This window comes from Falco cherrug, chromosome Z (assembly GCF_023634085.1).
Source record: "Falco cherrug isolate bFalChe1 chromosome Z, bFalChe1.pri, whole genome shotgun sequence".
Taxonomy (NCBI): domain Eukaryota; kingdom Metazoa; phylum Chordata; class Aves; order Falconiformes; family Falconidae; genus Falco; species Falco cherrug.
The window spans coordinates 81244832-81389010 of record NC_073720.1 but is presented as its reverse complement, the minus strand read 5'-3'; the positions used below and the strand labels follow the sequence as shown (position 1 = coordinate 81389010).

General features: G+C 40.9%; 1 protein-coding gene across 2 annotated transcripts; it reads right to left on the bottom strand.

Moving 5' to 3' along the window:
• Positions 1–54611: 54611 nt before the first annotated feature.
• Positions 54612–115805, bottom strand: TMEM161B (transmembrane protein 161B). Of its 2 annotated transcripts, XM_055698820.1 has the most exons (12): positions 115663–115805; positions 100189–100292; positions 94943–95023; positions 89750–89847; positions 87907–88063; positions 79972–80123; positions 79365–79425; positions 77496–77636; positions 74135–74248; positions 72838–73012; positions 70554–70650; positions 54612–69685 (listed from the first exon to the last, which is right to left on the bottom strand). In XM_055698820.1, exons 1-12 carry the CDS (start codon positions 115663–115665, stop codon positions 69408–69410), a joined length of 1461 nt encoding a protein of 486 aa, XP_055554795.1. In that variant the 5' UTR covers positions 115666–115805; the 3' UTR covers positions 54612–69407. The 2 variants fall into 2 exon arrangements, with proteins under 2 accessions (XP_055554795.1, XP_055554796.1); XM_055698821.1 differs by lacking the exon at positions 77496–77636.
• Between the last annotated feature and the right edge of the window lie 28374 nt (positions 115806–144179).

Here is a 144179-nt window from a genome sequence, read left to right as displayed (position 1 = left end):
CTTGACGATCAAAATTCCCAGCAATTCTTGAGTGTGTGATGTTGTGTGTGGCAATGTACACGTATAAAGAGCAGCACGAGACCTACAAACCATCATGTACAGTTGTCAGCATTTTTATTTAAAAAAAATAATCTTAATTGGTTTATGATTTCAAATTTCCTCAAAATGTTTACAATTATGCATGTTTAATGCCCATTAAGGAATAAGAGAGGAAAAAAAGTGTATGTGGTTCTTACAGCCTAGAATCATAAAAGATTGCAACAGTTTGGCTTCTTATTTTTATTTTCCTGGTAAAACAGCTCATTGTTTATTAATGCACAATGTGATGATGAACTTTCCACCTGTACCATCACTACTGGCACATAGGGCAGTGGCATGAATAGGAGAAGGCCACCTGAGATCCCTTCCAGTAGTGCCGTCTGGGCTCCTGCATGGTGGCTATTTAATGTGCAGAGTTCTGTGGAAATTTTCCTTAATTACCCTGCAATTGAAATCACGGCAGAAGTCCCATCTCTGTCTTATTGTTTATTTTATTAAATATTTATGTTATTATTAAATGTTTATTCGTTTACATTATTATTACTGTGTTGTTCCTACCGTAACCTGCTAGAAATCTGTAGCTCACAGATGTCAGAAGTGTCACTGTTTACTTTCCAGACTGAGTATGCCTGCCACTTATTGCCATAACAATGTCCTTTTCAGGCCACACTATGTTGCTCATCCCTGGAAACATCTAATACAATGTTTGTTACCGGTCATCTTCAAAGGTTGATTTGTTTTATCCCAAAAATATTAGAACTGACTGTATGGAATAATAGCAAAACACCATACAGAGGAGCAGTAAAAAAAATTCTCCTTACTGTCATAGTGCTGCAAGAACTGATTTGAATACGGTACAGAAAAAGGTAGTTGCTCAGTATAAAAAGGCGAACTTTTCTTTTTAAATCACTTAAATGGTTTTGATTCTACTTTTGCTGCTCTGCTTTGTGTTTCCATCACCTACAAGAAACAGAATACTGAAACCAGAAAAAAAAAATTTCAAGGGAATCTGACTGCAGTGAAACCTCCCGAGAAATGCCAACATCTAGGTAAGAGAGGTTTAAAGAATAAATCTGCAAACTTTTGGGTGCTTCCCTGAATCACATCACCATATCTTCAGAGGCTTGCTTGTCACCTATTATCAGTATTTGACTTATTTTTGTTTCATCTTACCCCTGCTTCTATTCCACTTTCCTTTTTCAAGGTATGGAAATCGGGCCTTTGGTGTTATTTGATATCAAAACAGATTAAAACTCTTTTTCTTCCACAATAGTGCTTTATTTTTTCCTTTACTAGTTTTCTTTTATCTCATCAGGTTTGCATATATCAGGATTCTATAACACTAGTAAGTACACCAAGGGGCCTTGTCAATGTTTCCATTATCATTCATAAATCATTATTTTCAGGGTTAATATTTCAACAGTTGTAAATCTCATCTTGCTGAAATGAAGCAGCCTGAATTTGAGTCTATTCTTTACCTTCTAAAATTGGATTAAACCCATTAAATACCTTTTCTTGTTTGTTTTTTGGATGATAAGACATGTGCCAGGAGGCCACCTCCTCAGGAAGCGCTTGGCTGGAATGATTTCAATAACTTCACTGATGAAGAAAGGAAAGAGCTAGAAAATTATTATTAAAACATTATTAGTCTTGACGGTGATAGACGAAACTGGGCTCATAAATAGAAGCGTAAAGACATTAACTCTACTCAGGAGAGGCCATTCCCTTCAGTAATAGCTGTCTTTATTCTAGAATTCACAATGAAGATCCTCTCCGCTGCCTCACCTGGGTTGCAGTCCCATGTCACGCATGTCACCAGCCTGTCCATGCTCTCCACTGGCCTCCTGCCTCTCTCATCCTTCTCACCCTCCTCACTCAGCCAGCACTGACCGTCCTCCAAAGTCTGGACACCATCGCTTCTTGAACATGCAGCTTCTCTGAAAAGCCAGGCAGTGCCCCTTTATCCCCTTTATCACAGGGGCTAGCACCCTGTTTCCAATCCTAGTGTGGGGCACACATTCAGCTGATTTTTTACAGTTCTCCTTTCTTTCTTTTTCTTTCTTTTGCTGTTTTCCACCAGAATCCTAACCCTGCAGTGCTCCTGCCCACCAGCAGGCAGCTTGCTTTCTGTGGTGCAAGAAGCACACAAGTTCTATGTTGCCTTCTGACAGTGGGATGGAAAGACAGCGTGTCTAAGAATAAAGCTGTTTAAGGATCTTCCATTTTAGCACTCAGTCAAGACTTTTTCTTTGATGATTTTTCATCACAAAGAGTTTGCAATTATTTTCTCCAGTCATTCTGCTCCTCTTTCTCTTTGCCATACCAAGATGTGGAGTAGGAATCCCAAACAGCCTTCATCAATGCACCTCAAGAACCATCTTATGACCCTCATATAACACTTCACATGACTGTTTAATTTCCTATTTAAAACAAATTAACTGTTGCATGCTGTAATCAGGACACAAAGGATTGCAGATCTTGTCTGGAAGTATGTGGAGGTTACTGAGAGGTTGTCCAGATTGATGGTTGCACTGAGTGTGTGACCTGAGAATGAACTTTGACTAAATTTTGCTCTTTGTGCACTTGGCAGTCTGTATTTGGAAAGCATCAATTGTCTACACTCAATGTATTAAATGTAAGGCATATGCTTTCCACAGACTTGGACCTTTGTTTTTACAGAAGCCAAAAGCTTCATCAACCTTATTTATATCCGTTATATCAATTATTCCATAACTATTTCAATCTGCTTTACTATGCATTCATTTCATTAAAGGAATATGTCCATCAACTCATGCTTTCTCACCATTTCCTCCTCTGGATAGTGTATGCTCATCATCACTGTGGCAAGGATGATGAGTAGTAGTTGTGCCTTGGATGGTAAATTTCCATGGCAGTTTTGCAAGACTGCTTTACATTTAAGCTCCATTTAAATCCCAGTAGTCTCAGGAGCCAAGAGTTCCATTAGTGTATTTTTATTTAGATTTCGTACCTTTATTGTAGACATGTATGATTGTATGTACATACATACACATCAGACAGAGAGAACAGGAGAGAGAAGGGAAGGAAAGATTTTTCAGATCATGGGGGACATGTTTTCCCAGAAGGCGTTCAGGCACACAAAAGATGATACCACACAAAAGCAGAGAATTATTGCCATGAAGAGGCAATATACAGACTAATCACTTGCTATGACCAGAACAACTGCTTTTACAAAAACACCTTAAAAAAACCCAACAAACAAACAAAAAATTTTATTATTTATTAAAGATTATGATATCACAATGGTTAATTCATGTTAACTTGTCCAAAAGAACCTCACCAGCAATTTTCCATCTGAATATGTTTTTCACAAGGCCTAGCCTCCCAACCAAACCAGAACCTTCCCTCTGTTGTTAGTACACCAATTGTCCACCAAAGTAACTTTTACTGAAAAAGAAACAGAGCTACCAAATCTTGTTCTTGGGAACAAAAAGCCTGGTATGTGGTGGCTTAGCTGCTACTGTTAATTTTGTTTTAAGCACGCTTTTTTTCCCCTTTTTTTTTCCTTAATGTTATTTATTTAATACTTTGCTATGAAAATAATTAACTGGGTTTTCCCATCCTGTTCCTAAATCAAGCAAAGAGTTTCAGCTTTGCCTATTTGTGTAAGGCTATTAATATTAGTCTACTTAAGAACCTAACATGAAAAAGACAAGGGCTTTTCTAATCCTCAGGACTATTCATCATCATTTATGTACCTTGCTTAGACAATTACAGCACAAACACCTATAGTTGTACTTACAGGAGTTAAAAAGCAGTTTTCATTCTGCTTCCAAGACTAGAAAGCGCTGCTGCTGCCACCAAGTTTTAGATGAGGATTCAAACTAGACTAGATCTCTCAAGAAGCATTTTTTTGATCAATGTTCAGAATAATAAAGCAGATAAATAAATAACTGAACACGTATAACATATAAATAACAATGTCTGTCTGTAAACCAAATATCCGCTGTAATTTTCAAGGTGCCAGCTTTTTTAAGGATCTTTTCAAATCACACCAAGAGACCATAACCCAGGAGTGCCATCAGGACACAGGGCTGGACAATGACTGGATGTACAAGTGGTAAGAAGAGCCCACGTGAGCAACCCCAAAATTCAGACCCATCAGGAACCACTGCGGCAGACCAAAAAGCAGGTTTATGGCCTGGACACAGCAGGGACCCCACAGTGGGGAGCGAAAGCTGTGCTGGGTGGGTCAGAATTAGACTCTTTCTCACTTGGTGGGACCACAAGATGTGGCCAGCATGTGAATGTATGGCTCCAGAGAGTCATAAATGGAAAGCGTTTTTAAAAAGTGTGGTTCTGAGCCATATAGAAAATGTTCAGAGTTAAAACAAATAATTAATAAGTAAGTGCAGGAAATAAAAGAGGAGGGGACAGTGAGCTAATTCCTGCATTTTAGCTTGAACGTTTTTTTTTTTTCCCTCAGCTTACTAGGCTTATTCTTTATCACAGGTCTGAATGAATCAGCAAAGCTTGCTTTGCTTTGAAGAATGAGACAAATTACAGGCAAGGAAATATTTAAAACATCTCTGCAGCCATAACAACAGTTTCATGGGATTAAAGTGGATCCTTACAAAATATATTCCAGCCAAAAACTATTTCACCAATTATTCAGCAATGTTTTTGGCACAGTGGTACTAATAGAATTATAATACTTGTAGAGAAAAAAGCTGTATGAGCATGAACAATTTAACCACTCTCAAGCACTTTTTTTCATGTACAAAGATCACAAGCTTACCTAAGAACTGGGTTACCACAATTAAGCTCCAGATGTCTGAGAATATTTGAACAGGACTCAAGACCAGATTTCTGAACATACTTCCACATGCTAAGCTCAGCCCCCAAATGGAGGACCTGTCCATCAGATTGTCTTCTTGGTCACAGAAGCTTTATTTGCCCTGACAAATCATTCCAAAACATCCCACTTATTTTATGCATCCAGTCTTAGACATGACCCAAATGCCTAGTTTCCTCTCTTGAGGTTCTGAAAGCTGTCTCATCTGACTGTTTTCATATTTACATGTGTAATAGGCTATTTTCTCCTCATCTCCCTATACTAAGCAAAAAATAAATTCTATCTGCTTCTAAAGCTGTCCTTGCAGAAGAGGCTCCGTTACCAAGTTCTCCTTCCCTCCCACTATACTCACATGTAAATCTGCTGGAGGTGACCAGAAAATTGGAGGTGGTTGCCCTCCTTAACTTCCCAGAATGCCTTCTGGAAGCACAACGTGCTTTCTCATACCTGCACACTGCCACAGATCTCTACAAATACAAGAAAAGAACAGCCATCTAAATCATATAAGAAAGAATCATATGGGAATGTAGTTAAAAAATCCATCTGAACTAACTGCTCAAGAAAGCTTGAGACGCTCAAGAAAGGTGATAGAACATCGCATCCATGGAGCAATCTGTTTCGCCACTTTTAATAAAGATGATATTTGGGATGACTATAGCCTTGTACCTGTCACCCTGGTAACAAAAAGCACTCACAGTGTGCACTTACAACTGGAAGCTGCATGGTGAGGAAAGCCATTGAGCTGGCTTGAAGGAAAGAGTGTAAAGATTAAGAGCTGTGTGACACATGGAGTGATTAGCCAGAGTTCTGCTCATACTGGGTTAGCTGGAAAGTGTTCACATGGGTTTTGTTTATGGACAAAGAAGACAAAGTGGTTTGGTGGCACCACAACACACTGTGAAACATGCCAAGGGGTGCATCAGGTGATGCAGACCTCTCTATGGGCTAATTTACAAGGAAAATCCTTTCAAACCCAGCTTGAGTGTATCTATTCTATATATAGATGTACAGAATATATAAAGGAGAAGACTGACAACAGTTTAGTATTTTTACATTATTTTTTTTAAGTAGAGACGCTTAAGGAGTTGCACACTTGGACTCCACTGAAAAATAATAACAGTTAAGTATTAAGTATTAGTTTAATTATCTCATTATTAATAACAGACAGTAGTATCAGCAGTGTCTGTCCAGAATCACTGTCCATATGCATCCCACAGAGAAGATGCACAAAACCAGGAGCTGGCAGTGGACAGGACCGTGCAGCCTAACCCTCACACATAAGCAGCCTCCTCTGCATTTGCAATAAGGGCATCCTAGTTACACAGCATGCATCAGGTGTTCCTGTACTGCCTAAATACATGATTATATTTCACTTTATATTTAATTTCATAATACTTTTCAAATGGAGTACATGTCTTCAGTAGACACCATTTCAGAATTTCCTAACTGCTTTTCTTACACGTTGGCCACCTTATAGTGACACTATCTCATTATTTTCTGCAAGACACATTAGCTCCATGCATGAAAATTATAGTTACAGTGGAATACGCAAGATATAGTTGTAGTTCAGCAACAGAAATACATCAAGTCCATAGCAGCAGAACTGTGGTTTGTTCATCATTCAAGAAATCCCTCAACATCTTACAAATTTTGGTGTTTTGACAACCAAAGGATTTCTTCTGAACTGTGACTGCTTACTTAGTTATGCTGCAAATGTTCTTCTCTGAAACTGTTTGGACTTTCTCAAGTCTCCAGGAAGAGAGACGTTGCCTCAAAAAGTCAGAATCAAACTTCTGGCTCTTCTCAGACACGGACAGCCACAGAGTTACAGCTCTCTAAAGCTCACCTTCAGAGAAATCCCCTATTGTAAACAAATGAGGAAACACAAGATTTTATATTCCCACCACAGGTGACATTAGCTTTTCAATCAGTTGCTCCTCCATTGATTAGTTAAACAAACCAAGGAATGTCAAGCAACCATCAACACTTGTGATATTTTTTCAGAGTAAATGACACACGTGTGTGATCACTTTGCTTTAGTTGCACCGTCTTTGAGGAATTTAATTGATCTCCTCTGAGAGCATGGATACCTCTCAGATAAGGGGTGTCTCACGCTCTTTACCAACTCAAGCGTATTCTTCGAGTAGACCCACTTAACTTTACACTTGACTTGTGGAGTAATTTCAGTTCAGTATTGCACACTCACCTCTGAACTGTGGCTTTTCTCCTCACAACACACTTCCCTTAAAACTCCCTCCACTTCCCTCCCTGTGGCCTGCTTTCCAAAACCTTTCTGTACTAAAACTTTAAATTACTGTTAGAAACGTTTATTTCCATCTCACTGCTTCTGGCCAGGGAAACATTCAAATTACATCCAACTCAATATATAATGATCTTTGAGACTTTTTATCTCTAATGAAAGCTGGATTTTGCTTGTCCTTTTTAAATTCTTTTGGTGGAGCAGCAAATTTCTCTCTGAATAGACCTATAAAGTGTGTTGTCACAGTCTGCTTTAAAAAGGAGCATCCCCATGAGCACCTTGAATCTGTAAGACTCCTGCTTGAATTTCTCCTTTGAAATCCACCATCCCTTCCTAGTGAGCAAGTCCCTATAGAAGCTCTCTACTCTTTTTCAGATCAAAGGTAAGTACACTTGCAGATCAATGCAAATGTAACTTTTCCTATGCGGTAAGTCTACCTGTTTGTGCAAGCTGGAAAAGGGGTTCTTCTCTAAAGATACTCAAACATTCCTTTTTTCAAACCAAAATGAACAATATTACAAACATGTGTGGTTTTCAACCTGGCCACATAACTTCTTGCAGTGTATAAGACTCAACTCTTTCTTTTTCCATCTTCTTTTTAAAACATCAATCCCTTCTCGTGGCTCTATAGCCACTAGATAAGAAGCATGGCAGACTAGGACCAGCGATGAAACTTAACTTAATTTTAAGAATTATTTGGTAGCAATAATACTACGTAAAAGCTTCAAATGTCTATTTGTTTTAAATATCACAGGATACTTTTTATATGCTGATGAAAAAACAAATGTCTCCCAGAGGAAAGAACATGTTTGAGGTTTAAAAAATAAATTAGAAAAATCATCATCCTGGGTAATACAGAGATCCACTTCAGTGTAAGCATATTCACCGTCCATTTCCTAGCAAACATGTGGTGCAGGGGAGAGGGAGGGCTGACTTCAGTCTACTCAAATGTGCTGTAATGATGGCAGAGTCCTGCTCACACTGTTTGGAAGGTCCTTTTTTTTTCCACCCCATAAAAGAACACTCTCCGTTATTATGCCACAAGCACAGGGACAACCTGTTATTTTAACACTAGGATTTTGACTCACTGACACTCAAAATCTGGAATTTAGGAGTGTGATTGCTCAGACCTGTCACAGGGTTATGATGTTTGTACTTTTCTGCTCCTAGACAGGCAACGCACAGTGCTGCACCCCTCTGAATTAACAGCACCGCCAGTCTCTTGCCTACTGAAAAGTGCTGGAGCCTAAGAATCACTCGTGGACCTCCCCACGGTATGTTATTGAGTCTGAAAAGATTAGAAACTTATTCCCTTATAAAGGTCTGATCTAAAGTTACTGGTATGATCCAGCTTGTTCTCACACAGGTTTCAAAAGGCCCCCAGATTAGGCTGCAAGTTTGTATGTATTGCATTCTCCCGGAGAATTTAAAAATAGTATCACTCTGTCCTGCTGCCTCCCCGTTTGAGCTTTTAAATTGTCTTTGCAGAAGCTTCTCACTTGACCAAGGAAATGACTTAGATAATCTACCACATTAATACCTAAATGCTATGTCAGATTGGCCTCCTGGCTACCCATACCCCAAAGGCTGGACCTTAGCGGTAGGTCATTATGTTATCTAAAAATGATTGCTTGGAGAATGAACAAGAAATTTGCTACTGATGGGGTAGCAACTGCTTCTGGAAAGTAGGTGTCTCTTTAGTGGGGAGGCTAGTTATCATCTCAATTTTAGATACATACGGCAATTTCATCACACAACCTGCTGTTTATTCTTCCCAGGGTTAAGCTTCCTTTTAAATAAATGGTGTCCACAATGTTGATAAGACATTTTCTCAATGCCAAGAAACTATATATATATATATATATATATATATAAACTTTTTATTTTTCAAAATTGTTTTTCTACAGTTTAGTTACAAATATGAGAAGGGTGGAAAGATTAGGCTCTCCCACCTGAGAAGGAGGTTATGGTGGTTAACATCAGGATAATTCCCACTCTTAAAATATCACTGTATTAGACTGTTGTGATGGACTAGACATAGAGATTTTATACAAAGGATGATTAATTTGTCTATATACGTGTGGAGAGTAAGAAAAAATGTTTGCCTTTTTATTTGCCAGGAGGACTCATTTATTGATCCATGCAGACTCTTTCCTCATAATATAAATCAAAACATATCCTTGTATGCTTTCTACATCCAGACCAGAAATTTACAGCTAAAATGAAAGCTGACTGTTGGAAAGAACTTCAGTTTTCACCTGGAGACCCAAAGAATACTGCTTCTCCTGCGGCATCTCACTTGCTGTTTTCCTTTTAGCATTATTACTATGGTTTCCTTTCATATTACATTGAAGTTCTAAAAAAAAGAGCCCTGCAACCACCCTTAGTGTTAAGACTTGAGAACATATAAACACAAAATATGTAATCTTTCTTTGATTTGAGCCAGAATATTGCATTGCTATGCTTTGAAATCATGACTGGTTTAGAAAACGGACACTTTTAATGGAAAAATGGCTTTTGAAAGCTGCTTTTGAAAACACACTGAATAATTCTCCAAATTGTGGCTGTTTCACTACCTGAATATTGAGGATAACTGCAAGAAATACTACTTTATTTTCCACACTATTCTCCTTACTCTTGGGAGTGACATGGTGAAACATACCTTGTTTTACAGTAAAACCTGTACAAGCACCTTGTGTTTTTCAAACCACTTCCCAAACCACTCCAAAACATCTCATTATCGTCATCGTGAAGAGAGTACTTAAAAGAGTCCTTGGAACTATACATTATTTCCTCCTAAATTATATATGCCAAACACCCTCAAGGCCCTTTGGTAAAAAGTGCTGTTTCTTTCCCCTTCTCATTGCCCTCTCTCATCCACAACTTAAATAAAAATGTAGAAACTCCAGGTATTGCCTCTCTGGTTTCTCCTGGAGGGCTCTTGGAGGTTTCAAAGACATAGTCTGTGAGCATGACAACACATAATTCAAAGGGCAGAGAGTGATTAATCTTTATAAAGACCATCTTTACACCTAAGTGTTTCTAAGACACATCTAATAACCATTAACAAACAAACAAAAAAACCTTTAAATGGAGTAGTAAAAATCATTCTTTCTGTTAAGTAATCAGGTACTACTTGTGCTCCTGATATGACAGTGCTATGGATTTTCCAGTCGGCAGAGTCTTCTAACACAAGGATAGCTAAGACTTTGATTTTGAGACTAAGATTCTGAACTTTTAGCCTGATTAAAGCCCCAAATTAATAATTTTCTTTTAAAACTCTTCCCATAGACACTTCTTATATACCATGAAGAAAAAAATAAGAAAATTAAGAGGTCAGATATATTTCTTTCCCTTTACAAGTCATCCTTAAGACAGATTTCTTTCCAGCAAAACCTTACTAATAATCCAGACATACATTTTACGCTCTACAGAGAAGTACAGTGTCTCTCCAGCCTCTAGGAAAGATTTAACAGTAGATGCCACAGCACGTTACTAGGTCAGTTATTTTTACTGTGTTTTCTAGAGTCTTTTTCCAATCCTACTACACACTGGAAGAAAATAAATGTAAAATTCAGTTAGAGAAAGTGCCTTTTGTGATTCTTTTTCTTTTCTTTAATTGTATCCATTCATTTACTCAGGCTTGAATGAGGGCAGTGGCCAAAAGGAGATGTCACCATGGACTACGATTTTGTATGGTACGTTCAGCTACATACAGCTGTGGCTGTCAGGTAAAATTGGATGAAAAGTCGACATATTTTGATCTGCTCAACTGAAGACTTCTAACTTCGGGGTTATACTAAATGGCACTAAAATAAATATATACCAATCACATAAAACAGGAATACTTTCCCAAACTCTTCATTTGGACATTAACTTTTTCAACATCAATTTAGCATTTTATACTGTTAAAGGTTTGTTTACTTGTGTTTCTTTTAATGTGGTTTTCTGGTACCTGCTTTTTAACTACTAATTTAAATTGAAGTAATAAAATCTCATTATTGTCTGCATCAAATATACTGGAGTGTGATGGATTATTCTGCTCAGTATGACCGCTTACAAAATACAGCATGGCTTCCCCCAGAATATCGGAATAGGTGCAGTAATAACTCATTACAATCCTTTATTTTGGGATTATTTTTACTAAAAAGCTTTTAAGAAACTTTGAAGTGTGAATTTCTCAACAGCTGAAATATTGCTGATTTAATATTTTTTTCATATGAGGCAGGAAAAAGGGACCTTGCCTGTTTCCCTATAGGCAGAAGCAACCACATCAGCAAACTATTAATTTACAGCACACCTTTGCAATTCTTGTATTTACAGTGTTGAAACAGAGCAAAACCAATTTCTTTGGCCAAGAGAGCAAACACGAATTTTTCATGAGTCCAGCCCTGAATTGCACCATACGTAGGCAGCAGACTTCTGTAAGTGATTTTGCGTGGGTTGGTACCACCATGGTACGTGCAGTCTCTTGACTGAGGCTGAGAATTGTCTCTGATGGGACAGTTTTACCCGTGTCGGGCAAGTCCTGTCATGTCTTCTGGAAAGAGCTGGTTTCTTGTTAGGTATACCAAGGCAGAGCTACAAGGGGAAAGGCACCACCATGTCCCAACAAAGCCTGGATATTTGGATGAAATTAAGAACATGGTATTTAAGATGTTATCTTTAAATTTCCATTTGATTTCTTGATGTTAAATCTTTGTCGGCATCGAAACATCCAGGTTTCCTGCATCTTCTGAATCCAACAACTGGGGAAAACTTCATAGCCTTCTTGAAAGTTCAAATCCTATTAACACCATAAGCCCCCTTTGGCTTCCAGCCTCAGCTCAGCCCAAGTAATTTTAGGCACTTCATGAGGGCCTAGTGTCAGGAACCATGAACTTTTTTTCACAGAAGGTAATAAGCACTTCTGGAGAGCAATTCAGCTCACTTTCTACTGGGATGTAGATCATTAACTTATATGATTTAGGAGGCTAAAACTGGTTGTCATTAATCTAGGCCTTACAGTAGATGAATTAATAAAATAGGTTTTTCACACAAAAAACTCACTCTGGTAATCTGACTAATCCAATACGTTTTCTCAAATTGCAGACAGCAGGATGAGGAATGAAAATCTGCCATGGGGTGAATTTCTTCCTTTTCAATAGTTTTGATGAGGAAGTTAAGGTGGACTGGTGAAGAAGCTGGGATGTCAGGGCAGGAAATGAGGACCTCTTTTCATCTCACTTCGTATTAACACAGACTCTTCAACAGATATGTTAGTGATAAACTGCTAAATAATATTTAATTCCATTTTTTACCAAGGCATTTCCAAGATACACATTTACCCAGTGATTCTGAATGGACTGGAATGGCATTTAGGTGATGGTATCTCAGATGTGACTCATTGGATTATACCATTTTAGTAAATGTAGCAATTTTCACAATGTTCAGTATCTCTCTGTTTTATATGCTTAACCACCCACATAACTAAGGTTTTAAAGAAATGGGTTGACAAAGGCAAGGCAGAGCCAGTTTTGACATCACTCTAGTGAAGAATGGGCAAAGATTTGTCAGGTCATCACAGATTCAAAATTCAGTTTTGTTTCAGTGGTAAAGTCCCTAAATCAAAGGTATTCCTTTCCATGAATCCAGCCGACCCAAAGACTTACAGACCACTCAGCCTTGGAGGGTTCATGGCTAAAACTTTACAGGAATCTCACAAAATACTAGCAATTTAAGTTCTCCCCTTAAAAGCAGCCCCATTCCAAGTAACTGCTGACTCCCTGTGATGTCTATCCATGCCAAACTGTCATGTTGTACGCGAAGGATTTACTAAAGCAGTTCAATACGCCATTGGGTTGGATTTTCATAGGTGGACTGGTGCAGAAATTGACACTTGTGTGATATCCCAGCAGCACTGACAGCCAGCAGGAACAATCATGAAGACATAACCTCATGGTCAGAACTGTAGGATGACCACCTGTATTACACTGTTGCGGGCAACCAGAAACAAAAAATTACTAATATCCTTGCTCTTCTGCTCCATACATCCTGATATCTCAGCCCCTTACCTATGAAGATTAGTTCTCAGAAAGCCAAACTGGTTAATCACATAATCCTTAGATTTTCTGTAAAGCTTTCTGTGTCCCAGTAGTATCGATTCATAGCATGGAGTGAAAGAGTTTTTTTTCTAAGCAAAGTGGCAGGTGGTAGCTTCAGCCTCGACACACCACCTCCCTTCAGGGAAAGCGGTTCTTACAAACAACAGATGGATGACACAATGGCCAAAGGCCTGAAACTCAGGTTGCATTATTATCTGAAAGGGAGGGTGTGTGTTTTAATGTAATAGCGGTATGATAGGTTAATCAAATCAGCAGGGAAAATCCTGTGGTGGAGCTGCTAGAGAAAATACAGTGTGTTATTCAATCTGGTAATCACTGTCAGCAGCTCTGGTGGCAGTGAGGTATATCAATACAGAAAGTGGCAGGACAAATGCACCGGACCTTATTCAGCTGCTCTCCACATAAGGCGTGTTTTGCAAGAGTCAGATGCAGAGGTGAACGCCTCACATAAGCCTCCTCACCGAGTGATTGAAAGTGTAGACTCCAAGCTAGTGGGAACACACGGAAGGCAGGGAAGATGTCAGGTTTTGTGTTCTTCTTCAGAAACATTGGCCTGGCATTTGTCTGCCTGCATCATCATCTGTAGCACCTCTTTCTGGTGCCGCCCACATTTCCACACGCTGATATGTTTCACCTCAAAGTGGGAACCTGACTGACACAAATGCACTCGTTGTCCGCGTTGTAGTAGAATTAGGCACCTCAATGTATCTCCTGCATTTTAATTAGGTTTGTTATGCAGTGTAGTGCGGTTGTACACTTCTCTTCTAGTAGTTCCTGTGACTGGTGGAAGTGCAAGATCAGTTTCAAGCTCACGGATGCAATGCGCACAGTGGTTAAACGCTAAGGCTGTGGCACAACTAGAGGAGTGCTGAGTGACAGCTTTAAGGTTACACCCCATCCTCACCGACACTTTTGTGAATAAGACAAGGAAAGAAGACGTGGTGTCACATACCTAATGCTGCAGCATACCCGTTCAACTGGAGATGCCCAGGGTACATAGCCAATGCAGTGTATTGTAGGGGAATTGTAGAGGAATGAGGGCAGGCTAATTAACATCGGTAATATCCAGCTGTGGGCTGGCTTCAGGGGCGGTGGGTTGGCTGACCTGGGTAATGTGCAGCTGTGGCTGGTCCCTGCTAAGGAGTTAAATAGCTCTAAGGGGTGTGGAAGGGGAGGACTGGAGGAGAGAGAGGACTGGGTGAAGAGAGACCTGGAAGAAGCAGAGGGAGGAGAGCACCCCAGATGTAGGAGAGACAAGGAGAGGCCCTGGGAGAAGCAGGGGGCCTGGGTGAGGAGAGGCTGGCTGGAAGAGGAGCCCAGAGAAGGAAGAATCCAGATGCAGCAGAGGCAAGAAGCAGGTGGGCTGGCCTGAAGGGGATGAAGAAACAGCCTGGACGGGATGAAGAAACAGCCCGGACAGTAGATGAACCTTTGAAACCTCGTGGGGGACGGGTGGCTGTGCCAGGGCAAGGTGTGGGAACTGCTTATTGACGTTAACCTGGGCTGGGGTGGTAAAGGCCTCATTGCAGCCGGCTAGTTTGGATAGTGCTGCGACAGTGTATTTTCTTAAAACATATATAATCCATTCTACAGGAAAAAAGAAATAGAGGCACTCCTTTATGGGGGTAGTGCCTTTTGTTTCATTCTTCATGGACGATTGACCACTTAACTCAGTTTGTGTAAAAAAAAAAAAAAAAAAAAGTGGTATCAAATTATAGTGCTTCACAATCATAAAGATCTGCAGATAGTTTGCAGCTGCTTTCTGCTGTAAGTGGTCAGGATGTACTTCCAGAAAATATGTACAAGGAAGCTACAGCACAACAGAGAAAAAAATGCATTCTTCTGTCACCTTTTTCATTAACTTTTTTTTATGTCCTGTTGCTCAAGAGAAGGCACATACTGATATCCATACAAAGGTTGAAAGCTTAGCTTCACTGAAGGCGAAGCATTAGCCTGGGAGGTGCAAATCACCCTGGCTTAAACCCCTCCCTCCCCCCTCCCTGGTTTTAATGTATTAAACTTTCACAGGATATCAGTGTCAACTGGCATGAGTCACCTTGGGGCTCTGGGTAAACACCACAATTTTGGGGGTGATGTGGCCCCATGGCACATGCTGCCCCATGCAGCCCAGCCCAGAGGTGGGTAGCTCAGTGTGGTACTTGGCCTGGGGTGACTTACTTCTCTAGTACAGGCAGTATTTAATATCTCTTAGCCATATTCACAACATCTTGGCACATATTCACAAATCACTCTCTTGAATATTTAATTTTATGCAAGTATTTCAGTGTTTACTAAATGTTAGAAATTGAGCTAGCCTGGGTTTTTCCTGGGGTTGGTTTGCATTTATATATTTGTTATTGCTAAGTGATAGAACCTTATTTTTCTTGCTTATTTGGTTAAGTTACTTCCACACGAACTACTGATATGAGCAAAGTAAGCAGTCTGTAACATTGAAACAAAACTAGGACTGTAAAACCGAAGGGATCTGAGCTAGATATAAATAGGAGCATCCTCTAGCTGTTCACAGACTTGCTCAAGCTCCATATTTTGATCTGCACTGTGCTCCAATCCATACGTTGCTGTGTGCCATGCCCACAAGTCCAGCATTGCAGGAGATCCTGTTCATCTGATTCCACAGCTCTGTGCCTATTGGTTTCTGCACAGCATCAAAAGATGCAGAGAAAGGCAACGCAGAACAGACTGCAGGGCTTCCATGTGTGCTTTGCTAACAGTGGGAACCTAACAATTTTTCTCTCTCCCTGTCTCTTCCCGCAAGCTGGCATACACACCTGGAGAAACAGGCAGTGTTTAGACACAATCCATCACCAGCAACTGCACTTGCAGACTTATCTCTCCAATTAATTGTGACTTCGCTGTTTTCAAATCCAAAATAACAGAATCTAGACACATTTGTTCCTGACGTTAATATTTTGTATTTGCAAGGGATTATAATTGTACATTTTTTGATTCAAACATACATAGGCACAAAATTCTGCACTGAGTTTTAGAGGTTATTTTAAATTTGTCAGGGCTGCCACACAAACACATCCATAGATGCTGCCAGCGTGAAACCATGCCTGGCACACCAGCATTAGCTAATTTTGAGGTGCAGAGACACTAATACCAAGTACTGCTGATCCAAAGCCCTCACAGCATTTTTCATTCTCAATATGCATTGAGGTAATGGTGCTGGCTGAAGTCTGGTGCTCTTTTAGTTCAGGTACCTCGGCTGTGGGCAAATAAAATTTACAGGATTAGGAGTTTTCTTATGCTCAAATATAATCATGATTTCCCTTCTAAGCTTATGGTTTAAGAAGTTGACTGTACAGATTTAGGAAATAGCTGTAAACTTGGGCTTGGGCTTGGTCAGCCTGGTGTGAGGGTTTCATAAATGTTTGCTGAGCATCAGCAAAAAGAGTGACCAATGCTTCTGATGAAGTTTGGTTTCACTGGGTTTGTGCCTCATGTGAGAGTCTCTGGCATTTAGAAAAGTATTTAGAAACATACATAGTATCACATGAAGGACTCTGAAGTTATTAATAGTTCTTATTTGAAAAAGAGAAGGTGACATGACCTTGGCTATAAAAACATTAGCGAAACTGAGCTAAATAAATTTACTGTAGTTTTATGTATGTGCTTGCCATTAGCTGGAATTAAGAACCCACGATAAAAAACTTAACTGTATGTTAAAATATAACAGTCCCACTTTTGAGTATTTCATTCACTTGCGGTCAGCACCCTGTGTACATGGGAACACTTCAAACATCTTCAGCTGTTTGGAGAAGGTTTATGCCTTCTTACGTGGCTTTACGTCTCTGGACTGGAAGGGACTTGGCTGCTGGGAAATGTCCTCTTGGCTTAGACTTTAGATTCCTACTGAAGAGTAAGATTTGGATCACGCAAGGAATCAGATGGCAAAAAGCTCTATCAGTAGATTGTGAAGTAGCCTGAAATGTCATATTTCCGAACACAGAAGACAATAGTAGCTGCTGAAATAAAAACATATTAATATATGAACTGATTTTCTGTAATACTGAGTTCCTGACAAGGTTGGTAGAAGTTGTATTAATTGCTGCATTGAATATCACAGGTAATCTATGGCAATCAATTACAAAACTTTTTCTGTCTTCAACAAGACAAAAATCCCTCTTCTGTTCACTCTATATGTTAAGCATTCATATTTTGAAACATAGTGTGGAAATAGATTATAATAATGTAATAAGATGGTCTGACTCATAACTCTGGACTAAAACAGGGGTAGATTCTTCCAGCATGTTCGGTGGACATGCCCTCAATTAAAGCAAAAGGTCATCCTGTTATCATCTACTTTGCATGGTCCTTGCTGAAAGTGTTTAGTTTGGAGAAGAAAGATTAAAATGTGACACTGTTTCATAAGTGTGCAAAATGTTTTTTTAGGCTTCTGAAATTTTTCTTCTTCCTGAGATGCTGTTCTGCCTGATTTTGCCTTTGGAAGACAATCTTGATTGCTGTGAAGGGCGTGAGGGGCAAATGAAACTGATGTGTCTAGGTCTGGTGTTCATCAGCCCAGTACACTGAAGACTGGCTATAGAAGTTAATATATTGGGGGTTGGACTAGATGACCTTTAAAGGTCCCTCCCAACCTAAACTATTCTACAATTCTATATACATATAGTACAGAAAGAGAGATATAGATATTATATTCCTGAGTTATAACTTCAGGCAGAGTTGGCTCACGTGTTTGATTAGGACTGAACTGGAAAACAGGACGACAACCTTAAATTTTGGCCCAGCCCAGTACTGAATGTCCCAATCCATTCCCAGAAATTTATTTCCAACATCAGCTCCGTAGGAGGGTAGGGAGTCCCCTTAAGTCTTTGTGACATTTAAGAACAATCGTGCTAGAGTAGAAAATGAGCTCTCCATCATACCTGCAGCTGCAACTTCTTGAGCATTACGGTCATTTCTTTTGACTGGTATAGATCTAAAGTTGTTTTAAAAAGAAAGGCTAATTTAAGGCGAATGCCAAGTGGGGCTCAGAAAAAAAGTAAAGACAAAGGCATAAGATAAGGGCATCTAAAACTGTAACCTCCATACACAGAGGCAAATGGCATGTTTGAATGTGAATCCTGGCAAGTGACTTTCTCAGAGGAAGAAGAGTTACAAGTGCCTTCCTCATCTCTAAAGGTTTCAGTCCCAAGCAGTACAGAGGCTTAAAGAACCTGAAACGGAAAAGCATTGTGTCTGTAACACATTGCACATGACACTAGTGTGGATGGCAAAGTTTAGGATTCTTGGGTTTGTCTCTGTTTTTCAATCCTGCTCTACCTATGTAACTACCAAGCTAAAGGTCTCAAGAGCTTGAAGAGTACAAAACGTGTAGCATAAATATGTGTATGCTGGGGCGGGGGAAGGTTACTCGTAAATGAAGGACATCCCAAAATAAAATAAAATTACTTTTTTAAGTGAAAGAATTTGCCTATGAAAAAAAAGTAGAAAAAGTAAAAAATAAATTAACAGCTGAATATCAGCAACAGAAGTATTTGCACATTCATGGAAGGAGAGGACCACACACTTCTGTCTGAAGAAACCCTTCAAACAAGAAGCAGTAGTTGAGTTTCCTAAATCCAGTAAACATGGAAATGGCCACCTAATCTTGGTCAAGTAGGCCACATGTATGTGAAATTGTCTTGGTGGCATCAGCAAACATGAGCAACTGGCTTTCAAAGATGGCAAAATTGTGCTATCACCCTAAGAGCATTAATTGTCAGTAAGAGATATGCAAAGATGTTTCAAACTTGTGAAATATTTCAGTAAAAATCCAAAATTAAAAAATGTTAAAACAAAAAATAATTAAGTGTCAAAAACTACCTGCAGCTTTTGGTTTTGATGCTGCCTTTACGAAGAGCTGTAGCACTGGTTGACACCTTCCAACTATTGAAACCACTCATCTTTCAGTTGTCTTTTAGATTTTCATATACTGTTGGCAACACCTTAGCTTTTTAACATTGGGTCTGCTTAGAGGTCAAGTTATTACAGAGGAGGGTAAGCAAGCAGGGAATTTGAGTGGCAATCTGACACTAAATTGTGAAGTAAAACTTTGGATAAAATGGCTACATTTGCAGCACCACCTGAATGTTTCGGAGATATGCAGGCAGAATTTTTATCACCAGTACCCAAGGCTTGCTCACTCTGTGAACTGATGTAGAAATGTCAAGGAGTAATTTTCCTAATTCATTACTAAAATTTTCACTTCCAGGATCAGTTTTGATGGTGCAATGAATATATGGGGGGGGGGGGGGGGGGGCGGGGGGGAAGAGTATCTTTCACAATGAAAATAACTTTAAAATATTTTGTAAATATGAGTTTTTTTTCATTTTGGCCCTAATCACTGACCAATATTTGAGCATAAAAGCCCAGATGGGTGCATACATTCTTGACATTTTTTCTTCAAGGCAAATATTTCAATTTCAGTATTTGCTACGTCCACGTTACACTGTTTCTGACAGTATATTCCAACACTGAAATGACTGGAAAACTATGGTAAATTGTAATAACTAAAATATATAGAATAGTAAAATGTGTATCTGTATATCCTCTTGAGTAAACTTTTCTCATAACGTAAAAATTGTGTGTTGCTTGTTTAAGTAAGAGGAGTAAAAACTTCTAAGCAAACTGGCAGTTGCTTCAATGGCAAGACTTGGATTGGTGCAATTTACTGTTTTGTGTTATTGATCATAATGTGAATCCTGGTGATGAAGAAGCACACGCCATACCCCGATATGAGCAGCCGTTGGTTAAAAAAAAGCGCTCTGCAGCCACCTGTTTCACTTCCCCAAATCCCCAGTGGATAAAATGACTGGGTGAAGTGGAGCATTGAGGAGGTTGGGTTTGGGCAACAGGAGGGAGGCACAGGGTTACGGGGGTTATTGCCTTGGAAAGCTCCCTCTAGGCACGTGTAAGGCAGCCCGGGTTGCAGAAGCCTGCCTGGGGACCTGAGATCTGCATGGCTTGTTTGACGTGGAGGTCACCTTTCTTGGTAGGAAGAAGAAAAGGAGAGGGCTGGGAGGGGAAGGCTTTCTCTTAGCTCTTTTCCTCTTCTGCATCGCTGAAGATAAACCTGCAGAGCAGTACCAGGAGCTGGCTCAGACAAAAGAGCCTTGAAGCGTTTTTGTGCCCTACAAAACACAGGATATTCAGTGACAGAAGAAAATAAAGTAGCAGTACCTGAAATGTCTACATATGTTAGAGTGATCTGTTATGTGGAAGGTGACTTGTTTAAAGTTAGCCACTGCGCCAGCATTCACCTAAGTTCAGATGTCCACAAACCAACGCCTGAAAGTACCGTGCTCAAGCCGTGGGGCACACGTACGTCCATCGATGGCAGGCTGTACTTGCATTAGGCAGCGGTCTTGGAACGTGCTCCTGGAGAGGAGTTGCTTCTCTTTGTTGGCCAAAAAGGCCCTTATGGCTAGTTTAGTTTTAAATTAGGTTGCATGTAGAGGAAACCTGAGCTGAACTATCTCTACCTGGTTCACCCTATGGCTGAAGTCCCCCTGTCTCACCGAACTTATCCATTCCATCTAGTCCAGGGCTGTCATAGACGTATTTCTCTGTGGATACCCATCCTATACCCATGGTAGCTGCAAAAGCAGGTGAGGTTGATGCAAGCTATTATTTTTCTTCTAGTTTTTTTTTTTTTCCTTTGAATTGCAGGAGAGACAGCAATTTGGATGAAACATCACAAAATGGGGCAGAAAGAGATGGATGTACAGGATGGCAAGGGAAGGTCCAGTAGGACTCAAAGCAGAAAAGCAGAGGATCCATGGAAGGGATATAAAATACAAGACAGGAGAAAAAAAAATGCAGAATAATAATTCTGAGCTAGGTCCTGCTCTCCTTTACAGCCAAGCAGTTTCATTGGAGCACAGCACTGTGGGGCTGCATAGCTGCAGTCAGGGAAGACTTATTCTCACTAAGGGCGAGGGCAAAGGTCAGAATCAGGAGAATAATACTGTGTGGGTGGATAATCCAGTGCTGTATTTATTATTAATGTCAGAAGTTAAAAGGAAAAAGCCTAATATGTATTCGGGGGGGGGGGGGGGGGGGCAGTGAGGGGGGAGGGAAGATACTGCACTGATTCTCCCAGTCATGCTCAGCTTCTTGAGATGACTGGTTTGTAGAGCAGCACATGCATGTGAAAACTTGGTTGTCAGTACATAAAAGTCTGCAGAGATTAAGCAGCCAGTGTGGATAGAGGAAAGATGGTGTTCAGACAACTACTACTTCTTTGGACAACGGCTCTTTACAAAACATAAATCTTCAGTAAACCTTTAAAGGAGGAAAAAAAAAAAGAAAGAAGAAAAAGAAAAGAAAAAAGAAAAACAAGGCAATTTACAAAAAAAGAAAAAAAAGACAATTATTCAATGAGTTTCATTTGTGCAGTGGAAACAGCGATTTTGTGCATAACACCTGCAGTTAGTGCTAGTATTATTATGAAGGGTACACCGCAAATATTGATCTCCCTGAGAAGCTGGCTCTTTCAAAAAGTTGAATAAAATGTTTGCAGATGTTCTCAGATACCTTCAGTTCTCAGCTATAGCATTGTTTCAAAGTTGGGAATGTGTGACGAGAAAGAAAAAGAAAAGGATCTAGAGAAGCACAAAAAGTAGGTGGAGAGTAACGTAAAGGGATTGTACATGAGGAAAAAGAGGAGATGCTTTAAAAAGCAGAAGAAAAACCCAAAAATTGAGAAGGTACACAAATATCTCTCTGAGAGAGATTGAAAGGCACAGAGAATGAAAAAATCAGAAAGAACCTGAGAGGAACTGGGTGATATAGGAGTAAATACAGGTGCACATAGGGAAATACCAGACCATGAGCAATCATTGAAAGGAAAAAAGGAGAAGAGCATTCAGAAAAAAGTACATGGAAGAACAGCAGATATACTTAAAGCAGAAAGCCAGACCAAATTATTGAAATAATGCATACTTTTAGGAACTGAAGAAACAGATAGAGACAGGTGAGTGGGAAGGAAAGGAAATGGAGGAAAGTGAGAAGGGAAGAGTTATTTTAGGATTACTTCTTGGGAAACTGGGTGGTAAAACTTGGCATAAAAATCCTATGTAAACATGCATATTTTTGAAGTGAATCTGACACATCTCAGCACTTGCAGGCTCAAATCGGGCATCCTCACTATGAAATTTTAAGAGTATTACTGGGGAAGGCTGCTGTGCTGCAGCACTGTGTATCCCATGTCTTATTTAAGTGTTTCCAAGCAATACACAGGAATCCCATATGGCACAGTTTGGATAATTCAAAAGATACATTCTGGTAGGCAAAGAAGTGCTTTGTATTTCTAAGGGAAAGTTGTACAGAATAACTATGCATCACTTGTTCTAAAAAGTTAATATAGTAATATCATTAACTGGAATTGCCTTGCAGCAGTTATTGCATAATCTTTTACTAAGTACACAGTTTTTGAGATCTTCTTCATTGCAAAAGTGTTTTCCTTTAGACGTCCTTCTAAAACATACATAGAAAGTATAAGACAGTTGTACGTATTTCAGAGTAGCTGCTTTAATCATTTTGGAATTGGTAAGAACAGCTAGATCACTATTTCTTTTCTGGCTCATGTTTTCTCCTTTAGGAGAAGAATTATTCCATTATCGTTATGCTGCAATTTAATAAATGATGTTTTTTCTTAGTGTTCCCACAGACCTCTATGCCAGCATGAGCTACAACAAGTAGTAATACTCTGGTGTGAGCTTGTTGTGAAGCCTGGCACCCAGTCAATTCTGCTTCATGCTGTTTTACAGCATGAAAGATAAGAAAACTACAGTCATGAGTTATCTCAAAAACAAACCCATTTTTTTTAACGCCCTAGATTCACATGTCAGAAACTGACTGAGCACATCCAGCTGCTTCGTAGGTAATCAGCTTTTCAGTAAACAGATGAGTATTTGTTTTCATAATTTGCCCTTGTTTCAAACACAGAGACCTTCACGTAGTTTTGCAGGCACACTGAATGGCTTGGCAATTTCTCAAGACCTCTCTTTCCAGTGCGCAGAATGGTTTAAACCGGCCAAACTGCAAAGGAAACTGCCACATATGTTATTTTCTATGCAGCATTCTGTTTAGTGCTTGTGTGGGCAAAAAATACCAGATTTGTTAAAAATCCAAACATGTTCTTTCTTTCCAGTTGAAGGGTGCCTGTGTCTCCCACCTCCCACAACCGTTTTATGGTGTCAGGTTGGATACGCGTTTCAAAACTTGTAAAAAATACATATAGAGATGATATTTAACTCTCCTTTCATGAAGACAGGGCTTGTGCCTGCGCTGTCCCAGCAGAGCACAATGTGATGGTGGGGTGCTGGCTGGTCGGTGGGTGCTGCTCGACCCCTCCCCATGGGGACCAAGGGGGAAACCTGGGAATGGGCAACAGACTGGCCAACACTCCTGCTGATGATTAACCTGCTGCTGAGCTGGCCGTGGCTTTCTGAAGGGTTGAGGTTCCATGCCCAGGTACAATGAACTACAATAACTGAGGCTGGAGGTTATAAATAGGTGGATGACCATAACTGATGTCTGCATCTAGCAGGAGGAAAAGCACTCCTTTTGGAGGAGAAAGTCCTTATACGTCTGCTTGCTTTTCACTGCAGAAACAGTGGTATGGCAGGCAACCAGTGTCAGCCCTGCAATGGCTCATTACCCAGCTCGCTCTCCAGATCTGAAGGCACAGAAACACAGAGCAGGTTACCATCCTTATCTCGAACAAGTTAATAGGCTGAAGAAAGATACGCCTACCTGTCATACGGTCAGCGGTCGCTTCCTGCCACAAGTTTTGAAAATGGGTCCAACCGTGCAGGAGCGGGCCTGGAAATCAGGACCATGGGTGGCAATCAGCTGAGGGGAATGTGCTCGAGCTTGTAGGTCACGAACCCTGGGAGGACACGGTGTGTGAACAGACACAACAATTAGCAGGGTGAGTCATGCCGAGAGAGGATAGGGGAGTGGGGATGGATGGCACGACAAGGAGAGGTAACACCTTGCTGTTAATTGATGACTGTAAACACTTACTTAAAGTGTCCTTTGTTTGTAGTTAACCACCAATCAGGGGTTGCCTAGTATGTAATGCTTAGCTTAAAGAACCAATCTGTTTAAAGCACACAGCTTCTGAAAACATATATAAACTCTTGACTGTGTACATTAAATGGACATTTGCTTGCATCAAGCAGCGTCCCGGCTCTCCATTGCAGCACAACCGCTTCTTCCCTAAGACTGTTTTTATTGTATTTTGCTGAGTGGTCAAAAGAAAGTGAAAAGAAACATCAGGCCCTGCTTTGAAATTTGCTTTTTCAAGGAACAGTTTCCTCTCTTCCCAAAGTAATGTTTAATGAGAAATAAAATGCTGGAGAGTTACTTAGAAAGCGTTTCACAAACCACAGGGAAATTGATAGTGAGTGGTAATGAGAGGAAAGAAATTGAGTGTTTTGTGTGAGCGTGGGTAGTCATTTGTCTCTAGCAATGGAAATCCTCCCCCAGTGAGGAGCTGGCTGGGGCGGGAGGTGTCTGCAGGTCTCCTTGCAGGAGTGTCACTGCCCCATCCAACACAGCGGACAGGGTTTATCCTGACTTGGTACACCAGCCAGCCATGCTCAGGCACTGCCGGCTGGCCAGGTGCAGACCCAGCTCACCGCAGCTGGCTTGCTTTGGGTCATAACTCGTGCACATGCCCACCTGAACGCCTGCTTCAGCAGTAGCATTTGTTTCTTAGCTGTCAGAGTCCGCTTGCCTTGAAAGCCACAGTACTACCGACTGCAGCAGAGCTGCTCAATCCGCATGCAGCCTTCCTCCAATATAACCTGCACAGCCTTTCTGCGCATCTCTCCATGAGCTTCCTATAATTTTCTGATCTAAAGTAGGATAGAAAAAAAAAAAGGGGGAGGGGGGGACAAAACAAACCAACCAAACAAAAAGGATTACTTCTGGATTCACTGGTAACTGCAACAGCACATTGAAAATGACCAAGACATGAGAAAAGGAGTACATTAATTCTGTAAAAACACTTCATTTCTACAGTTTAGAAATGAAACTTTACCCCTATCAGTTACAAATGACAATTTTCTTTAACAAACCAACATGAATAGCATAGCATAATATGAAGAAAAATCAGCATTCAGATCAAATTACACACAGGGGGCTGCCCAAAGCAGATTTTCCTGCCTTCGTTGTGTTGCCCAGTGTATGGAAAGGCTCCTTCTGTTCCAGCTCCACAATTTTTCCCCTCCCTGACCATATTTCGGTGTGCTGGTGAGCCAAAACCACCACACCTTGCCCCACTCTGCTGCAGGCTCCTCTCCACACATGCCAAGGCACTGGCAGCCCTGTCCCCCCAGCCACCAGCTGCAGGTTTAATTCTGCTTCAGCCAATGGACCTGAATCAAACCATGCTCCATCATAGCTACAGTTGACTATGAAATCTGTGTTTTTGCTGGTTCTCCCTGCCAGCTGTCCCCCTGATGATATCCCTTAGCCGATGCTGTAGGGGTCACCATGACCTGGACTTTCAAGGGGGCTCTGGAAGTATTTTGAAGCGTGAAGGGCAAAGACAACACAAGGTTGGCTCCAAAAGTTTTACAAAGGCGTCTGAAAACCTGTGACTGTTTCCAAGGAACATGAAGCTGGCAAGGGTTGTTTGTCTGAGATTTTCTCTCTACAGGCTCCCCAACTGGCCTGGAGTTGTGAGTCTAACAAAATGCTCAAGTGGGAAAAAAATGCTTTGTTATGGGTCAAACGTAGCCCTATGGGGTTTTTTGTTGTTTTCTTTTGTTTGTTTATTTCATACCGGGGTGGGGTGGGGGGTGGGGGGTGTTTTTGCCTTCACGAAGATGCCCAGCACATCCATATTCCAGGGGCCTCTCTGGAGGAGGGAGCCCACACCGTGGCCCCCTGCAGGACCTTTGACATCCCCGTGCTGGGCTCCCTCCCGGCTGCTTGCCATGCCCATCCCTGGGGGTGGTGCAGCGGCGGCGTCCGGGGGCATTTCAGCAGCAGAACCAAGGCCCTCTCTGAACGCAGGGATCGGGCAAGTCTGAGCTTGGGCTGTTCATTAGCTGCTACACAGACTTCTGGATAGCCAGCTGGAGCAGAGCCAGGCTGGCCTCGGCAATTGCAGGGCTGGGGGTGTGCGGCCCCAGCGGGCACCGACACACTGACAGCAGCGCTGGAAGTGCGTGTCGTCCACAGGGTGTCTGGTTTGCCACATTTGTGACCATGACAAACACCGCTGGTACTTCCTCGACCCCTAATTCACTATCTCAGGTAAAGCTTAGCTTTTTTTGGTTTAGCCTTGCTTCCCGGATGGTTTCATGTTGCTCTGGCTGGTTTTGCCATTAGCATCCTCCCAACAAGATTGCAGCATCAGGAAATAATTGAAATAGTAGGTGTTTGAGGGAACAGCCTCTTAAAGTAGGTCTGTGCTGGTCAGACTCCATATCTAACCTGATTCTCCCTCCATTGCTTCCCTTGTATCACTGTCAGATCACATATCATATCACAAATGGGATTCGATTAAGTTTTTCCTTTCCAGGAAGGGAGGGAGGGAGGGAAGGAGAGAGGGAGGAGAAGGGGGTAAAAAAGAAAATCATGTTTTAGAAACTCGTACCCCAAAGGGTTCTTGAGAATGGGGGATGAGATCACCCAGCTCGGCCCTGTCCCATCGTCTCAGCAGGTACACAGGTCATCTGGCAGCCACTTGAACGAGGAACCTGCACCCGTGGGTGGTCTCAGATTTGCTCCAATTTGTACTTTTGTGGTACTTATATACAGAAATGCAAATGCTTCTTTTTTTATCATGTTCCACTTCAGATTTCAAACTTGTCTGAAAGGATCAGCACAGGAACACCCATCTCCTAAAATACTCAGGATTTTGCAAAGCCAGGCATGGTATTCTTTGACTTTTTTCCTTCTTTTTTGTTCCCCCGCCCCCCCCCCCCCCCCCCAAATGCAGTTGACTTCAGGGCTAAGGTTACCCCTTGGCCATTTTCCAGGCAGACTGTACATTGTATTCATGCTTTTCAATGTTGTTTCCCTCCTAGTATCACCGCGGTATGCTTGTATTAGCAATAATATTTTCCATCTTGTCAGTCGGACAGTGGCAACAGGCTTAATGAAACGAGTCATTTGTTATTCAGCACAAATCACAGTCATTGAAAAATCAAGCTGTGAGATGCATATTTACTGAACTTTTATTACCCAAATGTGCACAAGCTTTTACAAAAAAAAAAAAAAAAAGAAGTGTATAACTTGTGGTTTCGTATTGTGAGCATGAGATGGGGGAAAAAAAAGCCATTTATGCTGATTCTTTCAAATGAAGTCTTACCCAATTATGCTTGGGTAAAAAGGATGCAAATGTAATTTGCTTATTCACAATTTAAGGTCCTTTTCACGCTGTTAGAACAAAGTAAATAAGGAATCTGGGTCAGCTGTGTTGTACCTCCATAGTAGTACACTTAGTTTAATTCTGTATAGCTGAGATAGTGAATATAATATCACAATACTGTTGTGAACATGAAAAGAGAGATTTGTGGGAATGGCATTGGCAACAAATGCCACCAGAGAGGAAAATGTTTTCTTCTCTTGTAGAATATTAACATCTAGAAAGACACACGAACAATGAAATACTCTTTTCTCAAACCACATCCGCTTTCTTTTCTAGTACAAATAAACCAAGCATGGGTATTCAAAGGATTGTTTCCAGCTCTGAAAGTGCTGGAGGAATTCAGTGAAACTTCTAATGTTTACCAAACAATGACCTGAGTGTGTTGGCCTTTTTAGTTGGGATTTTTTTTTTTTCCTGTGCTTTTTCTTTCTCTCTTTTCCCTTGGGGGTGGGTGGGACAGGAAGAGAGGGTGGAAAGCACAGCAATATAAAACAGACTTGGGGAAAAAGTTTAATTTTGCTTTATAATTAATGAAATGAGGCCAAATGCAGTAAAAAAAAAAATACTCAAAGCCACTCAGTTAAAAGAAGCAAGCAAGAGTGAGTCACATGTATGGTTTGTTAAAAAAAAAAAAAAAAGAAAACAAAAAAAAACCACCCCAAAAACCAGTATAAAATGGTTTAGCCATCCCTTCTTACAGGATCATTTTACCATGCTTCATGAATTTGTCTTAGCTGGTACCCCTGTCTAATGTTCCTTGGGTAACACAGAGCTACCAGATCTTCCCCAATACTCTGGGCTTCTGCCAATGTAGCCTCGCCAGCAGCATCCACAACACCACGGTGCCCTGGTTTGTCAGCTATTTTAATTTTAAGCACCTGTGAGGCTCCTTTCAGCTCTGCCTGGATAGCTGTAGAGTTGGAGAAATGTCACAGTACCTTGTGCCACCAGGAGAGCCCTGGGATGTACACGTGCAAAATGCTCCTCGCCCCTTTCCCAGAGATTTATGCATTCACCCACCCCGGGGCACACAGGTCACCCCTGGTGACCCACACACCAGCACCCCCCCAGGGTTCAAGGCACCAAAATGACACCCACAGAGTATCAGGCAAGAGACTCTGGGGACATCTTACACCCTCTGAGGCAGGCTCTCAGCAGCGGAAAAGTGAAGAATACCGCGATTCATGATGAGTCATGGAAGACAAGTGGTAGAGCCGATCCCTGGTGGAGATTCGCATCTCACTTCCAGCCCCCTTCCTCCCCAGTCCCCAGAGTCCCAGCACCCAGCAGGGTCACCCCTGCCCTCCCCGAGCCGATGCTGGTGCCCCCAGCCCTGCAGTGCCTGCCCTGCACACCTGCAGCAGGATTGCAGCTCACCTGGGGCACAGAGCAGAGGCTGCCTCGCCCGCAGGGGTGTCACCTGGGCTTGCACCCTAAGATCCTACCACCCTACCACTAAGAGCAGTATCTGCATTAAAGGCTTTTTCGAAAAGACTGTTTCCACGGGTACATTCTGAACTTGCAAGTTTTTCATGATGTTAAAATGTGCTTCTGAATATATTCCCACCTTTCCACTGACTATCAGCTTGCGGGGTGCTGTAGGCTGCAAATCCCATGCAAACAGCTTCAGCTGTTCAGCTCCAGCGAACACTGAGAGCCCCTGGACAATTAGACCCGCCAAAAAGAAAGAAAATGAAACCATTACTGATTAAATTTCTTTTTTTTTTTTTTTCTTAGCCACACCCACCCATCCCCCGGATACGTTGAGGATGGCAGTATGGCCAGGGTGTGGGGAGGAAGGGAGGTTTATCATTACTGAAATTAAAATGGAGATGAGAGCCGTGAGTTTAGCAAAGTCATCTGCAAGTGAAATGCTGCACCGCTCGCCAGTTGGGATGAAAGTGCAGCAGGATAGGGTCCGGCCGTTCTCTGCGCAGCATCGGGAGTTGCTAGGTTACCCCCAGCATCAGGAATTCAGGGAACAATGTACTTACATCTTTTTCAATTTTGAAAAATAAAATAGGTATTGGCATAAAATACAGTGTGGCACTGAAGTAATTTCATAGTGGAGAGATCAGACGGAAGGAGCCTTTCATCTCGGTGACAGCTGTTTACTTCTGGTTGTGACTTGCAGAGGGCAGCGTGGGACGGCTCCCTGGGGTGCCCGTCTGCAGGGGGATGCTTGCAGCCCCCGTGCCCCAGCAACTCCTGCCCCAGCCCGTCATCCCAAAGCCACCGGGCAGCTGCTGCTCTCAGCCACATCAGCTGGTCCTACAGAAACTCCTGACAGCTCCAGTGATGTATAGGCCTCAAATTTGGGGGTGGGGGGTGGGGGGGGGTGGAAATAAGCCACGCTTTCATGATGGAAACGAACCTGACAGGTCTCATCTTACTGGTGTTGTGTCTTGAGCTTTATTATCATTGTTGTTATTACCGACGTTCTCCTGTTCATAGATAATGTCATAATTTACAGTCAGGCATTGTGCACCCTGGATGATTGATGTCGCTTGAGGATGAATAACCCTTTCTACAGAACTAATAATGGATCTTCAGTGAGAAACAGGGCAGGGAGGCGGAAGACTGGGGGAACTCCCTCATAAAGGCAGCCTTTCCTGGGATGCTCTGCTCGAGACGGAAAGATGAACTTCCTTGAGCCTGTGCACTGTGCTCCTGTTGTCCTGGAACAAGTGCTTGGCGCAGAAGAAGACGTGATGTCTGCACGGTGGGAAGGCAGGGGTACCTGCCAGCCTGCCCTGACAGGGCCAGAGAATGGGTGCTCGTCAGGCTGGGAAGGAGAGCTGTCAGCCTGTGGCATGGGCTCCACCGCTGCGCAAAACACAGTGTTTTATTAACTTTTCACATGCATCACCCAGAAAAGCATAGGCACACTGCCACCAGACACTGGCTTGGCTGCGGTTCTGTAAGGATCAGAGAGGTGGGGGCACAATGTCCCCCTTCCCCAAACTTTAAAAAAGCCACTATCATGTTTCTCTGCTAGAGGCACATTTGCTTCAATCAACTGCAACATCTCCCGAAGCAAACAGGCCATTGTAGAGAGCACAGGCTCTTTTCACCTTTCTGCCCAACATTGCATGCACATCCTTCGGCAGCCCTACCAGCACTTTTGGGGGGGGACGGGGAACGATGGAGGAAAAAGCAGAAAAACTGCCATAACGCTATGCTACAGTTAACCACAGCCCCAACATCTCATTATCCATTTAGCAGGACAGCTCAGACCATGGCGGCTGAACTACAGGAAGAGTTCATTTCGTTGTTGACGCTTTTCACATCCATCTTTTCAAATTTTCGGCAGTTTTTATATTCTGTAAAACTGAACACCAATAAAGGTTGCACTTGTATGGATGGGTTCTGATGACATCATAAATTACAAGGGCGAGCCCCAAAAGTTTGCAAAACCTCACCACAATCCAAAGGTAAAATTACATTTTTCAATTAGCAGAGGGTGAATTTCAAAGTGATCACGACTTCAGCTTCATTTGCTGAATTGTTATACCTTCAGTTTGGTAGAACCACGCATATATTATCTGAATTGTCAAAACCTTGCTGGATTCCTAAAACAAATCAGAACTTACTTAAGGAAGGGATTCTTCCTAGATTATAAGCTTTAAAATGAATCCCGGAAAGACACCCGCTGATCCATAGTGCTGGCTAAACGCAGAGCTGTCTCATCTATAACTTTCCTGATACAGTATTCCTAGCTTGCTCTTAAAAATGGCTCATGGCTGGTATTTCAGCACTTCCCAAGACAAAACTTTGGTTCTAGTGCTTAACTCTCCTCACAGTCCATTAGGTTTTCCCGGCGTTTAAACTCAGTTGTACTTTTTCTAATGTGAACTCATAACTCCCTTCTAATTTACAGCAGACCAAAACGAGTTTATTCTTCTCTGTTTTCCAAGCTTTTTGGCACATTTAAAGAATATTATCAGCTTCCTTCTAGCCACCTCTTTATTAAACTAAGCTAATTCTCCTTTTCTTCTGCTTTTCCTCGTAACTGACATTTTGCAGAGCTGATCAGACTCACTAACCCCCTCCTCATTTACAGCCCCTCCCACCAACTCCTTCTTTCTCCCATGCAACTTTGCAAATTACAGTTTCCATCAAACCTTTAACTACTAATGGCAGCTCCCCAGCTGAGGAAAATCCACGTTGCTACACAAGTGGAACCAAGCTGACTTGAGCCAACAGTTACAACTCTACAGTTATTATCTGCAAAGTGGGTGCAAAAATATGTATGTGCTTGACAAGTTCTTTGAATTACATGGATAAGAAAGCACTGCAACAGTAGGTGTTACTTTTTTTTCTGCTGTCGATAATCATCATCATCATCGTACTTCACCTCTAGAATTAACCCAAATAGCCATCATTAGACCTTGGTGAAAATAAATTGAAAAACAAAACCAAAAATAAATCCTCATACATGGACTTAATTTGGGTTAAGTTTACTTTGCATTTTATTTCTCAGCTCACATGATGACGTGTGTCTGTATTGTATTGTCTATATTGGCTGTACCCCATTCTTATTAGATAGTACCTTATGCCCCTTTTCTCTTGTGCATGTCAGGTGCCCCCCAGCTGTCATACTGGGGGAGAAAACGTTGCTGAGGTAATGAGATACAGGCAGCAAGACTTGAAGAACCAGCTCCAAGCTCATGCCAAGTGGTGGTATTGGTGCAGGGTGCATAGGAAGAGCCATACATTGCCTTAAAGCAGCAGCTTGCCCACTGGGGCCAGAAGGCAGCCAGGTACAGGACCATGACTTCCCCATGGTGGAGGGGGTTCTCTTCCACTTAGTAAACCCAAGACAAAATAAAAATGCTTTTTTATTCTTTTTTTCATAGTCAAGATGAATTAGTCACATTCCTCTGCCAGAGGAATAACATTTTCCTTGGAATTCTTTGGAATAACATTACTACAAACCTTCCCTACTTCAAGGAAGAATACCAGTGTTGGGAGTTAAGACTGCCAATTTATGTCCCGTATTTCTGGGACACCATCCAAAAATAGACAGACAATGAAAATATCAACTTCCAATCCCTTGATGTAGTACTTACTGTATTTTCTCCAGCATTAGCTTGATCTTTCTATTCGTCAGTTAAAAGGTAATTTGAAAACATTTTCTAGAATATGGAACATCAAATTATAGCCTGAGGAACAGAAAATTAAATTATTTTTAACTTTAAAATGATTTTATTAAGAACTCAAAATTATCTTGCAACATGAAATTTTTAATAAGATAGTAGAATTACAACCCCAAGTTTTAACAGAAAATGGGAATTGTGTTGCTTGATTTGGGTGGCTTTTTTTGTTTTGGTTGGGTTTTTTGGGTGATTTTGCTTGTTTGTTTTTTATGGTTTAAAAGTGACTTTCTACTCTGAGAAGAGCTTTCAACTCTCTGTGACTTCCAGGTCCTAATCTGATAACCTTAAAAGTAAAAAGATTTCTTTTTCATTCCTGTTATACTCATCTGTTATGTTCCTTGTGTGCAAAGTGTTCAACTTGTTCTTTGCAAGAAAGATGTTATTCAAGGCAGCTGAAGTAAAAGGACTTCATTTTCTTGCATTATGTTGACTACTTATTTTTCTGCCTTTTTTTTTTTCCTCAAATATCCATGATCTGTGAAGCAGCCATATGAATCAGTTTAATTAACTGATTAATCAGTTTAACAAAGCTTTTACTATGTTTGTAGCCAAGGTGCAGTACTTCATGTTCTTGTTCTAAGAAGTCTTAGGTGTAAGGTGAAGGATTTGTACCATCTGAAGATGAACCAAAGCCTGTGTGGTGCTTGGGTGGAAGTTTCTGAGGTGCACTCCACGGGACAGATCCTCACTGCTTTTGATGTGCTGTTGCCAGTGGCAGCAGATCACAGTTTTCCTCTGGCACAACAAAGACCAAGCCAGCAATGTCAACTAGGCTGGAAGTCAACTCCTCCGTGCTGTATGCTTAACTCACCCGCCCTCTCATCTTCCTTTACGTAAGTCTCCAAATCTCATAGACAAGCTGGTGGCACTTTACTGGTTGTTTATGGGGAAAGCGTTTTTATCCTGCATGGCAGGAACATTCAAGAGCAAGCTTACAGCCTGGCCCCTGACTCTCCTCACCCACAGCCATCCCCTGCACTGATCTTCCTCGTACCGAAGTCCAGACAAGGACACGCCTGGATGTGGTGTTTAATGAGAGGAGTGCAAAGTGGATTCCAGCTGTCCCACCACAACTGCAAATGACTAAGCCAAAATTAGGACATATCACAGCATGCCTGTGCAGCGAGAGGATTATAAGACAAATTTTCCTTAAGTGGTCCTATCATAACTGTGAATGTGACATTAACACAGCTACCCCCAAAGCCAATTACACCAAGCTAAAAAAGTTAATCCTCCCTTTCCAGACAGCTCTCCACCACTCTCTCAGGAGAAATTGCACAAGACCCCTCTGGTGTGCTGTGCAAACACACATATTGCAGACAAAAGTGACCTATGGCCACACCGCTGCTGACGGAGCCTCTGAGCACCACCAGAAAGCAGAGACTTGAGGGAGCAGACGGATTTGTGTATCAAGAGGTGTTACATCTTCCTCTCCCACCTTACCTAGCAGGTGACACCAGAGGTCCCCTTCCAGGCAAAGCAGACCCATACTTGTCCCCTTGCCAGAAGTTACCGATAGCTGTGAGAGCAGTGGCCAGGTAAACCTTTTCAATCCAAAAATCTACAATATTGGCCAGTAACGCATGAACAAGAGCATGCTTCACTCTTCAGTTTCAGGTCCGCAGGGAGCAAATGAGCACAGCACCTCACCCAACCCACAAGCAGGTTCAAAATGGAGATTTCCAGTTTAGAAATGTGATTGCATTTGGCTTGCAGTTCTAAACTCTCAGCTTTCTCCCTGCAAAAGCCAACTATGAGCTTACCTAGCAATGACACACAAGCTGTGCCTGCTCATAAACCACCCGAATGCAGCCTCCTGCAGAGAAGAGCCTAAATACTTGTCTGCATCCATCTGACTACACCAGGTGTGCATGCAGAATTTGTTCTTTCATTTCAGCTGGAAAGATGGTTTCATAATGCTATTCATCAGTTCCCAAAGATTTCTAATCCCTTTGCTGTCAGGATTGCACACATTGTTCCTCCATTTAAGAGGCATATGTTAGCATCACAACTGCACCAGCACTGCAGTAATACTAGATCCTGTGAAACAGGCTTAAAAAAAAAAAAAAAAAAACGACTAGAAAATGCAGGGAAAAAATATATGTATCGTTACACAGTGCAGCTCTCCTGTGGTGAGTTTATTAAGATTTTTTCAACGGCAATAGAAGATACTGGATAATAGATGGCCCAACAGTGACTACAAAGCAGTAATCTATGTGAAGGGCTCTGCTCATGTCATAAGCAGTGAAAGCACAGCTCCAGAGGTTTAAATTGAGAATTAATTAAATTGCACAGATCAAAACCAAGGATTAGATTCCCATTCTAATTACACCCAGTGATGTTTCCCTATCCCAGGAAAAAATAAATGACAAAAAAAAAAATGCAACATCATGATAAAAAAAAAAAACAATTGGGAATGAGGTTGTTCTGCTATCCCCTCTAGTTTTATTATATGCAAATCTTAGCTCTGGACCTCTTCTCAGTTACTGTAGGTGAAGGAAAACCTCTTCAGACACGCTGAAGCAAGACACAAAGCCTGAGTCACTTGACTGACCTCATGGTGCTCCTCAGCTTCAGGGCTGGATCTGCAGTAGATATAGCACTTAGCCTAGAGCAATAGTGAGCAGAAGGGACCCCAGATGGGCTGATCCACCTAAATCCTTTGGTAGGCATCCACTTGTGGTGCTGAAGCTCTACAGGTAACAGCACCCAAAGCAGCTGGTAAAAGCCTAAGTCTTCACATGCCTAAGCACTCTTTTTTCTGCTAGGTCTTGCAGGTCTCCATATAAAACAGTATGATTTACTAATGGAGAACAACATATTTAAAAAGGGTGGGAGAGGAAGCTGCTGTGTCACTGCCCCATCACAAAACAGAGGAAGGGCAAGGATTGCTTGGTGGTGGAGAGCATCCTCAGGCTGCCTGAGGACTTGTTGGAGGAGCAGCCCAGAGCTCTTTCAGGGGTGCGCTGCATCCCAGGCAGAATTCATGGCCATATGGATTTTTGCAGGACAATAATGGGCACACTTTTTAAAAGAATGAGGCACAAGTTGTGGCCTTGAAAGTATGTCTTATTGAGACCCAGGGTTCATGCACGTAGGTATGGATACAGCCGTGCTCTCCTTAGAAAGGAACATGGTTCACATAAGACAGCCCTCAGAAACACGCATCCAGTTTTCATAAAGATTAAACATGAAAACTGAAATAAAATAGACAGCAATTACCCAAAAGCCCATCATTCTGGTGTAATGAGGTAGTTGTATTCAGGCTTTGAACATTAAAAGTCACATTTTCCTGAGGTGCAAGTGTGGCAAATGCTGAATTATAAACTGGTGTTACCCTGTGGGTTCTGAACAGTCCCTGCTCCACGTCTGCAGCAGAAAATCTCCGCGCTCAGAGGTTCAGAGTTTCAGAAGTACTTTGGAAAAAATTCATCCAAATCAGCGTTAGACGTGTACCAGCAGCAAGTACTGTGTTGGAAACTTCAGCCCAGTGCCACACCTCTGTGTGCACTTGAACGCAGCTGGAAGGTGGTGATGTGATACCTGTGAAGAGCATTTTCAAACGTAGGAAAGCAAGGTTTGTCTGAAAAGCTGAAATCTCTTATTTGACCAACAAATACCGTACGAAAACATAGAGAGGTGCTGGGCTCAGAGTCCTTCCCTTAGCTGCAATAAAAAGCAGAAATATCTATTTTCATACAACTTTCTGTAGCCAAAAAGTTCAAGGGATAAAAGGTGACAGAAAGTATTTAAAGTTATAGTGGTGGAAATCTCCTGAAAAGTTATATGAAGAATGAGAGTTAAAGGGCAGAAATACTATATATAGTAGCCAAGTCAGTGCCACATTCCCATACTTCATCTTTGGCTTCAAATCTATAAAACTGAACAAAATAAAGTCCACTCTTCATAAGGGACTTATGGAAATCTCCAGGTACAGCAGGGGCTGAAATGAGAAAGGGAGGCAAAACAGATAGAAGGAGATGAGATGAGAGGCAGGAAGATCCTTTTAGATGGTGCCAGTCCTTCTTGTGGGGTGTTAACAAAGCCCCGAGCAAAATAAGAGAGACACAGGGGTGGAGATGAGATATTAAGCAAGAAGTCAGAGGTGGGAAAGAGCTTTTGCAGATTAGAAATCTCTGAGCAGATAAGAGAGAAGTAGAAGGGCCTGGCCAGGGGAGGGGGTGTGGGGGAGATAGGGTTGGAGGGAGAAAAAGCCTCACAGCAGAGAGAGTGCCATGTGGGAAGGCAAGACATCTTCCTGACGTCCCTTGCACAGCAAGAGCAAGGGCCGGGAATACACAGAGCCAAGAAAAAAATCAGTTGTTGACACCACGGAAGGGCTGGTCCCTGCTCTTCTTCCCCACCACTCTGATGTTCCTCAGGGCCTCATGAGGCCTTGTCTTAATCCATTTTTGTTTCCAGCCCTAATCCCTTCTCCTCTCAATCTGGCAGTGGCAGCAGTGACAAAGCCATATTGAGCACTGTCCCCCGCCAGCTGCACTGCGGGGGGCTGGAAAGGAGAAAGAGCCAACGGCGCTCACACAGCAGGGGTGGCAAAAGATTTTCGACTGTGAGGATGCATCTCTCTGCCTCTTCTGAGCCACCCAGGGACAGGAAAAATGCCCACTGATCTGAAGCAACGGGCACCATCCAGACTGCAGGGGCAGAGACCTTGGCAGCATTCAGAGAGCACACGAAGAAGAAAGTGGGCTGTAACGGGGGCATGGAGGAGGGCTGCTGCAGGGGAGGGGGATTTTTGGAAAGGCTCCTGTTGAGGAGAGGCGTGAGGTTCTGCTTCTGAAGGTAGGGATGGCAGAGAAAGTGCAGCTATCTCCCACAGGCCCTCGCTTCAGTTGTAACAGAATAAAGATGACCACAGAAAATAGCCACACACATGCAAAAAGCCCTCTGCGAACCTCAGCGTTGTTGTTTCTGTACCTGCAGACGTACTCTGGATATCGGAATGGCAACAGCCTGCAGAATAACAGGACCTGGATATCACTTCCACATTTATCCCGTTGGATCAGGATGCAATAAAAAGGTTGCACATTTAGAAGATAATATAAAGTGACATATCTTTAATAGCGGCTGAAATTGTTTTAATGGTAGAAAGATGAAACCATAGGCATTGATATCCACATTCTTCAGCTGATATTAGAGTAAACAGAGGAATTCACCAGTTTTTAAATGTTATTCACTTGGGGTGCCTGTTAACATTTAACAAAGCAAACCGGAGATGTACTTACAGAGGTGAGAGAAACATTAAAATTAAAAGCCAGCCTACTTTTTCTCTGAGTACCTTTCCAAATGGCACAGAGAACTTTACACAAGCTAAAGGAGCCTCTGTATTTAATCCCTGAAGGCAATGATATTTCCTCAGCTCATCCAGCAGTCTGCTCAGGTACTGCTGAGTCAACCTAGTTCTGGGACTCTCCTTGCCTTGAGATGTCATTATTTCACTGCTTTGGAATTGGAAAAAAAAAAAAAAAAAAAAAAAAAGAGAAAAAAAAGATTTCTTGCTGGTTTACTGCAGCTTAGGAGAAACGTCTTCTTGTTTACTGTCTTGTTTACTGTCCAAACTTCTTGTTTACTGTCCAAACCTGAAATGCCAACTCATTCGCAGAGGTGGTTTCTCTCTTTCATACTGTCATATTATTTCTCTCTGGTTCAGGTACCCTCATGCTGGGGTCTGCAGTGCGTCTGCAGACAAGTTAGTTGACTTCAAAGACTTAGCCACGTACCTTTAAGACAGCCACAAATTGTCAGGTATGTAAACAGGGTGTGGAGAATCGGAACTTAGAACGGCAGCATACGGGCACCTACAGCAACAGCAAATAGCAAGCAAGAAGGACACAAAAACCTATCAGGGTCTAACACCTGCACTGACTAAGATATATAAATAGTTTGTATAAACAATAACGGCCATTTTGTCCGAACCCAGCCACGCAGACATAGTGTTTTTTTCAGTCCGCCTCGACTTACATCACCACACCCTCATGGTTATCTGAGGACTCCAAGACACTGACTTTCATAAAACATTGAAATCTAGTTCTATTTTCTTCAGAGCCAACACAGAGTGTCAAGCCTATTAGACTGACACTTACACCACCACAGAATTTTAAAACTGTGACTTCCAGAAGATCAGCTACACATGTGTTGCACAGAAATGCTTCAGGTCCTCCACCATCTCTGCTGGCTGGTCTCACATACCTTGCATCCTTCTCCCAAGCGACATGGGAGTGCTAAGGTCCCAAAGGAATGTCTTCAAAGAGACATTTTGGCTTACACATATCATAGGAGAATGCAATTACGCTCTGGAAATATACAGGCAAGGTGGGCGGAAAAGAGTGAAGAAAGCCACAGGAGCAAAAGGAAATGTTTTTGCACAGAAGACAGCAAATACAAATTAAGCATGAATACACTTAGACCAGAAACATGAAGATAATCACAGAAATCACCTTCTGGATGAGCTTATAGGAACCATGGGGGAAAGGAAAAAAAAACCAAAAACGAACAAACAAAGCCCAACTGACACAAGGTTTAATGGATGTATTCATGGTACTACATCAACTTAAACATGGTTCAGTATCAGGGTGATGGCCTTTATAATTTCCATCTCATAAAAGGATCTGGTCCCATCCTTTTACTCTTCCCTGAAGATAATTGTGCACTGCTGAAATATCATATCTACTCAAATGCATACTCAAATAGAAAAACATAATGTCTACTGTCAAATACTGCTGAATCCCTGTCAAAAAACTGTCAGAATCAGTGGGTTTGTGATAAAACTATACCAAAAATATGTTCCCATCAACCCAAGTAAGCTACTTCATTGATGCAGTGACTTCCATGTGAGACAAAGGCAGTGCGTCCCTGAACATCACCCACATCACAAAATATACACTGGGAAGGGGGACTTTGAGACATCTAATCCATCTCAGTGGTTTTTGTAGAGCCAACTCCTGATGGGTGTTGATCTCATTTGTGTTTTAAAAAAAGCCATTGACAGCAAGTCCACAACTCAGACACTAACAGTGCATGATGCCAATACTACATTACAGTTAAAAAGTCCTACTACATCTCCTCACCCATAGCATTAACATTTGAAAATAGTAGTTCATTGTGGAGAGTGAAGGTAGTTTCCTTCCTAACTCAGGAATTTATTTCTCTCAATTTCTCTTCATTTTGCATCTATCTTTGAGTAAAAGTTTATGGTTCTCTGAAGAACGTGGTGCAAAAGTCTCAGGATAAGCACACTGGTCCAGAGCACTAAAAGATAGCTCAGGTCTCACTTCCTCCTTTCCAGGGGCTCAGGACAAAAGTTCAGACAAAGCTCAATAAAATTTCAGTAACGTACGGGCCTCACTGTGTACTCACACGGCCCCTGAAAGTGGATCCCAACTCAAACAGCCATTTTTAACATTTTGCCTTACCACTTTGAAATAAGCTTGAATTTTCTAGCCTGTAAAATTGCCTTCATAAAGATGGGTGACAACTAAGTTTGATGAAACCATGGTGGAAGAACCCTTCCATTGTTCTCTGCACACTTAGGAATAAAACTTTCTAGTTTAAAAGTATCATGCAAAGCAAATCTTCATTCAACTCCAGTAAGAGAAAAGCAGCATCGCTTTTGGTGTGACCTGCTACATCACTGAGGGCCATTTTTTAAGCATTTGAGAGATTTGGGATAAATTCTAGTGAAAGATCCCTTTCTGCCCATCCCTTTTCATAGTAAGATGTGTATGAATCACGTGGTGACAGGGACACGTGGCTCCTCAGTATGATTGTACCCTGCCAGGTCTGACCCTTCCTAGGCAAGAGGTAAATTCAACTGGGCACCACCAGAGATGGGGCACTAGGTCCAAGGGACCATCAACCTGATGGAGTGCAGCATCCCCACCAGGCTTCCCTCCCAGGAGGCAGGTTAGGTGGGAAGAAAGGACAGCGCACAAATCTGTGCATCAGTCTGCGGACACTTCTTGAGGCTTTTTTCTTTTCTTTTTTTTTTTTTTCTTTCAGCGCCAGGATGGGGAACACCAAACCTGGAGAAGGAAAAGCTGAAAAGAAGACAAGTTACCAGATGCATTTAGGAGTTTAACCCAAGTTTGTTGCCTGCTCCTGGACTGCAGCACCGGGGACCCCTGAGTGGTGAGGGCACACAGGCAGGACACGTGTAGGGGGGGCTTGTCTGGGCCATATTGCAGAAAAGAATAATTAAAAGCACCGCATTTTTATGGCCTTCCTGCATCTTTAGCATTCTGCTCAAATATTTGAAACTTGAAATCACTGAACATATTTGAGGGCAAAGGGATGTGGAGCATCCTCAGGAGACCCTGAGGGTTTCATGGAGCAGGTGGAAAGGAGTGATGCCTCAGTTACCTGTTCTTTCTTCTTTCGAATAAGGTTTCATTTCTTTTGCATAGTTAATGTAAAATATCATAGCTATTTATTATCACGATAATTCAATCTTGCTACCATATGGAGGAAAATCTTTTAAAGCCAGTCTGATACTAACTTCTGAAAAGAAAAAAAAAAAAAATCCACCTCCCAGGAGATATCAAAATAATGAAATCTCCCTTCTCTTTTATTTTTTTTCTGAACACTCATTGTTCACACTTTGTATTAAACTCGGTTTCTTCCATTGTTTCATCAGCTGTGTCTGTAGATGAAATTTAGAATAGTAGTAAAACATTAGTTACTTTTGCCATTAAAATATATTAACACGAGTATCGCTTAATTGCAAAAATAACCTAGCATGGAAATGGATACTTTTATTGAAGAGACCACTTTGAATAATTTTTATTTTAAAAATAAAAATAAAAAATCCCCACATTATATTATATTCATGTTGGAGTGCAAAATGCTTTTACAGCCCGGCATAAAATGCATTTTGTAGAAAAGCACTGGTAGTGTACAAGAATTATTCTGTCTCTGGTCATTATAATAAGTAAGCAATTTGTCAAGATGATGTGTGAAAAACCCAGGTGGTGACAAAGAAGTTGGAAAGCAGTTATTGCTGGATTGGTCCCGCAGCATTCCCAGACAAAAAAGGTGCAAAGTGCACCCAACTCCTACCAAGCAAAGGGGGAAAAAAAGCAAAAACAAAAAAAAGGTTTTTTACACCGTTCCGTGTAGCTGATCTTGCGATCCCGTCCCTCGCCTCGCACCGCTCCCAAGGACGCGTCCGCCACCTGAGAACATGAAAAATTTCAAGGCTGTTTGCGGCCAGGAGCTTGCCCGACTCTCTCCGCAGGGCATGGGGAGACCCCTCTTCCCCGACCATCCTGCGGGGCGAGGTGGTCCCAGGGCGCCCACCCCGCTTCCCTGCGCATCCCTTCTGCCGTGCGGCGCCCCAGTGAAAAATAAAGGGAGCTTTTGTCGACTCCGAGGATGCCTTCTTCCCTCTCACACGGAAGAGAATTAACCTAGAAACTTTCTCTTTTTTTCTCCCCCCTTCCTTTTTTTCTCTTTTTTTGTCTTTTATTGCGGTTTTCGTCGTTTCCTTTTTTCTTTTATTTTTCTCTTTTTTCTTCCCCCCCCATTTTTTTTCTTTTCGTCCCCCAGAAAAAGTTCTCCTGGCGGGGGAGCACTAGGATGCTCTCGGGAGGGGAGCGCCTCCCCAGCGCGGCCGCACTGCGTCGGGCTGCGCCTGGGGACCGCCTGCTCGGCTGCCGAGCGCTCTCCTTCAAAACAAAATAAAAATTAAAAAAAAAGAAGAAATAAAATAAAAAAAAGAAAAAACCACACGCGCATACACGCACACACACAAAAAATAAACCCCAAGAAAATAAAATTAACAAACAGTAAATAAATAATCGAGGGATTATTTATCGAGGAGGAGGGAGGATGCCGTGAAGGCGCCGACTCGTTTTCCTACAGCATCCCAGGGGTTCCGGAGCATCCTCCCTCTCCGGGCCGGTGAGGGAAGGGAGGGCCGTGTCGGTATCGACCTGACAGCGAAAGCATAGACACGTTATTTTTATTTCTTTTAAAGCAGGTGTTGTCACTTATCTGGCCTGAATTTACTCGAAGATGAAGAAGCCGCAAACGAAAGTTTATTTTAACGTGAGGTAGCACGTTAACGGCTGTAAATATGGTAAAAAGAAATTTCTGTTTTGCTATGCACAAGACTTTTTACACAAGCGGATTAAAATAGTTTGGAGACGAAAAAGGCACACTATGCTGCCTGAATAATTTACTAGCAATAGATACGACCCACAGCCAGCACAGAGCTCTGCTTTGCTGCACATATTGCATATCCATACTAAATCACCTCTGAGTTACTTATTTGTTTTTCATTATTCTTTCTGTCTCGTAATCCAGGATGGTTTACAGATACACAATTATCCCAGTATTTGCTTTGTTGTTGTTAAAAAAGGGGACTTCCTGCTAAATGGGTGTATTATAAAAACGTTACTTCAGTGAGAAATATCATGACTTAGACCCCTGTATATTTCTCCCACAACTGTGAATTATGTATAAAATTAAATACGAAATACAGATGGAAAAGACATCCTTTTTTCTTTTTTTTTTCTTGAAATATAATCTCTCACATAAACTGACCTGTTCCTTTCTTTCCATAAGCCCCTTCAATTACAGGCAATGAATATAATTAAATGATAATTTTTGCAGATCTATCCAATTTGCTCTCACTTCAAATCTAATTATGGAATTTTGCTGTATTTTGGAACTGAAAGCTACAAAGCCCTTTTGCAAAGATGCCGAGAAGATGCCTAACTTTTCTAAACGCAGAAGAAACACAATTATTTTGGCAAGATACATTGTGTTAGTATAACAAATGTAGTTGCCTATATGCTTAGATTCATATCAGAATGGTAGATTTTTTAAATCAATCTCCTAATAATAAATAGCACAGACTACAGGGTTATAAAAGTATCTGCAAAAATAAGAATACTGCTTAAAAAGTCATGGACTTTGTTGTTTTAGACACAAAGTACCAATAAACTTACTATAGTTCTTGAAAAATTACCCCTATGGTTACCAATCCAATTAAAAATGGGGAGGGTGGTGCACAATTCCCTCCCCCACCCCCCACCCCCAACAAAAAAAAAGAAAGAAAAAAAAATAAAAGAAGAGATATTAGCAAAATCACCCTGACTCCTGGGTTATTATAACCCAGAGAATACTGGGTCATTTGATTTTATGAAAGTTTTAATTGTAAATCCAAAATACACTGAATTTATATTAAGACATTTCTGCAGGGATTTTGTTTTAAATTTTTTTTCCAACTGTTGTGTGATTCTTGTGCACCGATCCCAGCACCTGGGGCTTCCAAATCAGCCCTTGTCCACTGAGTTTGTCAAGACAGATACAACGAGTTTGCCTGGGAAAATCCCTGAGCTTTTTGCAGGTACGGCGACTCCTTTCCACAGAGAGGAGAGAGTTCACAGAAAGCTGCTTTGCAGAGCACAGAACGCTGTGTGAACTAAAAGGAGCTGTGCTGGCATCTCCAGGCCATAGGAGACTTTTTGTTTCCGTAAAAATGCAGCTTGGGGAAGTTCATGGGAAAGGTCTGTCATGTCAGAATCGCCCGCTCCTGGCAATGGCTTGAAAGTATTCAGTCGGGGGATACATGGCTGCTGGAGTCGAGTGCTTTAATACATTTCATTATTTTGTAATTTTCTCTCGAGAATGAAGGCTTCGTTTCATCAATTAGGCAATCAAGGGCTGTGTGAGAGGTGTCCTTGTGGGCGTCGGCACTCTGCACAACGGTTGGAAACTTTCCTCCCTTCAGCTGGGGTGACACTTTTAGAAAGAAGTTGTTTAAAAAAAAAAAAAAAAGTTTAATTGCAGCTAGATTGTGCTAAAATGCACAGCACTTGATGTTAGCTGCTGCAGCTACAGTCCTTCAAGCTTTGAGAGGAAAAGTCTGCAGTGAGCTTCCCTTGCTGCTCCCCTCCCGCCAAAAAAAAAAAAAATAAAAATCAAATAAAGCCAGGCAAAATTTTAAACTTTCTTCAGTTCTGAACAAATCACACATATTCTTACACAACATGTGTTTGCAACATTTTATTTTTTTAAAAAAATATAAGACCCAAGCACATTAACACAAAGGAGGACAACCCCTTCAGCAGCATTCTGAAACCCTGTGGTGGGTCAGCAGGGTTTGTTTAACCTAAAATAGCATGGGCAGTGCGGGTAGCCACCACACAGGTGAACACCCAAATGATTGCTGAAACTCCTACAGCAGTTTTGTATGATTTCAGGAAAACCCTCTGGCAAAAGTAGAGTTCATTCAGCCTACGACCTGCCTTCCACATCAGCCAGTGGAGCCTGGGGTACCGTGGCTCACACGATGTCCTCAGCAGCCCCTGGGACAGACCCACTTCAGTGGCAGGCAAGTGGCAACTCCCCTGCCAAATAATTTGCTAGGAAACCAATTCTATTAAAACAAAAATCTTCGTAGAAATATTGAAGACCAGATCCTTTTTATTTTCTTTCCAGATGCTTTGCCTTCCCTATAAGTAACCCAACAGCTGGAAAACTTATCTGCAGAAATTTTTCTAAGTTGGGAAAATCTCTGTGTGGTGATGATCCTGATGGGCTGCTGTGGATGCTCCCTCTTTCCTCCAGCAATACAAAACATTTCACATCTGCCTCTGGGAAACAGGAATATGACCCGTGGACCAAAGTGAATAAAGCCTGGCAAGGTTTGGGTTGAAGGGCTTTGCCATAGAGCTGGGCACACAAATCCTACCTTCTCACAACCCTTCTCATGTTTTCCTTCCAAAGTTATTCCGTAGGAAGGAATGGGGACTGGCCACCTCCCTCACACGTGTACAAACCTGTTTGGTTTAGTAGTGGCAGTTTTTGGATAGAGCAATGCACTGCTGTATGCATGCAGAATGGCAGAAATGGGAGGAAGGAAAGAGGCCAGGTTAACAGCATTAATATAACCATCCAAACGCCACGCACATGCTTCGTTGCTTTGCTGAATAAATTCCACAGGCAGCTGCGAAAAAAAGCAAAGCACTGTTAAAAAACCCACCCTTTTCCTAGGCAAGCACTTTTCTCTCATTCTAGCCAATTTGTCTCCAGGAGCGGAAAACTCTCGTTCACGTGATGACCTGGATGCTGAAGCACTTCAGGTTCCTTGCAGCGGGTGCTGGCAGAGCAGCAGCCATCCCTGAAGAGCCAGCACCATGTCACCCTGCACGGGCTGGTGGGGTTCCGGGGCAGAAGACCCCAGCACCAGTCACCCAGAGCTCCCTCCCTGCAGCCAGGGGTTTCCCACACTGCCGGTCACCCGCACGACCCCTCCAGCAAATGATGCACCAGCGCCAAAGGACGAAAAGACTGCAAAAGGGATGTTTTGCTTCTGGAGTAACTGCTGACACTTGGCCTCCACCCCTGGTTTCGCCACTCAGACTGGAATGGTTTGAAGGTACACGGGAGGCTGTGGGAGCATGTCTAGGAAGTGCATGTCATTCAGATGGGCTTGCTGCTTTCCACACGTATGAATTATTATTGTTATTGTCACCATCATCATCATCAATAAAGGAAAACAAACCTTTATGTTTCTCAAATGCACACCTTCCCCAAAAGCTAGTACATTTTGCCCTCTCACAGGACATAAGGGATAAAAATAAAAATTTTGTCGGATCACCTTGTTAAAATATTGAGTGTTTATTATGACACTCTTTTCTCCAAAGGGCTCTTCTCATACATGCAGGACCGTTTGTTAAAGGCAAACTGCCAGTTGGCAAAGGCACAAAAAATGATCCTTTTACATTTTTAATTTAAAACTCATTCCCGAGAAAGGTACAGGATTGTCAGCGAGGGACACTGAAATCCTTCATCTGCAGACCAGAGGCTATGCAAGCTCTCAGCCACTTCTGCATGCCTGTAGCATCTAAAACAGCATCCCCAAAGGTGAGCAAATAATTTCAACCCCCACCAGCAAGTCCCAGCAGTCCCACTGGGAAAGCGATGCCTTCAAGTCCCATAAAGGCACAGTTCCACACCACTGGGCTTGGGTTGACGGGTCTGCTCACCACCACCAGGCATGGTGTTGACCAAGCTATAGGCATGTCTCTAGTCGAAAGCAGACTGCGAGGATGAGACCAGCGTACTTCACGGCCGCGGCTGAATTTACACCTTTGAGCCCCAGCCACCATGTCCTCTGCTGAGGTGGTGCGAGCCCTGTGCTTTAAAATGTTTTCTCTGCAAAGCCAAGCTTTCACTTCAACCTTTTAAGAGTCACTGATGCTACAAGCCAGAGCTTGAGCCACAGAGAGAAAGAACTAGAGGAACCCTCCATGTCTCTGCCTCAGTTAATGGCTGCAGCCCCATGTGATGTGCTGTGACCGTGACACAGCCTAAAAAAAAGAACCAAAGCCATGGATTTGTTAATAATGTCAACATTCAAGTCCGCTAAGGAGTACCACAACCTGTCACTGGGGTTAGCCCTGCACTCAGCAGCAAATTACACCCACAGCTACAGGAAACGGGAAGCTCACTTCCCCCTCTGCTTCCATTAGTTGTTTTTCTAACAGTTGTTACTTAGTTGACTCATTGCAGGGCTTACCAAGTGTCTGTAGGGATTGCTGCCTCATTTTGCAAACCTGTAAGTGTGCAACGTCCTGGAATTATGCAATTCAAAATACCCAAAAAACCCACATTTTCCTTGGAGGAGTCAGACCTTGTTTGAAATTATTTGGTTAAGCAGTGGATTAAAGGTACAGAAATGTAAGGATCTTAATTATTTGATTCTCCCAAAATACCTTTGATTAGTCTGATGCACAGGCATTTTCAGTTTATTAATTAAGCTTACTTAATTATGCTTAATTAATTTTCAGTTAAGTATACTTAATTACGCTTAATGTAAAACATGAGTAATCCTGTCGCCTTCGTCAATGCATATATTTAAGCCACTCAAAGGGAAAGAGGGAGATGTTGCCACCACATTTCCCAGCCAATTCCAGGAGAAACCAGCAGCACAAATGGGTGCCTTCAGCTGGAGGCCTCTTGGCATATACTTACTCTTGTGGCCAAAGGCCTTATTTCTCTAAAAATAAAAACTTGTTGAATGTGGAGCAGTCAGTAGCATAACGCATATATAATGCAGCAGCTAAAAAAAATCTTGGCCACTTTTAGCTACCTCAGAATTTTGTTCCTGGCACTGGTACTTCTGGTTCTTTCTTGGGGTGACATGTCAGTGATTTAAAAAGCAAACAAACAAATCACTCACAGTCAGCCAGTTATTCTACATTTCACAAAAGCCCCCTGCTTTGGGCCACCGAAGCTGGCTGTGTGGGTCTACTCTAAGCACCCAGAGGTCCCACGGTTAATTCACGCATCACAGTGTAATAGTCTTTAACACTAGACTGTGGGCAGAGGTTATTCCTGCTTACACCTCTGAGACTCTTTGTCTGAAAAAGGATGTCGTCTATGCTTAGTATGTCTTACCAAAGCCTGTCCCCGAGCAGTACATCCCAAAGCCACTCACCACAAACTGGCTGCTACAATCGATGTAGTTTCATGTTCTAGGTGCAGCGCAAGGTCTCCAGAAGACTTTGCTGTTAGCAACAAATACCCCAAGGTCACACTTCTCGCCTTATTTCCATCTTACCTGCATTTATTTGTTTTGTTTCTTCGTCAACAAAACACAGAGCCCAGTCAGAGCTCAAGCTGCAAAGACCACCTAAAATGCAGAGCAAGGTCACCATCTGCTACATCTACATCCCCAGCTCTGCACTCAGGATCTCTCAAAATCAGGTGCAGGGAATTAAATTATCTCATCTCAGAAGCTGACGGCTTGGTCTTCATGCAGGGAGACACATATACATCATCTGAGCATCACCACCAGTAAGCGCATAAGCATCGCCGAATAACTCAGTGGGGGAACAAACCATCTATCAATCAAATCCTGCTGCTGAGGCCACGGTTCAGCAACTTCTTGAGGAGACTTCTTTTGCAGAGAGGCATCTGGCGACAAACTCACTCGGACAAAGTGGCAGGGAGATATACGAGGTGGCAGCAGGTCTCTGCCTTTAGAGGGGAGGAAAAGGTGGATGGCAGGATGGGAGGAGAGAGCACTACATCAAGAGGCAAATCATTTTTCTGACTGTGCTTTCCTCCCTGCAGTTGTTTCTTCTTTATACACACAACCCTACACACATAGAGATATATATATATATAGGAAGGCATCAAGACCCAAGAGCAAGTGCAATGATGAGTGATAACCTGCAGAGGAGTGACTTGCCGTAGTGCCAGAAGATGCTAGCGACTGCAGCAAAGGGAGGAACAAGGTCTGATGGAAACATCACTGGAGCGGAGAGGTGTATCCTAGACAATAAAGATGTCACCAGGTTCTGAGAAAGGAGCGTATGATGAAAAGTTTCAGCTGTCAAAGGGTAAGGGATACCCTTTGTGATGTGGAGCAACCTGGACTACCTAGAGAAGAAACACAGCGGACAAGAATTTTGACAGAAGAGTGGAAAAGTGATGGGAGAAGGTCACATGAGGTTGTAATTGGTACAAGCTGTAAAACTGTGTTGTTGGAGGCTCCCAAGTGGCCCTGAAGAAGAGGAATTGCTCTGACATGTTGGAGGAAGGGTGAAGCTCTAAGACAGAGCCTGACACCGCCAGGGCAGGACTTGGCAATGCATCCACCCACCATCCTCCGCAGAGATGGCATGGATTCAGGGGAAAAAACCCACCCCTGATAGTGTAGCATTTTGCTCTGCCACCACTTCCAGCACAGGTCTCCTCCTTTGCCCTTGGTGCCATAGCACGTGAATTCTCACCCGGCCCCACATCGCTTCTTTCTTCTCTCACCGGGACTCACACCCTCCCCGATCTCGTGTCACACTTTGTTGCTGGGAATGCCAATTCCCAGTGCTAAGGGTGCAGCCAGAGCACAGGGTAGGGGCCTCCTGAGGGAACGGCTGGTGGACTTTGCAACCAAAAATAAGGGGAACCAAGCCCTTGCTCCCTTCCAGCTGCCAGATCACCCACGCCTCCACACGGGGGTCTGAGCGTGGTTTTAGCTGGTGCTCACCAGCAGCTCAGCACTGCTTTCACCAAGCTGCAACTTCTCAAACTTCCTGGGACTTGCAACTTCATGACTGAAAGTTTTTTCTCCCCCCTCCTGCCCCTTTTCTTTCTTTTTTTTTTTTTCTTTTTTTTTTCTTTTTTTTTTTTTCTTCTTGGCATCACTGTGTTTGGCTCACTACCACTTTTGTCTTTGAACTCTCCTAGCTGGCCCTACAAAGGTCAGAGGTCTCAGGAGCTACAAATAAAAACCAAATTGTCAGTGCCTTACTGCCAGTATTTCAAAATTATAACAGTACAGAGTATGGTGTATCTCTAATCATGTGCTAATGTGTCCTTAATAAAAGTGCTCCAAAGAGGAAACACTCCAGACTCGTTGTTATGGGTAGAGCTGGGTGAACACCGATACAAATTTTATGTGAATACTGGTGATTTTTTTCTTTTTTTTTTTCCCCTTGGGTGAAAGTTCCCATCAACATTGAGGGAATCAAATCCTGACACTTGCTTCCAGCCAATCCCCAGGAAAACAAGTACCCATCCCCAAACAGACCAACATAAATCTTGCTCACTGGGGTTCAGACCAGGAGGTTTACGATCTTGGGTTTATACTTACCCAGAAGACAAAACACAACTGGTACCACAGCTACAAAGATAGTGGGTTTCAAAAGTGAAAAGCAACACACAGAAGGGAAGACACGGGTCATTCGAAACGTGTAATGCTGGAAAGAGAATCAAGTTTTTGCAGAAAATATCTTAGGAAATTTTACTTTGCTCTGTGCAATATTGAGTAGGGAACACACTGTTGATGGGATATGTGAATGTTCCTCGTTATTTCAAGGCAGAAGGGTTGTATTATAAAACCACAACTTTCAGGCAATCCCACCTGACTCGGACGGGGAATTGAGGCTGCTAAGCAAATTGAACTCTTCTCACACTGCTTTGCAAAATGAGGAGGAAAATCGAGGGAAAGCATGCGTGAAAGCTGTAATTTACACTCAGAATAACCAAATCATGTCATCGCATAAGAAGATGGTTTCTCTACAATACCCAAGACCACTTTGAATAAGAATGTCATTCCATGTCCGTAAGAGTCAGTATGAAAGTGACAACTTAGTATTTTACTTTTTTCCCCCAAGTGTGCTAGGATGGTGTGTTTTTTTTTAAAGAGCAAACCTTTTCTGATCCCAGTTTTGCAAACTGTTTAGTCTCCAAACATGTGTGAGAGTGAAACGCATCTTCTTTTTCCACAGCAAGGGAGCGACGCACCTTTAATGTGACTAATGTCACCAGCAGCATCGAGATATTTTTATGATGCATTTTCATTGCAGTGATCCCCTCCCTCACACCTGGGACAGACTGAGGCTGTGTGCAGGACGCTGCTGCTGAACAGAAATGTTGATGCTAGCTGAGGGAGCCTTATGAGCAACAGCACCAACATGCAGAGAGGGGGGAAAAAAGGCTAGGGAAGATTACATGAACATTTATAGGTTGTGCGTATGACCATACGAAAAGCCCTACAAAAGCCACTACAATGCCGCTTGAGTCACTAACAAATTGAAGCACTTTACAGAATTTGTAGCTCTTCAATAATTTTGAATTGCTCTAAAATGCTCATGCTCCAAACCATAAAGTCTTTCTTAACCACTGCAGACGTATAAAAGGCACATCATCAAAATGATGGTAATCAACTCCTTCAATCTCAGGTGTGAAATGGTTCTGTATTTTTCCCTTGCCATTTTTGTTATTCACCAAGTGAAAAAAAAGAAAAAAGAAGGCAAAAAATGGTCATAAGGATGCAAAGAAAAAATAATCCATTTTCTGGATTTTTATGTAATAAAATTCAAAAAACTTTTGTGAGTAAAAAACCCACAGTTATCTTATGCAAGACTGGCTAAGCTATGATAAAGGTGTTTTTTTTTTTTTGAACAACAACAAAAAAAACAAACAAACAAAAAAAAACCCACATGAAGGGGCTGAATAATGTCCAGAGCTATTCCTTTAGCAGCGAAAGTGTTTTACGATCAGAAGATGGAAACTTGAAGCATGTTGCACTATAATAGGTTATCAAAAATCTTAACATTTTTTTCCTATAACTCTCACCACACAGCAGAGAGCAGTATTGAATTGTCTAGGTCAGACATGCGTAACTAGGAAGTTGTGTGAATACTGGCTATTTCAGTTTAGCCACTAAACCAGAAGAACATCTGTGTGTGGGAGGGGAAATTCCATTATAACCAAGAAGAACATGAAAATACATTCAACCTCAATTAAAACATCAATCACAAAAAACCAAAACTCTTACTTGGAGATGGATGGGAACAGGATAGTTCAATTTCTGCTCTGAAAAAATAAAATCAAAATAATTAGCAAACACTGGTTTTGCCACAGTTATTTATTTAATTCACAAATATTTTAGTCCCTTGAACAGAATGGTCTTTTGGATATTTTTTTTTTTAATTAAAACACCACTTTCTCTTATGCTGCTCACTGCTGAAGCATAAACGTATGTTGCCAAGTACATCCATTTCTGCATACAGTTACTGCAAAAAATCCTGCCTCTGCCCCTGAGAACAGGCCTGAAGACTGTTGAAGCTTGTTGTAACGCAGTAACACAGTGTGGTGTATAAGCGATCTCGCACTTAAAAGATGTGAAACAACAGAGATGCTGCAAGGGAGGAAAAACAAGTGCCTCAACAGAATTGGAAGCAGTAACTTTTCTTTTTTCTCCTGCCCCCACCCCCACCCCCCCTTCTCTGCAACGGCCAACTAAAGTAATCAGATAAACTAGGTCAGCACGAATGAACAAGGTGAGCCAGCTGCAAACGAAATGGGCAAAACAGCAATGACTAAGATAGCTGGGAGGGCATATGCACCTGAGTTCAAATCTCTAGGGAACAGTTTCATGCAGCTCTAATCAATTTTTAAATGTGCTTACTCTTGGTTTTTACAAGTGAGTCTAAACCCAGTATTTCACACTAATTTCAGAACTGTATTTTGCATCAAATGACACAATAAACTAGTCGCTAAATTGCAAAAACTTCAGTTAAAGTTTCTTCCTTTTTCAAATTAATCAAAATGCACGCCTTTGGATTCAGCAGGGACTATGTAAGCAGCAGCAACCAGGTTTCCTTACAGACCTCCCACGTACACAGCATGTAAAACGTACACTTGCCAGTGAGACACAGGCTAATGCACTGAAAGCACTGGGGTGAAGCAGGACCAGAACAGGAATCCCGCCAAAGATGGCGTGGAAAAGAAAATACCAACTAAAGCAAGCACATAACACTCCTTCAGGATCTCAAGAGTTTAACGTGAGCCCTGGGGACCTCGTGCACCACCGGGACCAGCAGCAACGCTGACGGGATACGGTGCAGCTCGCCACAACCCCATCCCCACTCAGGATGCAGGAGGTGCACCGGCTGCATCCCCAATTGCTCCTCATCCTCGGGGCAATGCCCAGCCCTCACCTAAGGGGTGGCTGTTCACGGGGGAAAATAAAGGGGAATTTGGCTGTACGCTGTGCTGGGCCCCGACGCTGCTGCCCCTGAATCCAGCAGCCGTTTGCTTCTGCCCAGCCAGTCTGGGACATGCCCGAGCTTAAAAGTTACCGGGACAGCAAAATGCGACCAGGGCCTGCGCACAGATTTCAGAGCTGACCTTGCGGGAGGCAGGTTCCACACCTGGCCCCGCGGCCCTCCCTCTCCACGGGTCTAACCACACAGAGGCCTAGTATTTACCCACTAAACAAACTGTTCACGTTGCAAATTCAGATTCATCGCGGTTTTGTTCGTTCAACAGCGGGAACTTAATTTTAAACCCCTTTTAACTGAATGACCTGCTGGAAGTACACTAAAGTGATTTCATTATTTTAAAGTTTCCTAAAGGAAAGGTAATTTGCAAACTGGTCATTTTTCACGTATACCAGCAGCAGCCATTTTTCAGCATCCAGCTTCTTACCCCTCCCGTCCTCCCTTGCACTTGGTTTTACACCCAGTAGCAGACAGGCTGAAGAGCCACTGCAACCATGAAATCTAGCCAAGTAATTTTAAAGTAAGAGTTTAAAACTGAGTTTAAGAGCTAATACCAGATAATTCCTCAGCGTTGCCTTACTTTTTCTTGCTTTCCCTGTATGAAAACACACAAGGTCCTCACAAGTGAGCGTGCCACGGAAAGGCAGGGGAGGGGGAACTTCTGAGGAGAAAGCAGATGAAAAGCCTCACGGAGGACAGGGAGGCAAGTCCCACGCGGGTGGGAAGCATATTGTCCCAGGCCAAGTGTCTGGGCAAGATCCGAGCTAAGGACTTTCCTTGTGCCAGAGTCTTTGCAGAAAAGCCAGGACACTAAGGTTATGGTAGCAGATACTTTCAGTAGATGAGTTAAAGCCCACGTTCCTCATCCTCTTCACCAGTAACTTACCCTCAAAGCGCTTGTATTCTTCAGTCTCTGGTTTTCGCATAACCAAAGTATGCTTCCTCGATGCCGCTTCTAAAATCCAGTGTTTTCACACTGTTGCTGCCACCTGACATTTTGATTTGAGCACAGAATGATGAAACCACCAGTAAATAAATATGTTCAGTCTCTACCAGTTGCACTTTCATCTAAACAGAACACGCTTTGAAACACATAAGAACCAACAGACAAAATTTCTTTCAATGTTTTGACACTTTTATTTTTTAGGTATACGAAACATTTGTATGTGAAAGGCTTAGTGTAGTCATTTTCTCAGATATAATATCCCTCTCCCAGCAAAGAGCTTGCAAAAAATAAACCTTTACACTTTTATGCAATTTAATCAAAAGAAACAGAAGATGGAAGTAAAAACAGGATTGTAGAGACGAAATAAAACATTGAGAAAGATATTTCATATAAGTAGCACAAGCCCTGACCACTTCAAAACTTAGTATTTTGGAGTGATGTTAGTACAACCTCATTTGCTTGTTAAAAAGCAGAAATACTGCTAAATCCCCTTAAGCAAATAAGCCAACTTTCAGGGCACTTCTTCCCGCCCGGTTGAAGAGCAGACTTATGTTAAACAGCACAGCATCACAGACGTCAACAGCTGCTTCGGGCATATTTATTTCTATTTAATGCCTTCCACAGAAGGCTGCTTCCGTCTTGGCTAAAGCTCTGTGATTGAGAAAAAAATACATGCAAGTTTTGCTGTGTTGACTGGGAAGTTAAGAGAACACAGATGGAAAGCATTGTATTAATCAAAATCTGCTAAACTGAAAGCAACTATTAATTCTGTAATATGAGTTCTTTTTCTGTGAGTTTTGGGTAATTTTGTTTTGTATAGATGCAAACATCAGGAACTTGTGGAGCTGACAGAGGATGGACTTTTTTTACAAAAAGGCAGCAGAGCTGGACTTTATATGCTTTCCCAAAAGGCTAAATACATGCTGCAAGGTGACCTGAGTATGTTTCAACTCTTGCAACAGCTCATTCTCTAAGATGTGTAAGAAAAGTGACTTCTCTAGCGGGAGTAAGGAGAAATGATAAATAACGGTACCGTGGAAGGACAAAAGGAACCAGAGCAAGAAGAATGCTGGATTTCTTTCATAACCAAACTCAGAACAAAAACAGCCAAACAGCACACAAGTAGGAAGAAGCATAAAACAATCTAAAGCAGGCAGACAGGGACAAAACAAAGAAAGGTGAGAACATCTCAAGGACAACGGAAATAAGAAGGAAAATTAATAGCTGTCTATTACTTAATAGGGAAATTAAATTTTTTTTGCTGCTGGAATGTTCCTTCTTTTCCTGATGGCAGCCAGGATACTGAAAGACTACCAAATACTAAGTTAGATGCATGTAATCAGGAGTGCTTGAGGAAGCTCACTGGAGTATTTTGGTACTGGCCAAGACTCTCGCCACACAATTACTGACCTGCCCCAAAAAGCTTGTGGAGGACAAGAAGTTTCATGGGGCTGAAGACAGGGAAATACAATGTCCACCTACAGAAAGTATGGTGGGTCTTAAACCACCTAACCTACCTTCAATACCCAAACAAAACCCCCTAACAGATTCCTAATCAACTTGTAAACCCTGAGAGGGTGAAGCGATAATGAAAGCTAACACAGATCTGCCAAGGACAGATCATGTCAAATCAACATAATTTCCTTCTTTCACACAACTGGCCTGGCATGGAAGGGGAAAGTAAGAGATGGTATCTGTCTTGCCTTTATTAAGGTCTTTGAGGCAATTTCGAGAAGGAAATTTTCATAAGCAGAGTAGAATATATGGATTAGGAGCACGAAGCACATACTTGCCACCTGGGATATGACACAGAAGAACTGCCTTAAGCATCTCACTGTTAGACAGGGAATATATAACAGGGTGGGAGGTGTTTGTGTATAAAACCACATACATATAGTACATGTGCATGCGCACTCCTAGGAAGACAATACGCTTCAATATTTTCCTTGCCGTCTTGGGGGTTGGACTAGATGACCTTTAAAGGCTCCTTCCAACCCAAACTATTCTGCAATTGTATGATCTTAGTATGCTTGCACAGAAAACACATGATAAATCTAACGGACTCAAGTGACGATCTGCGAATTTAAAGTAACTTTGATAGTTATTTTAGACCATTTCTCCAAAGTATTTAAAAAAAAAAAAGAAACACAACAAAGTGCCAGGTACTATACTTACTAGAGAAGTAAAAAGCATATATACAAAACCAGGAAATAATCGCCTTGCAGAAGTACTGCATAAAAGATTCTGGGAATTAGGAAACATAAAGGTACGAATCAGTGTTGCAAAGCTGTTGCAAAAGAAAAGACAGTTTATTGTGAAATATATTAATAGGGCTGTCTTATTAACACTTGGGAGGTGATCGCCTGGGAGGGATAAAAGTCAAGGGTGGGAGGAAAAAAAAGACTAGGAACACAGTAGCACTCGGTACAAGTATATAAAGGATAAAGGATGAGTGATAATTGGCTAAATTTGTAACTAGATAACACGGGGAAGTGTGTCTGGTGTCCCTCTTCACGGGTGAGGGAGCAACACGAGTACGGGATGCAGAGAGATGGTAAGAGTGTGCTGGGCTGGCCAAGGGTGAAATGCCCAGGTGGGGACACAGTGGCCGCCCGCTGCTCTGCCACAAACAGCACCCCTCAGGTAAAAACCGAGCTTGAGAGAGCAGGCTCCATGTGACAACCAAAACGTGAACAAGCAATATACACAAGAAAAATTAACAGAACGTAAATGCTACTAAGGGAGAAAGTCTCCCACCCAGCTTACGAAGGCTTCAGGGACACACAAGGAACCCCTGAATTCCTACTGAAACATCCTAAAGCAACTGCGATAGATTGCCTAACTACCATCATCAGGCATCCATTTCCCAAGCAAGGTTCTGATGAAAAGGTGGTGTTACAGGGGAAGGGGGTCTCCAAAGTAAAATTTCTTGACAGCAACACAACAGTCTCAATACAAGAGCCACCAAAATTTTAGTAATAACGATAACCATATATGGAGGAAAGGAAGAAAATGGTTCTTGCCTCCAGACATTTAAGAGAAGTGGAACCTCAAATTGCCAGCTCAGGCGTGAAGCCAGCATGTGCAACAGCAAACCTGCTAACGGCTGCTGCCGCCTGGAAAGCCAAAACGTGAGCCAGAGGCTCAGTGCCAGTTGTTGATCTCTCATCTAGCTGCTGACCTAAGGAACTCATCTGCTCTATTGTTAGATGCAAAATAAAAATCATAAAATTGTAGCACCAGAACAAAAAGTTCAAGTGCTGAAGACTTGTGCTTCTAACTTTGTAATAATGCTCTCACTCCACTCTTGACATGTTCAATTTGTCACCTTTTAGAAAACATAATTTCCAGAGAAAGTTTTCTTTTCTGAGATATCATTATGCCCCTAGACAGACAGAACGTAACATTCCTATTTCATCACTTTACATTTCTTTATTTTCAAAATCACCTTTTTTCTAGATATCAGCAAAACCGTATTTTAAAAGCTGTCATCACTTGGAACTTTTCAAAGGCATTAAAACCTCTGCAATATAAAAAACAGATACACATAGTCCGCGTTTAAGAAATTCAGTCTGTGCGTTTCCTCCTAAGTCATGTGGCAATCCAGCCACAGCAGTGCCAGTCCAAAAGTTCCAAAATTCCCATCTTTAGAACAGAACTGAATTAAACAGCAGTTTAGGTGTTTGCTCCCTGGTTCCTTCACTTTTTGTTGATTAACCATGTATTGAGAGCAGTTCTTGCTCACCTGTAATACCTCATAGAGAGGATGTCTGAAGACAACCCAGTGGAGAATTCACCGCTCCAGGCAGCAATGCAATTAGTGACTCCCTCTGTTAAAACCTCATTTTCCACTATTGCAATCTGCCCAGTGTCAGGTCCCAGTCCCTGGTTCCTGCCCTGTCTTCCTCTAAGATTAGAGACATTCTCTATGCAGCTTTTACTCCACATTAAGGTACTTTAACCTTGGAATCTTCCCTTGATACTCCGCAGAGTGCTTTTTACATTTCTCACGGTAAGTCATTTTTCCAGCCCTTAAAACCTCCTCAGCTTTCCCAGGTACTCACACGAAAACCAGCAGCAGAAGCCACCTCACCCCGCAGTGTTACAGCACCGATCCTGCTCACCCTGCATGACACAACAGTCTCCAACTCGCCCCTTTTGGTTTGTAATCTGAGTCACATCCCCTCCCGCCTCCCAGATGTTTTTTACCAGCACGTATCGAACCACCACGTTGTGCTTTCCTGTGGCCAACAAATCCCTGTCCAGATCAACTGCTTTCTGTATCCTTTGCACCGTGATTTGCAGCCCAGATTCCTTGCTATACAACTCTGCTGTGGCCACCCACCCCCTACATCCCCCTTCCCACTTTGGTGAGCTCGTGCTGCCCGGGAGATGCCAGTAACAGCTTAATCCCACTCTGTGAACAAACAAGAGTACAGGGGAACTGGAAATCCAGACAAGATGCAGATGTTTGGACTTAAGATTGTATATTTTACTCTTCTCATCAGGCTGATACCAACACATGCATACATGCAATGAAAAAAACTGGATTTCAGGACCAAAAATTGCAGGTATGTCCTATTGCAAATATAACCCAAAGGAACGGGAAGCAAAGCAGACACCCATGAACCTAAAAAGCTCAGACACATCCAACACCAACTAACAGCCCATATTCTTTTAGTTTCTGACATACGCACAGCTGCTCCACACTATACCAAACAGCATACACCTATAAAAATGAGCATTTCGGGAAATCACGCAAGTTCTACGCTCATTGAAAAATTGCTTTCAGATCTGACAGGCAGGAAGAACACAGTCATGGGTTGGTATCCAGAATCGCTGTAAGCTTGTGCATCTCATAACTCTGACATAAGGACGCTTTATTCTCCTTTCAGCTTTTAAGGGAGACAGAATTACAAAGCGGCTCCACACTGCACAGACTGGGAAGCTGCCTCTCCCCCGGACCCATCAGGGCTGCACCCCAGGAAAGCAAAATGCTAATCCACAAGAAGCAGTGTTCCAGTGAGGTCTTAAAACACTCAGATATTGCAAGAAGCATAAAATATTGCAGGATTGACTCCAGAACAAATGTAACAAATTATGTTCTACTTTGTAACATAGATTTAGAGGGAAACCGAATATTCCTCCAAAGGAGTGATCTCCCAGTCGCTGCTGCATCCGTTTTGCAGTTCACCCATTAACAGCCTGCCTACTAAGCAGGCAAGCAACAACTGTCTTATGCCTTCTTTGAAAATTCTTCATAAAATCTGAATCAAAACAGCAACATCTTCACTATTTTCTCAGCCCTGTCCAGACCAGCTAGCACTGTACAGGTACCCAATGCTTGCCCTCTTGGCTGGAGCTGCCAGGCTCTACCACAGAACAAACTCTGCTAAAACTTAACATTTCAAGAAGTTCAATAGTCCCTAGGCTCTTACACTGATGACCCACGCTCGCACTTGACAGCGGAGGTCAGCTGTGCCAGTTTTCCTCGCGGAACACCTTTTAAATCAGTGGGGCTTTTTGCAGTGCGAACCTGGTGGGTTCAAAAGCAAGACGTCATACAACCCTTGAAATCAAAGGCTTGCTTCCATCCCAGGAGCACGCTGCCAAGGCTTTCACAGCAGCTTCTTGCTGCAGAGCTGATGAATATGAAAAGCTGGAGGAGCAGAGCATGCACCTTCGTGGCAGCCAGTGCTGTGGCTAGCAGAGGGATGGACGCTTTTTCCAGGCAACTGCTGGATTGTCTGAGCTCTGCAGCACTTGACCACTTCACAGGTAGAAAAGGTGCAGTCGAATCAACAGTGCAAGTAACCTGATTGTTTGGTACAGCTCCAGCCAAAGTCCTTTTGAAGGCTGTAACAAATTTTGCAGGGCACAGACACCCAGCCTAGAAAAAAATCTTGAGAAGCGCCTACACTACGTCAGCACCCACTGATTAACTTGGAGCAGCGAACCAGCATCAACACGTTACCCAAAGCATAAGCACGGAATATATAAGCTGTGAGCACACACCGGGTTAAACAGCTATTCTACTGCAAAGTCCTGGGGACTGTAGACTCTCGAGGCAGTCTCAAGCTTCAGGTTGCATGGAGAAAGCAGAAGGCTGAGATGGCTTCCGAGACAAAACAAATCTCCCACCACAGCTCACCACCTTCCTCCTAACAGTGACTTTAACCTCATCCTATTATCTGAGACAGGCTGACCACTTTCAGGTGGAGGTCCCACAGCTCAAATGCCTTGCACTTTGAAATCCTGATCCCCAAAATAAAGACTGGCTCTTCCTGGGGGAGATGCCTGTGGAGGCATTTTTCCCCTCTGTAACAGGACTGTCCTTTATAATCAAAGGGGTCTCTGGCAGCACTGTGGTTGTGAGTTAAAGGAGGCTGTTTCCTCAATTTATTTTTTTTTTTTAATTTATTTTTTTTTTTACTGCTGCAGAACTACCTGAGCAGATCTGGCATCATGTATCTGTATGTGTTGCATGAATGGAAAGAAAATCCATGCGTAACTGAACATGATATTCCAAGAATGAAATTTAAAAAACAAAACCAAAAAAAAAAAAAAAGGGGGTTACATAATGTTATTACTTTAAGTATATTCCTTCGTAGTGCTGTTAGGATGAAACAAATAGAAAGGACCATGCAATGGGTTTTCAAACACATTACTTCTCTTTTTTTTAAGACAGCAAATATAATCTGTTTTAAAGTGATTTCCTGTCAGGAAGGGTGACAGTCAAGAAGATGATAAATCCTATGACTGTACTAGGAAACTCAACATTTCCTCCACTTACCATGACGTACAGTCAATCTTTTTCCCAGGGAGTTAAATTGTTCCCAAATTTTAATTCTGAAACACTTAGAAATTAAAACATTTATATACAATCTGTAAGTGGTTCTTTGTGGATAAACTACTATTCATATGACTAAGACACTATCTGCATTTATACTAGAAAATTGTTTATTCTGCCTCACCCCAAACAGGGAGGGGATAAATGGTCTACTCAATTCTTTCTAAAGAAGACATACAACTGCGGCTAGCACAGAAACTGAGAAAAAGTCTGGCTACCACATGCTTTTTGGCGAACATGGAGATTTTGCACAAGCTGGTAAGTGGGACGTATCATAAAAAAAATAGGAATAAAAAAATCACACTGATAGACAACAAGCATTTATTGATCTTTGGCTTTAGAAACCATCCTATCTTGGATAAGGGAAATACTATATAAAATAATGGTAGCTGTTTTTAAACCTAGAGCAAGTACTGTAAAACAGTCTATCCTTTTACAGTGCATAAATGCAAGGCATGCAGAGTACATGTAGGGTACTAAAATACTATATAAGCATCACTTGCAGTAGACATTAAGTGTCTAACGTGGATAAACACTTTACAAAGGCAAGCAAGTTGATGGGGCAGTTGCTATACAGCAGATATCACAGTTTCTCTTAGATTTGCTGGGGTATTACCATCAGCAACGAATAAATATAAATTTAGTTTTAGCACTGGATGCATTATAAAAACAATTATAACATTTCAACAGAACGAATGGGCAATAAGAAAATATAATCCTGCCTCACTCTGCAAAATTTACTGAAGTTAAAGGAATTTAGTCGCCTAGACAACAAACCAATTCCTACTATTTTCACATTAATAAAATGCTGCTCGATACATGGTAACATTAAGCAAGACAAAATCAGCTTCTTAAATGCTCTACAGTAAAAAAAGCAATGTAATTTCTTACACATAGTGTAAGGAAATGTTCAGTAAGCTTACTGGAGCAAGTACTTTCCCCAACAGTGTACTACAGACAGTACAGATTGCTACAGCCACTTTTTAGAGCTAGAAGCTCAAAATGCTTTTGCAAGCCTTCCTCTGAGGAGGGCTTCCTTTGGTGGATTTGAATCAGCAACACCATCTCAACTTACAAGCACTTCATATTTAGAATGCATAATGAACTCACGAGTAGGCACCTTGCTGCTTCCTCAGTTTTAACTTCCCCACTGGACCAGACCAGGCAGGTTTCACCTTCAGTTCTTGCCATTCTTGGAGGTGGGGAAGTAGCTGAACAGGTAAGCTATTCAATACCCTAACAGCATTCTAAAAAAAATCAGGTGTAACTTGCGCCTTTCTTTTTGTGCAGCCGCTTTGCCAGAGGCCAGCCAGCCATGTTACAATCCAGCTCTTTCATACTCTTTGTGCCCCACATCCATGTGGATGTGGTGAACTTCAGTGCAGCCTCAAGCAGAATCACTTACCTGGCTGAAGTCATTGAAGTCACCATGTGCCTGCACAGCTGGGGCAAAACCAACACCCAAGGTGACACTATAAAACTTTGTTAAAGTCAACCTGTTCAGAATTGTGTATGTCCTCTCCCTCAGTCATAGAAAAAAAAAAAAAAAAAAAAAAAAAAAAGAAAACTGAATGCACAGATGGCAGTGGAGTGTTATACTACCAGTCAGGTAGTAGGCAAAGCTAATACTTCAACGATTATCTAACAGGAATGGAAAAGATTTCTTCAAAATCTTATTTGCCTCCAATGTGTAATAACCCTAAATGCACATGGACACTCTATATGCCAAAAACTGCAAGGAAAGAATGATTTCACAGCAAGGCCCATTTTAAGGGCTAGCAGTCTTTGCATCTCCTTTCCAAAAGTTAACCTGCTATTATGTAGCAACGTAAGTACAAAGTAAGTACGCAAGAAATTTTAAGCATGTCTTGTAGAGACCACCCACGTTGAGGCACTTTAGTCTACAGTGTACAAAAAGAATGCAATGTAGCTGTAGGTTGTTTATTATTTGTAGTAATTGTACCTAAGTATTATCCATACAGACTAAAAAAATAAACAACAAAACCAAACAAACACACCACCCCAAAACCAACCAACAAACGCCCACAAAACCTCAACCCAAAATAGAGCAAATCCCCAAATCTCCTATTCACAGATCCCCATGAACCTCTAAAGCATAAAGCAAACGAGACAATTTGTTTTGGAACAGCCAGCAATGCAATACCAGTCAGGACAGGTCAATATCACGTGACAACCATTTGACACCGTCCTCACTGTGAAGCATGATGGTCTTAATATTTGTAAAGCTGTAACTATAAAAATTGTCTTTCAGCAGTAATTTAGCAATAAGATGAAGTTAGACATTACATAAATAACATCGGAGGTTTTCCAATTTGGCAAATACTGAAATGAAGGGAGGGAAGTCTGTTCTTCTTGGGTTTGTTCTAGAGTAGGAAGTACTATGTGCTTTTCACTTAAGAAGACAAAAAAAAAAAAAAGACTATTAACAGAACAACAACACTGAATTCATGTGTGTTCCCAGCATCAGAGACATATTTAAAATAAAATATTTACAACTTGGCAGATATTCCCTGTGCAATTCGTAACAAGTCTACCTTATGAGAAATTTTAGTCTTAAATTATTTAATAGCATCTTTACACTAATATTTGCTCACATAAATGGGAAGACTGACACATTAGACAGTTCCCTGTGATTGCTATTACAGAGTATTTCCCCACATGTATTCCTCCTAGAAAACTTTACATACTGAAAATGTGCAAGATCGTTATCAACGGGACAAAGGAATCATTGAAGAGAAGAAAAACTGTTTGTTGGCACATCATGACACGTGTATGAACTGTACTTAAAAATAAAATTCCTGGTGCATTTTTCATTGTCCTAGGTCTTTATCAAAAATACTATAAATACGCATTCTCAAAGCTTAGAACATATACAGGAAGCAGTTACAATGAACAGAGGAAAAGAGAACAAGGTTCACTTTAAACAGAAGATATTTTAAGCCAGGTTTTAAGAAATACTTAGCAGCATCATAAAACAAACAGAAATGGCCTACTACTAAGGAGTTTGTAAAAAGCTACTCTCAAAACCCTACTGAGGTGTTTGTTTTATAAATAGCAGAGTCATATAGATAGCATGTTGTTGAGAGAAATCCTGCAAATCCAAGTAAGAACTCTTGACTGATGTGTGATCACACATGGAAAAAGTTTGGTATTTACAGGTGGATTTCACACTTCAGTATAAAACTGCATTTGTTAATACTTCAGTCTGGACATCAAGTTAAAAAAAAAATGTAGTGCAGAAGTATTTGACCTCTAATTGCAGGCACTGGTATTAAAAAATGCAAAGATGATCCATGGTATCAAGATTAAAAATAATTACCATTTAAAATGCCATTGAAATCAAAGTTAGAAAAATACATACACACTGGCATACAAAACAATGTCCAGTGCAGTATTACTCTCCCATCAGTCCACAGTGAGAGACTGGAAAAAGTTAAACGCAGCATATACAGATGTCAGTAAAAGCAGCCTTGAAATAACATCTTGGCCTCATGATCTCACCCACAGAGGAGGAAGACCTTTCAGTCTAGCACTACAAGTGAAGATCAAACATGCCATTCATCTCAGTGCGTGCTCTGCCAAAGCCACAAAGCATGGCAGACCTTCCTAAAGAAGAAGTTGCACAAAAATCACGCTGAAGCACGGACTGACTACTCTGCATCAGCTTACTTAACTAGATTTGACATTTTGCTTCAATACTTGTTGCCTAGATGCTCTTTAGAGTAATATCAGAGAGGTCAAAATATTGCTCTTAATTTACCATTTGAGATTTAGGACTTAGGCTGCAGATGCTGAAAATAACAGTCTTGTTTACTCATAATGGTAAAAATTCACATTTTGTATTTTATTTAGGATACAACTGACCTGCTGTTGCCTTCCTCTATTAAGGTTCTGCTCAGCCATACTAAAAAACTTGTCCAAGAGAGCACATGATTTTCTTTGGCCTCATTCTGATTCAGTATTTCCATTTCCTCCATGCACTTCTTATTAATTCTTCAGTCTTAACTAAAACTTTCTAGTTAAACTCGTAGTGACAAAATGAACTGTGGGGTTAAGTCTGGGGGTTTTGTGGCTAACAAACAAATGCACAAATCGTGTCACGTGGCAAAGCATGAAGCATAGCATTTAAAAACTGTTCAAAATCTTCTCTGGAGAAACAAGCTAACGTTCAAAAGGAAAACACAGGCCTTTGAGAATAAAGAGGCATATGGCCTTTTACCTTGTAGAGCCTTCCAACAGCAATAAGACCAGACAATTTACATCTTCTATGTGGTACATCCAAGACCTCTATTACCTGTTAGCTGTAGTTACTGTGACATAGTACAAACTTTTAATTGTTCCTTTGAAGTCTGCCAAAACTTCTGTACTCCCTAACCACTCCATTCACTGAGGTTATGCTACCCAATTGTTGGGATGATGCATCTTTGTGGCATTTGTGTTGGTAGGTAAGTTTGACTTTACAACCCAGGTAAGCACACATTTCTACTCACACATCTTGCAGTACTTACAACTCAAAGGAGAACAACTGCCATAGAAACCAGTTTTCTAAAGCATGTCCTTACGCACAAGGATGTTCTGTTATACAGCTACTAACTGCTTTTCTGCCATTACTTGATCTGTTGATTCTTGTGCAAAAGAAATCTGGAAGAGGAAAAAACTGTGCAGCTAAAAACACCTCAAAACCTGGCAAATCCTTTAGCTTGAGATGGTACCAAAAAAGGACAACTGCTGCCTGAGAACACTGCCTGCAAAGTGGAAGCATAGGCTTGTTAGAATCTATTCTCCTTTTCCTAATCAATTTCTCTAAGCTCAGAAATAGCCCAAATGTTATGTTTGGACTTCCCTGAACTTGCTGGAAGACTTGGATTTATCACTAACTTAACACCTTGTCTAACGGGACTTCCATAATAAAAGTGCAAGTATTTAAACAATCGTTAACAAGTTTGTATTTCAGCTGGAATTCAAAGTTACTTGTACTACGGAAAGGAACTACTCCTTCAAAAATAAGATTAATTTAAACCAAGCCAAAAATTAAAAAAAAAAAAAGAAAAAGTACAATCCTGAACTAATTTAGCCAAGTCAGTTTAGGGAATGTAGGGAAAAAGCTGTGGATAGGAAAAAGAAGTCAAGTTAACAAGTCACATTACTGGAGTGAGAAAAGAGAGATGTGAACTCAGGAAGAAAGAAAGAAACATTGATTCTTTGTCAAAGGCACCTTTCCTTCTAAAATCTCACAGAAATTAAGTAGGTAGTAGGTAAAATGCAAGACAAAACGTTTAAGAATCCTGAATAAAAACTACTAACTTTTCAGTCATGTTTTACCTGCTTTTCCATTTCTGCAAGATGCTTTTTCCTGCTCCCCCAGGTGCTGATAAAGAATTGCATGGGAAAAAAAAAAAAAGCACACTTGCCAGCTGCTGTTTTAAAGGAACTCACTAAAGAAATGAGCAGATACTCCTTTGAAGCTTACATCATATACATGGAAGTCAGGACTATCAGGGTTGCTGTTTTACTTTAAAAGCCCCCTTTTTTTAGCACATCAGGTAGTTCCAGGAAGCACTGCTCACAACTGCAGCAATATGCTCCCTCTAGTTTGTCACCTCACAATTCAAAAGGCATTTATTGCTATCTTCTAGTTTTTAATAAGCTTCCTAGACTTATGGAAGGATTAAATGGATCCGAAGAAAGACCAGCTCCCACTCAGATCAGACTGCTGACCAGAAGGTCAACCATTCAGTTCTGTGGAACAATGAAACAACAACGGCCAGAAGCGCTGATCTTAACATCAGCAAAGTCCAGGTGCCTATTTTTCACTGCGATCAGTGTGACATCTGAAGAATAAAACAGCATGAGCTCTTACCAAAAGCTCCGTGAAGCTCAGCTACACAATTACCTCTGCTGAATGCAGTATATAATAACTACAGTTCACTTTTACTTAAGAGCTTTCAGAATAAATACTTATGCCAACAGAAATCGTTACTTAATGTCATTTTGAAGTCTTCTCTAGTATCCAAAGCTTACTCCTGTCCTTCACATTGCAACAGGTTACGTTCTCCTGTACAGTGAGCTAATTCAGCCAAGTTCACTATCAGAATCAAACAGCACTACATCGTTTCATTGTCCTGAACAAAACATAAACATTAGATACCTAACCATAACTTAAAAGCTGGCCTTATTAATTCTATTAGTAATGATACATCTCAAACTAACAGTGAGTGAGTCCAGTATTGCTGGACCTGTCATATTTTGTCATTCTAATTTCCTAGGAATGTTTTGAGATGTGAAGCTATTAAGTCAAATATTTTTCTTTACGCCAGTTCACACAGTTAAGCCTTAGTCCCCATTAGTTATGAAACGCTGGTGTGAAAAAAAGCTTGCAGCACCAGTAGCACTGAAATACTATACTGCAATGAAACAGGTAGAACCATGCAATATGTTCTCAGACATCCAAAATGCATGCGGTAGGTACTACCTGGTGTACACAAATCTTTCCCTACTATCAGTAAATACAATTTAATAAACTAATAAATAACTTAAAAAGGCATTCAATATAGTAAGACAGTTTATCACCAGCTTAAATTCTTGACTTTCTGCATTCGTTCAGTTTGTTTTCCCATATGGTAGGTTTGCTACATATTAAATATTCAGTTACACGTTTCCATTTATAAATGCTTATTATATGCCAAAGCTGTACACAAATTCAAGAGAAAAAGAACAGTAACATAAAAACAGCTAGTATTAGTTAAAAAACCCACTGACCTCTGCAAAGTGTAATATTAACTTTTTTAAAAAGCTACTGCATATAAATTCCCATTCCTGTTTTGCAATTATACAAAACATCTGAAAAAACTGTCGTTCTACTTTGTTCTGTAATGGTTTTATATTTGCGATCCCTCTAGTTAAGCAAAGCTTGTGAAATTAATGCTTTGCTCCTCCTTATTATAGCAGGTTTTTTATACAGAAAATCTATTTCTGAAGCTAAGAGATATCAGTTGTTACTATATGGCCAAGTTACCCAGATTAGAGTGGCAAAAGATGATCTGCCAGAGCAGAAATATCAAGATTAACGGTTTAAGTAGATCTTTTCTTCTAAAAGAGCGTGAGTTTCTTTAGTATAGCTAAGTACCTTTGAAGAGGCACCAAAAACAAATAGCCCTTTCAACTGAACTTTCAAAAAAAAATTTAATTTTCATTTCAAAAGGGATCTTGAGATTACTAGACAAACATACATCCCTCTCCCACGGCCCTGTAAGATACATTCAGTAATTTAAAATAAAGATTCCATATTTTATAACTTCATATATATTATATATTTAATATATAATATATATTTATACGTACATTACACAGATACATACACTCTCAGTCAGCAGGATTTAACTGTTTTGTTTTGAAATGTTTGATTGGTGTCACTAATCTTCTACTATTTTCTGTGAATTCAACAAAATTTATCTATTACCTGAAAAGAAGAAATTTAAAAGATCCAAATGGAATCTGTGGATCAATAGTAGCACCAATACAAATGGCCATTACTTCAAAATGACTGCAGGGACTGAAATAATGTATATTTTATAACTCTCACTGCACAAGCATTCCTGCAAAATATTTAGGCAGCAATACCTGTCAGCTCCACATATCTGTTCCGGTTAAATTTAAATTTTATACAACTTTCCTTACTGTAATATACAGCATTTCTTTTGTCCTGTTGGATTATTTCATTTTTCACGGAGAAAAGTGATCGATAGCTATCCAACAGAATATTTTTTTTTAAATCCCCTCTCTCCTTCTGTTGTATGGCTCAGTTTCAAGATTTAATCGATAGGCAGCCACTATAACCAGTACCCTTCTAACACAGTTCAGTCACTGACTGTTGATGTTTAAAACACAAAGTTTTGAGGTTGGCTTGCTATTTATGGAAACCAAGATACTCGGAGGTCATATCTTTTCAGTACACTCGCCACCACCTGCCGCACAATAATATCAGTCAGTCCCAATACTATAATTCAATTAAGTTACCTACCATTTGGATAACAAAAATAACAAACCCAGCTGCAATTTTAAACATTATAAGAATATTCACCCTGAGAACACAGAGGAAGTGTTTAAAAAAAATTCTGATATGTTTTCTCTTCATATATAGTTTTCTTCTTTTCTCTTCATCTCCTCTTGGGTACCTGGGTTTGTATCTAGCATTTGACCTCACACTTGCTTCGTCAGTTGACCTGTTCATGCCACAGTCAGGTACTGGTGATAGAAAAGCCCAAAAAGGCTTGTAGAAAAGAGGCAAGCAGCAATCCACCAGGTGAGGAAAGACAGGAGTCCCCGGAACAGGAGAGGAGTGAAAATATTCTTTAGGCTTCCCAAAGCCATTGTTATTTGTACTACAGTTACTTTCATCTTTCCATCAGCAGGTGGAGACTCAGAATAAACTGAATTGGGAAGCAGACTGTTTTCTGCTGGAGTGTCAGAATTCAGTTCCGGGTAGATGCCCCAAGAATAATTACCTGTTAAAAACAAACGCGTAACAGATTTTTGTAGAATTAAATGCAAGTTCTGTTACCTCTATCACTCTATAGATCATCTTAGATATATTTTTCACGCACACAAAACCAAAAAATTTGGAAGCTTTTATAACTTAGTAAATGCTAATTCTATTCATCTGCATGGCTTCCTGATCATACTACTAAGCTATTAGGGTAGGATTCATCTTAACTTTTCATATCCTAACATCTACATGTGATATAGCTGCCTTGGGACCCCTGTGAGTGCTGGGTATGATTCATCTCACCAGATGCAGTTGTCTACTCCAGAACGGGATGAATCACAGCCTAATAAAGCCTACCTCTTTCCGCTGACATTTTGTAAAAAAGAATGCCATGACTGCATGGCAGGCTGTGAAAGACATCCGTCACAGAAAAGAAATAAAGAAGAAAAAAAACCCAGAGTGACATCAGATCTCCCAATAATGAAATAATCCCGTATCTCATAATTTCCATTCAAAAAGCCTACCAAAGATTGAAAAGATGAAAAAAAAAAATCTTTTAAACAGATGCTCACAAGGTTAAATCAACATTGCTTTATACAGCTCATCTTTAAAATACTTTTTTAAAAGACAAATACTTCAACAGAAGTAAACAGCTTAATTGGTAGTATTGCACAATTTCTCAGAAATAAATCAAACTAATTAGCATATAGTTGAAAGATGTCAAAAGCAGCGACAGAAAAGGACTGCTTAAAAGCCACACATCAGAATGTTTTAAATTGCAGGAAACTACAATGTATTTCTGTATTGCAAATACCGGTACCTTCAAATTCTCCTTAGCAAGCTGAAAATATAACAGAATACATTTTTGTTTATCCAATTTTGCCTACCTAGTGTTTTCAAGAGCAAAGCTGTGTGAAGGAGCATTACCAGTGGTGCAACATACTGCAGTGCAATTACGCAAAGATAATAGAATACTCGAGCCACCTGGGAAAACAGAGGAGAGTAATTCATGAGTTCTGGATGATCAAAGCAAACTTTTTTGAACACATCTAGGAAAAACTGGCAATTTATTTCTTTTTTTTAAAAAAAAAAAAGAACAGAACCAGTACTTATGCATTAAAGCAGTTTTAAAAGTTTTCTAGCACATCTTGGCACGTGACACACTATCTTCAAAAGACCTAATGAAGAAACCTCTATAATGAACTCTAGTTTCAGGACACTTACATATCTGAGAGAAAGGGCTGAAAGGAAATAATTAAAAGCATCAGTACTGTTAAAACAAACAGAACTGATTTTGCTTCTGCAAACTGCATCTCATCATTCAAAGACTCCTATTTCAATACACCAGAATTCAAGCTAAATATAGGTTTGATTTTTAAAGTCCACAGCTAGTTAGAAACTAAATCCTGTTTCAAAAATTAAGTCGTAGTCAGAGTCCAAAGCCTCATAAAAAGTAAATTAAAGTTTAGTTAACATTGCAGACCCTTTTCAAAAATGAGATATTTTTAATATTTCCAACTGTGAAACATCAGTATTTTAAAAACAATGACAAGATGATACTTTATTAGTAACTAATCATAACAGCACTTAAATGTTCTTTATTTCAGGTCTACGTTATGGTTCATTGAAATCAACTCCGATTTATTCCTCCCCCTGCTCCCAATCTTTTCCAACTTTCTTGAGATTGTTACACTACATATTTTATATAAGCTATTGACCTAAACCACTAGACCAAATAAAGAGGAAAAATTCATAAAATCAATAGCAAGCAAGCAATGAAATAAAGATAACTGGATTTTAGAAAAGAACAGAATACTGAGTGGCAAAAAAGATGAAGGCAGACATGACCTTTTGGAAATATCTCTAAAACCTCAAAGGGCTTCATGATGAACAAGCATCAAAAAACTAACGTAAGAAAAAACAGTAAGACACTGGCAGAAGAAAAAGCATGAGACAAAAAATACTGTAAGATAATTGATGGAATATGATAAAAAGAACAAATCAGAAAGTAATGATCACTGTAGGATGACAGATAGGAAAGCCTTTACTGGCAGAAGTTCCAGAAGAAGATAAAGCAGACATGAATAGCAAAACAAGACAGGACTTCATTTGGGGGCTATGGCCTTCTCAAAAGGAAGATACAAAGGTAGTGGATAAACAGATTTAGAAAACATCACGTAGAGAAGACATTATCATTTTATAGATAGGATAAAAGCTCCCAGAACTAAAATTGTGCATCCACAGCAACCAGCACAGTTCTGTTCTAACCAGTTGCTGCCACCTGTGTCTCCTTTTTTCTGAAAAAAATTGCTAGCCACTTTGTGAACAGCTACGGCATAGTCCACTCACAACCTTCAGATATTCAGTGAAGCCAAGATTATTATAAGTAATAGCAACAATTCTAAGAGAGAAATCTTTGTCTTATGGCATACGTCAATATTCCTCCTGCAATACACGCCAACACAGTAGGATCATCCAGCAGCACTATCGTGCCAACCTTAGAAATGTAAGTTTATTTTGCAGCAACATGCATACCGTTCTACAACAAGCTTACAAATTTCCACCTCCTCAGTTTGTTGATTGTATGTTTTATGTCTTTAAAAAAAAAATAAAAATAAATAATTTTCTATGCCACTTACAAAGATGGGCAGTTTTATAACTAGGCTAGTGCACTTGAGAGTGGTCTGACAGAATTAAGCCTGTCTCATTTTATTCCAAAATATAACCACCTCATCTTCAATTTTGCCTCAATTTAAAAATTATAGTTGGGATTAGCTAGCAGTATTTTATCCTGCTACCTAAATTCAACTCTTTTTTTCCCCACGTTGTAGCTAGAGATCACCACTCTCCCTGTGCACTCCTCAAGATCTGTTCATACTGAACAGAAACCCATCATTTTTGTACCTATTTGTGAAGAACAATTCATGAAGGATCTTTTGTAACTTCAGAATAACTTAAGCCATGCCATCTGCACAGCACGGATGATATAGCCCTGCAAACTTTGGTGTGCAGAATTTCTCTGTAATGGTGCTATTTTTATAGAAGATACAGTTTCGGAAGCTTCACTCAGATTTCAGCTCAGCTCTGGTGCCACAGAAGACACAAACTGGAAAAAAGCATTTGTACAGACAGAGCACTCCAAATATGTAACCTCAGTGCCATCATACTTACCATTTTCTGTAAATCAACCATACTTATTCTGCCAGCTTCCTTTTTCATCTGATCCACACTTTTCTGGGCTAAATTCAGATAGGCCTGTAAATGATGACGCATCATAGCCAATCTTAAAGCACACAACAGGATTATAATCCACAACCTGAAGGTGTCAAATGTATCTTCTGACATTCTGTGGCGAGGGAAAAAAAAAAAAAAAATACACGGTAATGCTATCTTCCAAAAGTCACCGGCTGCTACAGTTATTTTTTTGTATCATCTGTAAAGGAATCTTGAAGCATATTGTAAAAAATACTTAAGGCACAATCTACAGTTACCAAGTTCATGTGCAAGCAATATTCATTTTGCCCCCGCTTCTCTCTCTACTGCTACGTCTCAGTAGCCCTATTACAGCATTAGATCCTAATTAGTATCCATTTGTCTGTGAACAAGAACAGCTCTTAAATGGTTAAATTCTGAGTAATGGAGACAGGACACTAAAAAACAAGCTTGCTCAGTTAATTACAGGCTTCTAGATAGCAAATGTGTGCATCAGTTGCCTCAGAATAAATGAGGGCTGTGCTGTAACAGGGTAAGGGAAACTAAAGAACAAAACAGAAGCACAAAATACATGTATTTGCTATGTTTTATGTAATAGTTCAGTGGTCACAGAATCACCTCGGAAGCCTATCTTAGACCTAGAAAGCAATAAGTGTGTCAGCTAATGATACCTGTTTCAAGTCTATTTGAATACTACTGTTTTGAACTATCTAGACTAATAGTGACAATGACAATCACCTCCGCTGCCTACACAATATTTATTTCAGATACCATCTTCCTGAAAATTCCTCCCCTTTTTATGTTTTAAATATATTAGCTGTCAATTCCATATGCACTTATCTACACACAGATCTTAAGACAAATCACTTGGGTCAGTTCTCATGCCAATGTATCATGACTCTGCAGTGAAACCACACCTCTCCTACATCAACACATAAAACATGAGGTTCAAGAAGGTGGCAGTGAGGCGGCATTCCACCCCTAGGAAGAATAACCCATCCCTCCCAAGGACGTGCCAGAAGACAGCAGCTTTCTGGGAACCACCACTTTAATATTCAACACTCTGTGACTAATTCTCATCCTTCCAAAATAACAGAATCTCTTTAGAGATCAGCTGCAACTTCCACTATACTTTTGACAGCAGATGCTATTAAATTTTAAGTCCTTCACATTTCTATGATTTTCACAGGGCACTACTCAGATGTATGGCTCTGTTAAAAATACCCCAGAAAAACATCTTTAAAGGTAATCTTACAAAGGGATGCTCTCTTTGCCCAAAGGTGGGTTCATAATGCAGTCCTTAGTGATTGGTTTTACCCACAGCAGAACCATAAATAAAGGCGCCAAGAAGTTTATATGTAGCAATATTCTGAAAGAAGAAAAGAAAAAGGGGGGGGAAGTTATTAAATACAATCACCATACTTCTTAAATTGGCGATACAGGTTCAAAAGGAGAAATCCATGACTTAACATTTCCACAAAACAGTAATATTATATACTGTGAAACCACACTGCCTGTGGCTTTAAAAAGTGCTTTTAGAGTATCTGAAAACTTGTTTTATTCCAAACAGTCTAACCAAAGGAGCTAGATGCCACAACTACAAACAGTTGAATATTTCCATACGATGGTGTACCATCAAACTGCACTAGCTATTACAGTTTTAATCTAGAGCATCAGCACCTCAGTTATATAAAGGAAATATGCTGCTGTATTACTTATTTTTTGCTTTATTGAAAATTTACTCAGATTAATTTCCATTATCTACATAGACCAGGGGAAACAGTTCTCAGAGGTCAGTTTTCCCAGTTTAATGTTAGGAACCTTGACTAAATGAAACTTGGTACTCACATTCAGTTAAAGATACACTGGGAAAATAAAAAAGCCATCACAGCTATTCCATTTTAAAACCATTGTATGAAACTGCACCGTTAATGTAAAATAAGTACTCTCTTGAAATCTTTGAGTACAAGACAGACAGCAGGACTTAAAAAGTGGAGATAGGTTTCTGGAGCTTTTCCTGAAATTAATATCCTTCTTCATCTCTGAATCACAGATCCCAATCATTTTTCATTACTAAAATGAAACGAAAACAGTCAAAAGAATTCAGAGCTGTAGAGCTGGTGGTTTTGCTAGTGCAGTGCTTCCTCACTAACACAATCAGCTTGTCTATACCTCCATCTCCAATCAGAGCGCTTCTACACTATAGAAAAAATGAGGTAATCAAAAGTTATTCTAAAGAACACAAGAACTTACTGATTTCAAACTATCAAGCTTCCCAAAACCATTAAAATGTTTGTACATTTCAGAAGATGTCATCACACACACATTTAAATCATTGGTTTCAGATGAAGAAACAAACACTACTAGTTTTTCAGTGTTGCTAGGGAACATGACAGCATCAGAGAACAGTCCAAAGCATTTCAGAAACGTGAGAAACCATTTTACCTGAGCTTCTATTTAGTTAAGACATCTCACTGAGTTAATGGACTGGAATGTGCCAAAGGGCAGCAAGAATCCCTTTCTGTTTATTTGAGTACAGAGAGAGAGGCTGAAAGACTCCTGAAGCAGGTTCTGGAAAATGAGGGAATGTGTACGAAAATGGTACAAACTGATTAAGAAGACTCCAAAATATATGCAGGGAAGGATACTGCTACTAAAGAAATAAAATCAAACCAGCTAGCAAAACGAAAAGGGACAGCAGATTATTTTTACTCTGTTTACCCCCAAAAAAACCTTACTCCCAATATACATAAAAAACCACATTAATCATGTTGAACATATTAGTGAAGTAGTAGTTAATAACTTTTTTTTATATTTTTTTCTCTGTTAGTGCTCCCTGCAAGTTAAGTCTCCCATTCTGTAACAGAACGGGAAAGGGAGCTTTGTCCTCTCTGGCTTTTTGCTTCTGTTTTTTGGAAAGGATTTTTTTTGGTTGGTTTTCGGGAGAACCTGGGGTCTGATGTTTTTTTGGGGCAGCTTTGGGGATTTGAAGGGTTTTGTTTGAGTTTTGTTTCTTTGGAGTTTTCTTTGTTTTGGGGTTGTTGTTTTTCTCTCAAAAGTAGACCATGTATTTGACTGCAGAGAAAGGCATTGTTTTCCTGCACCCAAATTAGACAGCTTTGTATCAGTGACATGTCATCCTCATTTACTACTCCCTTTAAGTGACTGTCAAACAGCTGCGAAGTCAGTAATTATCTACTCATTGACAAAAACACATCACTAAGGGCAAATACCAATCTCTTCAAGCTAATTAGAACCTATCACTTGACAACGATTCTCTGTTTATAATGGCATTACCTAATTACACTGATATCTGACCAAGTTTTGACATACTTAACATAATTTTTATATTGTTCCAGTTGAACAGTCAAAGTATTGGGAGACTTTTAAAAATAATTTGTTCAGTGTTGCACAAAGTTATTTTCAATGACCAGTTCCAATATACTATAAACATTAGGTTAGAGAAGACTTATTTTTCATAATCCTATTCTAATGGATACTAATGTCCCCTTTAGTTCTTGATTAATAAACCTCTGTTTTAGAGAGTTTCTGCCCAGGATCACATGACCACAGATTAAGGAAGATGTTGGAAAATTAGAGGATACTTAAAGAAAAAGCACAAGAAATTTTAAAATATTGAGAACCATAAAAATTTAAAACTAAGCAGTTTATTTAGCTGAAAAGAACAGATTAGGAAGTGACTCAGTCACAGTCTACACAGACAGAAATTTACAGCAGATACAACAAGCCAACAGCTTGCAGCTGTAACTGAATGCATTCAGCTACAATGAGTGCAAGTGTAACACAGAGTACTTGGTTATAAATTTACCAAGAGTGAAGGACGCAATTTAAAGACAGATTAATTTTTAAGCTGGGCATTTTTGGGGCAAAAAAAAAAAATAATGCAGTCTCAACATAAAGCATTTTCTTATCAGAAAATACAATGGTTCTCTTAGGAAAGTGACCAGGTTAAATGATCACAATGGACTATGCTGTAGAATCTGTCATTAATGTGTATCAAGCATCAAATTCAAGATCTATGAAAGATATTTGGAGATTTCTCCCTCAACTAAAGAATGCTGAAGAGAAATAGTTAAATCAGAGGTAACATTACCAAACTCAAGCATGGCTGAAAATGAAAATATTCCTTTAAACTGGTATTAACATCTGAACCTTGTGACCTATTCTGGGGCACCTTTTCTGTATCTCTTGCCCTAAATTTATTAAAGGCATGATGCCCACCTGGAAGTGGGGGTGGAAAAAACATGTCTGTTTTTGTTGCTCCTCTACTTCCTGAAAGTTATCTTAACTTCCAAAAAGATATAATGGGGGAAAGGAAGCAGCAAGCAGAAACGTTCATGGTGGAGCTCTTGCAGGAGGAAAGGAAAGCTCCTTTAATTGGGACTCTAATTACAAGGCAAAGAATGTAACAGACTGGCAGAGCACAGGCTGAGCAGAAAGAGGCAGGTGGCAAGTCTGCTCAAGATACGAAAAGCAGGCAGCAACAGAAGTCTTGGTCACTACCTTCCTGTTTGAATAGTTTGTATTGTTTATTTTCAGACATTAAAGATTTAAGACTGAGTAGCATATACCTATGTGTATATAGTTTCTCTTACTGTGTTATTTTTTCTGTTGCTAAATTCAGAGCATCCAGATGCATTTGAGCCAGTCGCAAGCCAGGGAATGTCAAAAAAGCACCAATAAGTGAACACAGAATAGCCAGGAACAATTTGAAGGTTAGTTTAGACACAGGACCCCTAAAAGAAAAGAAAGGAAATAAGCATTTTCTTGGGGAGGAAGTTGGGGGTGTGGGGTATCAGAGACTACTTTCAACTCAACAGTATCTAACATTTAATAAAAAAAGCAAACAGTATTCTATGGTCTTACTCTGGAATACCAGCATTATTATAAACCAAACAGGAGTTCAAATAAAAAAATAAATTAAAAAAACCCCAAACAACAAATCACCTATTTAATTCCTAGAAAAATAGAAAACCTAAGCTATTGCCTATGAAATGTTAAGTTTGTTAGTAAAGAAGAGCAAAAAAAGAAAAATTTTATATTGTAATTAACAACAAATTATATAACAGAAATAGCAAATTGAATTACTTCAATGATTATGTCTTAAGAGAAAAGATGCATCATAAATTTAACTAGTCAAAGATAAAATAGATATTTGTTATACTACATTCTACCCTGATCCATTAAAAAGCTCTATCAAACTGTTACTATTAAAGTTTTTCAGAGATATATCTAAAATATACATGTAGCCAACTAACATGTCTCTTCCAAGTGATTAATATAGTTTGTTTAAATGAACTATGGAGTATTTTACAAAAAATGCAGAAAAAATTACCTAGGATCAAATGAATTACAGAATTAACAAACAGCAGATTACACACACAAAAAAAGCAAAAACAAACTAGTGACATGTAACTAACACAGACTGAAGAGGAACAAAACCAAATCTATTGATCCACGAGTTTCAGATTCTTTCTTAACCTACTACATATAAACTACCAAAAGACACCATCATCAGCTCAACTGCTGCTGTGAACAGCCAAAGCACTGCAAAAGTTCAAAAATAAATGAACATTTAACAGGAAAATTAATACAGAAGTTAGTAAACTTGCAATAGCTTAGGAAAAGCAGAGTGAAGAAAGGCTGAGAAACACATGGGATTCAGTTAAGTTTCCCATGAGTTTATTCATAAATGACACACATAGATTTCCAGTCTGAGGAAACGTCTGTTCCGCAAAGATAAAGAGATTCCATAGCTTCTGCATGATACTTGAGAACTTCCAAGCAAGAAATTCAAAGTTGCATTCCTACAGTGATGACATACCCCATAAAGACGTTTTAGAACATGCATATAAGGAAAGAATGGTAACAGAAATCCATTTCACAATATACAAAGGGTGTCTATGACACCAATTGTATATTTATGTAACATCAAAAGCTGTGGCATGTTCTTCCAACGGTTTATACAAACCTTGGATGTCCTGTAGCAAGCAGATGTTTTTGCACAATACGAAAACACTATTACAACCTGAAAACAGGAGTGAAAGCCAAAATTTACTCCTAATGGGAACTTCATCACAAGCTCCATCTGCAGCTTTTGCACACTCATCCTCTTGCATACCACAGGAATGGCAGAAAATACCAGTTTTAAGTGACTGTTACAAAGCTGAAGGGAATTGCCATGAAAAAAAATGTTTATAGTTTTGTAACTGTAATTTATGAACTAGAACCAAAATGTCAGGGCAGAAACTATCTCCAAATTAAAAAGAGAAAACACAAATGCAACTTAAATTCCGTGTGAGTACTGATGAATTACTTTCATTAACCCACCTCTTCACATTATTGGGGAGATCATAAGCACCTACAAGGGCAAAACATACAAGACAAATGCTTGCTAAGAAAATCCAAGTGGTTCAGTTACAAATGCACACACAAACCAGACAAATATGTTTCCAGAAACTTACTGGGACTCCAAACCCTGCTTTTCAAGAAACTGCATAGCACTTTCCGAGAAATTTGAGAATCCTGCAGAAAAACATGTATTTTATTACAGTACAAACGCAGAATCCCTTTTTCAAAATAAAATGCTAGGTAACAAGTCATCTTTTAAACAAATTTTCATATGTCCAGCATACCTCTTTCATGTGCTCATTAGTACACCATAATGCAATAAAACTTGATTATTAACAGCTCTGGTTAACACTTCAGGAACATTTATAGAAGTAATATTACTTTTTACAAAAGTAAGTTTTGGGGTTTGGGGGTGGGGTTTTTTTTCAGTAAAGGAGCTTCACTTATTATGAAAGGCAAAATGGGTTAAATGTAAAACTGCAAGGCAAATATAATTAGCAAACCAAAAAAACTAAGCAAAAATTACACTATTGAAAAGAAAGCAGGGAGAATATACAAAATCTCCATCAGAATCTGCACTCCAAAGCAAAATTTCTTAGTAGTGTATGACATAGAGTTCACTTTAACACAGATATTCTCAAAAAACACCAGAGACTGGAAATAAAGTTTTCAGGTTATGCGATCACTACACTTCTTGCAAACACTAAAGAAAGGAGCTACCTGATTCCAGTCCAAACTCTAGATAGTTTTCTGTCACAATGAGAATCGCCATTGCTTTCACGAAGAAGAAAAAACCAAAGGTGACACAGACAGATCTTTCGCCTCCATCCTCTACTTTGAAATAATGAGTAGTCAACGAAAACAGTACCTTACTACACAAGAAAATGGTCAAGGAAAATTAAGTTTGTAAAATAACTATATTTAAAGTATTATAAAGCTGTATTTTGGTCATCTACACTAGGGCTGTTCTGATGCACAGGGTTTTTTTTAAAAAAAGTAGTATGTGTTTAGCCAATTTCAGGTTAAAATTACAGAATACTGTAATGCATATGTAAAGCACAACCATCACAGAAAGGGTAGCCAGGAATACACTTCTCTGGAGTACAGTTCTGATTCAGGCTTACTTACAGTCAGTTGCAGCAACATTCGCTATTAACCTGGGAGAACTAAACCACAGTTGAAATGTAAATGATTATATAAACATAAGTTAAATCAAACAAAAAAATAATACAATTGTATCTTCAATGAAAGATACCGAACTAAATGAGAAAATACTCCAAACTAGATAACTCAAGATTTAGTGTATCTTAATTTCAAAACCCAAAATATCTTTGAATGCCAAGGAAGTGAATAAACATGGTTTTAACCACAGAGGAGCTATATCTTTTCTTCCTGAATGCACAGCCCTGAGGCATACATACAAACAGCCACAACAGAATGTTCCAACAAGTACTTCTATCAATAGTGCGATAAAATTCCTCAACTATGATAATTTCTGCTCACTGGGAGTGTACATTTGCCTTACAAGAAACTGTGACAAATGGCATGGGATTGTTGCTTGAATTATTATGTGACTGTTTACTTAAACAGAAAACATATGAAAAGATGAAACTTGTATTTCTCTACTTTCACATGCATGTGTGTGAGATCTTAAGCTACCAAAGACAGTAAAACAGCAGCACATTTAGTACCATCTAGGAAAAAAAATATCTACCCCATGATCATCTTGGGGGGAAAAAAAAGCCCAGCTCAAAAAATCTGATTTGGTCTGGTGTGGTACATTAAGTCCTTTCATGTAACCCCAGTGCCCAAATATGAACATCTAAGACAGCACCTGCTCTATTATCAAGCTGTTTTTAAAATGTTTATTGAGTATTCTCCTTTCAAATGTATTTCTAAACATAATTAGCTCCAAAGTTAAACAGTAGATTAGAATAAATTTTTCAGGATATATTGTCAACTCTTAAAGCTACAGCCCCCTTTACAATTGATTTTTTTTTTTCAGATGGCAGGCAATATATAGTTCATATTTAAATAAAGTACTTGAAGATCACTCCAGACACTTCCTCCTTTGAAAAACCAAGAAGAAAAAGGAAAAAGAATATTTGAAGTGTAAACTGTGGCCCCTTTTTTTTTTTTCCACTATGCATAACATATTCATTCATATTTGCACTTCAATACTGGAAGCATTTTAAGATGTCAATGTAACTGTATGATTATGCAATATCGTACTTCATTAGGCAGCACATTTAATAGACACATTGCTGTAGTGCATGTATATGCAGAGAGGCACTCACATGCACACAATAAAGTGGCCTAAGCACAGCATCTAATAACTTTTAAGTTCAGTTGAACCTTCATACTTCACAGAAAGAACCGGTATATCTAAAGGAAGACGGACCTCATCCTAAGATGTATATAATAGGTCATATATACAGTGTTCTGGAAAGCTCTGCTTCTCTAATAATACATTCTTAAACCAAGTGTCTTTTTGTCGCTTGGGGCATTAATCACAAATTGCAAACACATTACTTTTAAATCTTGAAGTTATACAAAGGACTTCATAACAGTCTGTGACCAATAGTCCTAACCCATGAACAGATTTATAACCCCCTAGAAACTTCATGTTTTCAACTATGTATTGTACCTAAAGGATGTGGAAAATGCAACCAGGAAAAAGAAAGCATACTGACAGTAAATTCCAATTATAGTGCCGATTCAGAATCAGATATATAAATTAATGATTATGCAAACTGTATTTGACTCAAATCCTCTGCTACTTGAATAATCACCACTGCTGCCTGGTTTAGGACAGAGAAAATCAAAGCATTATGGCTCACTTCATCACTTCCTTTCACTGCTTGACCTACATTTCAGGACCTACTGAAGAAATAATTCAGAAGTATATAGTGCCAAGTTAATAGACTCCCCACTCCCCACCCCACCTTATATTACTTTTTTTTTTGATCATAAAAAAGTGATTTGCCTGTAGAATTTATGGTATACATTTTTGCAAGAAGAATTTTGTCTTTTAAATTGCTGCAATCATGGAGTTTTTGAGTGATATAGTCCAGCGCTATTTATGCATGTGATTGAAGAGACCTATGTTCTGTTTCTATTAAAATACACAAAAATTTTGGAGTCACAATTGACAACCAAATAAACTCCTCTATACTATTTCTGATTGCACTTATGTAGAAAAAATTATAGTTTAAGGCTTAGAGGTTATTTTAAGGTACTTGATGAATGACTTTCCCTAGATCAACCTTAAGTCAAGAGAAGACTGTCACTTGCCTTTGCTATGCCATCAATATATTTCCAGAAGTAGCCAGTCAAATTTACTAACCTACCAATGAATCAGGTTACTTAAACCTTTTCAGATAACAGATAGCTTCCCAGCTGAGAAATATCTTACTTTTGCTTTACCACATTAGTTTTCCTACATACTTGGTCTCTGCAACAGAACTTACCGTATACAACACTGTTTTAAGTTTATAGTAAAAAATTTAAGTAACCCAACTTAGTTGTTTCCAGTGAAACATTCTAAATAGCTGCATATGTATCATAATTTAGACACACACTACTGTTAAGATGGATCACCTCTCAGTATAGTCTGTCCCACTCCATCCTCATGCACATTCTTCCTCCCACCAGTAAAACATGTTGTTATTTTACAAATCCACTCCTTTGCAAGTAAGCTGTCTGCAACTGCTAAATTCATGATCAACAATTCAGTTTGCTAATTTTGAATATCTGTTCTGACAGAAACCATCTTTCCAAATTCCAAAATAACAGAAATCATCAATCTGTGAATAGTTACTATCTGCAACAAACTGTACACAAAGAATAATAGAAAAACAGTAATTAAAACGTTGTGGCCTGCACCACAATGAGTTTTCACAAACTGCTTTTGCAAGAAACATTGCAAAACTAATTTTTAATCCAAAATTCACAATCAGCAGGTCATGATCAATAATCAGTCTTAAAAAAAACCCTCAACATCTTTGTTTTGTTACTCCTCTTCAGGTATTGGAAACTCTTCAGTGCCTGCAGGCTTATCAGCACAAAAAATGATCAAGCAACATAGTATCCTGCAGCCTTTCAAAAATATTAAACATCAAGCAGGTTGTACAGTAAGCCTTCTAAATGCTGCCTCCAAGAAACATCTTTTGAGTCTTCCTGAAACTATCTAGCCATTTACAGATTTATTTTTCTGTTCTGCTAAAAACAGAGTTCCTTGTCCTGGAAGTACTTATCCATGCTACGAACTGTGAGGTTCACACTCAGTTCAGCAGGACGAGGGACACATGCAGACACCCCTGCCATACCCAGCCTTACCATGGGTAAGCTGAGCATGAGCTGCCACTGGAGCATCTCCCTGGTCTGGAAGAGGAATCTAGCATCTGTCACTGAGGTACCTGCTCATGCAGCTGCACAAACTTTCAGCACAGGAAACACAGGTTTGCCTAGCACTACTACTATCAATGTAATGACAACATACGCTTAACAGTGGAACTCAAATACTAAATTTATGTACTATTCCTTTTAGACTAAATTTCTGTTAAAACACATGTATAGCCTAGATTCATTTCTAGAATTTTTCTGAGTATCTACACTAAGAACATCTAAAGATGCCAATAACGGATTACTGCACTGAAGCAACTGAAAAAAACCCACCAATCATCCTCTCCAACTTCCCCAAGCTTCTTTCAGCCATTCTGTCAGCCAAATCCTTAGTACAAACTATCACCTCTTAATACACAGCCATGAAACACAAGAAACATCTTTCATCATAACACAAAACCATCCTAGAACTAATGCTTGACCTATCACATTGACTGCTTTCAATTGAAAATACAGAGGCAACCAATTTTTTCTAACATTTAGATCATGATGAATCATTTCTGGTCCTGATGTACTGAATTAGTAAATAACTGTGTAAGTTTTAAAGTAGTCTAAGTATCCCAGGGGCCTGATGTCACAACACGTGAATTAACCAGTTTTCTTCTGAAATTTCTTTCCACCTGCCTAGGTTGCAACTGATCTCAAGCACTATTATCAGTATCTCTACGTATCACTCTTTGCACCCACCATCCTCCTTCACCCATAAAGCTGTAATGTAAGTTAACATATTTATGGAGATGTTAACTCTAATATAAAGTTTAGACTGTACTTGCTAGTACAGCAGCCTTCTGCTTATCACTAATCCCTCAGACTGCACAGAAGCACACTACTTCATCCCATCAGTCCAGGAACCATACAGGTAATTAAGCAAAGCCCTGTTCAATATGAGGAGGCAGTGACTCCATGAGGTTTTCTACAAAATCACCTGCTCCGTACAGAAGCCTCCAATAAAACCAAGATCTATTTAATACCACAGGACAAAAAAGGAAACCAAAGTTGTAAAAAGTGGCAGGAAACTAGTTCTGACTATTTGACTCTTTTGTATAATTAATAAATGACTATTCAAAAGTAGTACTAGGTAAGTGATTATACAAGGTTACAGTTGTATACAGGTTTCCTATTTCCCAGAATTTTTTTTTATTTCTGAAGGCCTGGTCCTACTTATCAGACCATTCTTCTCTAGGCTTTCCCAAATTTCCTTATGTTTTTAGAAATGCCACACGAATTTTAAACTTTAACTTCTATCAGTTTATTGGGCTGAGAGAAATGTTGGAGAAGTCCTCAAGAACTTCCTCACCAAAATATACTTATTACCAAAACCCAAAACAGTATTGGTCCCTTAGACAATACATGCCTAGGTACAAAAATGCTAAAGCATGCAATTAACAGCTTGTTAAATAAAATGTAGCTTTAGCACATGATCCTTCGCTTTTAATACTATTCTATCTGGTCCTACTTCTCTTTCAGTAATGTAGAAAGGCTAGTGAGAAAATATAGCTAATGTGCTTTTAACATGCAGGGAATACAGTAGGTCTCTTTCAATCTCCTCCAGGTCCAAACGTGCAATTAGATCTCCAATACTGCAGTCAGATTAGGATAGAACTGGACATGTTGGTTTAAGCTCAATTCATATAAAAATGGCAGGTGAGAAAGAAACAATCAAAAAAAGACCCTAATACCGTCTTGCATGTTCACACTACTGAGACTGAAAAGCTTGTGCTGCCAGGTGACTTATCTTCCCTAATTTATGCATTTGGCTTTGCCCTGAATTGATGACCCAATGAAAGCAGTGATTAGGACTGTATTCAAATACCACTGTGAGAAAAAATTATCGCAGTAGATTTTCCTACAATATAAATAATACTACAGTGATAGCTGTGGATTATATAAGTTGGCTATACCCAAGATTTGGAAGATGAAGCAAATGGGGTGCTGCCACCCACAAATCTAAGAGTGCACTGTGGCTTTAGTATTTGAAGCTTGCTTTTCCATTAGTTCTATTAACCTCCCCTTCACGCTCAAAACGGGAGTCGAAGGTGCTGGCTTTCATTTCTGATTTCTTAAGCAGTAGCTGCCTCTGTCTCCTTTCCTCTGCCAAGATTAAACTAGAATTCCAAACTTCAGCCAAACAAGTAAAACGAAGGCAGTGCAACAGCTATATTACGGCTGTAATGTAACTGTAATACCATTATAAAGTGCACGAGCCAGACATCAGCTTTCCTGTCACTACCTAGCAGACTAGAAAAACCACCTTTTGGACTGTGGACCTGTCCACTGACAAGTCAAAGGAGAAACACCTGGTCTGGAAGCAAGCTACTAACAGTCTTCTACCCCTCCCCTGCCAATATGACTCGACTCCCTCTCCAAGGAAGCTCTTACTCATTACAAGGAAAATTCTGGATATCATTTATACTTCAGCCTACTTAGAAAAGGAACTCCTGACCTTACCATACAGGCAGCACATATTTTAATACCTGTCAAGTGCAGACAAGTATTTAAGCACATCCAGAACTGTTAGCCAAATACAACCAAACATGAGAGTTCAAAGGCTTTACGTAATACCACCAGCTACTGCTAACACACACCAAAAAAACCCTCAACATAGTAAGAATCTCTATTGAAGACCAGGCATTTATAGAGATTAATCAATTTTGAATATTCAAGTGCTATATCAACCCTAAATTAGCACTTATCTGGTTTTCAGCTTTTGAGGGAGCAGAGGAGTTGCAGAAATTCATTTTCTAACTCACTTTTCCATAACCTACACTCTTGCAGGCCTTTATTCAATTCCATTGCTTTAACACCTATCATGTCTTTAAAAGGCAATTTTCCTCCCTAAAGTGTACGTCTGGATTGGTCTGTGGAAAGCAGTTAATTACTGTGCAAGCATCCATGTGTGACATTGCCTTCTCCAATAAAAACAAACATAACAGATGCTGCTTCTTATGGTTTGACATGGCCCGTTTCCTAAATACTCTGCTTTTGTTTCTCCCAGTTTCAGAGGGGAGTTTAGTTTTTCACAGAGCTTTGAAAACACACCACCTCAGCTCCTACAACTCTCTATATATTTTATTTTCTGTAAACAATGTGAGAGTGTCTTGACTGCATTTTAAAATTATGAATTCATGCATGTATTATTTTTTCATATTTTCATATCATGCATATTTTTCATCCAGGTTTCAGCTGGGATAGAGTTTATTTTCTTCTTAGTAGCTGGTGCAGTGCTGGGTGTGATTTGGTGGGACAGCAATGCTGAGAGAGCACACCAATGGTTTTGGTTGTAGCTGGGTAGTTTTTGTACTAAGTCAAGGACTTTTTGGTTTCTCATGCCCTGCCAGGGAGAGGGCTGGAGGGGTGCAAGGAGCTGGGCAGCGACACAGCCAGGACAGCTGACCACAGCTGACCCAAGGGATACTCCGTACCATAGAAAGTCCTGCTCAGCATATAAGCTGGGGTAAGAAAAAGGAAGAGGGTACATTCAGTATTTGGCATTTGTCTTCCCAAGTAACCACTACACATGTCAGAGCCCTGCTGTCCTGGAGTTGGCTGAACCCGCCTGCCCATGGGAAGCAGTGAATTAATTCCTTGTTTTGCTCTGCTTGCATGCGCGGCTTTTGCTTTACCTATTAAATTGTCTTTATCTTAACCCACAAGTCTTCTTACTTTTACCCTTCAGATTCTCTCCCCCATCCCACTGTGGGAAGCATGAGCAAGCGGCTACATGGGGCTTAGACACCAGCTGGGGTTAAACTTCAACAATGTACCTTTGCAATAAATTAGTATAGACATTACTGTACTATTTTGTTCAGGAAGTATCAGATCAAACACACTGAAAACAAAAAGTGTGCAATAAATTACACACTTCTCCAAAAGCTGTAAATTCATTCTGTACAGAAATCTATTTCTGATTGCCAAACTAGGCAAAGCCAAATTAGTTCAGAACCACTATATACTACAGATGAGCACCAACTGTATGTTCACATACATGTATTTCTTCCATAAATGGTTTAGTATTAATGTTAACAAGCTAGTGATCAGCATGTACAAAGGCATGTTTATGTATATATACATACATATACACAATATATACATAGTATAATATATTACCCAGTGACACTAGCTTACGCAATCCTTCTTCCAAATGCTAAGTATTTGTGTAACCTACCAATTGACAGTACAGAGCTTTATATGAATTGCAGAAGGATGTAGACTATCTGGGACAGAGTAACTTAAGAAAACAGAAAAGGATACACTGCAAAAGCCAAGACAAGCAGACACCACACTATGCTGATATTCATTTCTTGGGAGGGCTTCACAATACTGTAATAGACTTCTGTCACCACATACACAACTGTAGCTGCAACAGTGAAATCCACCAACCACTGATATTCCGGAAAATAATGCAATGCTGAAAAATACAAGTTTGCGGATGTTAGATTTGATATTTTAAGGCAGTTATTGACATATATAGAATGGCATGACAATTAAAAAATGTTTTCAACTAGCTGAGGTCTAGGTAGACCCCCATCACCCAAGAGCAAGAACAGCAAAAAAGCTACATTTTTTCCACTCAGCAACCTGAAACTCACTCTTTGCTTCTGTTAATTGATACTTGATTACTACTCAAATTTATAACGCTACAAGATTTTACTATTTTATCATCTCAGCTTTTATACATTAATGTCCTAAATTCAAAAAGTACACTTAATTTAGATCTCAACATCACAACAGAAACAGGTTCTCCAGTTCAGTCTAGCTGCAATTCCAGGTAAGTTTTCTTGACTCTCTGTTAAAAATTACAAGCTCATTGGCAGTAATTTAAACCCCTAAATGTAACCACTTCCTCTTTATCTTTAAAAAAACAGCATCTAAGATACTGACAGTTTGTTCTTTCAGATTTTGTTAGTAACTCCCATATAACAATAAATCATTGTGTAAATTCCACTGTAAAAATTCTGGGGATCACACTGGGTTCCACGTAGGCCAGGTGATTTATGAGGAAAGAACTCCCACAGTTGCTGGGAACTGCAAAGAACAATTTGTGACAATGAAGTGCAGCCTGTCCCTCCCAAACACCTGTAGATGTAGGACCTACAGAGTTAAGTCACAAAACATTACTGAGCAATTAGTCTGTTGACTACAAGCTGATGTTAAACACAGGAAACTGGCCAAACTCTGGTATTTCCAAATCCTATATTTATTTTGAAATAAATACCTGGTTAGAGTCAACCAAAGTTTGTGTACATAACTCTTTTAGACAGTTAAGCCCTACACTGTATCAGTACCTATAAATACTTAGGAAGACAGTTAAATGGTCTAGTTTCAAGCAATTAACACTAAGTGAACCTTGGGAATGCTTTATGTGCCAGCTTCAAGAAACTCTGCGTTTCTGTTAAAGGTATTTTCTACACTGTCTCCAATAATTTAAGCTGAGAATTCTCCTGCATAGGACTATGCTTCCTTTCCTTCTATGTTTACGCACAAAACACATGTATATGAAAATGCAGATAGGAAGAAAATACATATCATACATTCATACATATCCATATATGAGTTTTCTGTAACAGAATAACTGGTTATGAATCAAACATTACCACTTAAAAAAAATAGCAACTTCCAAAACACTTAACGCTGTTTATTTCTGTATTGTCACTTTCTGTTTCTAAGCATTGTACCTCAGTATTTCATACATGTGGTCGAAAGGTCTAGGTTTCAATGCTACAACACATTTCCTATTTCAGATGAGCAGAAGGCATATGTTTCAACATCTGTCAATTGTCAATTTCTTGTACAAAACTATGATCAAATAAACTATAATGTGATCCTTTCCATGTTGTCTCATATTGCTACGGATGCCTGATACAACAACAGATGTGCTTTATGCTGAATTTCACCTACACATCCTTGTTCATAACACTGCTATTGTCACCCATGGAACAGAGAAGATGTGGCTTTCATTCTTCCCTTCTTATTTAATTTTATTATCAGTCATACTTCTATACTTTTGTCTATAAAAAAAAAAGATATGATAGAATTCATAGCAAATGAACACTTGATAAATAATATATTATTGTCTGCATCCACTTATTCTTACCAATAGTGTCTCTTTCGGTCACAGATTTTGTTTCCAGATGAAGATCAATGTCTTTTGGAATGGTTAGGGGTTTGTTTTCAATATGACCATTATATTTTCTGTAAAAATAAATAGATAGATAATACACACATGGATGTGACAAAATAAACTGTTTCAATATATAATGGCATTTCAAATTTAAGAACAGTGCAGACCACTTTTTTGCCAAATGCAAACATTTCTTTCTAGCTAGCTAAAAGCATTAATCCAAGTTTAAATCTTGAGAAACAACCAGGCATGTCAATGATCCCTAGCTTCATGTTGTAAGGCTCCAACATACAAGCAATAAGACAAGAGGAAATGGCCTCCAGTTATGCCAGGGGAGGTTTCGATTGGATATTTGGAAAAATTTGTTCATTGAAAGGGTCATCAAGCATTGCAACAGGCCGCCCAGGGAGGTGGTGGAGTCTCCATCTCTAAAAGGTAATTAAAAGAAATGTACATGTGGCATTTAGAGACGTGGTTTAGTAGTGGCCTTGGCAGTGCTGGGTTAACAGTTGGACTCTATTATCTTAAAGGTCTTTTCCAGCCTAAACAATTCTGTGATTATATATAGCATCCTGAGCATGTATTAGGGCAAGATCCGGTGGCCAGTACTTAATTCAGCCCACTGATTTTCTTCCTGTTCAGGGAGTGACAGGGTGTTCTAGTAAATTCCCACAATCTCAAAAGGTTACTGAAACTACACTACAGCTAGAGAGCAGAATACATCCACCCTGTCACAGTAATCTCAAAAGGTTACTGAAACTACACTACAGCTAGAGAGCAGAATACATCCACCCTGTCACAGACATACCCTGAAGAAAATCAAAGCTGAACTGAGGCTTTTTGACTGAGGTCTAGACCAGGGTGATGAAAGACATGAGTGCTAAAGTCTTGGATTGAAAGCAAGTAAAGACCGACTTGGCAGTGTTAATTTTTTTGATTGTTCATTGGAAATAACAAGCAATAACCTGTCTCAGAAGACAGCTGATAAGGAGAAATAAATTTTCCAAAAAAGCACTAGGCCTTTTTCGTCACAACAGGATGCTTAGAGTATGTCATGTGAGCTGCAGTAACCTAGATCCTTGAAAGATCCATCCTACTGGCCATCAGGCAAAGACAATTTCAAGGTAGTTTTCTAATCTTGAAGGGTATGTGTAGAAATACTATAGACTTGTTTCAATTCATACCCCATTTATGAATTACTAGCAATCCTAGAGATCCAGCACATCTTGAAAAGAAATAATCCATCATGCTCTCTTTGGGGAGACAGACAAGGCTAAGATCATCACGATATAGCACAGGGTTCAAAGCTGTGTTCCAGCTTCTAACCATTGCTGCAGAGCATGACAGCAATACACAGGGGCTTCATAAAGAGCAGATTTACATATTCACACAGATTCATTTGCTCCTTTCATACAGGTGGCTACTTGCTTATACGAATGAAAGGAGTAAGGTAACCAGAGATCAATCCTCATACTGCTAAACCGTTCCTGGCCTCCACCATTAAGCAACTTGAAGACAATCTGTGCCAGAGACTGCATCATTTGAAACCATCATTTTTCAAAACGTACAGGAATTTGCCTAAACCCCCTCTGAAACAGTATACAATTGGTTGAACCCTGTAGTGTCTTGCAGCACCAAGTTCCACAATGTGGTCCCAAATGGAGAAATCCTTAAATCTACCCTACTAATGTTAAGTGCCTCCCTCCCTGTATAACGTAGCAGTAAGTTTACTACTCCCTAGCCACACTTCATGCACACTGAATACGTACCTGTTGCAAAACCCTCCCTCAACCAGTTCCCAGAACAGCTAAGCCTTACACTTCTCATCCTTGTGTGGAAGCCCTTCTTCTAGCCACCATAGCTCCCCTTTTCCAGTTCTACTGAATCATCTTGGAAATACAGGATAAAGAAAAGTATGTCTTACACATATAACAAACTTGGACCATGTTTTCCAAATTATTGGTTTAGAACTAATGCATCTTTAAGGAATAATTTTTCACAGGAAAGGTACATGTAAAGACCATAAAAGATAACATATGTAGAACAACAGGTGCATTTTCATCTGGAGCTTTGAAACTATAACACCACCATGATCTTCACTCTCCTGAAAAAAAGCCACACTAGTAAGACTTGAAATTGAAGAAAACAGGATGCTCTTAAGAAGAAACTGAACAAAGTCAAGATACATGAAATTGGAAAAATTATTAAAGCAGATCAGAAAATGTTAGGTTTACAAAAAACAAACAAACAAAAAAAACCCCGAAAACGTAAAACCCCTAAATCGCCAGAAGGAAACAGTAAATTCTGCCACATTTTAGCACAGCACCTCTGAAATCAGAAAGAGATAGGTAGATTTTCCATAGAAAGATGAGCTATTGGCACATAAGCATTAAAAGAGATCCAAACCATCAATTGTGAACTTATTTTTAAAGAATGATGTCCTCTCAGCTAACGTGTGAGATAAGAATGCAAACAGAAAGCACCAATGAAAATATTTTTTTCCAAGTTATATTAATTCTTAGTATTATCCAAAGCACTGAAAATTGAGGATAGGAATCTGAAACATTACTCAAAAAATTCAGATGCCTAGCCACATGACACTCTGCAAGCTTCTATGTGCTTCCCTGCCCCTAGTTGTACTTCTGATGTTTTCTTACTGCATGCACCCAGGAGTACCATCACCTTGAGCAAGATGAGCATTTTGATAACTGAAGCCATTTCAGTGTTCCTACATTTTAATTATCCCAGGAGACCCATAATCTGAGAGACACAGCCAGAACACACCCAGGATCACTGACAGCTTTAATTCAAACTAATTCATAGTAGCTACGGGCCTTTTCATTAGCCTAACAATTTAATATAACACAATGATTCTGACATAGGAAAACTGCCTAATAGTCATGTGCTATTATAACCTACAGCATAATACAATGAAGTGTAATATGCAGTGAATAAAACTGACTACTAGTTCACACTACAGCTGTTTCTAAGGCTCATTTTCACGCAAGTTCCTTGGATCTCCTTCTGTCATTTCTCTTTTAATTAGTTCAAATTGGAAAAGTAAGTAAGGAGCAGGTACTACATTTTCTAAGACTACGGGCTTGACAAAGCAAATTCTTCCTCTAGAAAAGACAAGGGGAAAATCAAATAGATGTGTCCTTATTTCTCCTGCACCACGTGTTTCACATCTCCTTGGCTCAAAGTAGCCCTCCGTTCCATCTTGTGCAACCTAAAACAGTACATCCAAATCAACTCAACAGGAACAAGTCCTACTTTAAACTACGATTCTCCTCCAACAACAGCCACTTCTTTAGAGGACACAGAAATGTATTTATTAACTAAAAACTGTATTCATTCTGTTGTTAAAACAGCAAGGCAAAGTCTCATTTAAGTCTCTACATTACCATTCTTGGTTTCTTTGAAGTTTTATATCCCCCTGTGATTAACATTTATCCTAGTGTAAACAACCACCTACAACTATTACAGCTGTATTCTCTTGATTCCATGTTAATACTGTGAGAAAATTATATCAGGCATATAATAAGTAAATCATAGCAACAAAATTTGACTGTGCAGACCTGAAAACAGCATCAGACTTGAAACATTAAATGTAGAGGTTTAGTAACTGAAAAAGGACTTAATGCACAAAGTATCTTGTCATACAGGTTCTTACTAAATTTCACAGTGAATTTTCCAAATATTACAAAATTCAAGGTTATATGTCAGTACACATTAACATGACATGCTTCACCTCTGCTGAAAGCATGCAACTGCTCTGGTGAAACTGAGAACACACATATTTTGGATGGCAAAACACTGGCAAGGCTGCGAAAGGCAGTAAGAGAAACATATAATTATTATTTGACAATGCCATTGTGGTTTTCTGCTTAAGGTTCCTATGGGTGGACTTACAGTTACGTAATTAAAGTTATTTTACATATAAATAAATATCACTGTTTAAATGGACAGTTATAAATTGCAATGCTATTGACATTTATTTTGCCTCAACTTGTTACAGAAAACTGTTACATAAAATGAGTTTCTGAATTTGAAAGAATATTGCAACAAACATTTAAAATTTGTTCTTTAATAGTAAAGGAACCACTGGATTATTTACCCCAAAGTGTGGCAAGTAAGGTTGCTAACCATGTAGCTTAAGAACTATGAAACAGGTTAAAAAAAAATAATCATAGTACAATGAACAGATTATATGTGCAGTTTGTGGATTAACACAAGTGTTAAGAATTGTAAGACAGTTCACACTGGAATAAAAGAAAAAGGACCAAAGGAAACCTCCTAGTCACCAAAAATAAAACCAGAGAGATGGGTTTGTTTTAAACAAAGCCAATTCAGAAATCTTGCATCAACATAGCCAGCTCCATCACCTCAAGATGCCTTGGTTCTTGCTACAGTTGTACGTCGGGTAAGGCCGTTCCAGAACTTCGTATCTGAATGTCAGGAATCTGTTTCCAGCTTCAGCTGAGAGACAGCTATCCCACCCCACTAAGTCATCTATTTGCTAGGTTAAACAGCCAAGCTCTTTTAGCTTCCTCTAGTTAAGACAGACATTCTGTTTCCTGGATGATCCTAGCAGTCTCTGTTCACCTGTTCACATACTTGAACATGAGTGATCAGAACTGTACACAGTAATCCAGATAAAGTTCTACGCCAGTGACTTGTCCGAGAGGATTAATATTTCCCTATCACTTCTACTTGAAATATGTCACCTAATACATCCTAGGAGCACATTTACATTTTTCACAGCTGTGTAAGAGTGGTGGCTCATAGTAATCCTATGTTGAACCAATACATCTTTCTTCTCTTGCTTTAAGATGAAGAGTTTCAATCCTATAGAATTGCTTTCCTCAGTTTTCATCCAAATGAATAGATTCACACAAAAAAAACCCTTGCCACCAAATTAGCAGCTTCACAGACCAATTTCGTGGACTGCAAATCATCCAGATCAGCACAATTTGGGCATGTTCAACTGAAAGAACACAGTTCAGTACACAGCTGTAACAATTAATGCAAGCAGGGCTGTCATATGCAACTAGCAGTTTTTAACTCACACAAAGACAAGAGATGGCTAGCAAAGTTATTATATGGATCATGCTGATTAAAAAAGGGGGGTGGGGTGGAGAAAAAAAGCTTAAAACATGTATTTACCTATCTTTTTTGCTCTTCCCTCTTTGTTTCCCTGCAAGAATGCGTAGTTCTTCTTCAGTAGGATGTTGATACCACCGTAAACTAAAGAAAATACCAGTATTAGCAATTTAAAGTGGTTTTTTTAAAAAAAAACAACATAGATTTATATTAAAACACCATTCACTTACAACACCTAAGCAAAACACCCTTGTGTGCAAGTATGAGCCCTGCCTGAACTGAGCCACCACAAACTTCAGTTCAAGACACATAATCATAATGAGAAAGCTTTGCCACTTTGTCATTCAGGTGAAAGCCCTTCAATTCACAAAACAACAATTTTTCAGGTTATAAAATACAGCAAACAAGGTTGTAATGATATTGGAAAAAGTTCACTAGAATGATTATACCATTACAATTACCCATCAGAACCATACTGCAAGTGATTTTAGAAAGTATGATTATGCCTCTCAAAAAAACAGTAATGTTCCAGAACCCAGAACAGCTATTATCACAAACCACCACTACCAGTCTTTCTTAGGCAGAGCAGATCATAGTATCAATGTTCCTTTCCTAAACAGCTCCTCGGTGACATCGTCAACTCCTAACAGAAAAAGTGCTATTAAAAAAACTCACTAATTTACACGTAGCTGAGCTGCAAGTTTTTCCACTTTCACAAGTCAATACACCATCCATTGCTCATTTGAAAGGCAAGTAGTGGCAAGGAAATTCTGAAGAGGAAACCCAAAGATGGATAAGTCTCTAAAACGGTATGTTTTACTGCAAGCTCTGAGCATGTAAAGAACCTTGGTAGCTGAAACAAGGCCTTCTTCACATTCAGCAAGGGAGGGCTGCTGTCCAGATAGAGAGGATGTCACTCTGATCTCCACTCTGAAATGCTAAGGCAAAGGAGCCTAAGTATGAACAGGAGCAAGCCTGGGAAACTTACGCAGAAGTCCTTTTCTGGAGTAAGAGGCCACTAATTGGTGACACAGGTTAACATAGCGTCATAGCGATAATAACGGAATCCCCAACCACCAGTACTTTTCACGTTAAGAAAACCATTAGGACCCCTCAAACCTACACTGGTAAACTAGCAATTATGTTACATCAAATTTCAGAAAGGTATCAAGGCAAATTTGGAAAATAAACCTCAAACCCTAACAATTTCAAGCCACTTGGTAAGAGCTGATCCCCCAGCTCTGCTTTGAAAAGGCTTCCTGTCCCAACTGGATGTCCACCACCTTTATATTTGCAGAACATGGTCTTTCATTTAAATAGAAAAAATATTCTGTCATTCTTCATGGAATATTGTCTACACAACAAATACTAAGGGAAGGCCACTGATACAAGATGGGTGCTAAAAGGAGAAACAGTCCTGAATGCAAGCAGCCACAACAAACATTATTACAAACAAACAAATATTATACATCTTCTGCCTTCCTTACAATGGACACTTCATGTGTGCACACACGCTTCAAGAAACACTGAATAGAGACTACAAGAAAGAATAGGTAAAATTTTAATGAAATGTACATACCACTGAGCACATGCCTACCTGGCATACCTTAAACAGGACAGACAGCCATTTCCATCCTGACACTGTCCTTGACACTACACTAAACTTGTCTGAGGCCAGGGAGGTGGGAATGAAGAAAAATGGTGTGCCAAGAACGTTTCAGGAAGACCTCCCAAATTCAGCAGTTTAATTGCTAATATAATGAAGCGCTAAACAGCCAGCTGCACAGAGCTCACAGAGATCATCCTAAAATAACTTAAAAATTGGCATAATGGATACGTAGGAGTTCAAACCAGCAGTATTACAAAGAATACAATTTGGTTGATAGAGGGTTCCACAAGCCTGTCAGGAGGCGCTGCTGTGCTAAAGAACCAGCTGATGCTGGTGTTTCTTCAAGAGAAAAGAACTTCACTACCAGCCAGTAATACATCACAGAGATCCAAACCATTGCACAATGCAGATTTCCCTTGAAGAAATTCACTGTGTTCAAAAATTAAAAATGGCAAATAATACAGACTTTGCATGAACAAGGATAGGGTGGGGGGCAGAAGAGGGGCTGAATTTTGTTTGGGGGTTTTTTTTTGTGGCATCAGTAGGAGTGAAAGTTATTTAATGAATTTCTTTTTTTCATGTGTGGTCCCAGATGAAACATGTGATGGCTGCAACTTCCCTGCAAAAGAGACTCTGTTAAGGCTGAGAATCACACAGCAACCAGAGCAACAACCTTTTCATGCAAGACAAACTACACTGAAAGTACTAACTTCTTCCTATCTTTCACACAACGCAGAGAAGGTAAGAGAAAGCAGAGAAATAGTAATCTGCTTTGTCATTCACCATCTCCCAGATCCGAATTTGGCATGCTGAGTGTACCACAAGCAGTTCTGTAATGATGAAAATTTCCTGTGTTGGAAAGCTAATTTTTCAAAATCTTTACTGCAGATGGAGAGATAGTACCTAATACAGCAGAAAAGACAAAAGTCTTGCTCTGTGTAACACACTAACACAAATGAAATGCTTAAGTCACAACTTGCTCTTGATTACGCTACAGAATTATGTTGCAAGTGATTCCTAATTATAACTAATAGGTATAGGAGTTTGGGAAATTTTTAGTTAATAAATCCTACGTACTTTGCATTTAAAATCTCAAAATCAAGAGATCTGAATAAATATTTTCCTAAAGGTAGAGAGAAAAAAAAAAATAAGTGGTTTGTATCTGCTTTAGCTTATATATGCTTAAAACTGAGATCCCACAACAATTATTCTGTAGTTTTGACATATCCAAGTTAGTCTGAATAGCACAGCAGCACAGATATGTCCCAGTAAATATGAATGAAGGTCATTAACAAATGGACAACAAAAAGTTCCGTTTTCTCCTGTCTTCCTAAAGTGATCTGAAAACAGAACTGAAGTAGCTGTGCAACTTAAAAGCAACGTTTTGGTAGAGAATTGATTAGTTAAAAATGCAAAGGCCTATGCCGATACCTAAGCTGCAAATTCATTGACTTCAATAAATACAAATATTCAAATTTTGGTTAAGCTCTGAAAATAGCATTGATTGAAAAAGTTTGTATTTCTTTACCAATTTAAGTAAATAGTTTTTCAAAAGTTAATGATGGTTGTACATTCTGTAATTGAATAATTATCTTATGTCTAGCTATTCTAACAATTCTTTCCAATTTTGAAATGTCTATGTTCCTTTCAATAGGCTTCAAATACACACGTACAGGTATCTTTAAACCATCTAGCCACTTAAGGGTTTCTGGCTTGTCTGGTAGTGTGTTTTCCCTCCCTCCCATGTGGCAAGGGCTATCTACAGGCATTCCAGACTATCTCACTCAGGAAAGCCACCCAACCCTTGGGAAGAAAGGCATTTAGCCAAATAACTTAAACAGTTTTGGGAACCAAAGACTAGTTGAAGTATATTGACAAAGGAAAGGAGAAGCAGGTGGACTTTTCCTCCGTATGCTGAACTGCTTGCAAGAAACTATGTCTGCTTCTACCTGTCCACTTCTGTGTAAAGCCTCTACCACCCCACCCACACAGGTCTGTCAAAGAAAATACTGCTGGCAAAAAGACAGTACTGCGGAAAATGGGTTCAACACAAAAGAGTTTGTCAGCTAAACTAAGAAAAGAACTGTTTTCCCTTCTGCCATTAAAATTCAGATTCTTGTTGTAGTGATGCTTCTGATTTGTTTTTATTTCTGGAAGACAGAGTTATTTCTGGCTCTTTACATAATTCTTGTATTCCGGAAGTTATTCACAATGACTGAAATTACAATGCACTAAAATAGTTAGCACATAAATAGAGGAATACTGAAAAGCAACAATGAGGTTTTCAAGGCTATTAACAAGGCAATAAGACTCCCACTGACTTCAGCAGGAGCAGAATTCCATAAACAGGAGCGCAAAAATCCTGCTTTATGCATTTATCAATCCACAGGCATGGGAAGATAAAAAGAGACAACAATGATGAATATTTGAACATCAAAACCTTCCTTATCATTGGCATAGGCCACGCCTTAGAACAAGGATACAGAAAGTGAAAACTCGACAAGAATGAAGAACACAGCCACAATATTGAACAATTTTTTTAAAAAGCAATTAAATATCTAAATCTTGAAACAAAAGTTCAAATAGGATATAAAAAGTAGAAAATGTCATTTGAAGAATCACACAATTGTAGTAACACACCTAAAAAAATAAATAGTATGCAGTTTCATATTCATTAATGTAAAATTATTTTTAGAGCACAAAAAAGGTGATCAATACCCTGCAGATGCGGTCAACAATGAAACTTCACACAACAATTGCGAGTACGATTCCTGTTCATATTACTCACCTGACAATTACTGTTTTACGTACCTAACACGCATCTAACCAACATTTGCAGTCATTTTTCATTAGTAATTCTTTGGGTGATGAAATGGGAAAAATTAAAGAAAAAGCTGGTCATGCTGAGATGCAGAGGAAAAAAAGGCAATGGAAAATTATACAAGACTGGTTAAGACTCCTATGAAGCACACTGTCATTCAAGGATACTCCTCCAGAAAACTGGGAGTGGAGATTCTGTATTCTCAAAATTTTAACAATTCAAAAGACAGCACACTATCTTCTAAACATACAAAGTGTTTTTCTTCCCAAATGAAAAAACAGAGTGTCTATGATTACTTTAATATTTAAGATACCGATTTATGTTCAAAACAGCTGCTGGTTTTGTTGTTATTATGGATACAGCCACACAGGGAATGGTCCCCTTGCAACTCATTATGTCTGTTTGATCTACTGTTATGAGGAAGTAGTGTATTGAAATTTATACTAATCCTGTTTTATGAAGCATTTAAAAAAATAGAATTTTTAATAAATACCTAAGCACTCTTTATATGCAAGGCTAATCAGCAGGTGGATTACCAAGAACAACGCTAACAAAAAAAACCTTCTGTTCTTCAGTGTCTTGTATGCAGTTTAGCTTTTTAATATTAAAGTACGTAGCTTGTGTCTTTAATAATATAAGAGATGGACAACAATTAACTTTATGATTGATACAACTAATAGCAACAAATAAGTCTGTTCTTTTGCAGCAACATCTTTATACCTTGAGCCCGTAGGTCAGGTGTCACAATACTATGATAACAAATTTAAAGAACAGATTATTTTTCAAGAAAATTAAATTCGTATGTTTTACTTTTACTACTGTAACAAATAATTGCATTACCATGTTCACACACCATAGAGTAACCATTTATCATCTTACCTGCCACTACAGAGAAGCCAGCGAGCAAGAGAATAGTGAGGTATGATCTTCTGTATGACACTGGCCATTACCATGGTAACCACCAACTGTACACCTATCACACCCTGTAGAGGAATAAGTTAATAACAAGTCAATATGTGTTTTAGAAAAGTAATGTACCTTTATAAAATAAGAATTAAAACTTTTATGGTAAGGATAAACATTTTTTGGTTCTTTTTAAACCACAGAGGTGGACAATGGGGGGAACTGCTTTATTAGTTTTCAAGAAATCCCCTGGAACTTGCTATAGCCAGTTAGGTTCTTCACTGAAGATAAAAGGCACTGCCAGGTCATGAGGCTGGTAATGTATGTCCCCTGTTTCACAGACTTTAAGGCCACATGTGGACATGGCATTTCATAAGACATTTTGCCTTAAAATTACATCACTGATTACAATCTTGGGTTTTGTGGTCTCTTCAGTTCTGACACTATTTAACAGCTGTCAACATACAAATCCCCTGGAATTACAATAACTTAAAACATCTACATTGTGAAATTTCAGCCTTTGACTAGTGCAGAGCATTTACTCCTCGCTGAACTCCAGGCACAGGTGGGCAAGGGAGAGCACACACGAATCAGCATAGCATCACTTGAACGCCCAACTCTTCATCAGGATTTGGCACTTCAGCACGGCCAGCAGTAACCTTATTCCCAGTCACTCAGCAAGCTTTAATTCTGACTATCAGTGGCTGTTGTTGTTTGTTTGGTTTTGTTTTTATTTTTAATAAAGCAACTTTAAGCTTCTAAAGCTAAATAACAACCAGTGAAACGTGGCATTGTATTACTTTATTGTGCACATGAAATTCTATCAGCTAGTACTAACACCATGTTAAAGAACACACCACATACGCACCGTACTTCCTCTGTTTACAGGCAAGATTTTCATGCTTAAAATATCACAAGCAATAGTAAAAAGTATCAAACACAGACATGCAAGGGCAGCTTACATAAACATGTCAGTGAAAAGACACCAAAAATCAATCAAATAGCTATTTCCACTCTTTTAACTGTTTTTCAGATCACTCTCTCATGGAAAGGAATACAGGCACTTTTTCAATCACCACAAAAATGCCTCATTCAAGTGGTGGCATATAAAACTTCATATTCACTTTCACTCTTAGATGTAAAATTTTTGATACTGCTAGTTAGTAACAAGATTTTGAAGATAAAACATTTCCCTCTATAGTTGTAGAAGTTGGGAACTGCACTTGACTAGCTTTGCACCAACGCAATGTGCTATAGAAGGTCAGGAAACAAAAGTATTTCTGCATACAGAAGCAGTGTGCAATTAACCATTGGCAGATAAAACACAGATCATCTCATACACTTGATAAACATTTTCTCCAATATCCTCCAAAGGAAGAGGTAAGATTCATCCCTCAAGAACACCCCACTAGCAGCACAGCATGCAGTACTGGCACTGTTCAAATACGTCCTCTCCCATATAGCATACCTGTTCTCTTGAAGGAAAGTTAACCATGCGTTATTTTTCCCAGAAGTTTCTCTCAATATAAAGATAATCTGGAAAAGCAAAGAGCAATTCTTATAGAATGGTGAAAGAGCTGATGTTGGAAGGGTCCTCTGGAGATAAACTAGTCCAACTTTCCCTGCTAAGAGGAGGGTCAATTAAAGCAGCTGGACCAGAGCCATGTGTTCAGTCAGGTTTTGTGTGTCCTGAAGGACAGAGACTCCACAACCTCTCTGGGCAACCTGTGCCAGTGTTGGACTATCCTCACCTTAAATAGTTTCTTTCTTATGTTTAAATGGAATATTCTGTATTGTGCCCACTGCCTCTTGTTCTTTAACTGGGCACCACTGAGAAGTCTTGCTCCATCTTCTTTATTCTTCCCTTGTCCTTTGCCATCAGGTCTCCTGCCTCAGCCAGCAGCAGGCCCACATTTTCTGTCACAATACCTTGCTGCTGATGTATTTGTAAAAGGTCTTCTTGTTGTCATTCACGTTCTGTGTCAAACTGAATTCCAGGTGGGCTTCTTTGGCTTCCCTAACCCTCCCTCTGCAGGCTCAGACAGTTTCTCCATATTCATTTTCCACCTCCTGCATACTTCCTTTCTACATCTGAGCTTTGTCATGAGCTCCATGCTCATCCATGCACATCAGTGTGGATTGTTCTTGAGCTTGGAGGAGGTGATCCTTGAAAGTCAACTAGCCTTCCCAGACCCCTCTTCTCTACAAGTGCACATCCCATGGGAATCTTCCAAGCTGAGGCTTGTTCATGCCAAAGCCTGCTGTCTTAAAAGTCTAGAATTATGAACCTGCTACTTGCCTCATTTCCTTCTCTCAGGATCCTGCACTATACCACCTGACTGTCACTACAACAAAGGCTGCACAACTTTCACATCACCAGCCAGTTCTGTCTTGTTTGCAAGTCTCAGGTCCAGCAGAGCACTTCTCCTCATCAGGTCCTCAATCACCTGTGTTACAAAACTGCCATCAAAAGCACACAAAAAAATTCCTGGATTGCTTGATGTCTCTTCAGAAGATACTGGGAAAGCTGAAGTATCCTATAGGACCAGTGCCTGGAAATCTGAAGATCCTTCCCCCTGTCTGAAGAAGGCCTTATCTTCTACTTCTTCATGATTAAGCCTATCTATAGCAGACACCTGCAACATCACCCACATTGCTATGCCCTCTATCCTTTACCCATAAGCTCACAGATGGTTCATTATGCACCTTATGGCAGACTTCCATGCATCCCTGCTGTGCTCTCACTTAAGAGCAAGTCTCCCTACACACTATCTCAGCCAGTCCTTCCGAAGGGCCTGTATCCATCCATGGCAGCACTCCAGTTGTACAGCTACCCCATCACATCTTTGTTATCCCAATGAAATCATTCCTCTGCAACTTCATACAGCCTCCTACTTTCCCATTTTCCCCCATGCTGCATGCATTAGGGTACAGGCAAGTCAGAGATGCATCCATGTGCACCAGTTTCTCAGCAAAGGTGTAAGACCTTCTCCCTCAAAATGCTGGCCTCATTATCTGTGTACAGGCATTCCCTTGTTTGTGTTCATATATTTGTGTATGCCTCCCTCCGCCCCACTTAGTTGTTTTCAAGGACTCCTCTACATGTCACCCTGCATCCTTTGCTTACCAACTCAGTCCACAACATTTTCCTCTCAATTTGTGAGTTACCTCCCTCCTCCCTTAGTCCTAACATAAAGCTCTCCACACCAGTTTGGCCAGCTTGTTGGCAAAGATGCTTCTATCCCACTTTGTCAGGTGGATGCTGTCCCTTCCTAGCAGTCCTTGCACCTCTGAGAGGGTCCTATGGTCATAAAAGCAGCGTCCTTGCTGTCAACACCTGCTATGCAACCAGCTGTTAACCTACAGGATCCACCACCCTTTGTCAATCTTTCCCCTCCTCGCCAGCAGTAGCTTTGTTAGTCTTAAATATTGTACTAAGGGAAAAGTTCTCTTTTCTCCCTTGAATGCTTTTTTTTTTCATTTAAATAAATCAAAAATTGGGTCAATACTGCTTTTATGAAAAATTACAAGCAGATGAAGTGTCACAGGTGATGACCAGTATTATCCTTAAGGTAACATGATTGAGGGAGACTAAGGTAGCATAAATTACCTTTCAGCGTGTACAAACACTGCCCATGGCAGGGGGGTTGGGACCAGGTGATCCTGAAGGTCCCTTCCAACCCAAACCATTCTGTGATTCTATGATGCAATTACTCCTAGGGCTTCCTATTTGTAAAGGAAAGAAAATGCCTTTTCAATTCAAGATAACAAGAGGGAAAATTATGCAAATCAAGGCAATATTTTTATTTTTAATACAGGGTAGCAGGTCCACTAGCTGAACTAAAATGCTTACAATTCAGCAGACCATTTAAAAGTGCACCTACAGAAACCCATTTCCTTACTCACGTGAAGGGTGCAAGTTGTAACTGAACCCATCACAATCATTTCGGTCATTTGGTCTTAAGCCACTGAATGCCCTGCATCCTCCTTGCTCTCTTTCAGCAGAAATTCACCGTACTCACTCCCACAAAGGTTACTGCTATACTTCTTAAACACAGAAACATCTACAAAAATATGTAAGCTTACAACTGAAAACAACTTAGGAAATTTTAAGTCATTTAAAAAATTTTAAAAAACAACAATGGTATCTCTAATCATAATTTTAAACATGACTGTGGTGGAAATATCCTTCTGGCATTTTTCTACACTTCAAGCAATTAAAAAATGGATATACCCACTCACTTGATCAGGGCATTTTTCTCTTGACTTCTGAAGGTTAGTAATCAATCACGAGCAATACATTAACAGCGTAAAGCTGCCACATGAGATTTAAATATTCCACTGCATTAATCTTCTCACAATCAGCCAAGAACACATGGCACAGGAATACAGTAGGTAATATGCCCACTCAAAACTACATGCTATGTGCAAAGCACATTTTGCCAGCTCCACTCTTTTGCTACTGTACGTGATTACACGCTACTTACACATCTATTAATACACTCTGGAAGAATCTACAAAAATCCAAAACACCTCATATTATTGCACTCAAACACATCTTTCCACACCCCCCAGCCCCCAAGCCACAAAATACAGGGTTCATTCCGATTCAGACTCTCTCTAGATAAGTCTCCTATATACTTTTAGCCTTCCCGTTACCATTAATATCAGTTTAAATTCAAAACCACTCATTTCAGAAACCTCAATAAAGATTATGTGTTGGTTCCCACCAGTATCTTATATCTTCTACTAGCCATACTCTCATGTACAAAACTCAAGAGTTTAGAAATTAACCAGAAATCCACAACATAAAAAACAGAGCCATGCTTAACAGAGCATGATACGCATTTGAGGGAGATGCTCAAGGCCAAAGTCCATATGGGGGTTTTGAGAGCCTCTGGTGAGGAAAACCTGCAACCCATCAAATCATATGATCTTTGGTAGAGTAACTGAGCACATAATCATTGACAGGCTTGACTCAAAAGTAACAGAAGCATTACTCACCTCTTCGAGATGAGGAACTGCTACACAGATCAAATAAAGTGTCTGCAGTTACAGAACAGTTTGTGGAAAATGACATTATTTGAATCCATTTCATAAGACCTTTGGCACTCTCTGATCCCACATACCCACATGCTTCAGCTTCACAGCTTGGAATTTGAAATCCAAATTCAAGACACTGGAAAGAGAAGCCCGTACCTTGCTGATCAGAGACGTTTCTGTCAACCTGTGTAACACTGAGAAGCACTCTGCCCAAAGAAAAGATGACTGCGTAAGACAGTTCAGTCAGTTTCTCTGCAAAACAGAGGCTGGCAAGAAACCTCGCAGTCAAAGAAGATACTGAAATAGTACAACGAGGCAGGGACTAGGCTAATAAACTGCAGTCCATCTGTGTTTCTGTGACAGAGGAAGGTCTTTGGTTAGAGGTGTCTTGAGCACCATGCTCAGTTCCAGGTCCTTCAGTAAGTATAGCATTCTTACTTTTGCTTGTGCAACACTGCACATGTTTCATACAAGGAAGCTTTTAATAAAACATAGCGGAGAATGAGTAAGTGCTCTACAAAAAATGTGTTAGCAGCTACATTAATTCATGATTTTAAGAAATCTGGAAAAGAAAGGCGACAGGTCCAAAAGGCAAGAGTATAAGCTTGAATAAAGTACAACCTAACTTTAGTTTTCACAGTCTATACCTTTTATAGTACATATTTGGAGACACAGTTGCTGATAATTAGGAGAACAAAGTAAGAATAAGCAATTAAGATAAAGTAGCGATACTCTTATCTACAAGTTCAATGTACTTGTAATACACTGACAGTTATCTTGGAATAGTAACAACAAAAAAAAAAATTTAGAAGTACTTCTGATGAAAGGATATTTTTCTTTTCACTGTGAATTGATTTACAGAACATGCATAGCAAAGATAGCCAAGGTTAATAACGTTATGCCAAGACACCATTCCAGTCTCCCCATTTTAACCTTGCCCAAGGTTATTCTCCCATGCCTGTAGTAACAGGTCAGGGTTTTCCCCTTTTTTGCTTTACCACATACCTAGACATCACAGATCATTCAAAACTTAGCCTTACAGGGGACTCTGAAACTACCTGTTCTCTAACAATAATTGTCTCCTCCATCGCAAGACAAGGGCCTTGAGCTGAAGCCAGCTGCTATACACACCAGGACTGCAGCAGCACTACAACTGCATGCCTGAAAAAGCAGCTAGTAGAATCCAATTTACAACTTCACCTTCAGAAATGCAATGCCAGCTACTTACTTTCTGAAGTGGCAAGTCTTGTAAAAACAAGAGTTTTACACAAGTGCACTGGAATATTATATAGATGTTAATTCAGGGCATATCAATCTCTTTCAATGGTAGCACACAACCATACTAACAGGGTTGAGAATTTTCAAGTAAGAAATTGAAAAGCTTTTGTATTATCAGCTAACAGCAAGATCTGTAGGAGAATATAACAAATACTCTTATCTTCCACAATTTCAAAAGTGCAGTGATATTTGTGAAACCTAGGCGCTAAATCAATACAACCTATTAGAAATGCCATTGCATCAGTGACAGGTTATTGCTCTTGCTATTAGATGAGACTTTTCCATATGCAAAATTTTCTCCATATGTATACATCCATGTTCAAGCTGCAGCTTGTAAAAGCAAGACAGTGCTCTCCTGAAACAGAAATGCAATTCAGATTTGTTTGCTAAATAGTAGAAAACATTATACGGGATGGCCAAAGAAAAATGAGCTTACTGTGCAACATCTTAAAATGAATGCTTCCTGGGAAAAGACTACTTTCACAAAATTCCCGTACTCAGAATGATAGAATCATAGAAACATTTAGGTTGGAAAAGAGCTTTGAGGTCACCAAACATAACCCAGGACTGCCAAGACTATCACTAAACCATGCCTCTAAGCACCACATCTATGCCTTTTTTAAAGACCTCCAAGGTCTTTAAAAACCTCCATGGTGACTCCACCTCCCTGGGCAGCCTGTTTCCATGCTTCACCACCCTTTCAGCAAAGAAAGTTTTCCTAATGTCCAATCTAAACCTCCCATGTAACTTGAGGCTGTTATCCAGTATTGTCAGCAATCTGAGCAAGTTCAAATCTTATGACTTGTAAAAATCACACATTCATAAAGCTACTTTTGGGAAAGAAATCCGTGCAAAGAGACCTCTTCAAAAAGCAGATTTTTTGTTTCTTTTTCCACACCAAGTTTTCCCTGAATTTGTATCTTCCTACACCTGCCAGTGTTTACAACATAGCACAGACAACAAAAGATGCAGAGTGGCACAAAGAACATACAAAGAGTCTGGGACTACCACCAAACTGCTCACCTTTGCAGGTCTTTCCCACCCAAAGGTCACTTCTCTCCTGACAAGTGTCTTTCAATATACTTAAAGGACAGCCATAAACTGCTAGATGGAACCAGTCACCAGCAGCACGACACTCTGAAGCATATGTTTTGTTTAAAACCAACACTATGTTCCAGTCAGCCACACTGTATTTTACCTGGCAGTTCTGCTTCTTTTTCCACCAACACTCCCTAAGCACAAAAATTACAGAACTAGTTATCATTAGGCAAACCAAGTTACTGCCACACAAATCTCGTGACCAGAACAAAAGCATTAATAAAATCACAGAATTATCATTGTTACTGAAGAAAACAATACAGAGTATCTGTTGTACAGAACATTGACATATATCCAACATATTATTAAATTACAAGTAAAACTAGTTCAGATGACTAATTTACTACAAAGGGAAGAACAAGGTTGTATTCTATTATTGCTATTCAAGATTTTTAAAATCTAGTTTACCCATACTTCCTCAGTTAACACAAGTAGGAACTATGGAAGCTCTCAATCTCCAGGACATTTGCTTTTTAAATCGCAGAGTTTTCCATTACAGGAATCTTTCCAAGTATAAAAAGCTAAAAGTCTTTAATGCCTCTGCTGAACAGTCTAAAACACCATAGCCGTACAGATACCTGTGCAAAGTTTAAACTTGTGAGCCTAACTGGCATTGCAACTACATACACGAGTCCTGGCAGTAACAACTTGGCAGAATGCTGCCAGTAAATTGTTTTGACAACTTGATTTACAAGCAAAAGAAACTGATGAACATTTAATTCCCCTGTTGCTTTGGAACTGGAGGACACAGCTTCCAAGCAGCACAGAAGTAGACTATCAACTCTTCACTTTGCTTACGTCATGGAATCACACACAAAGATTATTTGTCCACACTGCCAGCAAGTAGCAAAGGAAATTGGACCTGATTTTTCAACCCCATCAGGCAAAGACTCAGTTTATTTAAATAAGGACCTACACTGAGAGGAATGGCTGTATTTGCTTGCAACTTTCCAAAACTATCCTCAAATACAGACCTAGACATCACCACCCATGCACTCCTACAAATGACAGGAGTCTTTCAAGACCTCTTGATTAATATTCTAACCTCTACAGAAAAGAAAAAGGAAAAAAAAAAGAATGGAGTAAAAGACATGAGAAAAAAACTACACAGCTCCTTTCAGATTTCAATACATATCGCTATTCAAAAATACCTTGGTAGAATCAGTGATTATATCTTCAAGTATTAGAAGTGTTAAAAGTCAGATTTTACTGAAAGTATAAACTGTATTCCCTAAGCAAGACTTCCATCATTTGAACAAACACTATGTCACCACAGTTAAAATGACATAATGACATTTATATCCATATAGAAGAGAAATACATGTATTAATGGCACATACAAAGTATGGTTTTATACCTGCACTCATGTATCCCTACAGTGCCCCATGTATCTCATCTCTGTAAAGTAAGTAGGTTAAAAGCAGAACCAATCAACTCTGGTGCTTTAATCGATAACTAAGACCTAAATACAAAATTCAACTTGTCTTCATAGTGATGGAGGTCCAGTCACAACATAGCCACCACTATTTAGGCTACATATATCCAGCAAGCTGATGTCATTAACAGCAATTACACCAGTCAAGCTTCACGCTTCCACTACTATCTATATTACAAGTCCATTTACTGTACGTTGTAAGTTGTGTCTGTGCTAAAACATCTGTTGAGAAAATTAATCTGAGCCAGGATTTTTCATAAACCCAACTGTGGAAAAATTACTTGGGGTGGGGGATTAGAAAAAAACTGGGACATAAAGGAGAATAGTATTACAGAAAGCTTTTTTAGGGTAAAACACAAATACAATTTTCAGGATGGCTGGTATGCACAGAAGCTACTTTACCACAGCTCTTTAAGCCAACTCAGCACCTGCTGACAGCGGTAATGGAGGATGGAGCAGAGCAGAGTGGAGACCCCACGGCCAGGCTCTGTTGTGCTCCCTGCAGGAACGGGAACTCGATGGCACCACACAGCTGATCAGCTGCACAGCGGTTGTCACACGAAGGATCCATGAGATGTCTGTGGCTGAGCCAACCATTGTGGCAAAATTACTTTCCTCAGGTGAAAAAAACTCATCGTAACACTAACGCACAGCTCCATCTCAAAGTTACCTGCCTGACTGGAGTCACCCAAGCTCCACCTAAATGTAAAGAAAACTGACTGGTCTTGGACTGAAATAAGTACAACGGGGGAGGAGGGGCAGGAATTGTTGTGTAAACTCCCAAATTACCACACTCTGATTTAGTGTTTAACAATATGCAAATCTGTGCATAAAGTAGGTGACCCAATCTCTAAAGTTGTTATGAATAAAAAGACTTCTGATCAAGGGAGTCAGCTTTGAGAGGGATGAGGAACAAAGAACAGATAGTGAAAAGAGCACCATTACCTAAGTTACACAGAAAGATGCCTTCAAGTGAGGAAAGTTCTGGCTAGAAGAGGAGACGGGCTCATAAGATGTTGCAATCCACAGATGCCAACAGAAACTTTGTTGGAAATAGGACAAAGATGATTGTGGTAATGGGAGATTGCAACCTCTTACTCAAATAGCCACCCCAGGAGAGGGCAAACCCCCACCTGAGGAACATGAGTAGTTAGTAAAGAACTTCAGTGGTGCTAACTGAGGATGCGCATGAATTTGCATTAGAAGCGAGAAACCTGTAACTAATCCTGTGTATGATAATGAATATGCAACGTACTATGAAGAACAAAAAGTAAGCAAAGGAACGGAGAAGTTAGGGAAGGCTCTGTCGTAACTTCTGGGACCGGTCTACGGGCTCAACCTGTCCCCTCCCCCATAAGGATGCCTACTGGGGAAGAATATTCTGTGACTAACTCATGCTAGCTGTTACTGTGTACTGTTCTAAGCTTACTTTGCCATCAGTGTATTATCTTCGCATAAGAAATCTTTGAACCTTACTCCATCACAAACTTGCATTTTCGTATAATAAAAGTCTTCAGCTTAAGTTCATTTTGTATAAATCTCCAGAGATTTGAGTAGTTGTTACAAGGGATTTGACTCAGTGACACTGTCAGTGGGGATCCCTGACTAGTTTAGTCAAATGACCCTCCCATACAGTAAGCTGTCAAAAGGCAGGTAGTGGACAGGCTGGTTGGATACAAGGGTCTCATCTTTCCTGGGAAACTGAGCCAATTAAATATAAAGTGGTGGAGAACCCCCCCTCCCCTTCTTAACGTGATAGAAAAATTGGTATAGTCAACAGGATTATCAATGTCAATGGACAAGCTACTGCAAAAACATAAATGTGCCCTTTCCCATATTGAGAAGGGGTGGGCTCAAAAGTTTTGGAAAGACAAAGAGAAAGTGGTAGAATGCTTTAAGCAGTGTCAGGCTGAGCAGAGATTTAAAGAAGGAAAAGGTAAAGGTGCCATTTGTGCACTGTTAGGAGCCCATTTATCCTGTGCACAGAAAGAAGCTAAAGAAGAAGAAGCTAAAGCCTTGCTCCCAAAGAGGCTGCAAATGTAGAATATGCTTCTTTGAAATCAGAGGATGATGTCTTGAAGTCATTAGCCTCTGAGAGGGAGACAAGAGATAAAATTGTGATTGAGAATAACCACCTTAAAACTGAGCTATACCACCTTAAAATGCTGCTTGATTTAGCAGAGCACAGAGAGAAACAGCTGTTGGAAAGCAAACCTCTGTTGGAAGAAGGGTTCGCCAGAGTCAAGAAGACGCTCAATATGAGTTATGCATCTTGCTCAACTTTATTAGTTTCTAACACTACTTATATAGAACCGATACACATGCATATTCGTAAAGCAGAAATATAATTGGTGAGTAGTCTCTAAACGCGCGCCGTTCTCACACCCCTAATTATCATGACTAAAATAAGCATTCTATCCATGTAGCTAATTGTGTTGCTGTGCTTCAGCCTTGTAGTTTGTTACTCCCTATCTTCCTATACCGGTCCCTATCTTTCTTGGCCCTGCACCTGCTTTCCCAGCAGCTGTAGCTTGTTACAGCCATGGCCTATTGGCACAACATAATTACTTGGTCTCAGGATTCAAGAATAGCTCAAGGCCACCTTTCTTGTTAACTTCAGCACAGCAACTTCAGTACAATTCTGATTACAGGCCTATTCTAATACCAGGCCTGGATTGTGCAGATCTTCAGAGATTCTAAAGCCACGCTTCTGCAGCCATTCTTCTGCAAACCTCTGTTTCCATCAAGCAGATTCAGGAGTCAGTGCATTATGCAGACCCTGAGACCCAAGACAGGGACATTTGGTGTGACAGTAATGATGAAATCATGGGAGACCCTCGGCCAGTTTCCTTGCAACTGCAGGTTAAGACTGAGGCTGCTGTTGATAGTGATGAGGAAATTCAAACTGTTGCCCATAAAGTCCTCTGGTCACCAGCAAAACCGATAAAATTACAGGAAAAGTATTTGAGATGACCAGGCGAATTTGAAGTGAAGTTTGTATGGTGAGTTTCACTCACAGGGGGAGGCTGAATTTTGTTAAGTGGGGAGGAAGCAAGAGGCTGTTGGGGACCAGGAGTATTTCTAACCACCATGCCAGATCAAAATTACCCTCTAACAGCATGGGTGCATACAGGGCAGTAGCACAGATCCTCTGGAAAGAGAAGAGCTGCTTGTAATTAGAACTGCAGGCTTATCAGACTTAGGAGTCTGCACAGAAGGCAGCATGCTTACCAGCAATGTAAGAGAGGTCTGACAAGGATATCCCCAATGCCAGCTCCTATTGAGCCAGCACAGTTGTCCCCTCTTTTTTGTGGGCTTCCTGATTGTCTTAAAATGTCCATGGTCAATATTAAAAATCATTTGCGAGAGGTTCACAATCAGGGTAATTGCAATAGATGGGGTCAGTGAGCCCCTGACCACATAACCACTTGGTGTGAGTTCATACAAGAAATAGTTAATTACGGGCGCTGCATGGGCTGGACCAATTCATTCACAGAAGTCTCCACACTGCCCACAGTGAGACCGCCAACTTAATATCCCATGCAATCTAAAAGCGATTAAAAATCCAAATTTAGCAAAGAGCAGACTGACCTATGGCATCAAGCCAGAGAACTGGGAGTACCTATTTATTTATTAAAAAATTAGTGATTTACTATTGGCTAAATAGTGTTACCACTAATGATCTCCACAAGCTAGTTCAATCCTTAGTTAAGGCAAAGAAAAATAGTGGGAATGAGGAAAAACAACCCCAGGAAAAGTCTCTGCCTCTGAAAGGGTGCATACCTTCTGCACCAAGATAGAACTTAACTGATCTGACAGAATCCTCAGCAAAAAACTTGTATTGCCAGGTAGAACAGTGAGCCACCCTAGTTGGTGGATACTACCAGTATACTGGTTCTCTGATAAATGTCCCGAACCCCTTCTCAGTATTCCAACTGGACCTAAAAGAATGTGTGTGGACTTTGTAATGAACACAGAAGCCCAAATGTCAGTAACCACTGCTGAAATGGCCAAAGCATTAAATATATAACATGCCAAGTACAAAGTAAAATACACCAGAATAGAGGGAGTGATTAAGGAAAGCCCAGTGGCAAAAATTAATTTATGACTACCCAGGGGAAAACAAATTACCTACGCTGAAGTATTGGTCAGAGTAGCTGAATCTAACATTTTGATATTTGATCTGCTATATAGTCAGCTTTGGGAAATGCCGGATGAGACTGTATGGAGTTTTGCTGCTCCAGGGACAGGAGATGAGAAAGATTATGGGGACCCCCACATAACTTCTGAGCGATGTGGAGAAAAATGGGACCGGTGAAATTAATTGGTCTTTAAAAACCATCCACACCTCTTCCTCACTCTCAAGTTACCAACATAAAACAACACCCCTTGTCAGCAGCGGCGAACTTGAGTATTGACAGGGTGGTGGCAGATTTAGAAAAGAGAGGTTTCCTCACTTGAGCCCACTCTCCACACAATTCTCCTGTTTGCCAGTCAAAAAGCCTATGGGCAATGGAGCCTAACTATTGGTTACAGAAAATTAAATGCCAATACTTTCCCTTTGACTGTGGCAGTGCCCAACTTTGCCAAACTGGTGACACAAATACAGGGAGCCCCCCATATTTGGATGGCTGCTTTAGATGTTAAGAGATATGTTCTTCATGATTCTGCTCCACAAACAAGATAAAGTGTAGTTTGCCTTTACCTGGGGAGGGACTCAGTATGTTTTCATATTCCACAAGGACACAGACACACCCCTACTATTGCTCATAATGCCCTGGCTAAAGTCTTAGCAGAGGTCCCCATCCCACATGGCATCACAGTGTATTAATACATCAATCACATCCTGACTGGGGGAGAAAAGCCACAAAGCACTAGAGATACAATGAAAACCATTTGGAAAACACTAATCAAATTGGGATTGGAAGTCTTGGAATCAAAGTGCCAAGGGCCAGCACAAGAAGTTAAACTCCTAGGAGTCTGGTGGGTTAAAGGAGCTGCTTCTGTCCCCCCAGACACACTGCAAAGCATAGAATCTGGGCAGAATCCAACTAGTACAAAGGAACCACAAAAATCCCTGAACTCTGAATTACTGGCATAACCATATTCCACCATTGCTTGTCCTTTGTACAAGAAAAAAAAAGTGGAAATCATGTGAATGGCCAGCACAACATACCAACACATAAGACTTACTGACAAAAGAATTAAGATTATTCCAATGGCTTTGATCTATGCACCCAACCAATCCTATCCACATAGAATGGGAGCTTAACAAGCACAGCTCCCATTGCAACTCATGGCAGAAAGGAGCAGGAGGAGGAGAAAACACCAGGAGGGCCAGAAAGACCACTGGAATTTAGGTCCCATTCCTTCAGTGACAGGGAGATGAGATACTCAGACCTTGAGAAAAGTTTGTTCACCTGGTGCAAGTGGTGAAACAAGTGGAGCTGATAAGGAGAGGGCACAGTATGGTTGTTCAGGGACCCTCCACCTCCTAGATGCAGTCCATAGGGTATGACACCACCTGCAGGTATTGCTCAGAAACCTACAGCCCATAAGTATCGTGCCTATCTGGAAGGCATCAATTAAATTATGCCAATGACTGAAGGTAATGTTAAAGAATCTAAATTACAATAGGACATAGGGAGTACACTGGCATTCCAACCAACAACAAGTAAGCCCTCCCTGATCCTGGAGGCACCTTCACTAAAAGAGGCTGGTAATCTCAAGGCTTTCTGCTCAATATGGCTTGATCAATATCAATATGGATGCATAGTCTTACAGACAGGACAATGAATGGCATTATAAAGCTATGGCATTACAGGTGGGCACAGGGGAAAGGTTAAGTGAAACAGGCAAAGGGAGTGCGCAAGTAGGAGAGCTCGGAGCAGTTTTACTAGCTGCGCAACACGGGCCTAACCATATCTACACAGTTGCATACACTGTTTCCAAAGAAGCCACTGAGTGGACAGGGCACTGGGCAGCCAACGACTGGCAGGTGAACAGAGTCCCAGCATGGCAAACTGACAGGCCAATCATGTATAAACGGTTCAAGGAAACCCCTCTCCTTTATGTGACACCAACATATCTGCACGCTGCCACAGCATATACTACAACTGCGATGTAACTAGTGGTAATGAAAACCAAAGCATCCGATCAAGGTTCCTAGACACATTCAAGACCACTGCTAATTAAATGATCTATTTACAGGGGGCCTACGGAAGAAGTGAACAAGCAGCTCTACATAGCTATAAAAATACATCTTCAGACCGATGCAAACCACAGTAAACTGCAGTGGCTCACCCCTCTGTGCAGAACCAGCAAAGAGGGAAACAACCACCAGGAAGTAAAAATGCGTCGATGTAAAATCGCAGCAAGGCAACAAGCGGCACAGTATGTTCTTAACGAGTACCAGCAAGAGAGAACAATATCCCTGCACCCCGCCCCCGCTTCCTCCCCGCCCCACCGTCCCCAAGCCCAGGAGCTGCCCCCACGGCCGGGCAGGCCGGGCCGGCAGGCCCCCAGCCCCGGGAGGGAACCCCAGGGGCTCCGCTCGGGCGGCCTCACCCGCAGCCCCCCGCAGGCCCTCCGCTCACCATGGTGCTTGAGCCGGCCCCGCCCGCCGCCGCTCCAGCCGCCCGGCCTGGCCCCGCTCCCAGCTCATAAATCCGCCGCTCCCGCCGCCCCGCCAGGCCCCGCCGCGCCGGCTCCCGCCCGGCGCACGCCTCGCCGCGGAGGTCACGCCAGGACCACGTCAGGACCCCGCCAGGACCCCGCCAGCCCGAGGCCCGCCTGAGGTGGCCGCACGACTGCCTGCGCGAACGGCGCCGCGCCGCGCCCACCCGCGCCTCCGCGCACACTCCCGCGCCTGCCGTTCCGCCCCGGCGGGCGGAGGGGAAAGCGGCGGCGGAGGCGCCCGCCTGCGGTACGGCGTCCGCCTGGCCTTTTTGCGCGGGTCCCGTCAGGCGCTGCGAGGGCAGCCGGCCCCAGGCAGGGCACCGGCGCGACCCCAGCCCGCATGACGGGAGAGGTCGCCCCGAGGGCCGGCTGCCCTGCCTGGCCCCGCGGAGGGGAGCCCTGCGGCGCAGGGCGGGGCGGTCGCTGGGCACCGGGGGAGACACAGGGACGGGGGGCGGCGCAGGGGGGGGGTTCGGCGGCGGCGGGGAGCTAGGCCGGCGGCTCACTTGCGCATGCGCACAGGCCCTTCCCCCCCGCCGGCTGGCAGCGGCGAGGCGCATGCGCAGAGCTGGGAGATTAAGCAGGAAGTGGGGCGGGGGGGATGCCGCCTCCCTGCGCGGCCATGGAGTCGCTGCTCCGTGAAAGAGCGGCGGTTAACCGTGGTCGCTGAGGGGTGGAAAGATGTTAGTGAGGCCATCTGAACAGCCCTCCCTTCCTGGAGGGACCCGTAGGTGGCCCTGGGGGGAGCGGGGCCTACCGCCTCCTCACGGGCCTGCCGCCGTGCTGCGGAGGCGGGAAGCGGCGCGGAGCCGTTTCATCTGAGGTAAATGTTCCCCGCGCCTGCCTTCCCGCAGCTCCTCCGTGGCAAAACGGCGTTCGCCCTTTGGTCTCTGGGCCGCTCACCGCGTAGTTCCTGTCATAAGAGGACATGCCTCGACAGCCGGCTCCGCCCGTCCCAAAGGAGCGACAGCAAATTGTCGTATCCCTAACTGAAATAACAAAACGGCTTTCTCGTAAATCCTGCTGCTTTAAATGCACAGCTGCGGTCTGTCATGCGTGAGCTGGAACTGAAGCGTAAGCATTCTGCTTGAACGGGTAAATGGCGTTTTTGTCGAAAATACTTCCCTACATCAGTTGGTACTTTGACAAACTTCACCTGCCTCTCAGAGGATCCCAAGACAGGCATTCACAGTGAAACCTAAATCTCGCTCCACGCTGAAATACCTTGGAAAAGGTTGAGTAGCATCTCAACGACTGTCATGGAGATTTATGAACTCTGGCATTCTGACATTTTTAATTGTTCCTGTGACATATGTGGTGGGTAAAAGACAAACACGACAAAACCCACTCAACATCACAAAAATAGCAGAGCAAACAGACTTCAAAGTAAATCCTCCGAGATCCCAGAGATTATAGTACCAAGGACAAGGCAGTTTTGATCTATTCAAACCATTTCATTTTAGTCAAGTCTTTGGCTTCCCAATTTAGTAATGCTAATTTGGTAATGATTGTGGCACATGTAGCATGGTAGAGAAGAGCACTGTCAAGTTAATGAAAAAAAAGGCATTCTGTTTACACCATTAATCATGCATTCCTGGCATACAGAGGCTACTGAAGCAAGTTCTTAAAAGTTACAACGGAAAAGCACCAATGTTAGTGTAGGAATAGTAAAGACATCAGATGCATTTGGACAGTAACTGGTTTGAGACACATTTAACGCTTCTGAATGTAAAATCTCAAAAAGTGTGTCTCTTCTAAAGGAAATTAATAACTTACCTGTGGAAACTTTTGGCATGAGATCTCATCACTGATACGAATTTAGTGGCATTTTATATAAAAATAAGCAATCAAAATTGATAACAAGCAGAGTTGTTATTTAAACAAGAATTACGTATTGGTTGGCTTGAACTCTTAACAAGCAGGAGTTCAGAGCCCTAGTATTTTAATTCTAGTATTGCTTGAAGAGTGTTGAGCAAAAACAATATCCACACAAAACCAGCTAAAGTTGCTGTAATCACTATGCAAAAATTGATTTTTTGGAAGGCTTTATATGGGCAGAATAGGACCTTTGCAGTGAGCAAGCCAAGAACAATTTTCCCATGCATTAAGTGCTGCTGATACAAACACCATCTCACCTATGCTGGTGCTTTCCTAGACCTCCTCATCTCATACAGTGAGCAAGTTTTAAGAAAGCCATTAGAGCAGGCACAGCCTTGCAGCCTGTGCTGCCTGGATGCAAGGCTGGGTGAAGTAGACCATGTATGCCTCATTCTTCAGGACACAGGCAAGGCTCCTCAAAATACCTAGCAATTTCTAGACTGTCAAATGTGGTCTCAGTAGCCTCTCTGTTCTCTTCATTCCACATCACAAAACTTTCTTTTCCTCCAGGTTACGTTTCTTCCCCCACACCAAGTATTCTTTCACCTCCACAGGAAAAAAATCCATTTTTACTTAATGTACAACATACGTCAACTAGCTTGACTTAAGCTCTACTTTAGGTCTAAGCATACATAAGCTTGCCAGTTTTGCCAAATGTATGCTGAGATCACATCACAGATCACATCGTTAGAGGTTCAGAAAAATCTACCGCATGTAGAGAGCAGCAGGTCTCACAATGCTCATGGGCTCTGAGAATGTTTTCGTTACAATCTCTTTGGTCTCCTTCCTGAAGCTTGGTATGAGAGATGCTCACTGTTCCACCTTCTTTATGAAGAGGGCTTTCATGCAGTGATTTGAGATGAGCTGTTTCATCAGAGATTTAAGTGCATGTGACTGCAGTGAAGCCGTGCTGCTGTGGCCAGAGAGAAGTTTTCTTTCCAGCAAAGACAGTGAGGGAAACAACATCATCTTAACCAGATTTAGTGAGAAAATGTCGAAATGGGGTCCTCAGCCTTCAAAGTTCCTCATGATGTCAAAGGTAATGTGTTGTCAAGGATTGTGCTCACTTTTGTATCCAGCAGACCTTTACATCACTGGGGCTAGAAAGGAAGCTTAGCAGGGCTGTGGCACAGTTATTTCAGATCTCCGACATAACTACGGTATGAAATAACTTTGCACTCTCTGATACGGCAGCAGTCTTCCTCTGGACAAAGGCAGAGTCTCAAGGAAACAGGAGGAAAACTCTCAAAGAGATTCCTTTTTCAAATCAGGTGGTAAGGAGATCTAATCCTATGGCTCTTTGTGGAACAGTACTTTGCTGTCTGGAGTTGGGGGGGGGGGTTCAGTGACTCCCGTCTGATCCTTATAATTTGAAAGTGATAAAATATTATAAAAGTTTTTGAAGATATATTTTATCTCACAGCTTCCCACATGGCAAAAAGCCCAAGAAATCTTTCCTCTGGAAAATGAGCCTGGAAGGAGTTGAAACGCTTACAGACACTTGAAAAGTCTGCAATGTAATGTTAAAGCAAGGGAACCAAGCTGCTGAAACGAAACTTAAAAGAGAATATTTAATTATAATACCGTCTATAGTCCCTAGATGACAGGACAGTAAGCAGAAGAGAAGTTTAGATCAACAAAGGCCAAGTCACCCAATGAAAAAAAAAGTAGAATACAGTTACTTAGCAACATTTTAGAGCAACTTGCTGGAAAGAATAAGAGCTCCCCTTCCTACAGTGTGCTGGGATTTGAGTTGTCTAGCACAAGCCAAAACATAAAACACAATAGAAATTTTCTGTGTTCTGAATCAAGCACAGAGATATGTTTAAGGAACCTATTCTTCCAGCTGCACCATTGTTAATCCACAAAGGATGAACAAGAACTGCATGAAGAAATGAACGTTCCTGTCTCTTTTCCCAGATTTGTGGAAGTTCTGCCTCTCATCGAACCTATGAGAAAAATTAAAGGGCATCTTTTCTTGTCCTGAAGAATTTGTTCCACTTAGTGTAGCAGAGCCAGCTTTAAGACTTCTGAAAGCTAATATGAATTGTAACACCATGTTTATCACTTACGGTGTATCTGTGAATGTTCACATTTGGATAGCTTAAATAACTCCTGACGCTCTCTGAGTAATTATTGAAGAGTTTTAACTGCCTTTGACAGTCATTCAGGGATCTGAATCAGGTACCGGTCAGTCTGTCCCCTACTCACCCACTGAAACTGGGGTGCAATTTTGGCCACCTGAAAATTTTCCCTGGTTTTCTCTGGTCCTGTTAAGGCCCTGAATACACCAACAGGAGTTACTCTCCCTTACCAGTACCACAGTATGGGGATCTCTCATGGATTTGACATTAGAGCTTACCCACGAGGTAAGGGAAGTTGCTATTATTTTATGGACAGTAATCTGAGATAAAGCCAGGGCCGACCAGTATGTTGAGTTCTGTTAAAATCGCTGGATTTCTCTGCGGGTAAAGATGTGAAAATACACAGTCCTACATCAGTACAGATTTATTTATGAGGGGAACAATGAGAACACATGTCATTGCAATGTGTTCTGTTTATACTTAACTTTCCATTTTTGGGGATGCTTTCCATTTTTGGAAGGTGAAGACTATGAAGAGACTTCATAGTAAAGTAAAAGCCTAATTTGACACATGAGAGGATGTTGAAGAAAAATGGTGCACAAAACCATCAAAATCTGTTCCAGAGAGGGCTCATTAGTTTCTTTTTTGGAAAACAGCCTGCCAGACTGGAAAGTTTCCATTTAGATTAATAATTCTGAATCTTCCAAGTAAAATAAAAATATTTCCCAGCATTGTTAAGTGAAAACATTGGCATTTGGCATTTAGCATACAAAATAGGAGGGGGTTTGCTTGGTCGTTCGTTTGAATTATATAGGTGGTCACTCAGTTTAAATGAGTTTTTTGAATAGTGGGGCTAATGAATCTTGGTTTCCTGTGGATTTCCATTTCATGATTCATAGATTAGAAATGCAAGTTTCTGTTTTAAGAGTGTGTCTGTTTGGGGCATTTACGATGTTTCTGGCCTGCACATGGGCAATGTAATTGTACTTGAGAATTGTACTTGACGAATGTGTTTGATACAAGACAGTGGGTTCCAAACTACTGAAAAATTGCTGGCATACAAGCAGACAGATCCTCACATCCATATGAGTTTACATACAGCCACACTAGAAGAACATATATGCCTTATTTCCATAGCGAACCAGACCCAAAAAAATCCACTTGTATCTGTGCCAGAAGCATGTGCATTTCACCTGTTTCACCTTGCCATAAGACAGAAAGTTGCAGCTACAAAGGTTGAAGTTCATTTTTGTGTGTGTGCACACGTTTGTGGTCAGTTGCCTCACAGGACCTAGGTCTGGCCTGAGTTTTCTAGATATTAATTCCCACCCCCAACCTCTCTATCGTATTTTGAAATTATGAGTGAATTGTTTTAACTATGCATTAAAGTACGTCTTTTTATATATTGGTTCCTGTGGCTATGCCATGGGCACACACATTCACACGTACATTTATATTTATAGAAAACTTGTATTATCTAAAACACATGCCCTTCTGAATAGGCAACAGACTAATCAAGCTGTAGGCTCCAAATTTGCCACTAAAAACAAAGTACTCCTCATTTTATCTACCATGTGTCGATTCTGAGTGGTTACTGTTTTGTTCAATTAAGCTAACTTGAAATGCACTTTCTGATAGTGAGCACACATTTCCTGTTTTTCCTAAAAAATCAAGTTATGGAGCAGCAAGTGCCTTATTGCTGAGCTCTGCAGTAGGGCTGGAAAGGCCTGTGGTGTGTTGTGACTTTGCTTAACCAGTACATGTTAAAAGAATTTTTAAATAATTCTCTTTGACAGTCGTATTTCATTTTAAAAAGCACTGAGTGGTTTTGATGTTTTTTTCTTTGTACTGTACCTTCAAGTTTCATTTACATTGTTTTAATACACACTAAAGCATTTGAAAAATGAAGTTGTAAGAGCAGCAATCAAAATGTAATTGTATCAGCTTTGGGCCAGTACATACTACAGTTTCATGGACCAACATTCGTCTGTAAAAAGTCTTTCCATGAGTGAGCAGACTACAAATTGGCAAAGTGTTCCAGATGTGTAACACAAAAAAAGGTGAAGTTCTGTGGTGTTTTGGTATTAGAGCTAGAAGCAGATGATGAACAACAGCACACTCAAATCTGCAGTGCAAGTGAGGAAAAGAGCTTGTTCACAGGAACTGGACCACTGAATTTCTTGCAGGTCAGAAAGAGAATTTTAAAATCAATCCTCTGCTTCACAGGGAAGCAACAAAATGAACAAAGTAACTCCAGTATGTTTAGAAGCTTGGAAGCAAGTTAAAACCTGACAGGAGCATTCTTCAAACACTTGGTGAAAGTGCTGTAGGCCTCTGTTCGGTGTCTCAGCTCCTCGGGCATCCAGAAATGTACTCTGAGTGCTTGCAAGTATTATTACAAGCCTTGCAGCCGATTCTGTTTGTAAAATAAATTAAAAAAAAAAAAAAAAAGAAAGAAAGAAAGAAAGAAAGAAACAAAAACTTGGCACTCCAGGAGTATTTTGTATTTTTCTCCACTTCTATGAATCACATGAAGTAAGCTGTGTTTGTAAGGATCAGGATCAAGAATCCTCCACACTTATTGATACTCTGGGCGCATGCCTGTGCCTTCCTCACAAGGATGATGATTTGTAGAGCTCTAAACCGTTGAAGGGGTCCCAGGAGGAATTACCATGAGTGGATGGGGATCAGGCCATACCTTGTTCTAGTCCCATGTTGCCAAAGGGGAGAGGAGGGTCAGGAGAGAAGTTTTCCCCCATCGCAGGCCCTCTGCTAGAAGAGGAGATGCAGGTCAGTGACAAATTTTCCACTTCCCCATGCTGGTAGGGAAGACCAGGGCTGGCTGTCAGCAATGTACAGGGGGCTGCATGCACAGAAAACGAAGCAGCCCTTCATTTTTATTTGTCAGCTTTTGCTGCCTTTTCAACAACACCCAGGCAAATCACATGTGTGATCCCCTCTTTGGAAGAATCCCCTAAAGGCCAGTGTCAGCAAACCTGTCATACAGTGGGCCCTGAAGAAGTTAGCTGTCATCATAGCAGAAAGCACCACTGCTGTCTAATGAGCAAGTGAGTGTTAATAAAATGAAGTGGTAAACCAACGTGAGAGTTAAGAAGGCCTTCCCTCACTAGTGGGAGTTATCCAGTGTCCCATAGATGCTCATTATGTGTTGTTTATACCCAACAGTAAAGTCTTGCATTGCCTCAGTAGCGTTAGCTAGAAATGATGCTCTGTGATGACAGAATAAAAGCTATCAAGGAGTTTTGTTGCCTGTACTTACTTATCTCTGTAATTTTTTTCTCTTTCTTACCCTATCAGATTGTTGTTTATAGGAACAATTCATTACTCAGTTTAAAATTAAAAAAAAAAAAAAAAAAAAAAACCTTGAAAATATCTTGATACAGGCTGACTAGGAAGAAATAGGGATGTTAGCATAACAGGCCAAATTAATCCTCAGTGTAAATCCATTTATTTCAGCTCAGTCACACTAAGGTTGAATCTGGATCAAAAAGTGTCTAAAATAAATGTAGTCAAGACATAAGGCTCAAATTAAAATGTGGAACAGGACAACACATCTGTTGAGTGTTTTCAACTATGCCCTCATGTGCCTTACTGTGATTCCAGCACAGCCCCGAGGTAAAAGTATGAGGAACTCTGCCATCCGTCTGTAATGTGAAGTGTCTCAGAGGCAGAGTTAGCACCCGTTCTCCAGTGTGCAAAGGAGACATCAATGAGTTCTATGAAGTGGCTTCAGGTGAATGATGCTGAAATAGTGAGTGTTTTGGCATTAACCAGCAATACACCATTCTGAACGCCAGGACCCTTGAGTTTTGGGACATGTTTTCTTGAAAAAGCTGAATGTTTTCAGTCGTGCTCTTTTAGTTTGTGGACATTAAAAGGGAATAAGAAAATAAAAATTGAAATATATTTACAAAAAGTAAAAATAGTTCTGCTGGCAAACTCTCTGCTGTTGGTGCCCCTCCTCTAATAATTCTCTAATATCTGTCAATATGACGGAACACAGGAAAACTCAAACATATTGGAAGCAAGCTTGGTTTTTTTCATTCTTAAACATTTCAGCCTGTTTTCCTAAGGAATTAAACCACTTGTAATCACTCTATGTTTGCATGTGGATGTGTGTGTGATAGTTTCACAGTCATTTCACCGGGATACTTTAGAGCCTGTTGTCTACTTCCTACCAAACCTGCCTGAAGGGACACTAAGTTCTTAAGTCTTATGAAAATGTGCAGCCAGAGTGAAGAGGAGACCCTCATTACTGCTGTCATCAAGGGTAGCGCTACAGTGTGAACTCACCCCTTATTAAAATCTGCATGGAAGAGCACACTACATGCAGGCAAAGCATCAGCTATATCTTATTAAGACATTAGCAAATCCAAGCACAAGACACAAATACAAAGGGGAGCAGGCTTCATTAGCTCCACTGCTAGTGTGATATTTGTGCTCAGGCAAATTTGAGTCTGTCATTTAATAGCACCCTGGAAAAGAAAGTTGCCTGTTTTGAAGTGGTTTTTTTTGACTACACGCACTGTCTTTTATACAATAATCTGTGAAGTGTTCTTCACAAATGCTAAAGGCAGTTCTGCACCTAGCCTTGCAGATACTCAGAAGTACATAGAGAGATAAATATTATGTTTTTATGTATCATATCTTATGTATGATATCTATGTGTGTGTATATATCCATGTGTATATGAAAAGCCCCAAAACATATATACATATCTGTGTGTTTATGTAGACATATACGTGTGTCTGTATACTATATATATTTATATTTACAGAAAACTAGACAAAATGCAGTCACCACATTCTCAGTTAAGGTTTTGAGAGTAAGTGTCTTGGGTGAGGAGTTTGCACTTAGACTGCAGTGGATACTGCTGAGTTGAATCTTTGAAAAGTGAGCCACTTAGATGACCAAAAAATGAATTTATCAAAATGAGTTTATGTACCTTTTCTGCAAATATTGGTCTTCAGACCAGAGGACTGCATCAGGCAAATGCTTCCCTTCCCTCCCCTCCCCTTGTCTTCTACCTCTTCTATGCCAGGTAAGTGGAGGAGGGGAACCTTTGTGTAAGTTGGGAGGAATGAGTCCGGCATACCTGTGGCACAAAAGCACTTGCAAAAGAAAGTGTATTTTCTCAATTACAGCCCAAAGACTATGACAATCTATGTCAAATGATAAATTGGTTAAACCTGAGACTTCAAAATCGTGAAAGTGCTAGTGGCAAAGGCCTCCCAAGAAAAATATTTTTTGCTTCATGTGTCTTCATTTCCTGGCACATATATGTTTCCATATCCTGTATTGCTGTAAGACTGTTGGAAAACAACAGGTTAATAGCAATTTTTTTAACCAAAACTGCACATGGCAGCTTAGCAATGAAAGATTCTTACAGAGTTTTTTTCTGCAGAAAGGCTTTGCTGACTATGAGGGGAAAAAAGAAGAGCTAAGATAATGCTTAAATAGCTCCTTGGCTTTCAAAATGATTCATTCATTGCAAGCAATTAAGGCTTATTCCCCCTTTGTGAGTGTTTTATAAATATTTCAAAGCATTTTGGTTAGGTTGTCTACAGAGAAAAAAAAACGACAAACACTTAAGTTCTCTACACAGTTGTTTGAACTCAGCCTGGCTACTGAATAAAGAAGCATTCATAACAGGATATTAGTGCAGAAGTGCCTTGCAAATAGCAGCATCAGTTATGCACAAGTGCAAACAAGGCCAAAAGACAAACAAAAAGTATTTTAGTAATTTAATGTAATTTTAGTAATGAAAGTATAGAAATGTACTCATGAACACATTTGCATTTACATATGCTTAATACAATCTACCCATATAAATTCTGAAGGATTGTAGAAGACATGAGGAATGTCAGCTCCACCCCCAGTAACCCTCTAGTAGCAGACAGAATTATGTCAATATGAAATTTCTCTTCCCTCTTCAAATCTCTGTCCACATCACACAAGCACTACTTTGAGTAGTCCAGTAGACTCATCCTCCACTGCAGACTCCTGTATGTAGCATCTTTAGGAATCCAAGTATCATGGAAACATATACGCTAAGGCCTTTTGGGCATGGGAGAATTGTTTTTGCTTTAAAAGTATGTAAACAGTATCAGTTCTTTTGGTAAGTAATGCCATTTTTAGAAACTATATTGTAAAAGACAGGAGGGAATCAGAGCATTTTGCATTTAGACATGATGAAGAACATGTTGCTGAGACATTCCCTCACACCACTTTTAGTCTTGTTTTCTTCTTTCTGTCCCTGTCTCAGGAGTGGTTTTGATCTTTGCCATAGCTGCGTGAATGCTTATGGGACAGTTATTTGTTGTGCATCACTTAGAAAAAACTGACTGAAGGGTTTTTTTGGTAACAGTACTTTCCTGATGCTTCCCTTGTGCTGAAAAATTGCAACAGCTTTAGACCTTGTTCTTCATGTGTCTTTCATTTTAACGTCCTGAAAAAGAGACTAATAACTAAGTACTAATTACAAATCAAACAGTAGTCCTGGGAATTTTGTCATAATCTCTTGTGAGCAACACGATCTCTAAACTCACTCCTTCTTTCTTCTTCTGTCATACTCAATAGTCATTTTGGTATAATTTTCAAAAATTAATTTTCTCTAAGAAAATTGATACAAACAGAGCAAACAGCTGCTTGAGTGTTAGGCAATGCAGGAGAAGTGAAGATGACATGCTGCCCTTTTGATACCTCTATTCAATATTTACTGTCAACTTCAACTAACATTTATATAATATGAATATTTTAGAACAAACTCATTACTACACCCAAGTACTTACTTGAGTAAATATGTTGGAACCAGCTCCACCCTCCCATGTTCCTTTAAATACTAGCTAGTTGTCAGTGCAATGAAAGAGCGGAAAATCAGGAACTAATGGAAAATGAAATTTATTTGATAGCTCTGGTTTGGCACATTGTTCCTTCATAGCAAGAATTGTTCCTCTTTGTTTACCAGCAGAGTACCTTAGGTGTTGCCTTTAGGGTCAGAGTTGTCACTTTAAACATTAAATGATCATTTTCCGGTTTTTATATGAACGTGGGCAAAGGCATTTTGGTGTACAAATAAGATAAATTCAAGACACTAGAGAACCAGTCGTGGAACAGCATGATAGTCATGTGAATGTGTAAGGGTCATGGCTGTGCTTTCAAACCAAGGTTGGTACCCAGAATAAAGATGGAATTATAAACGTGGAAGGTTACAGCATGTACCTAAAATTACTTTATGTTCTGGCATCTCCTTTTTCCCTCTTCTCTTCTACAGGGCTCGGTTACTTGTGGCTGGCTGAGGGGTGGTATCGTGTACATGGGCTTTTAGGCAGTCATTGGCACCAAGCTTTACATCCCCTCCGACACATGTCCCCAGCAGCTCTGCTGGGAGGTTCCTCACCTGTTTGCTAGCCTGGGTCATTCTGTCTTTTCCCTGCTGTCTTGCAACCTGCCTCCCATTTAGCTTTTCTTGTGTATACCCTGCTATATATCCCTCTCTGCACTGGACCAACAAGGAAAACTGCGTTTAGTACAATTTCTGTCCATGTGGCTGGCTTCTTAAATTTAGCTTTAGGACTGGTGTCTCACTACAGGCACTATCGGTTCGATAGCCTGTGTTGACCAGGTTCAAGGGCAAGTTGGATGTGGCTTTGAGCAACCTGGTCTAGTAGAAGGTGTCCCTGCACATGGCAGGGGGTTGGAACTAGATGATCTTTAAGTTCCCTTCCAACCCAAACCATTCTATGATTCTATAACCAAAACCGTGACTCTTACCACGGAATATGCTATTGTAATCTAGAAAATGTGTGATTAATACGTATCACTGAGCCGTTTCAACATTATATCGTCTTAATGTATTCATTATTAGCTTTTTTTGAGCTACATTGCTTTTTTAATTCACCTAGCTGGTTTATTTGTTCAGCCTGTACTGAATGGACATCCTGACTCATAAAACGTAATGGCTGTGATAACTCATGGCACGTAAGGACACCATAATACCATAGTGAGTATTTGCTACAAAATCACCTGCACAGGGTGGCTCTAAGGAGTGTGAGCAACAGCTGAGCCATATTAGAACAGGTCAGTTAACAGTAGATACTTAAATAACCTTTTCAAGGACAGTCACAGATCAGGAGCAGGCTCTTGAAGTATTTTTGTGTGTTTATAATGGGAATGAACCTCTGTCACAACTTTTCCCTCGGTGAAGAAGAAATGTATGGCCCTTGCTGTCAAACAAGTCAGAAATCCTTAGCTGATACTATAAAAAAAAGCAGGGAGACTTTATTTCTGCTGTGGTCGGGAAGAAGGTGAGAGGTTAGATCACGCTGCAACGAGCTTCTCAAGCCGATCAGGAGGCTTGTAGAAATGAGTCTAAGGTAGCTTTTAGTCTTTCTAACAGGGGAAGAATTTATCTGATTCTCAATCTGTTGCCTCGTCCCGGGAAGCTGTTAGCCAAACAGCTCTCGGGTTGTGTTGGGAAGAGCTGCTTATGTGTCTGGTCAAATGGATTTAGGAGGTTGTTGCTGCCTGGGGAGTCCCTGGCTGTAAAGATTATTTGCATATGCAGTGTCGTTTACTCTGTTTGGACACAGTTAAAGCTTTTGTGCTGGCGTCTTCACAACAGCTAACTGTGGAGCTGCTGCTCCCATCAGGTCACTCTGAATTACTCAGGATATGTGGCTCACTCTATTTTTCTGTTTGTTTATCAAGTTAGTGTATCATGTTCATTATGCATACCCCCTGCAACTCTTCAAAGATCATGAGTTGCACATAAAGGAAATGCTTTGAAAAGAAGGGAGAATGACGTTATAGTAAGACTGGTGGAAAATCTAAAATAATTATCTTCTAAAATATTTTTACGGTTGTTTTCACCAAGTTCTAATTCGTTTATAAGGTTACTGAAATGTCAAGTAACCCTTGATTCAAACTTGACATCCTCACCTGTAAAAACCAGAGAAAACAGCACAAACCTATAGATATTGGAAGTGAAAGAATCACAGACTCCTCATTCTGTCCTCACAGCACGTAGCAAAATGAGAGCTCAGATCAACCTAAGAAAGTTTATCTGTCATGTCAACAGCGGTGAGAGACTTTGCGTGGGTTTCTGTGTAAGAGAGCTGTCTTTGGGGGTTCTCTGCTGCCTAATCACGCCTGTTTATAAAAAGAGAGCCAGAAAATCTTCCTGCTCGGGGAGGGGAAAAAAAAAGAGAGAGAGAGAGAGAAGAAGGGGGGGGAAACCCCAAAACTGAAGAAACAAACTCGAAACACCTAAGGTAAGGGGAATTTCGGAGTGGAACAGGGTTTTTCTTTCTAAGACCCCTGCAAGAGGATGGAGGCGCAGCTGCAGCAGCGGGGGGGAGCGGAGCAGCCCGCCGGGTCCGTGGCGAGCCGCGCCGCCCTGCCGCTAGCCCAGGGCCGCGGTTTCGAGCGGCGACGGCCTGAAGCCGGGCTCCAGGTGGTTTAGTTTGCAGGATTCAGTCCCGTTCTGGATGGGCAGAGCTTGCTTTCCACCTGCAGCGGGTGGGAGCCGCGCGGTGCCCGAAGGCTAGCGCAGGAGGGAAGGGTTGGAGGGTCCCAGGGTTCCCCCCGCCGGCAGGGCTCGGGGGCCCCAAAAGGGTTATTGAACTTGGGACAGAGGAGAAAGCAAATAAATAATAATAATTTTAAAAAGTATCCTTTCACGGTATATAACGATTGCCTCATCAGGATGCCGGGGGCCCCGGGACCCCCCTCCGGAGTGCTTGGAGGAGATGCGCAGAATCCGGGAGGGTGTAGGTGCTTTGCCGAGTCAAACATTTGCCTGGAAGATGCCCGGTGTCAGCCAGGATCAAACTGTCCGCGGCCGGTGCTGCCTCCGCTCCGGAGGAAAGAGGATATTGTGAGCAAATGGACTGTCACACACGATTTGACAAATTCTGGTTTGCTTTTCGGAAAATGTCTGTTAATCCTATGGGGAAGCGAGGGGGAGAGTGGGCGCGGGCTGTGTGTGTGTCTGCAGCCGCTGTGGGGATCCCGGATTTTGGGATCGGGTTTACGTGTCGCACCTTTGGGCGCTGCGCACACACCCACACACCCTCGTCAAACCCTGTGAGCGGGGGCGGCAGGAGGGATGGCACGCGGAGGGAAGAGGAAAGGGAAATGTGGTGTTTCCTTCCGCAAACTTTGCAGGGGACGTTTGATTTCCCCCTTTCCCCGTCGGGGGGTTCCCTCGGAGCTCCGTCTCCGGCCAGAACTGCCGGCGCCCGCATCCCCGCATCCATCCCTGCATCCATCCCCGCATCCCCGCCTGATGCCGCTCGGCGGGCGGGATGCGGCGCGGATCCCGCTGCCTGGAAGCGGTTTTCCAGCACCAAATACTGCCTGCGCCGGGTTCCCATCCCCTGGGCGGTGCTGCTGGAGCTGCAGGTCGCCGCTTTCCGCTGCCCGTGAGGGTTTGCACCCTCCTGCCGCAAAGCCTCGCTTTTTCCCCACCCCCGTCTCTTGTACTTTCATTATTGCATGTATTGTAATTACGGCATATGCACGTATTTATATATGTTGATTCGGATCCCCGGAGTGGCCTTTGCGTTTTTACAGCCCCTTAATCGTTTTCAGGCAAAGTTTTGCTCACGTTTGGGGGCTCCCTGGAAAGGCAGCCGGGACAACACCCGGAGCTGGGGGCAGGCAGGGGGAGGTTTCGGTGAGGGGTTTCTCCAGGGTTTTCTCCACAGCCGGGAGGAAGAGGTGAGTGGGTGGGTGAGGGACACCCCAAACCCGCCTCCCCTGTGGGGGCAGAGCCCGGGGGGGCGGGGGGGGCGGTGGGGTGGGTGGCGGGGGGTGGTGGCTGCCAGCTGCTCTCCTGGAAATGAACGGGCGCTTTGGAAGAGTCCTGAGGAAACGTCCCTGGGAAAAAGAGGCGGCCTGCGCTTTGCGTGTCATCACTGACTGCCCGTCTTCCTCATAAGTATTCAAATATTAGTTAATTACCGCCACCGCAGACTTTTATTCAAGTTCAGCGGGTATATATACCTATTTTGTTACACCCGCCTATCACAGAACACCTGGTTACATTTTGTACGGCCGCCCCGCCGCCCCAAAAAAACCCCAAACAACAAACTGATGCACGTCCCTGTGGTTTTTTTTTTTCCTTCGCCGTTGGTTTGTTTTGCTTGCCAAAAGTCTGTTTTTTGAACGGGAGGGACATTATAGTTGTCTTGTCAGTTAGTGTGATTTGAAAGTGAGCCCGTGCAGCGCTTCAGCCTGCCCTCAGCAATCAGGCTTTATACTCACGGGGCTTTGATTGTAGGAGTTGCCTTATTTGCATTGATAAGGATGAACCAGCTGCTGGAGCATACAGAACTGCACCTGACACAATCACCGAGTTCAGGATTAGCACAGGGAATCAGGAATCCACTGCGCTATACGGCAATCTCAGCCCTACATTAGAGTCACTCATGCAAAATGACCCAAATTTGCAATGAGCACAATTAGCTATCCGAAGATGCATGTTAATTTAGGGGCTGGCATTTTCCTGCGTTTTACTTATTAAATATAACGATTATGTGCAGCTTAGTATGCAAGGCTGGGCAAGATGAGCTTTTTACTTCCCCCATGAGCCCCCAAAGCATCCTAACTACAGTCCCTGATATTTAGGACAGGCAAGAAGTTTTGTACTCCGTAACCCAAACGGTGGTGGATTTGTGTGTGTGCCTGTGTTGTTGTGGGGGTTTTTGTTTTTGGTTTTTTTTTTTTTTTTCATTTGTTCATTTACAGAAATAAAACAGAAGGGGCTTGGAATTTTTATACATTTTTTTCTTTCCTTTTTCGTTAAGCGATCGCTTCCAACTTAAAACACAAAATATTGCCGTGCTATATTGCCCCCTCCCCACCACCACCCCGCAGTTGTTCAAAGCATACCCACAACTAAATCACCCACCATTCCTCTCCGTGGGAGAGGGGTGCTTCACCGAAGTTCAACTACTTGAGTGAGAATCTAACGAAGTAGTTTCTCTGTGCACCTCCCGCCCCTGACACCCAAGGGTCTTGAATTTACAACAGAAATCAAAATCTGAAATCTATTTTCCCATGGCTTTCGTGTATCTAGGTATCGAAATTCTCGCCCATGCTTTGGGAAAAAAAAAAAGGGGGGGGGGGGGGGGAATAAAAAGGAAAAAGTGATAATTCGGAGCAAAAGCATGCAGTTCAAAAGCTAAAGCTCCCATTGGAGAACAGAAAATTTAATGAGCTTTTAATGGAATGCAATGCTCAGAGTAGTAAATTATTTGTTAGTTGACGATGCAATCAGCATGCTGATTAAGGTTGCTTGGTTTTTTACTAAACATTAACTGAATGAAAACGGTTAGTCCTTGTTGTTCTGCTTGGGGGGCTTTCGTGAAGCAAATGGACTTTCAGAACAGAGATTGTCAATAAAGGTGAGTGCACTCCAGGTGTTATTTGAATATGGTGATAAAATACGTGTGATAAATATTTAAAAGCGCTTTAAATCCATAATGTTCGCCTAGTGTGTTTTGAATCCTGTTTAAAGAAACAGTGGGCCTAGAAAGGCCTTCTGTCAATCCCTGTTTCTGTCTTGGACGATGGATATAATCTTTTATTCTCTGATATTTTTTTTTTTTAGCTTTACATTCGAAATGAATGTTTGGGCAGAAACGTAGGCAAGCTGCGCAGAATTTGGAGACCCAATCTGCAAAAGGAAATAGAGACTATTCAAAGGAGAAATCAGTGTTCTCGGCTAGGTTAGAAGTGTAATTAAAGCTTTTCTAAATCCACCCGTAACATTCATGCACTTAAAATTGGGTAATTTCTCAATATCAGATGCTGGTTTTTTTATGAAGGGAAATCCCTTCGTTTTTACTGTGGGGCGAGATGGCTTTTTTGTTTAGTGGACTCGAAGGAAAGCAACAAAACAAAACTCCAGTGGCATTAACACCACAATAGGGAGGGTGTTTATTGTTCTTTTATGTATGTTGACTGTAAATATTTAGCCTAATGAATCCTCAGACAAGCTTGGATTGCACAGATCAATCCACGTATTGACTGAGTATGCGCCTGGTTTAAGACAATGTTTATCGTTTTGGTCGCCGGTCTGCTTTGGTCTTACGGATTTAAGAGGGACAGAAAGGAAAAATTTATTTTTTAAGAAATATATATGTCTGTGTGTAACAAAGTTAAAAATTAAGAATTATAGGCTAGAAGCTTTGCATTTTTTGTTGACGACGACAAAGTTCCTCTTCTATAAATCCCAATTAGTTAAATCACCGCGTTATTCACTCGCAATGATCAGATACCTTTAAAATCCGATAAATAACTATCTATGTGTTTTAACTATTCCTGTTTATGACCCAAGAGGTTAAAAGCCTTTGACTGGCATTTGACTTCTGACCTCATATAAATGTTATCTTATCAGTTCCTGCTTGTTAACTTGTATTGAATGCTTGTCCCTGATGGCTTTTAGATAAAGGGTTTTTTATTATATTTCCTATTGAAACTGAACCATTTGCTTTGTTCTTCGTCTGTAGTCTCAGCCCACATAGTAACCTCGTAACCTACCAATTTTTGCTGAATAGACTAAAATCCAAACTATTTACAGTTCACAGGAAGCCTTGTTTTTGTCCAGACTCGCTGGGATGGAACTAATGCTTTGTGATATAGTTTGGTCTTGTTTATTAATGCAATGTTAAACATTGTTTTATAACCATAGTCTTAAATAATTGTAAATTTCGACGGAGAGGAGCTAATTCCACCATACAAAGATACTTTTTTTTACCCGAATTTGAGAAGCCTCTCATACAGAAAGCCTCAAGATATTTTAAATATTCAGATATATTATTCTCATCGTATTTTCTCCTCTGCTAAAACGACTTGGCCATTGCATACATCTACTCCAATTCCTTCTTTGGCATTGAAGCGGTCTCTTTTACCTTACATATTCGCCTGTCCTCCTCAGGCACCAGACCTGTCGGTATCGGTGGGTTGACTACTACTACATGTGCGGTAGGCGTTGCTCCAGGCGAGCGTGTATGATGTTCTGCTGCGTTTGTACCAGCTCCGCGGTGTGCAATAGGTTTTACTACCGTTTGCGTGACGCGTTAGGAGAACGCAACTGTAGTTCGTCTGGCTGATGTGCTAAAGAACATTCTCCATTAGTTTTCCTATAGAAATTGGACTGTAATCATACAGAAAGAATGCAAAGGCAGCCATCTTGTGGGTGTCATACCGCACTTTTTCTCCTTGGTTCTTTTCCACCCCGTCTTTCTTTTTGCTGTCTTATTGCCTTCCACCCTAATTAACCTCCAAGAGAGTACTTGATATGCAAAAAGATATTTTCACCACTTCATATACTATAGAAAAGTTTCATTCCCCTTTGGCACTTCAGGCAATCGCTGCCTAGTGGTTACAAGGAAACTACGACTGCCTTTATATTTATTCATACATACGAATGAAATGTAATTTTTGCATTTTATGGCTCTTTGTGGAGATGTATTTACCAAAAGCAAATACGTAAGCAACATATAATTCTGGCGAACAAGATTCACTTGTCTGCAAACTAACGTCCAGGTATAGCATTCAGGAATGATAAAATAGGAAATCTCCTGGATGCTCCCTCTCCCAAATTAACCTCGTTCTGGCTAGGATTGCTGATATTTACTGAAAGAGCTATTTACTGTTTTAATCGTTCACATGGTCTCTTTGGGAGGTTTAAGAGCTTTGGTTCCTGTCAACGTCGATTCTATTTCAATACGTAGATATTATTTCAACAAAAGAAGTATTTGTTACTTGATACTTAACTTGGTACTTAAAGTATTGTGCAGTTTAAAGATACCGGTTCAAAAATAAAATGTCCCTAAAAAAACCCCATAATCTGCTTATTGTAACTTAATAATTGCACCCACGAGCATTATGCAGTTCCTACCTTGTCATAGCTTTTAAAAAGGAAAGCTAAAATCTGAAATTCAAAACCCCACCACCAAAAACGTGAGAAGAGGGATGTGAAGCTATTTGTCGACGAAATAATTGCCGTCAGCAACACTGTCATTAACATGCAGACTGTTCTGTTTAGGATTAGCTGTTACAGACGTTATTTATTATGCCACTATTGGCAATTTACTAACAAACTTTCAATATTAGCTTGTACGTAGTGGGTTTTAATTTGTTTGAAAACCTGCAGGTGAAATGGAAAATTTTTTTCCCTTACTAAAAAAAAAGAAAAAGTCTCGAAGTTCAAAATGAAATAGCAACATTAAGCAGCGTGCGTTTCGTCAGCTCTTTGTAAAGGAAAAGCGCGTTGGAAGTGCCAAGTGTTATCAATAACTCTGAGGATACGGACAGTTTGTGACTCTCGTGTTTCAGGATTATAACCCCCATACGTACATCTGCTCACATGCGCGCACACCAAAAAAAAAAAAAAAACCAAAACCCCACCCCTCTTCTTTGTCCCCTTGTAAACAGCATAAACCAAACTTTTGTTTCCCCTGTTTCCGGAGAATTTTTCTAAAAGCTTTGTAGACGGCAGTTGGCGAGATCCATTTCCAAAAGGGAAAATGAATGCTGATTAGGAGGAAAACAATAACCGCCTCCCCGCCCCCGAAATCAAGCACCGTCCAGCCCGCTGAGGGCAGGAGCCGGCACAAGGCATCATTTTTTGGCGCTGCCTGTGCCAGAGAATCCCGGAGCTGGTGGCACCCGCAGCCCCTTCGCTAACCGACTCCAGCCCCAAATAACTCGCGTGTGCGCTTTCCTTGCGTGGGGAGCGGGGGTGGGGGGGGAGGGCAGTACATTTATTTCCAGTGCAAGCAAGCTAAATCCGTGCCGGTTTTGCGGTAATGGCCACGGCTGTTCTCCGGTGGGGAGAAGTTTCCCCGCGTCCTCCGGGGCGGCGGGGGCTGGCGGGGGGAGGCTTTCTTCTCCTCCCCGGGTAGGAGCAGATCACATCCTCTAATAGATGGATTTCCTTCTGGTAAAGATAATTAACTCATTCTTCTCCTCTTAATGGCATTAGCGCCGACGTCCCACAGAAGCGTATGAGTATTCCTTTTTGTGCCCGGACCCCAGTCCCAGCCCCTGCGCCCCCCCACTCCCCGCCGCCACCTCCTAGGGCTGCTGGTGCAGCCCCCTCCTCGCCTTGCCCCGGGCAAGAGGGCCCCAGGTAACTCAACCCCTGCCCCGGGGCTGGGGGGGTGGGCCTGCACGCCCTAAGTCACACCTAACGGGTGGGGGTGTGGGGGGACGGGTGTGTGTGTGGGTGTCAAGCAGCTTTGCAGCCCTAAATCTCGCCCTGGGCTTTGTTCAGAGCAAGGGGGGATGGGGGGCTCCCGGCAGCTCCCAGGCTATCACTCCTCGTCGACGCCCCGCCCCCCCCCCCCCCGGCTGCTGGCCTGGGGTCTGGGCGAGCATCTCTCCCACCCAACCACCCCAAAGACCCCCGGCACGGGGAAAGTCAAGTTCAGAGAAATCCCGATTACTTGTTGTGCAGCCAAAACCCAAGACGCGCTTGGGCTGTTGCAGCAGGGCAGCATCCTTAGAAAGGTGGGTTGGACCCCAAAGACGTTTGCTTAGGGCTCGCCATGCCACCAGAAAAGGGCCCTGCTAGAAATTAGCAGCCTGTCCTGGTATTTGGAGAACAAGAGTGACAACTTATTGGAAGTTCTCAAGGAATCATTTATATTTCACACTCCAGCAGGCAGCTGATTTGAGATTGTCTGTTAGCATAACAAAGGCTCTGAGCCTGTGAACTTCAGAAACCTTTCGACCTCTTAGCTCCTGGCATGAATAGCCCCCAGCCCTGCCTATAGAGATCTCCCAAAGCTCCCCTGTTCGTGGCTAAATTGTTAATCAGGGTAATTTAATATAGTTTTCAATATGCCCCATCTCTTATTGGGTAAGGTATTCAGGGATCTTGCCCCCTCCCAAAAGAAATGTTCTTTATTCAAGTGCGAGAGGGGCAGCTGCAGAGTCCTGCCCCTCCCAGCCCTCCACATCCCCCCGGCCCAGAGGGCACCGGGCCGGAGGCGACCCAGAGGTGCATCCCCCCTCCAGCACTGACAGCACCCCCAAACCCAACACCCTCCCCTCGCAGCACCTCGGCATTGCGCTCCCTCCTCCAGCAGAGCCGGTGACCTCGACGTTAAACCTACACTTGATTTACTTAATGCTTTTGTCATTGTATTTATATATTTTCTCCCCATCCTCTTGTTTCTAGGTGTTTTTTCTCCCCTCAGTGTGAGCCGCAGCTTGGCCAGCTCCTTCAAAGCATTTCTGGGCAGAGATGGGGGAGATTTAATTCCCCTCGTGTTACCTGAGGTTTCCTCTCTCTCCTTTTCACCACTCATTCTGCAAAAAGTTGCTAGGACCAAAGTTTCTGCAGACAAAACTTAGGGAACAAGAGGCACCAATGTTTGTTTGGGCGGGAAGACTGTTTGGCTGTGTGTTTGCAGCCTGACCTGGTGTCTGGGTTATTGGCATACCTCCGACTTCTGGCTAGTTTGTCAGAATTGGGAAACGATGGGGAAGAAATCTGTGTCATCTGCTTGCAGTGGGAGCAACACGCTCATGCCAAGGATATGGTCCAGGCGCTGCCTGGCATGAGGTGGGTGGCTTCTTCCATGGGCTGGAGCTGCAGTGTGCATGGGCTCCTGATGCACCAGGTAAATAAATACCGCTGCCTGCTGAGAGCATCACTTGCGAAACAAAGTTAGCCAGGGTAACGTTTCCTTAAAGCGTTTGAAATCATGCCAGAGTTCAACTTATATCTAAAGGCCTTGGGCTAATTTGTTCTCGAGACAAAACAGCGTTGAAGTGTGTTAATGGTGTTAGCACATAACAGTGAAGACGGACAAATCAGAAACACATCTTCTGTGGTTTACTTTCCTAAGGCAGGGGGTTTATGTCTTTGCATTTTATTTGCATGTTTTGACTTCTGCCATTGTGTCTGTGGACATCAGTGACACAGTCAATGTTCTTAATTCCTTTTTTTTTTTTCTTTTGTTCTTGATTTCCTTTGTAAAATTTAGATAGATTTCAGTTTTTTCACAGGTTTTTCTGAAATATATAGAACAAGTTTTAATTGAGATAAGTTTGTGCTTCTAATATTTGTGAAACATCTTTTGAACAATCAAAAACTAATAAATAAGGTAGTCACTCCACAGAAATTCAAGAACCACTGGTTTATTCTAATTGTGAGAAGGTAAAAAAATGACAGCATTTTTTTCCTTACTTTGTGATCCTTAATGCTTTTTTTTTTTCCATTAAACTGTTCCGTCATTACAATTTATGATCCATAGCTATCATTTCACTTTCATGTCTCTGAATTTCTGTTAAATTTTCTTTAAGCGATTAATAAACTTACAGGAAAAGATGCCTTTTATTTGCACCTACAAAAAAAGGGTATTTTCACATATTTCCCCAAAAATATTTAGACTCTTAGGGAAAAAAATGAAAGTCAAACTAATTCCAGTCTGATTCAGAATTGCGTGGGTTTTATTTGGTTTTGGTTTGGGGTTGTTTTCTTTTTCTTTCAGCAATTAAAAAACAGGGTTTCTGCATATTACAAGATATTTGCTTATGTGGTTGTTTCGAAACTGCTTCCATCTAATGGTACAGTTTGGGCCTATTGCATTGAAAAAAAGGATGTATATTTGGGATGGTGTTTGACAGGGGGAATGAACACAGACACCAGAACAATTATATTACAACCCCATTGGGAATGCCAGCACCAAATTTAGCCAGACTGATGGGGCACTGTCTAGACGGTCCCTTTTGTGTATCAGCTGTTTTTTCCCTGCTTTATTGTCCAGCTTATATATATGGCTGGAACCTGCATATGGAGCCCAAACATAACGATTCCTGCAGCCATACTTCGCTGTAAAAAACAAACAAAACCCTCTCAAGTCGAATGCACCATGCAAACACGTCCCTTTCAGAATAGTTATAAAAGAGAGAAGCGAATGATTTAAAGAACGAAGTCAGAATTTCTTAGTGACTAAGTATCCTTTATTGGCAGCGCTGGATGCACAGGGGATCCTTCCACCAAACGTGCATGTTTAAGGTTGCTAATAATTCCATATTTATACAGTGAAATAATGATTATTCAACTAATATCTATACATATTCATTATCTAATCCCGCCTACTCTCGCTTCGTATGTTAATTAGCTTATCCGTCCTTCGCGCTTGCGCAAATGCTTCCAAGAATTGTGGGCAGGGGTCTCTGAGACGTGGGCAGTGGTCTCTAGGAGGAAGGCCGTAGGTCTTCCTCATGGTGTACTTTTCACCTCTTGCTCATTATGTGATGGTCTTACACATTTGCAGTGTTCTTATCAGTCTGAGGTAATTTATGCCCTTGCTGGCCATCTGCTTTTTTGCTTAATTGTTTCTTTTACCCTTATCTGTCCTCCTCTGTGGGAGCGTTCTGCTAAAGTTTTAGCATAGAAGGTCAGCAGATAGGCGGATGTCCAACAAAGGATAACAGAACAGACGCCGAAGGTAGATGAGTAACGTATGGCGGCGATATCTACAATTGTTACAGTGGTTAACAAACATTATAATGGTTATTATTTAATTCTATTCTAAAGTTAGTTCACACTACATCACGAACAAACTCTGCTTTTGCACCAAATATGTAGCTGTGTGCCCGTATAGGCAGACATATGCTTGCAGATAACTATGCTGTAATTAAAAATGCAATTCAGTAGAATTATCACTTGAGATCACAGGTGGGTGCATAGGAGATCCTGGCCGGGGGTCTGCAGATTTCTGTGGGGAGGGAGCTGTGGGTGCTTTTGGAGGGAGCACTGTTTTACAGACGACATGTGGATGGGGGTAGAAAGGTTCTTCTCCTTTGATGTGCTCCACCCCCTTCCAAAAGGAGGTAGACAATAATTAAAACAAGCAGGTTTTTATAAAGAAGCAATTAGGGGCCACCATACCCGTAAATTACAGCCTTTCATTTTTGAAAAGGGCAAAGGATAAAAAGAAGGAATATTTATTAAATGTTTACACTGTAATTAGTAGTGCAGACTGCTCAGCTTTTCACTTACCGAAGGTGATACTGGAGCTGGAATCACGCCTGTGTTAAAGGCTTGTAGGACCATTTTAAGGTTTTGTTTTGTTTTGGGGTGGGGTGGGTTTTTTGTTTTTGTTTTTTGAATGAGGAAGCATCAGAAACCTAGGAGAGAGAAGAAGGTATCTTGTTGATTAATACACATCTTGCCACTGTGTCACAAAGGGATTTTTTGCCACAGATACCTAGAAGTCATTTCAGCCAGAAACAGCTACTGATTGCTAAAAAAAACAAAACAAAACAAAAAAAAAAACCCCTCAAAACCTCTCAAGATACTACGCTGAAGAAGTCTGAGGAACTGCACCACACACAGTCTAGGAAAAATCTATAGACTTTCTATGTTTGCATCTTTATCATCTGAAAACGGCAGTCCATGGGTAGGTACTCCCCGAGATGATTTTGTTTGGCCTTGGTAATGAGGCTGAGCCACAACGGCTCCTTTTTCACTCACCTGCCTGTGCCCATTATTTTTTTGTTGTTGTTTATTTCCCCCCTTTCCGTTTTAAATTGGAAACTCAGTGGGGAAATGTTTGGGTTATTTTTAATATTTTTTTAAAATTCTAATCTGGGTTAGACTGAGGCATTGATAATGATGGACTTCTTGATAACATGCTTAATTGCAAACTTCTCTCTCTTCCCGCCAAGGGTGGCTTTGCCATAGTCCTCCTGCACTGGTTCAGACCACCTGCTTTTGGAGCCCACCCACCCTTGCAGATGTGCCACAAGGAAACACTCTGTACTTAAACTGATAGTGCGACTCCTAAAGCATCCCTGGAAGTGAGATGTGATGGTTTTACGACCAGGGATTGCATGCTCTTCTGCTCTGCAGTGTGGAAAGCCTGGTAACCAGTACTGCGTGCAGGGGGGTCACGGTGTGGAATCGCCCCGTCCCTTCTCGGCCTGGCACGAGGAGAAGGAAAGGGACAGAAATCTTCACGACAGCATCGACCGTCCCTGGAGAGAAGGTCATTTGCTGCATAGCATTTCTCACTCCATGTGCCTGCAGATGTCTTTTCATATGGCGTTTTTGACAAGGGCCTTGCAGGGCTCAGGAGCTGCATCAGATGGCTTGGAAGCAGGCGTGTGGAAAGGGTGACCTCACCAAATGCATGTCAGTGGAGGGAAGTGGAGGGCTGGTAAGATCTTGTAGAAAAATAAAGCTGTGGGTTGACTTTTGCAAATGGAGCACCACCAGATTAAAATAATCATGTTAATTGAAATTAACCTATGAGACTTTGGTTAGAGCCTAACGACCACCAACCTTATACTACCTATATATATATATATATATATATATATATATAATATATATATATATATATTACCAGTATATAACAGCCAATAGGTGATCTCCTATTACCACCAATGCGGCTCTGAGAGCAGTTACCCTGTCCCTGTAAGGTGCTTATATATATACATGCTGTTCATATAAGGCATGCAAAACCATCTTTCTGCTTGCTTTCTCCTTTTCTCTCCTTCTCCTCTTTCCACTCCCCCTGCCTGACTGTCTCTGAAGTTGAAAGCAAAAGTACAAGAGAGCACCTACATCTTAACTGGGCACACTGTTCTTGGCCTGTGGATAGACAGCCACTTCTCTGGTTTTCCAAGCCGCGATGCCCCAGCTCTCCTCCTTCCCTCAGGGCCTATCCTAGTGTCTCCTCCTGGGGGAAAATTACGCTCTGATCTCAAAAGAAAAGAAGAAGAGATTTGTTTCCAGGTTTTGGTGAACCAAGATTGTACAAACCTGTGGAGTGATTTACTGCTTATTCTTGGCACCTCAGGCAAGTTAAATGGTCGTGGAATTCCGATTGCAGTTACAGGACTCTGTGGCTGGAAAAAAAACCCCAGTTCAGTGTCCCAGATGGCCATAACCAGGTGTGTCAGGCTGGGTACCGCCGTGCATGCTGCCAGGCTGTCCTGCTGAGGGCTTCACGAAGGAAAAGCCACTTTGGGGCAGAGTAAAGCAGCTGCCGGTGGTGGGGCGGGCATCAGGAGCCAGGGCGGTTGGCATGTGTAGTTAGTGGTCAGCTTTGCCTAGGTACAGGGTAATTTCAGCTGACTCCCAAGCAAAAAATACTTATGGCTTGATACCCCTGCCCTGTTCATGGCCTGAGATGTAGCTTAGCCACTGAGGGCTGTAACATGAGGAGAAGTGGGAAAACCCATGTGCGGTGCTGCCCAGTGAGTTGTACATCTTTTACATGCGAATGCCAACCGAGAGTGCCGCACACACACAATTCCTGTTAACTTCATTCACTGCATCGCACACTGTGTTACATTGAGAGGCACCTCTGGAGGCCACGTCGTCCAGCCGTGCTCTCAGAGCCGTCCAGGTGGGTCAGGCTGTGCGGGGCCACCTCTAGCTGGGTTCAGAACAGCTCCAGGGATGGAGAGGCTGCAGCCCACCTGGGCAGCCTGCTATCTCCGTGACAATAAATAAATAAACAAACAAACAAGATAAGGGCCCCTTGCCCAGCATGGTGGCGTGCTACCCCGCACATTCTAGCTCGTCTGCTACAAGCATCACAGCTGTTTGCCGGTAAGGGTTCCCATCACCGTACGACCAATTGTCCAATTGCGACAACCTGCACCAGCAACCATTGTTCTCATAAACAGCTCAGAAGCCTTCACGAGCCTTAACCTGACTTGAGGAATATGTGTATAACGTGCCCCTTTCCATATGGCGATCCTTTAATGTGACAAGGCTGAAACTAAGAAAGCAGGCACGATGCACAGCCATCTTGTCCACCTCCACTTCCCCGTCACCCAACAGCAGTTCTCTCTCCTTTCTGTCTCTCTTCCTTTCCTCTTTCTCATTCCTAAAATAATCCTTTCACATCAGCGCAGCTAATAGAGTTTTTATCAAGCTGGACCCCGAGTCTGTCATAATTCTCTTTTTCCAATCACCCTGTTTGTTCAGGTTAGAATAAAATTATTTAAATCAGTTTCTTGTAATCTTCAGTTATTTATAGATAAAATGATTTACATGTTTGTGAGCTATCTGTTGTGGGCACAGTATTACTGAAGGTTTTCTTTGGGATTACACCACCATTCGAGTTGATTTTCTTGTTTTCCACATCATGTTTTGATCTCCTAAAGGAAATAACTTATTCTCTCTATCTCTTTCCTTCTTCTTAAGATAAAATGCCCACTTTTGGCTACATTTATTTAAGAGAGTAATGCAGTTTATCAGTTTGCTTGTTTGGAACTAGAATTGAATTTGTAATTGGAGACCATATGGCAAAATGGTTCCGTTTTTCCCTCTCTGGTGAAGGAAATTCAGGAGATTTTTATCTCTAAACCCTACATCTAACAGTGATTATTTGGTCCAGAGTCTGATCCTCATCATGTTAACATAAGGTTGGCTTGTTTCAATTAAAACTGGTAGTTACCTAGTGGTGAAGATGGTGTAAGTTAGGATTAGCTGCGTGCATTTACAGTGGAGTGAAACGGGTGCAGTCCCAAATAACCGCACTTGGTAATTCAGACCTGAATTTGGCCCATCATGTTTACTCCCTGTGCTGAGCTGAACGCAGTTGTTTCTTTTACATGAATGGTTAGCATATCTAATATAACAGAAGGCTATGAATAAATACTGTGTGATTTGACATGGGTTACGAATGAGTTGGCAGTCATTACCAACTATTACCAATCATTTTCCACAACATGGAAAGGAAATGCTTTTTTTGCTTGGTTGGTTTAGACTTTGGGGAATTTTTGGTGTATGTATGATGGGGATTTCTCCAGCCTAGGAACCAAGGACCATTCTGTTTTAGGAGTACATCAAAGTTTTCATTAAGCTTTTCTTGTTTAAAAAGCGTTGGCCACTGCACCAATCGTGGAGTGTGTTACCTGCTTGTAGACTTTCAGCTGTGCAAGGAGATATTTCCCCTTTGTACCTGTGATTGCGTTTAATTCTGGTTGATTTTGGATATAAAATTAATATATTAATATTAATTAATATTATGAATTAATATTTAAATATGCATACATCTAAAATAACAGAGAAAAGTAAATGACAATTAATTTCCCTCAGAAAATTTCGGTTTTTCAGTTTCCTAGTTATGATGAATGGAAATCATAGTAACATTCTGACTTTATAGGAACCAAAGACATAAATTTTATACCCAAAACATAAAAAAAATGTCATTTAGCTTTTTTTTTTTTTGTGTGTGTGTGAATGTTGCTTTGCAGTTATCTTGGAAACCGTTAAAAAAAGATATTTTCTCAGTTATGCATTCTGTGCTATTGAATTTAATCCACTTTCAAGAAGGGCTACAAAAGGCCACTTTCTTATACCCTTTTAAAAAGCAACAAACCAGAAGGAGAAAAAACAGACCGCCAGCCAGTAGACAATAACCCTGAATTAGTAGGGAGATGAACATGTTATTTCAGTC

Coding starts and splice junctions, on each gene's coding strand:
- TMEM161B (XM_055698820.1), bottom strand. Junction 88,064..89,749: donor GACCGAAAGAGACACTATTG/GTAAGAATAAGT, acceptor TGTATTTTTCAG/CATTGCATTATTTTCCGGAA. Junction 69,686..70,553: donor TTTGCTCTTGAAAACACTAG/GTAGGCAAAATT, acceptor TGTTTTTAACAG/GTAATTATTCTTGGGGCATC.